The sequence below is a fragment of the Quercus lobata genome, chromosome 11 (assembly GCF_001633185.2).
Source record: "Quercus lobata isolate SW786 chromosome 11, ValleyOak3.0 Primary Assembly, whole genome shotgun sequence".
In the NCBI taxonomy this organism is placed as follows: Eukaryota; Viridiplantae; Streptophyta; class Magnoliopsida; order Fagales; family Fagaceae; genus Quercus; species Quercus lobata.
Window position 1 is genome coordinate 13,004,900 of NC_044914.1, and position 144,179 is coordinate 13,149,078.

The 144,179-nt window shown below is 34.2% G+C and overlaps 3 protein-coding genes and 1 pseudogene across 11 annotated transcripts; 2 read left to right on the plus strand and 2 right to left on the minus strand.

Moving 5' to 3' along the window:
* Positions 1-7,307: 7,307 nt before the first annotated feature.
* On the minus strand, positions 7,308-28,810 carry LOC115966415 (annotated as a pseudogene).
* An 18,290-nt stretch (positions 28,811-47,100) lies between these two features.
* LOC115967982 (splicing factor YJU2-like) lies at positions 47,101-52,576 on the plus strand. 2 transcript variants are annotated; one of them, XM_031087166.1, is made up of 3 exons: positions 47,102-47,710; positions 47,841-47,972; positions 52,274-52,576. In XM_031087166.1, the coding sequence occupies exons 1-3, from the start codon at positions 47,222-47,224 to the stop codon at positions 52,340-52,342; spliced, it is 690 nt and encodes a 229-aa protein (XP_030943026.1). In that variant the 5' UTR covers positions 47,102-47,221; the 3' UTR covers positions 52,343-52,576. The 2 variants fall into 2 exon arrangements, with proteins under 2 accessions (XP_030943027.1, XP_030943026.1); XM_031087167.1 differs by lacking the exon at positions 47,841-47,972 and having other exon boundaries at positions 47,101-47,710.
* Positions 52,577-55,054: 2,478 nt separating this feature from the next.
* Positions 55,055-77,577, plus strand: LOC115967983 (thioredoxin O2, mitochondrial-like). 8 transcript variants are annotated; one of them, XM_031087170.1, is made up of 8 exons: positions 63,522-63,821; positions 64,981-65,037; positions 65,550-65,615; positions 65,762-65,812; positions 65,922-66,001; positions 73,853-73,897; positions 74,628-74,722; positions 77,071-77,549. In XM_031087170.1, the coding sequence occupies exons 1-8, from the start codon at positions 63,575-63,577 to the stop codon at positions 77,078-77,080; spliced, it is 651 nt and encodes a 216-aa protein (XP_030943030.1). In that variant the 5' UTR covers positions 63,522-63,574; the 3' UTR covers positions 77,081-77,549. The 8 variants fall into 8 exon arrangements, with proteins under 8 accessions (XP_030943035.1, XP_030943033.1, XP_030943036.1 ...); XM_031087168.1 differs by having other exon boundaries at positions 77,184-77,535; XM_031087175.1 differs by lacking the exons at positions 63,522-63,821; positions 64,981-65,037 and adding an exon at positions 55,055-55,348 and having other exon boundaries at positions 77,071-77,577.
* Positions 77,578-112,264: 34,687 nt separating this feature from the next.
* Positions 112,265-116,017, minus strand: LOC115969217. Its single transcript, XM_031088818.1, has 4 exons — positions 115,520-116,017; positions 113,668-113,742; positions 113,408-113,548; positions 112,265-112,923 (listed from the first exon to the last, which is right to left on the minus strand). Exons 1-4 carry the CDS (start codon positions 115,763-115,765, stop codon positions 112,588-112,590), a joined length of 798 nt encoding a protein of 265 aa, XP_030944678.1. The 5' UTR covers positions 115,766-116,017; the 3' UTR covers positions 112,265-112,587.
* Between the last annotated feature and the right edge of the window lie 28,162 nt (positions 116,018-144,179).

Below are 144,179 nucleotides of genomic sequence, written 5' to 3' on the forward strand. Positions count from 1 at the left end.
ATTTTCTGTGGGGGCCATTCGATCAATAGGCCCATTAAGGTCAGGATTGTTGGGCCTGAACCCATCCGAAGATGCATATCCGTCCGAGGAGGCCAAGTCAGGTCATAAGGTAATTACTGAAAGGGGGTGGTAGTCAATATCACGAGGGTGAGGTGCTGTATTCGTCCGAGGACGCCAAACTCCTCGGACGCATAGCCGAGGACGAACAGGGCGTGGTCTTGTTGCAGCCGAGCCTCAGAATTATGTCACCAATGCAAATAGGATCACAGACCAAGGATAAAAGGGAAAAGACAAACAAATATCTATAACCACAGCTGCCTCCGCATTAATGACTTCCCAACCAACTCTCTGGCCGCATTAATGTGGAGGTGATACCTGAACAGTAAGGAGGCAGCCTTACAGCTGCCCATAGGAAGTTCAAGGAGGTGCTAGATGGGATAGAAAGAAATCCTCCGAACCCAACCTACACATGTGCGGTGAGAATGGAAGGCAAATGGTGGTATATAAACTGAAAGAAGAACATGCAAAAGGAGGGGGATCGAAAAAAAAAAAAAAAAAAAAAAAAACATAGACAAAGGAAAAGGGCAAAAAGAGAGAAAACAGAACTGTATCGATTACCAAAGAAAAACAATCGTTGTGCCAACTTTAGACGTTGAATATACATGAGAGTGAATCTTTTTATTATACAAAAGTTAACCTAGTTCTTTACACCCACGCTCTACAAATCATATTGTTTTGGTCTTTTTACGTGCGAACCCAACCCCATTACAGGTCGTTACAAATCGCGTCCTTACATTTTCCATACAAAAATTAGTGTTATTGTTGATTTAATTTTAATTATTGAAATAATTTTCTTTATTAAGTAGATTATTTCATATTAAATTGTTGAGAATTTTTTATATACTGTAATATGTTGAATTATTGTATTTATCTCTAAAAAATATATGGTTGTGTTTTTGTATTTTTATTGCGTTATTTATCTCTAAAAAATATACGGTTATTTATTTTTATAAACGTATTATACTCATACTATACACATACCGTTATTTATCTATTCCCATATTTTTTTGCCAAATTTTTGAAACGCACTTTTGGAAGATGCCAAGTTATAACAGCTTGTATATTTATTCTCTTATACACGTACCGTATATTACTAATTATGCTGAAAATTACTACATACTCAAAGACAGACTTTAGTAACATTTAAATTTAGCCAAAATAAAAAAGGAGACAGGAGTGGATTCATATGAGATTAACATAACCCAATCTTCAAAGTAATCGCTATATGCAAGTAAAACACACATGCTCTTACAAAATAGGCCTTTTTGAACCAAATCCTACCATTTTCTAGACCCATTTAACTCAATTAGTGCAAATTTCGGCCAACTCTACCCTTCTTCTCTCTCCCTCAATCCAAACAAGTAACTCGCTTTACAAAGCCCAAAAGATAACAATTCAAGAAGATAAAGTGATAAACTTTAACTGACTAGAAGTTTCTAATGTTAATAAAAAATTGCCAATCTCATGTTGCTAGTTACCTTTCTCCCAATTTAATATATCTTCCTCTTTTATACTCCCTCCCTAAATCTCTCTTTTATTATTTTTTCTCCTTAAACCTTTTTTATCTTCATCAAAATATTATTATGGAATGAATAGTAATTTTTTTAAATAAAAAGTAAAATTAATATATTCAAAATGGGCCTTTTTGAACCAATACTACAATCCTACCATCTTGTAAGCCAATTTATGTTCTACATCCTATTCCAACTTCATCAAGCTATGTATAGTTATATATATATATATATATATATATATATATATACACAAATGAGCCCATTTAATTTTCTTAGACCATTCACATCCTAAAATTCTATCCCCTCTTATTTTACCATCCCAAAAAGTTATTTTATCAATTATATCATACAATTTTACAATACTCTCAGCATCCCAACTTTTATTTTATAATATAACACATTAAAATAATATTTTTACATAATAAAATAATATATCCAAAAACCCAAAACCCGGTGAGAGAGAGAGACAAGAATTGATAAAGTGAATAAAATATTAGTTTTTTTTTTTTTTAATAGAATTGAGCTACAGTGCAATTCTAAAAGTAGAATTGCACTGTAGCACTATTGCAAATTTTTTTCAATAGTTGGTATTTGCAAGTCCTGATGCTGGGCTTATTTGGTGCATTAATGCTAAAATTCTCTTGCATACAGCATTTGCAATACCAAATGTGAATGCTCTTGTAGTAATAACACAAAACTCAAAAACCTCTGAGAGACAGTGAGAGACAAAAAGAAGAGAGACAAAAAAAAAAAAAAAAAAAAAAAGAAATTCAATTCTGAGCAGCCACCGCCAAGTTCTGTGTCAAATCATTGGTTCAAATTCTCGAACCTTCCAAACTCTAACTTCATCTCCTTCACCTCCAATTCCAGCCTCAACTCTCTTCTCTTCGGTTCCTCCTAAACCCTTCCCCTCTGATTCCTCCATTCTCTCCAGTTCCTCACGCGTTCACTTCTCTGACCTTCCTTTCTTCCAATCTCAACCTCTCTCCTCTCCCTCAGGTACCTCTCAATCCTACATTTCCTTTTTCTTTTCCTTTTTAATTTACTATTTTATTAAAAAAATTGATTATCATCAATTATTAATCTTAATTAGTAATTTAATATTTACTTATCAAATTTCGATTATTGTCCCTCAATTTTTAAAATTTGAAATTTGGTCGCTGAAAATTTTAAAAGGTATCAATTTGATGAAAATGACATCTTTTAAAATTTGCGAGGACTAATAAATTGGAAAAAAATAAATAAATTTGATGGAGTAAAATTGAATTTAGGCCAAATTACGAGGAAAAATCGTTAATATTGATAATTTTATAAGACTTCTGTAAGATCAAATGTGTTTTTGTGAGTACTAGATGTTGGATTGCTATTCATAAAATGAGCGCGTAGTTGACCTGAGATGAAAATGTTACGAAGGATGGCTAGAAATACATGGAAAGACAGGGGTGATGCCTGTCGATGAAAAGATGAGGGAAAGTCACGTGAGATGTTTAGAGGAGAGTGGTTGATACACCGGTAAGAAAAAGTAGACAAAAAGGACATGTCAATTAAGGAAGTAACAAAGAGTATGACTTCAGATAAAATAGAATAGCGTGGAAAAGAATGTGTGGCCGACCCTAAATAACATTGAAGATCCATAGACAACTCAAAAATTTATGACTAAGGTTTGGTTATTCTTGCATTAATATTACCTTGTTAATATTAAAATTTGGTTTGGTTTGGTTTGGTTATTAAAAATTTTCTATGGAGAGCAAGCCGTAATGCACTTCCTACCATGTCCAATTTGGTTAACCGATGTGTCATCGATGATCCAACATGTCCCCACTGCACAAACCAACATGAAGATGTGCTGCATGCGCTTTGGTACTGGCCAAGCGTATCTTCAATTCGGGACGAAGATCCTCAACGGAATTTTAGGAGAAATATGAGTTTTTCGGACTTTCCACAGCTGCTATCCGATGTACTGGATTCAGATTGCAGCCCAGAATTTTTTTCAATGCTCACACGGACCATATGGTTTAGGTGCAACAAGGTCAGATTTTCTCCATCAGGTTTTCCTCTTGATCAAGTTTTGCAGCAAGCAATTACTTCTCTCTTGGAGTTTCGGGTAGCACAACCAAAGAGGCAGTCCCCAACAACTAGACCAAGAGCAAGTTGGACAGCACCTCTAGGTGAGATTTATAAAATAAACTTTGATGGGGCAGTGTTAACAGATGAAGATAGAGCCGGGATTGGGGTTATTATTCGAGATAGTCAAGGTATGGTTATGGCCTCCATGTCTCATAATATTACTCTTCCCATATCAGTAGTGGAACTCAAAACATTGGCAGCAGCTAAGGCTCTAGAATTTTCCATAGACCTGGGATTTGTTTCGGCCATTTTCGAGGGAGATTCTAAGATAGTTATGAAAGCTTTGATGGATGATTCACCCTCATTGGCTTCTTTTGGCCTTCTAATCCGGGATGTAAAAACTTACGTAGAACAATATCAATATTAGTTTTTCACATGTTGGTAGTGAGGGTAATTCTATAGTTCACAATCTAGCTAAGCATGCATGACATGTCACTGGATTTTTTGTGCGGATGGAAGATGTTTTATTGCATACCTTTGATGTTTATCAGTCAGATTTACTTTACTTTAATAAGAATTGCAGTCTTTTTTTTCGCAAAGCTGAGTCAAAATCTACTATTGTACTACAAAAATTACAAGTTTAAAAGATGTGCATAGGGGTGATATGGTAAACTTTAGCAATGGCATTAGGTTGTTCATATAATAAATACGGTGGTATCATCTAAGATCCTATACGCCATTCCAAAGGGATTGATTTAGACATATAAACTGGGATGTACTTTTCTTAGGACCTTTGGAAGCAGGTTATCTAATAAGCAAGATAGTCGTAAGTTGGTGCAATGTTAATTACCAAAGTTAGTTATCCATAATTAGTCACCAAATCAAAAGAATTTTTTGGGTTGTCGTTGAACCTTCACAATTCACACAAAGCACCATTCTTTGTGGCATGTGGGATCACAATACTGTCACACAGTTTCCATATAAAGGGTTTTTTTTTTTTTTTTTCCTTAATAAGATATTTATATGGATAAATTACACAAAATTTTATGGGGTTATTAAAATGACACTCCTAGCATTTGTATAAATATCAATTGCCCTTGAGGTTCGTATAAATACAACGGTTAAAATCTATTTCTGTCAAAATGAATTGATGATATCCTCAAAAGTTTATTTTTTGAAAAAAAAAAAAATTATTGCACAAAATATGACGAAATGACACTCCTTCGAGATTTGTGAATAAATAACACTACTTGTATCACAGCAAAAATTTAACTATTTTATTTATACAAATCTCAAAAGGGAGTGTCATTTGATTATTGAAACCTTTTCCCATCAATCAAGCTCAAAAGAAAGAATGAAGAGATGGGAATGGAAGTCCATTCAGCAAGGGAGTGGGCTATCGAGTTAGCCTACTGGAGTACATATTTAAATTGTACCCACTCATTCATCAATACAAAAATATATTTGTGAAACCATTTTAATTTTTTGATTTTTAAACTTGAGATTCTGTGTCTACATTTTTTATTCTTGATTTTAGTGAAATTTATATTATTAGAGTAGGGATTATGTGGGTTACATGGAAGAGAAAAAAAAAACTATTAAAAAAGACAAATCAAATATCCTAAATTCATATTACCAAGTGTTCTCCGCAAACAATGTATTTGATATTACAAATTTACAATCTATGTTGCAACCAATTTTGGATGTGTTTGAAATATTGAAGATTATTTGACATCTCAAATTCCAAAATCAGTCTTTCAGACATAACACCTGAAAGCTCAAAAATGTGTTAAAAACACAAAAACTGTTTAGACCCCCAAATTAAAATTACGGCTCGATAGATTTTACACTAACTTAATTCTAAGTGCGGAATAGTATAAATGCGAGCGGATAAACAAACAAGCTACTCTAACACATATTCATATAATCACAACAGTAAAATTAAATGTAAAAGACTAGGGAAGAAGAATGCAAACACAGATAATACGTAGATGTGTTATTGAAGAGGAAACTGAAGGACTCAGCGAAAAACCTCTCCGCCGCCCTTCAAGCGATAATCGATCCACTTGACAATCAGTTGGGATACATGGGTTAACAAGAGATCCTCCAAGCCTAATCTACCCACTGTACCTAAGCCCTCCAAGCTACTAGTCCAACAAGGCTTCTCGGAATTGTGTCTTGTCTAGCTCTCCGGATCCTGCAACAAGCTCTATGTTGCATCTTCCATCCTTGGCTTCTTCCAATACTTCCCAACAACTCCAAAAACACTCACTGCACTCTGAAAATGTGTGGATTGTGTTTGGGTACAAATCTCCTCTCAAGGTATGATAATAGGAGAGGGAAGGAGAAGAGGCTATAATGAATTCTCACTAAGGATGAGTAGCTCTCTCTCTAAAAGATGGGTGTGTGTGTATTGTAGAAAATCTATCTAGGGTTTTTCTCTCTGAATGAACTCTTATACATTTGTGGGTAATAAATGTATATATAGTATAGGTGAAGGGGTAAGAAAGTCACACTGAAAAATCCTCCAGGCAGAGAGTCTCACGGGTATCTCGCGGGAAGGCCTTACCCGCGAAATACTCGCAAAATTGATAGCCTGGCATGACTCTTCAACTTCCAATCATGTGCTTCTCACATGCCTTTTCGCGGGAACCTTTCTCGCGAACTTCTCGCGAGCTAGTCGCGAAATGCACTGATCTTCAGATAAGCTCGAGTCTTCACCAACTTAATACTAAACCCAATACAATAAAATCCCACAAAATACAAGAAACAAAATTAAAGCAATTATAACACTTTTTGTTATGGAATAAAGCCAACATAAAACATAGTTGTAAATCACAACTTTACAACACCATATTCACATTATTGAAGAGATACCTAACCTTTTTTTCTTTCTTGATTTTTAAATCAACCCACTTTTGTGACTGTAAAATCCCACCAAGTTAAACTAAAAACCATAGTGGCTTCGTGGTTACTACCAAATATGCATTAATTTTCGTGGAAGAAGATAGAAGCACTTAATTTGCATATTTTACCTTATCGAAAGAGGAAAGGACAAAGAAAAAGTTAGTGCCTTTGGATTTGGTCTTGGCTTAGCCAATTAGCAAAAAGTTAATAAGAAACTAATTCTCTATCACGAAAGTTAACAATTATTTCGACCATTATAGCATTTTATGGATCATCCGTACCATTTCGTAACAATCTTTATTGTATAGTTTTATGGGATTATTAACAACCCACGAACATAAAAATGTGAGTGCCAAATACATTACTTAAACAATTCCTATAGCTTTTAATTAATAGCACTTCCCATTCTCTACTGTACTTGAAGATTTCTTCAATTGATTCTGTGTAATGCATGTTAGTCCACATGTGCCACTTTACACAAACCGAATGGCAGAATATGATTTAAATAAAATAATGAAGCATGGGTAAATAGGTTATGATAATCGATCATATATCAATTTTCTTTTCTAGCTAAGTCCAGTTTGCATTTTAAAATTGCATTCTCAATTGTCCATCAAAACACCTCAAAATTTTTTTGGAATGCCTTCTCTGCCTGTAACTCCGTGAGAATTGCATTGGTTAAGTGTTGCCAAAGACTACCTAACCCACTTCTTGCTTACAAGTGGATGAATATATACATGTATCCATATTACGATTTTTCTATATTCTCCGCCTCTGTTGATGCAAGGACTCCGATCTTCGCTTCAGTTGATGTGAGGACTCTGGGGAGGACTCTGAGGAGGACTCTGGCAAGAACGCTGAGGACACTGAGGAAGACTCTGGAGGACACCTTACTCTAATGCTCCTGAGCAGTGCCTTTGGCAAAGGATTTCTCCCACGGAAATCTCTAAATACCTGGATGCAATAACATAAAGTCATTATGAACATCAAATAAGAGTTAAAGCCATTAAGCTAAGCATTTGCATCCCAGTTTTCAAAAAATGTTGCATCTTTCTATCTAAAAAGTTAGATTATCTATTATACTATACCATTTTACAATACACTCAACATCCTGGTACTTATTTTTAGAATTTATTAAAATAATATAAATACTTTCAGCCAAAAAAAACTATTGCCAATCTCCGCCGCAACAACCAAAAAAACCACCGCCATCACCACCATTGCAAACCCAAAAAAATTCAACCCAAAAAAAGCCATAGGAAAGCTACCCATTAATTGCTGATCTCAACACCGACAAACACCATGCACCACTAAAAGAAGTCTGGGTTTAGGCGCCAAAAACCCAAAAAACGTCGCTGTAGACACAAATGGTTGACATCAGCTTTTTTGCGACATTCGAGAATGTCGCAACTGAGCCGTTGCTATACATATTTTGCGACGTTTTTTAAAACGTCGCCATTTATAACTCTACAAATAATCAATCCTATAGCGACGTTTCAAAACGTCGATATAGCATTTGTCCTGCTTTTTAGCATAGTTTCTAAAATGTCGCTATAAGGTTGATTATTTGTGGCGTTTTCATAACCACTGATCTCAGCCATAAAAAAAAAAAATAAATAAATAAAAAGCAGCTGATCTCAACCACCATACCATCGTTCACCAACCATATCCCATACTGTCATTCACCAACCACCGCCAGCAAACTCAAAAACCACCAACATTGAAACTCAATCATCTCCACTTGAAACCATATCAAACCAAATCACAACCCACCGACCCAAAACCCACTGCCACACAAATTACAACCCATCAATCCACAGCCCAACTGCCGATCCATAGTCACGCAAAGCAGATCTATAATCATAACCACCCAAAACTGATCTACAACCATAACCATGGATACCCAAAATTGCAAGAGAGAGAAGATAGAGTCGGAGAGTGAGAGGGGGAAAGCTGAAAGAGGAGAGAGAGGGGCTGAGAGAGGAGAGAGAAAGAATAAAATAAATGATTTTAAGTTTAGAACCAAGCCACAATAATTCCAACAGGTATAAAATTAATTTTTTTAGCAATAGCAACCCAGGTAATGCATGTGTTTGTGGTTTAATGGTATAAAATAGCAAATTGGGGAGTTTTAGAACTACCAATACTAATGCTCTAATTATAATAAAGTCATCCAATGCGTATTCCACTAGGAAGCCAATAAAAGAAGTTATTTTTTTACCTCTTTTGGCGCCTTGCCACCTCCAAGGGCAAGGATGGTGTCTCGGAACTTGGGCCCCATTGCTTTCATAGCCCCTTTCACAATCTCATCCTGTTGTAAGACATAAAAATCACTCCCAATATAAATGAGTAAGACATAAGCAGAATTTTCTAAATGAAAAATCACTTCCAATATAAATGTAGTAAGACATAAGCAGAATTTTCTAAATGTTACAAAGCTCTGACTACTAATTGTTAAAAGAAAACTCATGAAAGACGCACAAAATAACATGCCTTCCAAAAAAAAAAAAATTTAAGGCAGTGTTTAATCTCTAAAATTATGTCACACTACATCACACAAAGACTGAAAAGTGCACATAAACATTTGTATGCAAGGTTAATGACCCTAAAATGACACTTCAATTTGGGATGTTTGTCTCAAGTCCTAAGTGGATGCCCCGAGTGGCACAGACAGACAACCTCCCTATCACCATGGTCTACAATCCATAAATCTTTATTATATTGGAAGGGGACAAAGCTGCAGGTCCAGATGGATTTACTACGACTTTCTATCATCATTGTTGGACAGTAGTGGAGAAAGACATTTTAGCTGTCTTTGAAGAGTTTTTTCAACGTTGCAAGTTTGAAAATCTCTTAATGCTACTTTCATCACCTTAATTCCAAAAAAGAATGACGCCTCTAATAACAGAGATTTCCGGCGTATTAGCTTGGTGGGAAGTGTGTATAAAAGCTTGGCCAAAGTTTTGGCAAATTGCTTGAGAATGGTCTTAGATCAATTGATCTTTGAGTCTCAGAATAGTTTTGTAGGTGGGAGACAGATCCTTAATTCAGTTCATATTGCAAATGAAAGTGCTGATAGTCAAGTGAAGAGTAGGGTTTTAGGGGTTAACTATAAGCTTGATATTGAGAAAGCTTACGATCATGTGAATTGGGAGGCTCTTCTGGATTTGTTGAAGAGAATGGGCTATGGGGAGAAGTGGTGTAAGAGGATTCGCACTTTTATATCCACTGTTTAGTTCTCTATATTGATCAATAGGTTTCTAGCTGATTTTTTTGGTAGTTCAAGGGTATTGAGACAAGAAGACCCACTATTTCCTATGTTGTTTTTTATTATGATGGAAGTTTTCAACAGGATGTTGCAGAGAGTTGAGGGTGCTGGCTTAATCCGTGGTTTTAAAGCTGATGGTAGGAGGGGTGATGGGGAATGTGTTTCACATCTCTTGTTTGCAGAAGATACAATTCTATTTTGTGATGTAGTTGTGGAGCAAATCCTTCATGTTCAATTGTTGTTACTTTGTTTTCAGGCTGTGACAGGCTTGAAGGTCAATGTGCAGAAGAGTGAAATGGTTCCAATAGGGGAAGTAAATGATGTCCATGCCTTGGCTAAGATATTGGGCTGTAGGATTGGAACTTTGCCTCTGTCTTATCTTGGCATGCCGTTGGGGGCCTCTCATAAATCACCTTCAATTTGGAATCCTATTCTAGAAAAAATTGAGCGAAAGTTGGCCAGATGGAAGAAGCTGTATTTGTCTATGGGGGGTAGATTGACACTGCTCAAGAGTACGTTATCTAGTCTTCCTACTTACTTTCTATCACTTTTCACTATTCCTACGTACTCATGTGGCTAACAGAATTGAGAAGTTGCAAAGGGATTTTCTATGGGCTGATAGCAAGACTCATTTGGTAGGATGGTAGGATGGGATAAAGTATGTGCGCCTATGGCCAATGGTTTTGGCAGTTTGGAAATGAGGAGAATCGGATTTGGAGGAGGGTGGTAGCTTCAAAGTTTGAGGAAAAGTAGGGCGATGGACTTCTAAGTTGGGTAGGAGAGTTCATGGGTATGGTTTATGGAAAGGTATCCGTGTGGGTTGGGAAGATTTTAGCAAAAATACTCAATTTGTTGTTGGGATGGGAAATAGAGTGAGATTTTGGCAGGGTGGGTGGTGTGAGGATCAAACTTTTCAACTGGCTTTCCTGAGGCTGTATGGTATTGCCACTGACAAGGAGGTCTCTATAGAATCTTCTTTGACAAGGCTGGGGGCGGGAGAGAGAAGAAGTTGGGATGTTCGTTTCATTTGGGACTTTTATGATTGGGAAATGATTGAAGGGGTGACCTTTCTTCGTATCTTGGGAGCCAATAATCCTTTAATGGATGTTGGAGACCAGATGAGATGGAAGTTGAAGCCTAATGGGGATTTTGACATCCGGACATTTTATAACAATTTGCGAGGTTCTCCCTCTGTTGTCCTTCCTTGGAAGGGTATTTGGAGAGCTAAGGCTCCTCGGCATGTTTCCTTTTTTGTTTGATCTATTGCTTGGAATAGCATCATGGGTGATAATCTGAGACTTAGAGGTTTTGATTTGGTGGCTTGGTGCATTATGTGTCGTAGTTATGGGGAGACAGTGGATCACTTACTACTTCATTGTGAGAAGTCTCATCGGTTGTGGAGTTTTGTTTTTACATCTTTTGTTATTTCGTGGTTCATACCTAAAACGATTCCAGATCTGCTTTTTGGTTGGTGGAATTGGTTAGGGAAGCACTTGTCTAACATCTGGAATTTAGTTCCTTTGTGCTTACTATGGTGTCTTTGGAAGGAGTGGAATCGTTAGACTTTTGAGGACTTGGATAGTTCCGAAGATCAGATGCTTGCTTCTTTTAGTGAAACTCTATTTAATTGGTTTCAGGCTTAGGGGCTCACAACTAGTGATTTTCTCCCTTCTTTTCTTAGTTCTCTTGCTCTTTTGTAATTAGTCTGCTGCTTAGTTTTCTTTTGTTTCTTTTCTCTTTTTTCCTTTTCTTGTAAATGTAGGTTTGGTCAATGTTTTTCATGCATAGAGCAGCCTTTTGTATATTATCATTCTTAAAAAAATAAAATAAAATAAAATTAAAATTAAAAATTAAAAAAAATTAAAAAAAACCTAAAATTGGAGATGATCGGCAGTAGGTAATAAAATTGTGCATCCAAAAATGCAATGCAATGGACACCGTGCTAAATCTTCAACAGGGTGCCCTAATGCATCATCATTTAGATAAGGCACTACAAATAGAATAATCAACCACATGCAATATGGAGATGTGTTCTTGTTTAGAAACTGTATTCTATATGCATAAAATAAACTATAATAGAAAAAAATGAAGGTAAGTGACAAGACTATGAAGACCTATCTTTGCAGGCAGCTCTTTTGGACTTACCTCCTCCTGATTCAGTCCAGCCTCCTCAAAGGCAGAGAATGCATCTGCCGACATCACCTCAGACCACTACCAAATGCAAAAATATGGTTTCATGGTAAATATAAATGGAGGAATAAAAGAAAGGGTATACATACAACAATAGAAAACATGCCCACAATTCATGAAAGAATTACATAGAATGCGAAAAATAATTATGAATACTATAAAAATAAATAAAACCTTGTAACTATAGTATCCAGCTGCATATGAACCTAATAATCACAAAAAGTTTAATATAGGAAACTATCAAAAGGTGGTTAAATAAGTAAAAAGAATAATTAGAAAGTAAATCTGAGAGTGAAAACAAACCTTCAAATATATGAAGGCAACTACAGAGAGACCTATCTCCTGGTAGTAGAGGGACCACGTGTGTTCCTTTAGAAACCCTCCCATAAAAATCAAAGATTGATTCTGACCCACCAGGAACGTAATTTGTATGCAGCTCCAAATCTACAATCGCAAATCTTATCTGCAAAATTATAATGAATGCTAAGAAATTAGTAAGTCAATAGTGCATATGAACATCATAGAAATTTCAATTTATTATTTCCATAATCATGTAACTGAGCAACAGAGGTTTAGAATTGCGACTTCCATGACAAAAATGCTACAGCAAAATCAGGCTAAACAGTAATCTTAGTCTCGTTTATTATTTAGAAAATTTTGGGAAAAAAGAAACATGACAATAATTGAAATAAGGGATTAAACTCAAACTTTAAATTATTCCACTCAAACAAAATATCCACATTAACTAGGAACATCTTTAAAATGACACCTAAAGTACTCACCATACTAAATATGCTTACGCACTTCCTAAATCAAAAGAGTTTTCCATCATGCGAAACATCCCAAATTAATGGTTGAGTACTCAAACCAGCCTTCCCTCACATCTTACAAGCCTTCAAAGTGGGCTGCCAGTTACATTTAACATTAGTATGAGATCAAAGCTTTCGGATACCCATTCCAACGCTACCTTGACATCTGTCCTTTAATTAAATTTGAATGTAAGATTAAGAATATTTGGAGGGGATGAAGGAGGTGATTGCTTAATATGGCACAACCATAGTGTGGTTAAGAAACAAAAAACTTCTTAGGAAACCTAAGGTTTAGTCAAAGTTCAAGAATAAATGTCCTTAGTAGTTAATAAGGTCATTAGTATTTTAGTTTATGTTCATTTTGTAATTGTTGGGTATGGACCATAGTTGTGGGCTTTGAGTTTTTTTTTTTTTTTTGATAAGTAATTGGGTTTCAATTTATTTTTAAGTTTGTCTTACTAGTTTACGAGTGTTTATGTATGAGCTTTGGTTAAATTCAGTTAATGTTTGTTTACTAGTCAAAGTAGGCATGACCAGGTCCTATTAGGAAACATTTAGATGTGGGATCTACATAAGAGCACTTGCACAAGTTATTGCAAAATTGAAAAAGTAGTCAGTTTTATGTATATTTGCTCAAAAACTACCTACATCAGTCCATTTATGACACTGTATATATACATTATTGCTATAGTAAGAGCAATCGCACTAGTTACTGTAAAATATAAAAAGTGGTCAGTTTAACATATTTTTGCTCAAAAACTACCCACATCATTGGGTCTATAACATTGTACATATACAAAATTGCTATAGCATTGTAGCTTTCTATTTGATTATTTAAATCTTTTTTTTCTTTTTCATGTCTCACCCTCGTCAAACTCTCTCTCTTCCTTGACTTTCTCTCTTCCCTTGATTCTCTTCAATCTAGAAAAAAAAATAAAAATCAACCCAAAACAAACCAACTCAAATCCATCTGAAAACTCATCACAAATCCAACTCAAATCAACCCAAAACAAAACTCAACAGAAAACCCATTTGAAAAACCCAAATTAACCCATACCATTAGATGGACTAATATGAATGCTCTAACCATGTAAATATACATTGCTCCTGCACCACCCAACCACCATCACCACAACCCATTACAACATAATCATAATCCAAACACAAAATTGACCCAAAATCAATGGAAATCAAATCAAAATCAACTCAAACCCATCCTAAACCCAACTCAAAATCAACCCAAAACAATATCATCAAAACAAAACTCATTCAGAGTATGTGTTATAATGTGGAAAGGCTGAAATAATAAACATAAATAAATAAATGATTATTTAAGGAAAATAGAGTGTATGATAGATAATCTAATGTGAGTGTTTTTGCAAAATACTTGTGTAAAATAGAAAAAAGTAGATTCTTATACTAAAAAATACGGAAATTTTAGACCGAATGCTCTAAGTGTATCATTGTACTTAATCAAATAGGAGTTGATCATTAAAAATACGAGTTTTTGAGTATTAAAACTAAAACACGATAGCTGACTTTATTGTTCTTTTCTTCTTTTCTCCTTTTCTCATATCTTTTCCTTCTCTTCAATATTTTATCACTATTCACATACTGTTCATATGCAGTATTCACAGTTTGTAGGCATATTTAATTTCTGTTTACGCTAACATTTTGCAAGACTAAATCAATTTTCTCTTCCACACAAAGTCCTGGTCATCTCAAACTCTAACCCTTCTTTCTACAGGTTCTGCCTACCACAAGTACCACATCGACAAATGTTTTAATTTGTCCAACGTCAACTTGGTATTAGAGCCAAAAATCCTACAGCAAGTTCTTTGTTGATATTTTCTTCAATTTCTCAATAAACAATCAGAACAAAATTTTAAAAAAAATAAAATAAAGGATATGACCTAGGAGTCAGCATCTAGGCCTTACTTGAAGTCAGCACCAAGCGGGGAAACCACTAGGAGTCAGCACCGAGTGGACTTGAAGTCAGCACCAGACCAAACGACCATTTTTTTCATTCATCAAAATATCAACTTTCTCCTCAAGGAGTACAATAAGTTGCTTATAAAAGATCGCTAAACCCTAGTTCTAATTGGCTAGGAAACCCTAATTACCTTATTACAAAAAATAACCATGCTTCCAAATTAAAATACTAATAGCCTAATAAACTACTAAGGCCTAAAATGTAAAAATACAATTGACTTACAAACATAAATAATACTAAATAACAATCTTCTTACGTCTCCCGCATCAAGTTCTCATCCAAGATGATGGTGACTAATGTGATATTATATTCATGTTTAAGCCTTTTTCTCAAGACTACAAAGGAATAAAGTAAACTTTTAATCAGTAGAATTAGAAGGTGAATTTGACTCCATCTCATCGGCCATGCTTGAATTTCTAGATTTCATTTCTAAACACAGTCCTATAGATTTACCATTGGAAGGGGTCTTTCACTTGGTCTAATTCTAGAGCAGTGGCTTTGTGGTCTAGGCTTGACAGGTTTCTTCTATCTTCTGATTTGGAAGAGCACTTTCCTAACATTCGTCAAAAAAGATTGCATAGGTTACTCTCTACCCACTTTCCAGTTCTTTTAGAAGGGGGAAATTTTCACAGGAGCAGCCACCCTTTTCACTTTGAGAATATGTGATTGAAGGCTGAGGGTTTTGTGGAGAAAGTGAGAGTCCTATCATTTTCAAGGTTTCCCTAGCTTTCAGTTTGCTAACAAATTGAAAGCTTTGAAGCTAGATTTGAAGAAATGGAATGAGGAAGAATTTGGCAATGTAGAGGATAAGATGCACAAGTTATGGAAGGATCTTGAAGTACTAGATTTGTTGGAAGATAGCTGTCCTCTAACCAATGATGAGAATTTGGAAAAATAACGGCTTCGCATTGAGCTTGAAAAGTTAACTCTTATGGTTGAGATATGTTGGAGACAGAAATCTAGGACCCTTTGGATCCGAAAGGGGGATAGAAATACTAAGTTCTTTCATAGAACAGAAAACTCCCAGAAAAGGTTTAATACCATAAAAATCTTTTGGTGGATGGTGAGTTGATATCGGATCCAAATTCTATATCAGCATGCATCTCTCATTTCTACAAACAGTTTACTCTAAAAATGAGGGTCAAAGACCTATGCTAGATGAAGTGGAATTCTCTACGATTTCTAAGGAGGAGGCTGCTTGGTTAGATAGACCCTTTGAGGAAGAGGAGGTTTATGGTGTCATCCAAGGTTGTAATGGCGAATAAATCTTCAAGACCAAATGGTTTCTCGATGGCTTTTTTTATGTCTTTTTTTTAAGGCTTGTTGGGGCTTTTTAAAACTTGAAATTATGGAGTTTCTTTTAAACTTTCATTCACAAGCTGTCTTTGAGAAAAGTCTTTATGCAACTTTCCTTCCTCTCATTCCAAAGAAAGGAGATGTTGTTAATGTGAGAGACTTTAGACCCATTAGTCTAGTGGGCGGTATTTATAAAGTCATTTCCAAGGTGCTGGCTAACAGGCTAAGAAGGGTGATTACTAGGATTATCTTTGAGTCAAAAATGCCTTTGCTATGGATAGGCAAATCCTAGATTCTATTTTAATTGCTAATGAGTGTTTTGATAGTAGGCTCAAGATAAGGATACCAGGAGTTTATGTAAGTTAGATGTGGAGAAAGCTTTTGATCATGTAAGTTGGGATTTTCTTATGTATATGTTGCACCGCTGTGGATTCTTTGAGAAATGGAGAAAGTGGATTTTGTTTTGTATCTCCATGATGAGATTTTCAATTCTGATAAATGGCACCCCTAAGGATTTCTTTGGGAGCTCTAAGGGGCTATGCAAAGGTGATTCTCTCTCCCCACTCTTATTTGCTATTGTTAAGGAGGCTTTAAGCCGCTGGTTGGATGGTGTGGTTCTGGCTGGACACATCTCAAGTTTCACTGTTTGTACCAGGACTAATACTCCTTTGATGCTGGCCCATCTTCTCTTTGTGGATAACACTTTAATTTTTTGTGATGCTTCTACAAGTCAGATTGATTATTTGCGGGAGATTTTATCCTCTTTTGAAGCATTCTCAAGACTGCAAATAAATCTTGCTATGTCAAAATTAGTTCTAGTTGGAGAGGTGTCTAGACTCTAATATGGGGGAGCTTGTGGCATTGCTGGGTTGTAGACAGTCATCTCTGCTAATGGCTTACTTGGGACTTCCTTTGGGAGATAAATTCAAGGATAGGGTGATTTGGAACTCTATTCTAGAAAAAATGGAGCATAGATTAGCGAGTTGGAAGCGATTATATTTATCAAAAAGAGGTAAGATTACTTTAATTAAAAGCACTCTCTCAAGTTTACCAACTTCTATCACTCATCTCTATTCTAGTGGATATTGCTAATCATATTGAGAGGCTTCAAAGGAATTTTCTATGGAGTGGGATAGATGAGTCCCCTAAATTCTTTCTAGTTAAGTGGGCCCAGGTTTGTACACCCTTGCAGTCCAACAGTTTGGGCATTAGAAATTTGAGAATCTTCAATCAAGCTTTGTTGGGGAAATGGTTGTGGAGATATGGAAGACCTCTAGAGGTGGGTCATTGAGACTAATTAAATATGGGAATGATTGGGGTGGTTAGTGTACAAAAGGAGTCTCTAATCCTTATGGTGTTAGTCTTTGGGGAATCATAAGACAAGGCTGGCCAGCTTTTTCGAAATCCATTAAGTTCGAGGTTGGTATTGGTCATAGAATTAAATTATGGCATCATGTGTGGTGTGGGGGTTGTACTCTCCGAGAGGTATTTCCAGAACTTTATAGCATTAGTTGTAATAAGGGGTCTTCTATTGAGGATGTTGTGCACTTTCCTAACCAGAGGCTTCACTAGGATCTTCAATTTTTACACTTTTCTAGATCTTATCAATTCTATGCCTCTTAATGGTGAAGGACAAGACAAACTATGTTGGAAACCGGTAAGGAATAAGAATTTTGGAGTGAGTACTATCTCTCCCTTTCCTCTACTCTTGACACTTTTTTCCCTTAGAAACCTGTGTGGCGTTCAAAGATCCCTCCTAGGGTTGCTTTCTTCTCTTGGACCGCCGCATTAGGTAAGATTTTGACTCTTGAGAACTTATGGTATAAGGGTGTCGCAATTGTAGATTGGTGCTATATGTGTAAAAAGAGTGGAGAATCGGTGAATCGTTGAATCGTCTTCTTCTTCATTGTCCTATTGCTTATGAATTATGGTCTATGGTGTGGACTCAATTTGGTCTTCTATGGTTTATGCCGCATAGTGTTACTGATTTATTTTCGAGTTGGCAAGGTTCCTTCAATGGACATCAGAGCATTGATTTATGGAGGACTGCACCACATTGTGTCCTACGGCAAGAACGGAACTCAAGATGTTTTGAAGAAAATGAACGGTCTATTTTGGAACTTAAATCTCTCCTTTTTCACACTTTGCTGGAGTGGAGTTCGCCCTTTAATCTTTTTCCTTGTTCTAATTTTTTAGAAATACTTAATCAATTTAAGTGTTTGATGTATTGTTATCCATGTACACCCCCGGTGTACCTGGAGTTTTGTTTAATACAATTTATCTGCTATTTATCCAAAAAAAAAAAGGATAAGAAGGTGAATTCAAATGAAGCAAAGTTCAAAGAATTATCCGCTATGAAAGGAAGTTTAGATAGACTAGCTATCAGTCATTGTTCTAGGTTCATCCCCCATGTTTCTTCAAACTTAATATCTATTTCTTCTTTAAATCCCTATGGATCAAGCACTAGCCAGGTGCCTCCACATTAAGCCTAACCAATATTGGGTTCACACATCATTGTTAGTTTATGAGTCTTTGTGTGTGGGATTTGGTTCAATTCATTGAGGATTTGGTTACTAGTCCAAGCAGAAGTCCTACTTCTATTAGGAAAAGTTGCAGTTTAACGACCTTATAAAGTGCAGTTTTTTATTATTATAGCTCTATGCCTACCAAAAGCACATCCCGATTTGTCCTACGACATTGCTAATGAGTTCTAGCTCAAATCACACTTTTCCTATAAAAATGACATGGAGGGTTAGATCATGGATTCAAACCTCACTAGGTCCATTTATATCCTATTAAAAAAAGGATTATTTGTATCTTCCAGTCAAAGACAAAAAAAGGATATGATCACAGCAGTAGAGCACCTTGAAACACCACCAGACCCATACAAATATATATAACTATCTGGCTTCCCTTGTTTTTCATGATATACGCTAATATGGAATCAATGTTAATATCCTCCCTCCAGGTTCTAGCAATTTTATTGTTAAAGCTTCTAATTCAGGTATTCCCCAATCCATTAAATTAAAAAGATGCATTAATCATAGCAATAAAGGAAAACTTGCTTGCTTTATTGTCAAGCTGATAGACAACATACTTTTTTAATACAAAAGCCAAGCTCACAAATTATGCGGCAGTGCTCTCTATCTCTATTAGAAGTTAGAACATTCTAAAGATTTCTAATGCACTAATTAGCGCCTCTATAAGACCTAAATGCAAATTATAATCAATTAAGACAACACAATCTCCCCCAAGTTACCTAAATTCCAGATAGTTTAGGTATCCAAAATGGGAACTGGAACATCATATGCCACATAACATGGAACATGAGTTGAAATGAAAACCCAATACAGAAAACACACCAAATTACTGAAGGATATATGACTAATAAATGGCAAAAGAAAACAAGGAAAAATAACACCGACCAAATACACTGACCTGATTAAGACGTTCTATGCTTCCCAATAAACCGTTAGTTTCAAGGAAATTGAAACAACTAAATTCATTGAGACTCTTGCCGAGCTCATAGTGCTTTGCAATGCCCATGAAAATATTCCTAAAGAACCCATTAGTAAAAATTAGATGATGAAAAGCTAGTCTGCAACATGATAGCTTAGTTAGGTATCGTATAGGAAAAGCCTTGTCTCAATATGGATCAAAGTTCCTATTATATGCAATGCACAAATGAGAAGTTCATGAAAATTTAATGCCATAAAGCTTTAGTATCTATGAAGACAAAAATTACTTGTGATAACACCATTTTTCCATGAACTGATAAGAAAATTCGGCAGCATCCAACTCTATCCCTTGAATACCAGCAAATAGACTCTCATCTTGCTTGGTTAGCATATGCTGGAGTGAATGACCAAATTCATGGAAGACAGTCACAACCTGCAAAAAAATCATTAATGAATTTGACAACAAGTAATATTTAAAACTTCAAAAAGCAAGTAATTATCTAGCGTTTTCCAATGTTTTTAATCTAGGAACTACATTTTATATACCATAACCTAAAAGCTTATGTAATTGGGTTTACTTACCTCCTTAAATGACAATAAGCTTGGTTTTCTCCCAACTGGTGGTGTTAGATTGTACACTAGGAAGGCAATTGGCTACCTATCACATGACATAACACGATTTCGACCAAAAATCCCAGTCATCCATGTACTTCTCGTTTTCCCATATGGTCGAGCATATGGATCCAAATAGAAGTAAGCAATAGGATTATGTGAAGAATCTTTGACACAATAGAATTTGACATCATCGTGCCAAACCTGAACATAACAATCATATATTAATGGGAAGTGAAAAAAAATATAGCAAAGCACAATGTAGCAACTTTTTTTAAAGTATAAAGTAAGTAATATAAAATACCGAAGCTAAATGATCAACTTGCTCAATATTGATTCCAAATAGTGTCTTCGTAAGGTTGAAAAGGCCATCTAGAACTGTTGGCAAGGATAAATATGGAGCCATCGATTCCTGTAGAATACAAAAGAAGGAAACACTTAGTACCATGTTTGGGAGTTTTTTTTTTTAATAATAGAATGGAATGGAATGAAATTGATAAATAATAAAATGATGAAAAAGAATAGATTGAAAATATGGCGTACTTTCTCTAGTGTGTTTGGAGGTTTATAAAAGAAGGAATGGAAAGGACATATATATTTTACTTTTACAGCCTTCACCCTTTACTCAAAATAGGGACATTCAATATTTTGCCTCCATTTCATTAAATGAATGAATGTTCCTCCAACTTTTGGGAGGAATGCTTAGTAGGGAATTGAATGGTCATTCCCTCTAACCATTTCATTCCTTTTTACTGAACTCCCAAACAAAAGAATGGATGGAATATTCTTATTTCTTTCAATATATTCCATTTCATTCCTATACCCTCTTAAATAGAATGTACATTTCTTTGGGCCAAGTAACAAGAAAGCATGAATCTGACAACATTTAAAGCATCGCACATTCAAGAAAATAATACATACGTTAAACAACCATCCATAACCTTTGGCTTGGAGAATAATAGATGTTGCTCTTCTTGTAGAATACAAAAGTAACAAAACAAAGGCAGGAAACACCCAAATTTCTCCAAGCAAGTAACAAGAAAGAAAGCAAATTTTGGCAACATTAAAATTAATAGTTAATCAATAAAACTTATTAGTTATCAAAAAATTAATACTTAATCAAGTACAATACACACACATATATTAGAATCATATAATCTTTTGTTTATTTCAATTATATAATCTTATAAACTTTAGCTTTTACTGTTCTCTTTTTATTTTTCCTTTTTTAGAATTTTTTTTTATTTTTATAGAAGCTTAATGTAAAACCTATTGTTAGATCAATTAATAGAGCCTAAACAATGCATAGCTTATTTTGAAATTTACTGAAAGAACTAATTTCTTTCATGAAGTAAATGTCTTGCACACTTTATTATAATATTTCATCACATTAGATACATGTGATTTCGGTTTTATATGTATGCTAACTACATTTAGAATTTGGTGCATTGCTTTCAATCAAGCTAGTGCCTTTTTGGACCTTGGAGCCATAAGGTCGCCCTTCAGCTTTAATTACCTCGGTAAATATGCTAGTGCCAAATTAGGTATAATTTATTAGAAATGTCGTGTGAATAAGAAAACCATGACATCCAACTTGAAATTTAAGCCTGTTATACATGATACAGTTATTTAATTGTCTTAAAAGTTTGCAAAGCATTGAGTATAAGGAAACAATGTGATTCAAGAAGGGTTTGTCCCTTAAAAAAAAATGAAATAGAGATACTAAATAGTATAACATTGATATAAAAAAAGAAGAAGCAGAATGTGTAACTTAAACCTCACCTAATATTATGTTTTCGGGTCTTATTTTAGATTTATTTGAATTAAGTTGATCAGTTTGGGTTGGTAATAAAGCCCAAGGAGTCCCAAGTCCAAGTCCTTATTAGGAGTTTTAAATAAAGTCCTATTTCAACAAGGAATAGGTACATGTCTTTTATTTAAAGAGTTGTAATGCCTTCTATTGAGAGGGTTAATAATAATATTTTCAGTTTAGAGCTATGAAGCTTTGTTTACGGTTTGTGTGATGCAAACTACTCCAAGGCGTGATGCCAAGAAACCCTAGGAGTGATTCCTAGATATTTATCTTTTCTTTAACATCACTGTTCACGGTTACTGTCACAGCACTAGTCACAGCAGCCAAAACTTGGTTTTTCCCCTTTGTTTCACCCACCCAAACCCTATTAAGCCTTGTTCCCCCTTGTCCTACGTTAATAATCTAACAAATATCCTAATCTCCCTTCAACTTGAAACAAAGATATAGTTACAAAATTTGAGAAATAGATGTCAAATGTAACTTAGAATTTGACTAATGGAATTTGGGTTATATCTTAATTTTAAACCAACATGAAATTAAAAATGTAAATGTATGTGAGTGCACATGGAAAAAGATCTAACCTCACTGATTGTACACGATACATCACGAACCACATTAATCCAATAAAAGAGGTCCCAAAATTTCAAATCATCAGCTTCTTGTGCATCACATTCCTTACAGAACCTTTTTATATATTCCAATTCTGCAAGGATCAAACACACAGTCTAGTCCTTAGCTATTTCCAGCATAAAAGATATCAGTTGAGAAATAGTCGCATTAAAAAGTATTCTAGTCATTCATTACTCAGTGGTCAAGAAGTTGTAAACTATAGTCCTTAGTCTATATGGGGTTCAGTGGGTTATGCATAAAAAAAAGGTTATATAGAATTAAATGGGGTAGGAGATTCAAATCCTAATTCTCCATATAAAGAAGACCGGACAATGCCACTAATTACATATCCATCCAATAGTTTTGAACCCACAATCTCACTCTCACAAGAAAAGTTAATGCCATTTAAAATAAAATTCATTTGCAATTATTAGAATATAAATACAGTGCACTACCTTGAACTGCAACATTGTAGTAAGCACTGCGAAGTTTTTCCAAAAGCTCTTTTGCTTCTTCAAGAGTAGCCACTTTGGTTAACATGCTTACCTGAAAAATATAATAATTAGCAATTCTTCCAAAATAGTAATATTAAAATAAATAAATAAAACATACCTCAGCATAATTTTTGTAATTAAGAAGCTTAGCCTTTTCCAATCTAAGCTTCAAAATGTCGTCAATTATTTTTGTATTATCCGGAACTCCGGCAGAGGCACAAGTGATATACACACAAAACATTTCTTCACGCAAAGATCGGTTTTCAGCATAATAGCAATCCTCTAATGTTAATATCCAAGGCCCATTTTCAGCATTAGCATTTTCATGACCCTAATGAGATACGTTACATATGCACAAGATAAGATATACTTGGGGAACAAAATAGACTTGGGGATCAAAATAGATATTAAATAACCAAAGGAAATTGATTTCAACAAAGAATACCTTAAACATTGCTCTTTGTGCAAATAATTCAAGAAACGTAGGAGCAAATCCTACAACATGATTCTTATCTATAATTAGTTTTTCATCAAACTTCTTTTTGTCCTCCGTAACATTCTCTACAAATTTTTGTGATAGTCTTGTCAAATCCTGTGAATGAAAACAAGATTAAAAGAAAGGAATGGCTAAGCCAAGTGAAAAATTGAAATGAAATGACAAAATTAATCATCAACACTCTTATTTGATCAAAGTAACTAATTTGACATCTATTGCTTCCAAATTAGAGGGAAGGAAGAAGTGTATATAATTTTATGTTAAATCCATCCCTACCCTCCTTCCCAAATTAAAATAAATAAATAAATAAAAGAGATAGGAAATACTTTTTTGCAGGGTCAAACAAAATATTCCTCTATATACACAACAAATGTCATGGCACATAAGAACATATCATTGTGCCCTGCATGTACTTATTCTAAAAAAAAAAAAAAAAAAACAAAGCCAACTTCCAGGGAAAGCATAAATCAAAGAAATGATAAAAATTGTTAAGTAGGTTTGATCCTTTTCCATTAGATTGGAGACAATAACAACCATACCCTTGTTTTGTGATGAGACATATTGTTAGCTTCATGCACAATTATACAAACATATAACAGATTTGGAATCTAATGTAAAATAAAATAAAACAACCTAGAAGATGAGAGATGAAAGAGCGCCCTTAAAAGCAAACCTGTTCAATTTTGTTCAATAACTCTCTTTTATTATCTTCAAGCTCAACACCATTAAGAATTGCATTTATCATCTGGCCTGCATGCAAACATGTAAAGAACTTACTATCAAAAGTCATACAGCACAAGTCCAGATTCCAATCCCATAAAATTAACATGACAGGATAAAGTTTCAAGTTTCAACAAAGAAAAGATGTGTAAGATCTTATTAAAGCAAACATGGTATAAAATTACGGAAAGATGGATGTTGTTTCACCTATACTAACCCAAACCATTGCAATGAAAGAAAAAAAATTCCTGAAAGTGGTGTTTTTTTTAATGGTCTCTACCAAAAAGTTTGAAACAATATGCATAAGTGCACACAAGAACAAAATGAGGAAAACACAATGCACAAAACATAAAAATTGGAAAAACTTTTGACTAATTATGATGAAAGCTACTTGAGGTACTCACATTCTACAACACGCTTACGAGCATCACTTAGTGTCTCCCAATCATGAGACTTCCAGATAGCTTTAAATGCATTGTAATTTGTTTTACTTTGATTCAACCTCAGCTCAAACTTAACCTCCTCTGGCTGCAAACCACAAGTAAAAGAATACAAATAGAAAGGTAAACAGAAGTCACAAAGCACGAAGATAAAATCAAGTCCAATAACAATTGCTCAAAGAAGAGTGCTAAAGTTTCTAGCCTAAAGGTTCTTTGGCAGAATGTAACTGATGTAGCCATGGAAGATTAATTTGCTACCGCTTTGCAAAAATGTTTATTCAAGAATTATTTTAGTCCAATTAAAGTAAAAGTCATGTGGTTTTAATGGTCTAAGTATGAGTCTTTTAGGTTAAATCAGTTTTTTATTTAGGTTCTTATTTCATTAGTTATGGACAATTTTATATACAATTGCAAATCTCTAATTTCTGCCATTCCTGTGTACTACGGGTATTTTGGTAATTTGGATGAGTCTAAAATCTTTTAGGAGAACTAAGATTTATTTTCTTTGGGTCCAAGTTAGTATTTAATTAGGTTTTAATTTAGTAGTCAAACAAGGAGTCATAATATAAGTAGAAGTCCTAACTCGAAAGAGCCTCCAAACACCCTTAAAAATTTCTATCTAATTCTTCTTCTTTTCTAACTCTAAACCCACCACAACACATTTATGCCTTAGTCAGCTCTGGCTTATAATTGTAAGTTTGAATTTTGTAACCCAAAGTGTGTACGTATAAAATGGCACTACAAGGACATAAGGATACCTGAACTTCTTCAATGGCAGAACTGAGCTCAGGAGAATCCTTGAGCAGTTTGAGCTGGATAACAGTATTCCAGACCAAAGACAAGCGGTTCACTATCTTCTCCAATGGCAAAACGAACTTAGTCCATAATGCCTCCATTGACAACTCCAATGGCTCCACTAAGAACAGCTCCACTGAGAACTCCAATTCGATCAAATCATGCTCCTAGAAAACCCATTAAGCCATTATCAATAACTAACAAAAATTTCCATAAGGAAAAATAAAACAACTAACAAAATTCAAAACCCACAAATTAGAAACTCAGGAACAAAAACACAACAAAATGAGCAACACAACCAAACAAACAGAGCACCAACACCAAAAACAGTTCAACGGGCTCAACCAGCTTGACAAAAAGCTTATTGCTTTTCCTTCTTGCCCTATGTCTTAGCTTTTTTTCCCCTAACTTAACAGAAATTAGGTTTTTTTTTTTTTTTTTTTTTTTTTTTTTTTTTTTAAGATAAACAAACTATAAGCTTTAATCACACGTTCAGCAAATAAGCTACCATAAACTAATATTTTGTCTCATATTTAGCAAGCAAATAGCTTTATAGTTTATGTTAAAAGATATAATTTCATAGTCTATATCAAAACCTTTTGGTAATTTTTACGTTAAATTTGTGACAAAAACTACAAAGTAGCTTTTTAAAATAAAATACACTATTTTTGTTAAATTTTGAAAAAGTTTAGACAAACAGTAAAAGCCATATTGTTGTTGTTGTCAAACACAACAACCAGAAACCAAAACACAAATAGAAGAAACCCACAAGCTTCTTCAAGAGTTCACGGATCCCTGGGCGAATGTGTTTGGGTTGTAGGACATCAAAGGGTGGGAACTCAAAGTCTTGGAGAAGGGGGTTATCATCAATGGATTCTTCGTCAAAGGAAGCTGCAGCCGCCATTGGTGAAGAAGCGATGGAATGAAGAGTAAGAATAAAGATTAAAGAGTGAAAGAAAATATAGTTAATTAGTAGTGGATTTGGGGAAAGTTTGGAGGTAGAAGAAGAAGAAGAAGAGAACAGGGATATGGGAACTTGGAGAGGAAGCTTGCGCTAGGGATGCTACAAATATATACTTATTTGTAATAAATAAAAATTATATAATTTTTTTTTTCACTCACATGTCAATAAAAGAAAATATTTATTTATTTATTATGTTGTCCATGTAATTAAATTAAATTGGGAAATGGGAATTGTTTAGGAAATGAAAGGGCAACAAGTGTGTGATGTGCTTTAGAAAGAGGGTAGATTGCGCGGGAGTGATAGAGTATAGCTATACTGTATTCTACTATATCTAAGTTACGTTTTTGCCCAAAAAAGTGTATGTTTTTGCCGAGAAGAGTTGTGGGACATTTTGGTCTTTTCGAATGATAGCAAAGAGTAAAGAAAGGTGGTGACTGGTGAATCAGTGAATGTGAGGTGAGGGAGAGACAGTGGCCAAAGAATATACATGACAAACGCGGCCAAAATGGCCTATTAGCATTAATTTTTGAAATATTTAGTAACAGAGCACTGTTTCGGAAATAATTAGGGAAATACCACTTTTTCGGGCCCTATAGCGGCGTTTTCCTGCAAAATTTTTTTATAAGTCCCATAACAGGTTCAAGGGGCCCTATAGTGGCGTTTTTAATCCCTATAGTGACGTTTTTGGGCCCTATAGCGGCGTTTTCCTGCAAAAAAAATTTTTAAGTCCCATAACAGGTTCAAGGGGCCCTATAGTGGCGTTTTTAAGCCCTATAGTGGCGTTTTTAAGCCCTATAGTGACGTTTTTGGGCCCTATAGCGGCGTTTTCCTGCAAAATTTTTTTTATAAGTCCCCATAACAGGTTCAAGGGGCCCTATAGTGGCGTTTTTTAAGCCCTATAGTGACGTTTTCGGGCCCTATAGCGGCGTTTTTGGAAAAAGTGGTACTTCTCTAATTATTTCCGAAACAGTGCTCTGTTGCTAAATATTTCAAAAATTAATACTAATGGGCCATTTTGGCCTAACAAACGCATCTAAGAGACTGTTTAGAAATTACTTATTTTGCTAAAATTAAAAATTTATTATTGAAAGTACTGTAGATAAAGGTAAAAGTTAGCTAAAATAGTACAGTGAGACCCATGAATGGTACCGAAAAGTGGAATAGGACCTATAAATAATAGTAAAAATAAGTTAAAGAGTGAAATAATTTTTATTTTTCATTAATATCCAAACGGAGGCTAAGTGTAAAAGTTTACTTCTATTTTACATTAAAAATCTACTTTTTCTATTTTACAAAACGCTCATATCAATCTATCTATTCTACACATTTATTCAATAAAATATTCATTCTTTTACAATTTTTTATTATTTTCTCACTCACTACTCTTCTCTCTCACATTCCTAACACTACCAAAAAAATACTAAAATACTAAATGCACAAGTTACAGTAACCGTGCATATATGCACAAGTTACAGTAACCGTGCATATATGCACAGTTACTATAACACTTGTGCATTTATGCATAATTTTACATTCATTGATATGGGTGTTTTTTTAGTCAAAATGTGTATATCTTAATACTTTTTCTATTTTGCACTACTTTGCACTTACTAATGCAAGTGCTCCATTCCAATTGCTTTCTTCACGTGGGTTTCAATTAACTCAACTGATAAAGTCTCTAATGGTTATATAAGAGATCTAAAGTTCAATCCACACCTACACTAAAAAAACTGATTGGTGTCTTGGTCTAATAATAAAGAGCTATCATTGGGAGTGGATAATTGAAACTCTCTCAAAAAAATTGCTTTCCTCCTCACAAATTCATTTTCTCTCATCGTCATTTTCATCAATGCCCACAAACATAATGTAAAACCATGATCCATTATATTTCTTCCTTCTTTTTTTTTTTTTTTTTTGAATGGATTTGTGTGGTTAAGCTTTGATTTTTCTATTGATAACTTAATTTTACCGTGAATTTATTTTAATAAATGTATAGGTTTCGTTCCAAATTTTCGTTTGTTCTCCCCCTCCATGGCTATGAGAGACATTAATTTCAAATTTCGCTCTTGTTCCCATATTATATATATATATATATATATATATATTTCCCATTATATTTATATATATATATGTATGTATGAACACCTTAGATTCTACCCAAAGTAATTTTTTAATTTGTTCTAATGATTTGTTTTACTCAATTATGAATATCGTTGTTGATTACAAGGTTTGATTTTTCTATCCTTGACTTTGTTAAGGATACAGATATATCCAAATGATGCCAGTGTCCATCTACATATTCCATTGTCTTTCCAAAAATTGATAGTCCATATGAATGCTTGAGCATATAGACATAATAATGGATAATTGATTATTCATCAAAAAATAATAATGGATAATTGATTAAACATTTTTTTGTCATTATTTAATTCCTCATAATAGGGTGTACTCTAGAGAGCTATTGAAGCAGAGGACATAATTTCATATTTTGCTCTTTTTGTTGGCTACCTTCAACTGTTGCATGTATTATCACTTAAAAAAAAAAAAAAAAAAACTATTTTGCTGTATCAATTTAATAAATAGAAAAAATGTCATTTGACTTTGCATTGATGCTACTTGTGAGCAAGACGAAGTTGAAGGTTACCTATGGAGTTGAATCTCTACCTACACCAAAAACCGATCGATATCTTAATTTAATGATAAAGGGTTATTATTAGGAATTGACTCATAGGTTGAAATTCTCTAATATATATATATATATATATATATTTTTTTTTTTTTTTTTGCTGGAGTTGCTATGTGGGATGCCAATTTCTACGTTAAAGTTGATGATGACGTCCATTTAAATATAGGAGAGTTATTCTTTTTTCCTTTACTATGAAAACCCCATAAATATCTGAGTTATTTAATTATTGTCCTTCATATTTGAGAATTACAACTCCATATGACGTTTACAATCATAAATTCAAGCCCCTTATAAATTTGTCATAAAAATTCGGCCTTTGAGGATTGCTCATTTTTATATTGCCAAGTATTTCTGCAGTTTGTTTTTATACATTATGCATTGTTACACTTACATCAATTCTAACTAAATTCGAATTTCTATGGCAACATTTAGAGAAAAACTAGAATAAAATTGCAACGTTTGATTCTGATTCTTTTTCACTCATACTCCAACTCTCCAAGAATACAATAAGGAGGATGAGAGTTAATAATGCTATGTAGTTGAATTTGGTTTGGTCCCGAGTTTGTGTTAAGCTCTATGCTTTATTGGTATCAAAGTACAACAATTTTATATAATCTACAAGCTCAATTAGCTACCTTCTAAACCTATGTGTTTCACTATATTTAATAAAATATACAAAGTTTACACTGTTACCTTTATAGTCGTAGGATGGCATCAAGGATATTAAAATCATTGTTGAGATTTCTTTTGATCAAAAAGTGTCTTATCCCTCTATGAGCATCAAGATTTGAATCCATGGAGAATATCAACATAGGTTCAACATTGTCTATGTTAATGATCCATCGGAACAAGATAAATGAATATGTGATTCAAGTTTAGCACAATGGAAGACTTCTAATTTTGTGAACTATAGTGAAGATACAATTAGGTATATGAAGGAAGACAATCATATACATTTTTAGTACTTTGCGTATCACTTTGTTGTATAATATTGGCAAAATACATATCCCCTGTTTTTTTTTTCTTCTTATTTTGCTGAATAAACATATCCTTTTTTTATTAATCCTCAATGTGCCTAATATTTTTTTTTTTTTTATAGTTCTATTTAGACACTATATTTGCTCATATTTGTGATATAATGTTTTCTAATCCATTTAAAAATATGTTATAATGTTGACTTGTTTGTACCATGTGGTTATAATCCATAAATAGTAAAATTGGCTTCCCATTGATTGATGGTAATTTTTTAGAGGCTTTTTTACTCTAATGATTTAAATCTTTGTTTTGTGTTACAGATAAAATTCATGTTTGACCCAAACTAGTATTTGTCAAGAAACATGTGACTATATAAGCTGGAAATTAGAATGTATATCTATTCTAGATTCTGGTTTCTCTATCGGGTCATTCTATCTATGGTACTCTAGTTTTATTTTGGGGTACCATACCAACTACAATCTCAACCACCCCATATTGTCCTGAGTTTGCCAAGGGCTGGCTGCTTTACCAAAAATCCCAACCACGAGTACTTCCCCAATCTTAAATGGTTCTTGTTCCGGTCTTCAGATACGAGTCCCAAGAAGATATCACCGTGGATGAGATCCTTAGGTACATGGAGGAGGAGGAGGTCAATTTCTACTACAAGTTATATATATTTATCAGAATCTATTCTGTAGTTATGTTTTATGTGCTCATTTAGTTCCAATATATTTGTTTGTTTCTTACATTGGAGAATCTGATTGTGTGAGTCACAAAACTTTTAGCTGCAGTTTTCTCTATAAATAACTTTTTCCTTTTTTCTTCTTTAATAAAGCATATTTATGATTGGACAAAGTTTGCCTACAAATTTACTACAACCAATAATAGGAAGATGGCATGTGTCCTGGTCATGTGCAACACTTACAATGATTGTACACAATCACACAAGTGTGGTTTAGGAAATGAACTCATGTCATCAAGTAAGTTTGTAGCCAAACTTTATCATTTACAATTAATTCAAAGCATGCAGTGGCAATGAGCTCTCTAACAGCCTCTAGTTCTACAATAGCACAAATGCAAACCTCCTCAATGCCCCAGGGATTGGTTTTAAAATTCTTCAATATCTAGCCCAATCAGGCTTTGTACCTAGCCGTCGAGCAACAGATAATTACATTCTTACTCAAGAGCTTCTTCGTTTATTAACCAAAGGAAAGGGAAAACTAATCTCATGGCAACAAAAATCAATCTTGATAAAACCTATGATAAGTTAGATTGGTCGTTCATTAAGTATACCCTGATGTTCTATCATTTTCCCGCAAATATAGTAGATTTGATTAAGTATACCTTTATGATTAATGGTTGTTCATTAACGATATGATAAGTTAGAATAATGAACAACCATAAGTTAAGATGGTTTAAAAACTGGACTTGCCACACCATTCTTACTCAAGAGCTTCTTCGTCTCCTATTTCAATTCTATGGAATGGTGTGGCAAGTCCAATTTTTAAACTATCTAGAGGTATTAGACAAGGTGATCCCTTATCTCCTTATATTTTCGTTCTCTGCCTTAATCGTCTCTCTTTATCTTTAGATCAGGCTCTTCATACCAAACAACTCTCACCTATTCGAGTAGGTAAGCAACCAATTGATTTTAATCATATCCTCTTTGCTTATGATATTTTCCTTTTCTCGCATGCAAATGTACATGACAATACTGTCCTTTTCAATATTTTCTCACTTTTGCAACTTATCGGATCAGATATGCAGTGTTGCCAAATCAAAGATTTTCTTCTCTCGCAACAACCCTCCAGATGTACAGCAAAATATTGCATCCCTGATAGGAATGCCTATATTGTCACCGACCTAGGCAAATTCTTAGGCATGCCGCTCCTCACTAAAAGGAAAACAGCTAGTGTGTTCTAGCCCCTCCTTGACAAAATTCAAAACCGTATTACAGTGTGGCAAACTAAACTTATTTCACAGGCGGGTCGAGTTACTTTGATCAAATCAGTTCTCTCTTCGCTCACCTACTATCAAATGCAAATCACCATACTTCCTAGAGGAATTGCTAGCAGTATTGATAAATCGATTCAAGATTTTTTGTGGGGTGACACACCAACTCAAAAACACATTAATTTGTTGAGTTGGGAGACCGTCCCTAAGCTCAAAATAAATGGGGTTCTAGGAATTAGAGAATCTAAAGGTAGTAATGAGGCTTTTCTAATGAACTAAGCATGGCGGCTATGGACGAACCCGAATACACTTTTAGCCAAGTTCATTTATAAAAAGCACTGTCGTACATCCGACTTCCTTCACATGATTTCTGCCAATGGTTCCCACTCTTAGAAGGCTCTCATTAGGGGGCGAAATTTATTGCAGAAAACTCTTCAATGGTTAATGTGAAATGGACAAAGCATAAATTTCCAGATGGATCATTGGCTGTTTCTAGGCCCTATCCAAAGTCTTATTCAAGGCCCTCTACTCCCTTAGGAATATGATTACAATGTTGCAACTGTGATTGACGCTAATCAGCAGTGGGATTTAACACCACTTAGTATAGTTTTTGTAAGGTTGAATTTATTCAACCATCTTATTGGCTTTATTCCGTGCCAAATTTGCTTGTAATTCAGCATTTAGTAACCCTGTATTTAAGTGGGTTTGATGTAAGGGTAGTGAGTGAGATAGAGTGAAGTTTGCTCAAGAGTGTGCAAGAAAACAGAGTGTCGCGGCTGGGTCTCGCGGGTGACTCGCGGCTTCAAGCCGCCAGAAGCAACCTCACGTGCCAAGCATGCTGGAAGGTGAACAGTCTGCTAGCTGGAGCACTACAGGACAAAACAGGACAACTGGCCATACGGTTATCTCGCGACTGGATCTCGCGACTTAGTCAAGCCGCGAGGTCAAGCCGCGAGCCACCCTGTTTTGTAGAATTCTGACGTTTCACATTCCTCTCCACTCCAGTATAAATACCCCTATTACCCACGATTGAAAGAGAGCTTCCAGAGAGAATTTTGAGAGAGAAACCCTAAAGAAAAACCAGATTGTTTCACCCACAATCTCTACCTTAGAATCTCTTCAAATTCCTCAACTCTCTTCCTCTCCATTGTCAAATCCTTGAGAGGCTTTATACCAAACCAGGTTCTCACCATCATCATCATTGTGAGACTGCTGTTTGGATTTCTGGGAAGCAGTTAGGAAGGAACCAATCTTCATTGGTTGATGCTACGGTCTAGTAGCGGAATCCGGGAAGCTAGAAAAGAAAAAGGTTCGGCGTAACCTCGTTGGAGCAAGAAGCTTGGAGGGCTTAGGTGCACTGGGTAGATTAGGCTTGGAGGGTCTATTGCTGTCCTTGTATCCCAACTATATTTTCTAGTGGATTGATTACCGCTTGGAGGGCGGCGGAGAGGTTTTTCGCCGAGGGCTTCGGTTTCCTCTTCGATAACACATCGCGTGTTGTCTTTGTGTTTGCATCTTCCTTCCTCTCTATCTTTGCCTTTATATATATCTGCTGTGGATATTTATCTGTTATGGCTTAGATAGTATTTAATCAATTTCGTTTGATAGCATATGTTAAGTTTCCGCACACTAGATGTTTGACATATTGCTTGAATTGATTAAGTTGTTATTTGGGGGTCTAAACGTTCAAAGGTGTTTTTGTACACGTTTTTGAACTTTCAGTTTTGCCAACGATGATAACCCAGTTCATCTATGCACACCCTTTACCAGTATCTCTACCACGTACTTCCACTGATACCCTCATTTAGAATCACCACTCTAGTATTTGTTCGGTAAAATCAGCTTATCATTCAATTCTTGAGTGGAATAGTTTAGGGGCATTGAGTAGAACTGAAACCTGGTCATGGGTATGGAAATTAAAACTACCACCTAAGATCAAATTGTTCATTTGGAAATACGCTCATCATAGAATTCCTACCAAATCGATCCTCTTCCCACAATCTAACCATAATACTCAAATCTGTCAATGATGTAATGAAATCGAAACCCCTATTCATGTCCTTCGTGACTGTGCCTTTGCCAGGAATATTTGGGCCTCATTCTCAACTCACCTACTTATACCAGACTTTTTCAACCTCCCTTTCCATCACTGGTGTAAACAAAACATGAAGGTCACCATTCACTCCTCATATATTCCAGGGAACACAATATTTGCATTCACCATCTAGGCTATATGGCTAGGACGCAACTCCCTGGTTTTTAATGGGAAACTTATACCACATCAAACTCTAAAGGATAACTCCCTCTCTCACCTCACAGAATTCATTTTCCTTAGTTCAGTTCCTTCATCATCCTCGCCCACTTACACAAATATTGCGATCAAATGGTGTCCAGCACCCTTCCCTCAAATAACCATTAATACTGACAAAAGTTCGAAAAGGAACCTTGGCCCTTCTAGAGCAGGTGGCTTAGCACGTTCGGATAGGGGTGAATGGTTGTAGGGTTTCTCTTTGAATCTGGACATTGCTAATAATACCATGGTAGAACTTTGAGGCATCATGAAAGCTTTGCTTCAGGCCTGGAATAAGGGTCACCAGCGTGTTCTTCAAACAGACTCACTTCTTGCTGCTAAATGGTTGAATACTAATGTGGAGTATCCTATTGAGTTTTCTAATTTGGTGTTGGACTACAGGTGGCTCCTCAACAAGGAATGGGAGGCTCGTATGGAGGGAGGCCAACAGCTGTGCAGATATACTGGCAAATTAGGGAGTTTCTAAACCTGAGAGAGAGAGAGAGAGAGAGATTTTAAATGACATGCCCCACATTTTGTGGAAATGTCTTTACTGGGATTCTATGGGTTTTATTTCATCCCGTAAACGACGCTGCCAATGATCTTCCTCCAAAACTTTTGTTTTTGTGATGTATCTGTTGTTGGCTCTTATTGGGTGTTTGTATTTATCTTCGCTTGTTGTTGTGTTTGTTTAGCAGGTTGTTATGTTTGTATAAACTTTGTTCTGCAGTTGTGTAGTGTTTGTTAAAATCTATTCCGTTTATCTAATAAAATCCTCTGTTATGCCAAAAAAAAAAAAAAAACAAATTCTTCATTAACTAGATCCTTGTTTTTGATATGTGTGTGCACGAGGGGGAGTTAATAATACAAGTAACTCTGATTTTTCAACTTACCCTCTCTTTGGTTGATATTTCAATTTATGTTTCCTTTTAAGAAGATGAATCGTAAAACTAACCTCAACTAAGCCAACAATAGTACACATAGTTGGTTGGGGCTCTAGTTTCCTCAAGCCCTCAATAGATAATGAAAGAAAATATTTTTAGAATAATAACTTCTCTTTTTATTCCTTTTCTTAGTTGAGTGGGCAATTATGTTGCTGCATGTCTCATCTTAGGTGATTAATTTGCCACTTTTGGTTTTCATTTTTTCAATTTTTATTGTGAAACTTATTCTTCTATTTTGATTTGGTGTCCAATAATGTGGAGTATTCAAGGATTGCATTAAAAGATAAAATTGGCTCCAATTGATTTGCAAAAATAGCCTTACTTGGTACAAGGAGATTCTTGTCACCCAAAAACAAATTCTATTAGGAATACAATGCCAGACCATGATGATTATCTGAAACTTGGGTCCACCATGATGGGTATTGATCTTGGAACAACCTAATAATGTGTGGATGTGTACAAGAATGGACACATAAAGATTATAGCCAATGGTTTAAATTTTTTGAGGGTGAGTGGAAATGGGTTTGTTTTCGTTTGGTTTTGTTGGTAGTTTTGATGATACTGAAGTACAGAGGTTGCCATGGTTATGAGCAAGGATGGGAAGTTGTATATACAGTTGAAGGTGCAAGGTGAGGTAAAGGTGTTTAGACTTGAGGATATACCAGTGATAGGGTATTAGGGAAGACGATGGAGACAGATGAGACATATTTGGGGAAGAAAATCAAAGGTGTAGTCGGCTGTGTTCTAGGTATAGTCTGAATTGTTTCTTAAGAAGTTTGTTTCCAAGTCACTTGTGATTAATAGAAATAGTCCAGTATCAAATTTGCTTAAAGAATGATTTTTTGAGTGTTAATTAACTTATAAATGAGCAAATGATATAGGACTATGTTTTGTACACTATGACTAGTTTAGCAAAACATTACAACATAAGCAATGTGAAGAAGACAGATTGACAGTTGATATTTATTAGTGTTGTGTTTGTTATGTCTTTGTCTATGTTTCATGGCCTAATGGTTTTTTGTTTGTTGCTTCTTGTAGCTTATTTCATGTGTGAAGGTTGTCGAGCTAAATGTGGCTTGGATAATTAACGAGACTACTGGTGCAATTATTACCTATGGCTTGGACAAGAAAGGAGGAGAGAACATTATGGCTTATGATCTTGTTGGTGGTACATTTGATTTTAGCATCTTGACCATTAACAATGGTGTGCTTCAGGTTCTTGCTACTAGTAGAGACACATTTGGGATGAGAGGATTTTAACTAGAATGATGGATACTTTATCAAGTTGATTAAAAAGAAGAACAACAAAGGCTCCATTAGGATAACAAGGCTCTTTGTAGGGAACATGCAAGAGCTAAAAAAGCATTGGTAGCCTGCACGGCATGTCTGAGTTGAGATTGAGTCTCTTTTCAATGTCATTAACTTTTCAGAGCTTTTAACAAGGTCAAGTGCTGTTATTTTGCTACCTTTGGGTAATAAGAGTTCATGTGTAATATAGTAAGAAAGACTTTGAATTGGCAGAAAATGAAAGCTATTTGCAGTCGTGTCGTATGTTTTACCATCCAATACATGCTTACACGTGCAGAAATGATGCCCTTGATGAAGATCAATAAAAAAGAATGAGAAATAAAACATGTGGTTTTGGTTGGGATGGCATTTCTACAAGCTCTCCATAGACATTTTTTTTACCTTATTTTGGACTATAAGGCTCCATATTTTCTTCCAAACTCCTGGACTTATATTAGAGTTTCCCCTAGTAGAATCTTATGCATGTAATTCCTGAGAAAGAAACGATACCCAGACTTGACAGAGTATGCACTGGATGGAGTGGAATGCTTTTGATTAGCTGCACTTATTGTGAAAAGAAGAGTTTGGTTATCAAATCATCATCCCAGCTTTTGGTCTGATAATAAATCAAGGAGTCAACCCAAGCTTCTAAAAGGTCATCCATAACCAGAGACATGATCTTGGGATGGTCTTTCAAAGGCAGCCAAAAATCACCCCAGATACTTATGCATGCACCATTCCCTAATCTCCACCGAGTCCCTTTCTTGAGTACATCCCTACCTTTTAAAATACTCTTCCATGGGTATAACCCTAATAGGGAATTAGAGGACTTTATGATTGAGCAAGTGGGAAAGAATCTTGCCCTAAAAATCCGATAAAATAGATAATTTTGATTGTGAAAGAGTCTCCAAGCTTGCTTTGCTAAGAGAGCATCATTAAATAGAGATAAATCCTTAAACCCTACACCTCCATCAGATTTAGGTTTACACATCTCAGACCATCACACCTAATGAATTTTTCTTCTATCACCTCTCTATCCCCATTAGAATTCTAGGTTAAAATCCATAAAGTCATTGCATAGACCCTTAAAGTCATTGCGTATGAGAAAAAAGTGGTATTTTATTTTTCATTTTAAATTTAGCTAAAATTTTGGAATTTTTAAATTAGCAATTTTACATGTCTAACCCTATTATTAAAATATCTAAATATGTGAATTTAAGAGTGATGGTGATATAAAAAGAAAACTCCTAAACTCGTCCATATGTCTCGTCCTAAGGAAGAGTTGAGTGGCTTAGGGGTGTGTTCGTCCATGTATAAGCTCGTCCGTCTGTACAGTCAGTTGGATGAGCACCTTGTGTCTTGAACATGTTTGTCACCTCTGTTTTCCTGTCAGGCTACAAAACCGTTCCTTCAGTAAACGATTGAGGAAAGTAGAGCCTAAATAATGTAACTTCCATGGCAGTTATGGAAGTTACCTCCGAGTCTTCCGAACTCCACAACGATAGGAGAAATAACTACTTTAGACAAGCACCATATAAGGACTCTTCTTTAGAGGGTAAGGCATTCAGGCATTTTTCCATACAAATTGGAATTTCGAAAATACTAACTTTACCATCGGAGGATTCTTGGCCGGTCTTCCTCGGTCTCCTTTGATTTTGTGTTCATCTTTTCAGGATATTCCAAGTAACACAGATCATCAACACCCGAGACATTCAGCCTTACTGATTTCCTTATATTCATCAGTTGGCACCATCTATGGGAAAGTTTTGTTAGATTTTATCTGAGTTCTACAATTCCTTTCTTTGACAAAAAGGCTATAATGGTTCGGACTAGATCGAGGGCTACCAGCCCAAGCCATCAAGAAAGTAGGGATGCTTCTAGCCATCCCCATTGCAATCGTCAATCTGTGCCTGCCATGCAACCATCCTCTATTTAACATAAGCAATCCATGGCAACCACTATGGCAGAGTTAACTCGCCAGAACCAAGAACTAACAAGAGAAATAAATCTTAGAAGGCAACAACATGAGGCATATGGGGAAGAACAAGACCAGAGCCAAAGAGATGGAAGAAATGTTGTGCCTGAAAGTCAATCAAGGGGCACCACATCAAAAAGGGTGCCACACTTGGAGAGAGAGATCGACTAGATGAGAAAGGTTATGGATGAGATGAGGGAGAACATGAGAAGAACAAATCCTATAGAGGATCTAGTTCACCGCACAGATTCCCCTTTCATGGCTTCCATCAATGGTTACCCCTTGCCTCCAAAATTCAAGATACCTTCCTTGGATTCGTATGATGGAGCGCATGACCCATTTTGTTACATTGCTACTTTTAAGACTACAATGCACCTTTAGGGGGTCCCAAATGAAATTATGTGTAGAGCCTTCCCTACCACCCTCAAAGGTCCGGCATAAGTGTGGTTCAGTAAAATACTCCTGAATTCAGTAAGTTCTTTCGAAGAGTTGAGTAAGTTGTTCGTTAATAACTTCATTGAGGGACAGAAACACAAGCGTTCTTCGTCCAGCCTGTTAACCATAGAACAGGGGGAGAATGAAAGCCTGTAGTCCTTTATCACTCGTTTCAACAGGGAAGCCTTGACAGCGGATAAGGTGGATGATAAGCTACTATTGGCAGCCTTTCACAACAGGGTTAATTCTGATTTATTCATCCACAAGCTTTATAAGGAGCCTCAATCCATGGCTAAACTCATCCATTCAGTTCGGAACTTTATAAATGCAGAAGATGCGATCATAGCCAAGAAGAGGAAGAGAGCTGAAAGAATGGTAGCAAACCCTATGCGCCACTTCGAGCAAGGCCCTCGTCCAAAAAAGGGATAGACGGAAGATAAAAAAGACCGAAATGGTAAAAGGGCTAGTCCTTCAGCACGAAGTCAACAATACACGCCATTGAACATATTACTCGAGTGGTCCTTATGCAAATCAAGGATGATCCTTCCTTGAAATGACTAGAGAAAATGAAGGAAGATCCCAATAAGCGCAATAGAAACAAGTATTGTCACTTCCATAGAGACCATGGGCACGACATGGATGAATGTTATGATCTAAAATAGCAAATTGAAAATCTTATAAGATAAGGAAAGTTGAGAAATTTCCTTGGATGAAAGCATAAGGATGAGAAGTTGAAAGGGAAGGTAGAAGAGTCGTCGCGCCCCTCGCTTGGAGAGATAAGAGTTATTATAGAAGGAAGCTCAGCTGGTCAGTCGTCGAAGTCCAGGAAGACGTATCTGAAAGTAATGTAGAATGCTCAACTCTCTGGATGATCTCCAAGGATGATGACCACGGACGAGTAAGTAATCTCATTCACAAACGCAAACGCTGAAAAAGTTCACCACCCCCATGATAATGCCATTGTTATTATTTTGCTTATTGCCGATTATACAACTAAAAGGGTGTTGGTGGAAAATAGAAGTCCAGCAAATATTTTATATTACCCTACCTTTTAGCAAATGAGGCTCGGACGAGGCCAACTTCATCCAGTAAACTCACCCTTGGTAGGATTCGATGGAATGAAGGTGCAGCTTATAGGCATTGTCACATTACCTGTCGTGGTAGGGGCATACCCATAACAGGTAGCCAGGGATGTGAATTTCTTGATGGTAGATTGTTCTTCCTCTTACAATGCCATAATTGGAAGACCAACTTTAAATAGTTGGAAAGTAGTTACATCTACTTACCACCTGTCAGTTAAATTTCCAATGGAGTATGGGATAGGATAAGTGCAGGGAGATCAGTTGGCAGTAAAAGAATGCTATTTGGCCATGTTGGCCATGGACGAGCAAGTTCAGATGATAAATATTGAAGAAAAGAGAATGGTGGCTGAACCCATTGAGGTGTTGGAATATATTTCTTTAAACGAGAAAAACCCTGAGAGGTGCACCAGGGTTGGAGTAGATTTAGAAGAGAAGATTAAGAAGGACCTCATCCGTTTCCTGAGGAAAAGTATTGATATATTTGCTTGGAGTCATGAGGATATGCCGAGTATAGACCTTAGTGTCATTACCCACCATCTAAATATGTATTCTTCCTCTAAGCCTGTACGACAAAAGAAAAGGGTCCTTGCTCCTAAGAGAGACAATGCTATTAAAGAACAAGTGCATAAGTTAACCATAGCAAAGTTCATTCGAAAAGTTTATTATCCAGACTGGTTGGCCAATGTAGTAATGGTCAAGAAGGCAAACGGTAAGTGGAGAATGTGTGTAGACTTCACCGATCTGAATAGGGCTTGCCCCAAGGATAGCTACCCGTTGCCATGCATTGACCAATTGGTAGATTCCACTGCAGGTCATAAACTGCTTAGTTTTCTGGATGCTTTCTCCGAATACAATCAGATAAGGATGGACGACGCAGATCAAGAAAAGACAACCTTTGTTACAAGTCAAGGCTTGTTCTATTATAAAGTGATGCCTTTCGGTTTGAAGAATGCTGAGGCAACATATCAGAGGTTGGTTAACCACATGTTTCGTCTGTAAATTGGGCGGAATGTAGAAGTCTATGTAGGTGACATGCTGGTGAAAAGTCAGGATGAGGTAAACCACCTGGACGACCTGCAAGAAAAGTTTGACACACTTAGGCAATATAACATGAGATTAACCCCAGCAAGTGTGCTTTCGGAGTGTCATCCGAGAAATTCCTGGGGTTTGTGGTTTCACATAGGGGGATTGAAGCAAATCCAGACAAGATCCAAGCGATACTGAACATGGAACCTCCACAAAATGTCAAAGAAGTCCAGTCTCTTACCAGACAAGTTGCTGCCCTCAACAGATTTGTCTCTAAAGCTACTGATAAATATTTGCCATTTTTTAATGTACTTAAAAAGGCATTTGAATGGACGGACGAGTGTCAAAAAACCTTTCAAGACTTGAAAATCTACCTTACTATGGCTCCTTTGCTAAGTCCATCTGTGTTGGGAGAATTGTATTTGTACTTAGCAGTTACCCCACATGCCGTTATTTCAGCATTGATAAGGAAGGAAGGAAGAGTGCAAAAGCTTGTATACTATACAAGCAAGCACTAACAAAAGCGAAAGGATGATATCCGCTAATAGAAAAGCTAGCTTTTGCATTGATAACGGCTTCCAGGAAGCTAAGGCATTACTTCTAAGCTCATGTCATCAATGTCATGACTGATCATCCACTCAAGAAAGCAATGAACAAGTTAGAAGCTGTAGGATGACTAATCCAATGGGTTGTCGAGTTTAGTGAATTTGACATCAGATATCAACCAAGGCATGCAATAAAAGCTTAAGCCTTGGCAGATTTCATTGCAGAGTTCACTCCAAGTTATGAAGACTTAAGCGAGGTGGAGAATAGAAAGAAACAGATCATCCATGTGGATGGATCTTCTACACAGTATGCAGGAGGAATAGGAGTTGTTTTACTATCCTCGAAGGGAGATAAATTGAAGCACAAGGCTCGTCTGCAATATCAAACAACCAATAATGAAACTGAGTATGAAGCCCTTCTTAAAGGGTTGAAGTTGGCTAAATCTGTAGAAGTAGAATCGACACTTGTCTTAGGAGACTCTCAGCTAGTCATAGGCCAAGTAAATGAGACATGTGAAGCCAAAGAAGAACGAATAAAGAAGTACCTTAATAAGGTAGTACACCTTGTAAAGAAGTTTAAGGAAGCTGATTTCATTCAGATCCGTAGAGAAGAAAATATGGAAGCAGATACTTTAGCAAAAGAAGCCTCAGTGAGCAAAGTAATGGACGAGTTTGATGAAATTCAATACCTGCCCAGCATAGACTTTCCAGAGGTGCAGCAGATAGAGGGTGAAGAAAATTAGATGACTCCAATAGTATCATACTTAAAGGATGAAAAGCTTCTAGAAGGAAAAGACAAGGCCAGGAAGCTCAGAGTCAGATCAGCCAAATATGTCCTCATGAACAAGGTACTATACAAAAGGAGTTTTTCACAACCTTATTTGAGGTGTTTAGCTCCAGACGAGGCCAACTATGTATTGAAGGAGGTTCATGAAGGAGCATGTGGCAACCACTCATGAGCCAGATTAATTGTCCATAAAGTTGTCTGCATAGGCTACTACTGGCCTAATATGCAAGTTGATGCCAAGGCATATGTCAAGATCTGCGATCAATGCCAATGGTTTAGTAACGTCCCTAGACAACCATCATAATATCTCACCTCGATGATGGCCCCATGGCCTTTTGCACATAGGGTTAGACATCTTGGGCCCCTTTCCACTTAGGACGAGGCAGATGAAATTTCTGGTGGCAGGTATTGATTATTTCACTAAATGGGTAGAAGCAGAACCCTTAGCAAGTATCACGCAACAAAATGTCAAGAGTTTCGTCTAGAAGAACATTGTGTGCAGGTTTGGGGTGCCCAAAGTATTAGTGTCTGACAACGGATGACAATTTGACAATGCACTTTTCAAGGACTTCTGTGAACACTTTAGAATTCAAAATCATTTTTCCTCGCCTGCCCATCCCCAAGCAAATGGTCAAGCTGAAGTTACAAATCGATCATTGTTGAAAATCATCAAGACTTGGCTTAAGAGGCCAAAGGGGGTATGGCCAGATGAGTTGCCAGGAGTTCTATGGGCGTATAGGACGACGGTGAGAACCCCTATAGGGGAAACTCCTTTCAAGCTAGCCTTTGGAAGCGAAGTAGTCATACTTGCAGAAGTGCACATGGCCAAGCACAGGGTGACGATGTATCAAGATAAGGATAACGAGGGGCAACTCCGTTTAAACCTCGATCTAATAGATGAGGTAAGGACGGACATAAAACATTAGACAACAAGGTACAAAAACCTAATGGTTAGGCAGTATGATGCAATGGTGAAGCCAAGGCGGTTTAACATAGGAGACCTCGTCCTGAAAAAGGTTTCTTTGGCAACCAAGAACACGACTCATGGAAAACTAGGGCCTAATTGGGAAGGACCCTACAGAGTTATCAACTGTAAAAGGCAAGAATCCTACTACTTTGAGGCCCTGGATGGGAGAAAATTGGAGCATCCTTGGAATGTTAAGCACTTGAAGAGGTACTATCAGTAAAAATGCTAGCTTGGACAAGTGTTACTATGGACGAGCTTGGAGCCTGTTTGTCTACTTATGTTTAATGCTACTTTATTATTTATGTAGTAGTTATGAACAAAGTTATGGATTTTTTTGTACTTATTAAACTCCTTGGAAGGCATTTGTTTCTAAGCATGTGCCTCGTTTGTGAACAATATTTATGACATATACATAATGTTGTGTGAATTCCTAGTTTCCATGCTATTTTCATTCAAATTAGTTCACAAGAAGGCTAAAAGCCCAAGACAAGTAAATTCTCTGGACATGAAGATGTAACATCTGTAAACTCTCCTAAGGATGAAGGCATACTCGTCCAAATCATGAACGAGTACGAGTAGAAGCCTTAAACTTGGGTGAAGTATGAAAATGTACAAATAATGGATGAAGTAAAGCCCATAATACCTTAGTCCAATCCATGGACGAGGAAATACTTGGGCAGATGCTTAACCTATTGATTAAGATGCCTACTAAAACAATCCAATCTATGGACGAGAGAAAAGTTGGGCCTTCATGAAGCATGAAAAATCAGCCAAGTCTAAGGACAAGTAATGCTGATAATTATCATTTCACAAACGAATTACACTCAATGAAATTCAAAATAAAAAAAATAATTATATATATATGAACAATGGATGAGCTGAGCTTGAAATCTATTGTTTATAGAGATAAAGCTTTCGTTCATATCATGATAAAAGAAAATAACATTCATTCAGATTGTTCAAGGGCAAACAACCAACATCCAAACACCCTTACGAAAGTAAAACAAACTGTTGATAGCTTGTCCTAAAACTATGGACGAGCTTAGTGTACTTAAGTTACATTAAAAGGTCCCAAAAACAAGGACCAAACAAAAATCAAAAGAAAAAAGAAAATACAAAGGATAATCAAAAGATTTAAGCAGGAGGGCATTAATGTTGGGGTCGTCCTGGGACAGCTGGGTGGTAGCATCATCCTCCACATTAACATTCTCGGAGCTGACCTGAAGAAGAGAACTAGTAGCAATAGCAAGGTTAAGCTTGATGGAGCTAAAGTCCACTTTAGGGAAGTTTTCCATAGCATCCATTCTGAAATCTTCAAAGCCTGCTGCGTAATGTTCATCCAGACGATTAGTATATTGTTTGGACGCCTTGAAATCAGCAATTGCATCTTCTTTTGCCTAGGAGAGAAGGGTACTTAACTCGTCATTCTTTTTCAGTAACTGATCAAGACGAGTATCTTTCTCCACTATATTGGCTCTTAACTCTCCAATCAAATTTTGCTGCTCCGTTGCTTCCTCCTTAGCTTTGACAGCCACTTCAGCCCATTTCTTACATTCGTCCCTTATCTCTTGAATTCTCGTCTCTAGCAAGATCCTCGTCTTATCCAATTCAGTGGCTTGACTGGACGCTGCAATGAATTTTGACATGCCCTGTAAAAAGATGGATCCAAAAAATGCTAGTTAGATGAAGAAAAAATTATGAGATAATAAGGACGAGACAAAAAGTACAGTTCTGCACCTTAAAAAGATCATGAACACCTGAGTGCTCAAAATCCTTTAGGAACATGTCATAACAAATATTTATGTCCTCGTCCTTCACAGCTTCTACAAAGCATTCTCAAGCCAAGTCCTCATTTTCAATAATGTTTGTGGGAACCCTAGGAGGAGGTCGGGACGAAGCAGGTGCAGTCGTCTTAGGCAGAGAAGTCTTGGATGGGGTAGTCTCAATTGGAGTGGACAAGTCAACATCAACTATGTGGATGGGAGGCTAGGATTGAGGAAGCTTAGGCTTGACTACTTGGGACAACCCACGCTTAACCCTTTTATCTCATCGACTATCTCGTCGACTGGGAAGACTTCCCAAATCAATATTCTTTGATAGGGATTTCCTTTTTTTCCCCAACCAACGGACTAGTCTAGGGTTGGGCCTCAGGACGACCCTCCTCACCCATAATCTCTTTTCCTTTGTTTTCTTTCATTGTTGCCATTCCTAAAATAAATAAATAAACAAATAAATTAGAGCTAAAGTAGAACATAAAACTGTAATATTTATCTAAAGTTTGAAAACTTACTTCTTCGTACTATGATTTCGTGTGCAAGTGCTTTGTCGGATGGATTAGGGCCTAATCTCCACTTGGCAAGTCATCTGAGCGTGACCAAGGAGTGGAAGCTCCTATCCACGTGTATACGAGCCCTATGAACATGGTCTTGATAAAACTTGCTTAAAGACGGTCGTTCAATAGCTGTAAGCAAACAAGTAAGAAAAAATTAGATGTAAATGAAAGAGAACAAAATAGTGCATGGATAAGCTTGTCCGTCCGTACAGTCAGTTTGATGAGCACCTTGCATCCTGAACATGTTTGTCACCTCTGTTTTCCTGTCAGGCTGCAAAACTGTTCCTTCAGTAAATGGCTGAGGAAAATAGAGCCCGAATAATGTAACTTCCATGGCAGTTATGGAAGTTACCTCCAAGTCTTTCGAACTCCACAACGGTAGGAGAAATAACTGCTTCAGACAAGCACTATATAAGGACTCTTCTTCAGAGGGTAAGGCATTCAGACATTTTTTCATACAAATTGGAATTTTGAAAATACTAACTTTACAATCGGAGGATTCTTGGCTGGTCTTCCCCAATCTCCTTTGATTTTGTGTTCATCTTTTCAGGATATTCCATGTAACACAGATCATCAACGCTCGAGACATTCAGCCTTACTGATTTCCTTGTGTTCATCAGAGAGTATTTTGGGCATACAAAAGTAAGAGTCCAAATAGAAGAAGTCTCTTAAGTAGTAGTAGTATAGATATAGATAACACCTCTCTCTCTCTCTCTCACCCACTCTCATTTTTTTTTTTTAAATGTATAAACTCTCTCTCTCATGTTAGACATCTAGGGAAAATTAAACATATAAATAAATAAACATAGTAGATATAGACATAAAGGTTTATCCGTAGTTATCCAAATTTTTATCTAAAAAATAAAAAACAATTATCCAAATTTAAAATTCCACCAAAAACTATTATTAAACACTAAAACAATAATCCAAATTTAAGAAACAAAATGAAATTATTATCGTTCACCCTTGGTGCAATGGTTATTTCATAAATATAAGTACTTGTGGAGTGTGGAGGGTAGGAGCTAGGGTTTAAGTCTTCAGGAAGGAGATTCGCACACATATACACTTAGATTATGCTAGAATTTAAAAAAAAATGGAATTAATTAAATATTACTCAATGTAAATATTGCTAGGTTAAATTTATTTATTTATTTATTTTGATAGGGGTAAATTTACTTCCTAAAAACAATTGATATTTTCCCCCTAAAAAAAAAAAAAAAATTGTTATTTTCTTCCTAAAAGGAAAAAAAAAAAAGTAATAATTAAAGAGCCGCTAAACACACGAACGCGTTTAGTACCGGTATATAACAAATTATATATGTGAGGGAAAAGAAAAGAAGAGATCACAATTCACATTGGCATCAGCCCCTGAAAGAGAAACCGAAACCCTAAACCCCAAACTTTGGCTTGCGCCATATAGAGTGGTGTGAGAATGGGAGAGATATACATCCATCGGAGATTTATACCACCGATTGACGACCCCATATTTTCGACTTCGAGGAGTGCAACACTATTTGGGACGCCTTACAAGAAGTTACCATTCCCGATGCCCATGAAGATCCCCCTCTCGATTTGCTGCGACACCTGCTCCTATTACATCCGCCGCGGCAAAACCATTCTCTCTCGCAAGGAGCAGGTCATCGGCGAGGATTGCAAGGGAAGTCCGATCTACCGCTTCCGCTTCAACTGTACAAAGTGTTCTGCTCCCCTCAGCATCAAGGCAGACCATGTAAATCTTGACCGCGTTGTTGAGTCTGGCGCTACCAGAATGACTGAAGAAGAAGAGCGTCAGGTTGCAGTCAAGAAGAGACGACGGGTTCGGGTTCGGGTTCGGGTTAGGAAAGCTGCTGAAGAAGAAGTAGTGGGGGATGCAATGAAATCTTCAGAGAACAAAAGAGAGATTGCTGCGCTGGATGATGAGGTACAAACAAACATATTGCATCCCGGCTCGAATCGCAGCCAAACTTGTGTGTTTTAGACATTTTGCCTGAGATCATTATCAATGTTCTGTAATAAGTAGTAATTATTATGTATGAAGTTCCTTTTATCAGGAGGTTGCAGTGAAGAAAGGACGGATTGGGGAAGCAGCTGAAGAGGTGGGGCTTGCACTGAATTCTTTAGAGAACAGAACATTTGACTCTAAAAGAGAGATTGCTGCGCTGGATGGGATGAAATCCATGGAGGTATTTGCTTTAGTAGTGTAGAGTTGGCCTAAAATTGGCCCTAAAGTCTCTGTAACTTGTGACTTTTAGACATTTTGCTGGAGATCATTATCTCCGTGCTTGCATCACATTTGAAACTGATGAACTCCGCCCCCTTACCAACCCTGCGGCGCAGCCTGGCGCTGTAAATGTTTTCCGGAAAACGTTTTCAATACTTTCAGTTGTTTGTTTTGCTGTAAAACCTCTCTTTGTCAAACATAAAACCCCATGAACCAGCAACACCTTCCCCTTCCCCCATTGTTGATGCCCAATATTTGTTGTTATTATTATTTTTCTATGTTTGTTTTATTTGGATGTTAGAGCCTTAGAGGTTCTGCAGTGGGTTTTGGTTGGTTGTAGATATACTGAGTTATGTTATATATTATTTTTTTGGTTGGTTGTAAGATTGGACTGGGTTTAGGACCTTTGGTTGTGGATTTGCAAAAGTTTTCCCAATAGTTTTGCTTTCTGATCAGGGTTTTGGTTGCTCCGAGGTTTTTCTCTTTGATAATGCTTGATCCCTGACCAGGACAGGCAGAATCAAAGGTTATGGTCATTTGGGTCTCTTCCATTTCTTTGATTTTGATGCTTTCAGTTAAGGTTTTAAATGTTTGAATTGGTTTTGTATTGTGGGTTTAGTATTTGGAGCTCGGAAGTGGGCTGGAAATTCACTTTTAAGGTTATATAGTATTTTCATCTTTTTAAATATTGCTAAATGATTTTCACTATTGGAACTGCTAGCGAGTTTAGAATTTTTTTTTCTTTTGGAAATATTAGTATCGGATACATTTTGAAAATACATATTGAATGTTTTTTTTGTTTTACCTTTGTTTTTATTTAATGCTAATGTAAATAATTGAAGTGAGGATGAGATGCAATTAGGGATATAATTTGTTTGGTCTGGATTCTAGAGTGGGTATATGGTAACTAGGAAGCATGGACGCATCATTTGTGGTGTTGTACCGATGTTGTACCCGTGTCCTATTGGTGTCTTACCAATTTTTCAGAAATTGCTCGTTTTGTCTTGTTGTACGTGTACCAGTGTCTATGTCCGTGCTTCCTAGATGGTAAATTTGTTCAGTCTTTCTATTCCATAAAGGCTTTAAGTTTAGGAGCTAATAAATTCCCATTATGCAAGAGGTGATAGGGGTGGTTTTAACCTTAGGTACCTTGATACTAGACTTTTTGAGGAACTACTTGTTAACACCTTAATGGGAAAAAGTCTATGAGATAAGTTTGACAATTTCTTGTTCTCCAATCATATTTATCTACTTATTCATACGAGTCCAGTGCTGAAATGGCTATGCTGATTGTTTTTGGTGAAAAACCTGATGCTCACACAGCAGTTCTACATTCTCCATTTGAATTTAGAATGCTGTTATATGTCCAAGTATATGCTTCTATATGGCATTGGTAAATAATGTGCAGAAAAATATGCTTCTATCTAGCATTATATGTCCAAGTTATTGGATTAAGATACACATAAAAAAGAAGAAGAAAAAGTTATAGGATCAAGATACAATAACTTCAGTTTAAGTTCACAGATATGTCTAGTACTCTAGTTTTTCAGTTTGTGCTCTGCTATATCCGGCAGATATTGTTTTTGGTGATACATTGTAATAATTTCCTTATATTTTGGGGAGGAGTTGGGGTTGGTGCTGTTTCTCTTATTCTACACTTATTCGGTAAATTTGAGGTTAAGATTAATGATATGACATAAGGTTGTTTATCTAAATTCCATATGGATTTTGTGATAGAAAATATTTTGTCAGTCTTGGTTTATAGCTGAGGTTCTAACGCAATAATATATATATATATGTGTGTGTGTGTGTGTGTGTGTGTGTATAATTGTATCTTTATAAAGGGTTAGATACGGTTCCTTATGTATTGTTTCTTCGGTCCCCTTTTTAATTTTCAGCCACCTGTCTACTTAAAATACTTCAACAAACGGCGTTAAAAAAGACAAAGCTTTCTGTTTTCTATTCTTATTTTCCCTGGCCCACGATAAAACATCTGCTTCATATCTCTATAACTTTCTCAATCGCTAAAGTCAGAACTCAAAACAACCAATTTAGCTTCTACAAAAGGTAAGAAGGGCCAGATGTTGGAGGGTAAGAAGGAAGTAAGGAATGACAACTGCCTCCATAGAAATCCCCCACCATTGACCTAGTCATCACCAAAACCCACAACCGCCACTTGCTCTTAGCCTCCACTCAAAACCCCACAAGCCAGAAGCTACTAAAACAAAAACAAAAACAAAAAAAGACCAATTTGAACCAAATTCGATCTGAGTAATGTTGTTGCAAACTAGTGCTCAATGGAGTTCTGAGGCTTGATCGGCAGATTTGGATTTTTGGTTTTGGAGATTTGGATTTGCAGAGGAAGCCATGAGAGAGAGAGAGAGTAAAGGAGAGCTTTTTTTTTTCTTTTTTCTTTTTTTTTTTAAAAAAAAATTCGGCTTTTGTTGATGATAATGATATAGATTTACTATATGGTATTGATAAAAATCTGAAATAAAATTTTTTTATGGGAAGATTGGTCCAAACCTCTCAAGTTATTCTCAGCGTAAGGAAAAGTTCCAACCTGAAGTTTGAGATTTGAAGACATATCTGATGTGTTATTGTTGGACAGGGAAGATGAAAAAGAAAAAAGAAAAAGAAAACAGAGGGAGAGTCTTTTACCGCTGTTTGTTGAAGTATTTTAATTGGACAAGTGGCTGAAAATTAAAAGGGGAACTAAGGGACGGGGCCAAAAATTTAAAATTTCTTCCTCAAACTTGTACTAGTCCAACAGATAAAGAATACTTAACCCCTTCAACACTTGTAATCAATCCAATGGTTAAGCCACTCTCTCCAAATAGCATAAATGTCAACCCATTAACCATTTCAAAACAAAACTTTATTTTTTTTCCCCTTCATTTTTATTGTCAAGGATGCCACAAGTACTTTTGCTTGTTTTCCTCTATAGTGCTGCCAATTCGTTGTTTATTTCTTATCAACACATCTCATCTCAAGATTATTCAACATGGTCAAACAAAACCGTCACAGTTTGTATGAGTGTTTAGATTTTTAAGAATGTGCTTTGTTTATTAAGGTTGTGTTCATTTTTTATTCCTATTGCTATGTGATAGCATATTACATCTCTCTTCCAAGTTAGACTTTATCCTCTCTTTTTTTTTTGGGGAATTAGGTGCCAAATAATTCATTAAAAACATTAAAATATAGGAAAATTGTACTTTTTTCTTGCTTTCCTCTATAGTGCTGCCAATTCATTGTTTATTTCTTATCAACACATCTCATCTCAAGATTCTCAACATAGTCTAACAAAATTGTCAGTTTTTGTATGAGTGTTTAGATTTTTAAGGATGTGCTCTGTATGAGTGTTTAGATTTTTAAGAAGAGAAATGATCTACAACATTTTTACAACAAATATTAAGTGGCAGGTTGTTACTGGTTGTTATTGTTGGGGTAAAAAAGTAATCTTAGTGTTAGGTTCAAATTTGAACCAATAACAACTAACTACCTATGATTTGTTGTAAAAATATTGTAAAAATGTTGTGGACATAGCACCTCTATTTTAAGAATATGCTTTGTTTATTAAGGTTGTGTTCATTTTTTATTCCTATTGCTATGTGATAGTATATTACATCTCTCTTCCAAGTTAGATTTTATCCTCTCTTTATTTTGGGAATTAGGTGCCAAATAATCCATTAAAAAAATTAAAATATAGGAAAATTTTAATAATGTGAATGATAATAAGTTGATAGTGCTTAAAATAATAGTCAAAATTTTGTTTCCTTGTGTGTGAATAAAATCCATAAAGTTGAGTAAAAATTGATGAAGTGTATTCTATGAAAGATTATCATATCATCTGAAATAATTTTGATGTGAAATATTTTGTGTGTGGATATTATTATATATGTCTATGGTGAATTAGATAGCTTTTATATATTCATTAATGTTTAAGAACATGACAGTTTATCAAAGTAGATAATTTTGTATTTAATAGATTTATGAATTATGATTACTGTATCAATACTATAACTCAGCCCCCCAAGTGAACATTCTTGGCTACTCCCTTACTTAAGGAATAATACATAAGATACTGTATCTAAGTTTTACTCTTTTAAAAATATATGATGAGAGAAGCTGTTGGGTATTTGGTACAGTCATTTTGGAGATTAATGTTGTCATGAATTTGTGAAAATGTTTATTTCAGGCACATGAGAGTATAGTGGTGGTATTATAATTCTTATACTCCATTATTTTTATTTTGTTATGTAGACTGATAACAAAAAAATCAGAGCAGCTCCCTCTGAAGTTTCATCCGTCCTTGCTGTGGGGTTGCAGTAGCAAAGATGGTTGGAGAACTTTTTCAACAAAGATGGTGGTCACTAGACATTAATGTTTATGTAAATCTTGCACGATGTTAGTGGTGGTATTATGGATATGTATTATGGAACAATGAAGTGTTTTGGATGGTTTTGTATTAAATCTTGGGAGGGGTATAGTATTATGTTAGGTATTATGAATGGTTGTGTATATAAACTATGGTTATGTGTAAGTGTTAAGGATGGTAATGAAATTTCGTCATTTTCATAACAAAAAAAAAAAAATAGAAAAAGAAAAAAGGAGGATGGTTACGTTTTAAGCATGATAATGTGATATGTGGAAATATATTAAAAATTTTCCTCTGTTTGGTTCGTGGAGGAAAAGAGTGAAAGAAGGGGCTTCTTGTATTTATTTCTTTTAGGTTATTATAACCCATCTCATAGTTTCGTTGTGGGCAAAGCAGAAAGTTCAGTATGATTTTTGAAATAATATAGTGTATTTAAAACTCATACAAGCACGCAAAGACTGTGCAAGACTGTGCATGTGCTGCTTGTTAGCAATGGATAAAATCTCATACAAAAGTAACAAAACATAACTAAAATTCAAAACTCATACCCAAGTTTCCGACCACACCAAAACTATGTAGTGCTCTTTAATGGCTGGAAAGAAAAAGGAAAAAAGGTATTGAAAGAAATGAATAAGGAGAGAAAAAAATTATAGTATTAATTAGATAATGAGGGAAAAAGTAATAATATTTAATGATTTTTTTTAACCGTTAAATCTTTTAAAATTTACAATATAAAAAATGTGTAATTATATATATATATATATATATATATATAGGAGCTGCTAAGGTTTGTCAATTGTCATGCACTGATAATTCTTATCTGTATCTCGTTGCCTTTATATACATGTTTCTTCAATACACTCTTACTGGCAAGTCCAACAAAATACAACCCCAAAACATGAATGAGAGGTAGAAGTCCATTTATGGAGAATTGTAGCTGAAGCCTTACCCCTGAGAAGAAGGTTAGGCTAGCTATGGAATAAACCTTGATAATGATTTTTGCGGTCTGGAATGAATTGGGGTCTAAAAAGTGTGAGTCTCCAAGCGGTATCAGCCTCAGGGAAGGAATTAATAAACTAGTTGAGGAATCTCCATAAGAATTATGTAACAAGTTTGTAACCACTAACCACTACTCACCTTATATTATTTGGAAGACAAGAAATGTCATCTTTATGAATAATGAAAAAGTTGTACCTATGGATATCTATTCTAGATGGCTTCTTAAAATGTGCAACGATTGATATATACGTGTGAATAGTTCTCACATTTAATAATAATTAGAAAAGTGAGTGGTTAATATTACATAATTAGTCGTAAACTCATAATCTTAAGCTTTTATGTTAAATGATGTCCTTACATGTTATACTTTCTCTGCAAGACGTTATCTTCACTACGTCAAAAATTACTACATACTCAAAGACAACTTTAGTAACATTTAAATATAGCCCCCAAAAAGGGAGACAAGTGGATTCACATAAGATTAACATAACCCAATCTTCAAAATAATCCTTATATGTAGGCCTGTCCATGGGTTAGGTTTGTGCCAAACTTGGAACCGACCCGGCAACTTCGAGTGGAAGGCAAGTTGACCTACTGCCAACCACTAGAAACGTCAGGTCAAGTTAGTCTTGGTTTAGGTCTACGATGATCGGTTTCAAGCGAAATTGATTGAGTAGAGCATCTGTAGAGATCTAGCCAAATCTCGTCGAGATTTGGCTAGATTTGCGTTTGAGAGAGAGGGGAGGGTCAAAGAATGGCAAGCTTTAGCAGGGAGGGCAATCAGGTCAATTGGAGTCAATTTTCATGTAAAGACTCACTAACTGATTCATTGGTTTCAGTTTTTGGAAATAAAGATCCATCGTCGATCGTCGTTGGGTCGGTCGGGTCAGTTGGTTTGGGTGGGTGGGTGGGTGGGTTCTAGGTCAAGATGGACAACCCTACCTATATGCAAGTAAAACACAATCTTACAAAATGGGCCTTTTTGAACCAAATTCTACCATCTTTTGGGCCCATTTTAACTTAATTAGTGTAATTTTTAGCCAACTCTAGTCCCACTCCCTCCTCCTCAATCCAAACAGGTAACTCGCTTTACAATGCCCAAAAGATATCAATTCAAGAAGATAAAGTAATAAACTTTAACTCACTAGTGGTCTCTACTCCCCTTTCCTTGTGCCTTTTTGAACCAAATTCTACAATTTTTTGGGCCCATTGAACTCAATTAGTGTAATTTTCAGCTAACTCTACACTCCTTCAATTCAAACAAGTAACTAGCTTTACGAAGCCCAAAAGATAACAATTGAAGAAAATAAAGTAATAAACTTTAACTCACTAAAGGTCTCTTGTAATAGTCAAAACCTACCAAACCTTGCTAGTTACCTTTCTCCCAATTTAATATACCTTCCTCTTTTATAATCTCTCCCTAAATCTCTCTTATATTATTATTTTTTCCCCTTAAACCTCTTTTATCTTCATCAAAATATTATTATAGAATGAATAGTAAATTTTTTATAAAAAGTAAAATTAATATATTCAAAATGGGCCTTTTGAACCAATACTACAATCCTACCATCTTGTAAGCCCATTTATGCTCTACATCCTATTCCAACTTCATCAAGCTATGTATAGTTATATATATACACATGAGCCCATTTAATTTTCTTACAATAATAACACAAAACTCAAAAACCTCTCAGAGACAGTGAGAGAGACAAAGAAAAAAATGGCAAGAAATTCAATTCTGAGCAGCCACCGCCAAGTTCTGCGTCAATTCATTGGTTCAAATTCTCGATCCTTCCAAACTCTAACTCCATCTCCTCCAACTCCAATTCCAACCTCATCTCTCTTCTCTCCGGTTCCTCCTAAACCCTTCCCCTCTGGTTCCTCCATTCTCTCCGGTTCCTCACACGTTCACTTCTCCGACCTTCCTTTCTTCCAATCTCGACCTCTCTCCTCTCCCTCAAGTACCTCTCAATCCCACATTTCCTTTTTAATTTACTATTTTATTAACCAAAAAAAAAAAGATTATCATCAATTATTAATATTAACTAGTATATAACCCATGTTACTGCACGGGAATGGATATATTATTAATCATGAGTTTATTTATGTTTAAAAGGCTCAGTTAAGTCTAAATTCATATTATTAACCAGAAAATTTCATTAACAAAACTTCCCAGTATATATATATATATTATTTGTTCTATTTTTGTGGTTTGAAAATGATATTTATGTGTAGATGGAAGTTGTTGATGAGACTGAGTGGTGGGGTAATAGAGCAGATGACAGGAGGAGGGAAAGAGGAGATGATAATTAAGCACAATTTCAGTCGAGCAGGCCAACAAACCTTATATGATTTGGCTTGTACCTTAATTTAATTTTCACATCACATATGTACTTCCATTCTCCAATAGACCATTTGGAGGAACATATGAAATGAGAAACCACCACTTTTATTACTTCCATTGCGTTCAAATGAGTTTGAATGAAGGGAATTCTCTAGAATGCTTCTCTATTTTGCATGCAAAAATGCAATATCTTCAAAGCAATTAAAACTTGACTTACTTTGACATCATAACTTACTTAGAAATAAAAACAAACAAATAATAACAATTTATTACAGTGGAAATCATTTAGAAAATAGTGCAAATATATCCAAATGAGTTGGTATAACATCATTGTCTAAACATTTGGGACTAATCTTCAAAGTCGAGTCTGTACATTGAGGAGGATATTCATCAAGGGTTTGTTGTAAACAATATTATGATGTGACATTTGTTCTTAATCTCTGAGGGCCTATTTCTAATAAGCCACCTGAAAATTAAGTGAATCCAAAATATCACTGTAAAAAATAGTTATAGCACCGAATTTGTCAGGAGTTTGATGAAACCTAACACAAAAAATGAACACAATGATTACATAATGGCAAGATAATAGGTCTGTAATTTAGATAATATATAAACCATCAAGAAAATATATTAAAAGGCAACCTTTATAAAGAATAGTCCCTTTCGACTCATCTCTATTCAGTATTAATAGTATTATTACAAACTCATATAATGTGTCCTCTCCTGTAATTCCAATTCACACGAAAATTGCTCTAGGTATTATAAGTTCTATTGCAATTTTGTTACAAAACCAATTTGAAAGCTGAATTATGATGCCATGCATAACTGGTCGACAAGTCTACATCAATTCACAACAGAAATGTACTTAATGTCTAGTAGTATAGATCGTTGTGAATTAAATTCAATGCATAATTAATCATTATTCCTCACTAAAACAACCACAATAAACAGGACCCAAAAAGATCTAACCTTGGCAACTGAATCCAATACAATTGACACAAAAAAGTGTAGATAACATTATATATCCATGCCCATCATTGTAAATTCAGTTCAATATATAATTAATCAAACACCCATTAGCCATTATTCCTCACATAAACAAACCCAATAAAATTATTATAAAAAAAAAAAAAAAAAACACACACACACACACCCACACACACACACACATTTATAAAATTTATACTTGGACTATGGCTTGCATTGTATACTTTGCAGTGGAGTGCTCTACGGTTTTGGCTTTCAATAGTTTGCCCTTTACTAATCTCACTAACAATTTGCAAAGGTCATTTTATCTTTAAAGCATTTACTAATTTGTTCCAAGCAAGAACCTACAAAAAATGATACAAAGAAACAAACCTAAGTAAAAAAAATTTACAAACCACATAAAAGCTTAAAACACACAAATCTAAAACTTACATGACAATTTCAAACATCATATCTGCTATTCCAAGGAACCACAATGAATCACACCAGACTAAAACTTATATGACAATATTAGTTAGAGCCTTTGAGGTATGTATCATAATTTGTGTGTGGGTATGAAGAAGCATAGAAAAAGTTAAAATAAAAGAAATATCTCTTATTGTTTTTGTAGATTAAACCCAATTTATGACCACTTTGAACCCCATTCCTCCCCTTTTCTCTTTTGGGTACTACAAAAAGTATTGGAAATTTTTAGCTCACAACATTCTCATAAACTAAACATAATTTCACAAATGATGATTTAAAAAATGGAATATTATACAGGAACTCCTTATACTGCCTAATTGTGCTAAGTGCTAATACATCCTGGATTGTATGATAACTTAAAACAATATATTAAAGCAATCAAAATATAATGCACACACAATGAACATGATAAATCAACTCTAACATTTATGAAATCATCCAACAGGAAAATCTCACAGATTTGTGTAAAATCAAGTCTTGATAGTCACAAATTTACAATCAATATTGTGGTATCCAAAACCATTGTCATTGTCTCATATGCTAACACATACAAAACAGTAAGCTTTTGTGTCCACATGGTCTTTTCTACATTAAGTAACATGGTCTTTCATTTTTCATCCTCTCATAACTAACACAATTTAAAATAATGAAAATCTTCTTCAATTTTCGTCCAATTATGACTGCTAAGCCTTAATAAATGATTTTGTAAATTATTCAAAGGATTAATTAACATGCAAATATTTTCAACATTAGATACCATATCCATATGCTTAACTTAAATTTAGAAATACCCTTTCCCTGAGTAGATCTTATTTATACAATTAAAGTATAATTACTTCAAATTCGTTAGACTACAAAGTACAAAGAGGCCAAACACAAATATGAATAAGGATTTCCTAAACTCTACACCACAAAATGCAATACCACTTCCAAAATGACAATAAAATGTGACATGCAGGTTAGGAATTAAAAAAAAAAAAAAAACCATCTTTTAATATGTACATGTGTCAAAATTTTAAGCGTGATTTTCTCCTAACTCGGCAGCACCTCCTCATATTACCTGTGCTATGCATGGGGTATCCTTCTATTCAACGAAACCATCTCTAGATAGATGCTAAGATTTGAAAATATTTGACCCAATACACTAACATATTCCATAAAGTTTCAATACACTAATATCATATTCCATAAGATATTACATAGTGCAAACAATCAAAATCTCCAAAAAAAAAAAAGTTGTTACAGTGAATATTTTCACAATCAATAAGGCTTCTTGTTTTATTCCAGATGACAGTGATAGAGAGAAATGGTGTGGCTATAAAATAATCCCACTAATCAACAGACGACCTCTAAGACATAAGATGTTAATCAAACAAACAAACTTAGAAAAATTTAATGTTCATGACTTTGATTGCGTGGCTATTGAATGCAATAAAAATACTCTACAATAATATATCTTGATTGAAGAACAACTACCTGCAATGAAAAGAAACTGGCCTTGGCAAATTTGGATGGCTAGTTGATCCCCAAAGTACATTCATCTAGAGACCTTTGAGTTTTCCTTCCATAGTGGAGTAAATTTGGGATGAATCTACCACTACCCCTGCTTTGCTTGTTTATAAAAAGTGAAACCAATAATCAATGGGGGCTTTAAAAGGAGTTGAGCAGACAACCAAGTGCGGAGAAGTAGAAGCCTAAACGTCAAGGTTATCAAACTGATGAAAATTGTATTGAGATTGAGAGAGATGAATAAATGTTACCATTCACTATCCTTATCTACTCTTCCAAGATAAATCCAGAAGTGATTATTCATATTGGACAAAAAAAAAAAAAAAGAAAAAAAGAAAAAAAAAGAAATTGGTAGTCCCCATATGAATCTAGACACATGACACAAAATTAGAGTTCTAATTTGGAATTTCAATTTGAGTTTCTCTCTGCTTCATCTATTATTATATATATAGATTAGGAATTTAATATTTGCTTATCAAATTTCAATTATTGTCCCACAATTTTTAAAATTTGTAATTTCGTCACTGAAATTTTTTAGAAGGTATTAATTTGATGAAAATGATATCTTTTAAAATTTTCAAGAACTAATAAATTAAAATTGATGGGGTAAAATTGAATTTAGGCCAAATTACAAGGAAAAAACGTTAAAATTGATAATTTTATATTTCATAAAATGAGCGTAGTTGACTTGAGATGAAAATGTTATGATGGATAACTGGAAATGCATAGAAAGATAGAAGAAGTCTCTTAAGTAGAAGTATAGATATAGATAACAACTTTTTTTTTTCTCTCTCTCACCCACTCTCTTTTTTTTTTTTTTTTTTAATTTATAAACTCTCTCTCTCTCATGTTAGACATCCAGGGAAAATTAAACATATAAATAAATAAACATAGTAGATACAGATGTAAGGACACAATTCTTTGGCGGCCCAATAAGGATGTTGGGCTCGCGCATGAAAGACCCCTCACAATATGATTTGTAGAGAGTGGGCTTAAAAAGTTAGCCGTTGGTCACGGGGCGGTGCCCGGTCCTGGTTTTGGAGGGATTCGTGTGGAAAAAGGATTTGGGCTTGAACATTTAAGCCCTACGACGTCGCATCCCATGGGATGGGTCTCCTCGGACTTGATCCGAGGACCATTAAGGTCTTACCTCGGTTACCCGACGATGGGTTTTTTCTGTGATCTCTGGTGTTGTTGAGGTGTTCTCACCCATGTAGTTTCTCTTTTTTTTGGAGGTGGGATGGAGTCCCCCTAGATTTATTTACTTTCTTCTTTTATACTCGTCTGCGTTAACTGTCTTTCGTCCACGTGTAGGGTCAACCTTTACAAGACTGATATTTGTCCCATCAGTCTAATCCCAGAATTGTTGGGGATGATTGATAAGGCTGAAGAATACGGCTCTGTTAAGTGCAGAGCCTTATCTGGGAAGGGTCATAAGGGTGACTTTCCCAAGATATTTTTGATCTCTTTTCAAGTTTAGTCCAATACCAGTTTTACCCCTTTACTCCGATGGAATTTTGGATCTGCCGAGGACTGAACTGTCCTCGGCTGTATTCCGAAATAGTCTTGTGCTCTATGTTATCGGGCTTGGGCCATAACTCTCCTCGACTTGGGCCTTCGGACTCTTCACGAGCAAATGGGTCTGGCCCATAGATTATTGGGCCCCACAACAGACATAAAGGTTTACTTGTAGTTATCCAAATTTTTATCTAAAAAATAAAAAACAATTATCCAAATTTAAAATTCCACCAAAAACTATTATTAAACACTAAAACAATAATTCAAATTTAAGAAACAAAATGAAATTACTATCGTACACCCTTGGTGCGATGGTTATTCCATAAATATAAGTACTTGTAGAGTGTGAGGGGTAGGAGCCGGGGTTTAAGTTTTCAGGAAGGAGCTTTACATGCATATACACTGAGATTATGCTAGAATTAAAAAAAAAAAAAAGAATTAATTAAATATTACTCAATGTAAATATTGTTAGGTTAAATTTATTTATTTTGATAGGGGTAAATTTACTTCCTAAAAACAATTGATATTTTCCCCCTAAAAAAAAAAAAATTGTTATTTTCTTCCTAAAAGGAAAAAAAAAGTAATAATTAGAGAGCCGCTAAATCTTGCACGATGTTAGTGGTGGTATTATGGATATGTATTATGGAACAATGAAGTGTTTTGGATGGTTTTGTATTAAATCTTGGGAGGGGTATAGTATTGTGTTAGGTATTATGAATGGTTGTGTATATAAACTATGGTTATGTGTAAGTGTTAAGGATGGTAATGAAATTTCGTCATTTTCATAACAAAAAAAAAAAAAAAAATAGAGAAAGAAAAAAGGAGGATGGTTACGTTTTAAGCATGATAATGTGATATGTGGAAATATATTAAAAATTTTCCTCTGTTTGGTTCGTGGAGGAAAAGAGTGAAAGAAGGGGCTTCTTGTATTTATTTCTTTTAGGTTATTATAACCCATCTCATAGTTTCGTTGTGGGCAAAGCAGAAAGTTCAGTATGATTTTTGAAATAATATAGTGTATTTAAAACTCATACAAGCACGCAAAGACTGTGCAAGACTCTGCATGTGCTGCTTGTTAGCAATGGATAAAGTCTCATATAAAAGTAACAAAACATAACTAAAATTCAAAACTCATACCCAAGTTTCTGACCACACCAAAACTATATAGTGCACTTTAATGGCTGGAAAGAAAAAGGGAAAAAGATATTGAAAGAAATGAATAAGGAGAGAAAAAAAATTATAGTATTAATTAGATAATGAGGGAAAAGTAATAACATTTAATAATGTTTTTTTAACCGTTAAATCTTTTAAAATTTACGATATTAAAAATGTGTAATTATATATATATATATATATATATATATATATATATATATATATAGGGCCTGCTAAGGTTTGTCAATTGTCATGCACTGATGGTTCTTATCGGTATCTCGTTGCCTTTATATACATGTTTCTTCAATACACTCTTACTGGCAAGTCCAACAAAATACAACCCCAAAACATGAATGAGAGGTAGAAGTCCATTTATGGAGAATTGTAGCTGAAGCCTTACACTTGAGAAGCAGGTTAGGCTAGCTGTGGAATAAACCTTGATAATGATTTTTGTGGTTTGGAATGAATTGGGGTCTAAAAAGTGTGGGTTTCCAAAGGGTATCAGCCTCAGGGAAGGAATTAATAAACTAGTTGTGGAATCTCCAGAAGAATTATGTAACAGGTTTGTAACCACTAACCACTACTCACCTTATATTATTTGGAAGACAAGAAATGTCATCTTTATGAATAATGAAAAAGTTGTACCTATGGATATCTATTCTAGATGGCTTCTTAAAATGTGCAACGATTGATATATACGTGTGAATAAAGTCTCACATTTAATAATAATTAGAAGAGTGAGTGGTTAATATTACATAATTAGTCGTAAACTCATAATCTTAAGCTTTTGTGTTAAATGATGTCTTTACATGTTATACTTTCTCTGCAAGACGCTATCTTCACTATGTCGAAAATTACTACATACTCAAAGACAACTTTAGTAACATTTAAATATAGCCCCCAAAAAAGGAGACATGAGTGGATTCACATAAGATTAACATAAGCCAATCTTCAAAATAATCCTTATATGTAGGCTTGTCCACGGGTTGGGTTTGTGCCAAACTTGGAACCAACCCGACAACTTCAAGTGGAAGGCAAGTTGACCTGTTGCCAACCACTAGAAACCTCAGGTCGAGTTAGTCTTGGTTCAGGTCTACGGTGGTCGGTTTCGGGCGAAACTGATAGAGTAGAGCATCCGTAGAGATCTAGCCAGATCTCATCAAGATTTGGCTGGATTTGCATTTGAGAGAGAGGGGAGGGTGAAAGAATGGTGAGTGTCAGCAGGGAGGGCAGTCAGGTCAATTGGAGTCAATTTTCATGCAAAGACTCACTAATTGACTCATTGGTTTCAGTTTTTGGAAATAAAGATCCGTCATTGATCGTCGTCGAGTCAGCTGGTTTGGGCGGGTGGGTGGGTGGGTCGGTTGCTGGGTCAAGATGGACAGCCCTACCTATATGCAAGTAAAACACACTCTTACAAAATGGGCCTTTTTGAACCAAATTCTACCATCTTTTGGGCTCATATTAACTCAATTCATGTAATTTTTAGCCAACTCTATTCCCACTCTCTCCTCCTCAATCCAAACAGGTAACTCGCTTTACAATGCCCAAAAGATATCAATTCAAGAAGATAAAGTAATAAACTTTAACTCACTAAAGGTCTCTACTCCCCTTTCCTTGCACCTTTTTGAACCAAATTCTACAATTTTCTAGGCCCATTTAACTTAATTAGTGTAATTTTCAACCAACTCTACTCTCCTTCAATTCAAACAAGTAACTAGCTTTAGGAAGCCCAAAAGATAACAATTCAAGAAAATAAAATAATAAACTTTAACTCACTAAAGGTCTTTAGTAATAGTCAAAACCTGCCAAGCCTTGCGAGAGACCTTTCTCCCAATTTAATATACCTTCCTCTTTTATAATCTCTCCCTAAATCTCTCTTTTATTATTATTTTTTTTCCCCTTAAACCTCTTTTATCTTCATCAAGATATTATTATAGAATGAATAGTAAATTTTTTATAAATAGTAAAATTAATATATTCAAAATGGGCGTTTTGAACCAATACTACAATCCTACCATCTTGTAAGCCCAATTTTTTTTTTTTTGCTAAAATCTTGTAAGCCCATTTATGCTCTACATCCTATTCCAACGTCATCAAGCTATGTATAGTTATATATATATATACACATGAGCCCATTTAATTTTCTTACAATAATAACACAAAACTCAAAAACCTCTCAGAGACAGTGAGAGAGACAAAGAAAAAAATGGCGAGAAATTCAATTCTGAGCAGCCACCGCCAAGTTCTGCGTCAAATCTTTGGTTCAAATTCTCGATCCTTCCAAACTCTAATTCCATCTCCTCCAACTCCAACTCCAACTCCAACCTCATCTCTCTTCTCTCCGGTTCCTCCTAAACCCTTCCCCTCCGGTTCCTCCATCCTCTCCGGTTCCTCACGCGTTCACTTCTCCGACCTTCCTTTCTCCCAATCTCGACCTCTCTCCTCTTCCTCAGGTACCTCTCAATCCCACATTTCCTTTTTAATTTACTATTTTATTAACAAAAAAAAAAAAAGATTATCATCAATTATTAATCTTAATTAGGAATTTAATATTTGCTTATCAAATTTCAATTATTGTCCCACAATTTTTAAAATTTGTAATTTGGTCGCTGAAAATTTTTAAAAGGTATTAATTTGATGAAAATGATATCTTTTAAAATTTTCAAGGACTAATAAATTGGAAAAAAAAAAAAATTAAAGTTGATGGAGTAAAATTGAATTTAGGCCAAATTACAAGGAAAAAACGTTAAAATTGATAATTTTATATTTCATAAAATGAGCGGAGTTGACTTGAGATGAAAATGTTATGATGGATAACTGGAAATGCATAGAAAGATAGGGGTGATGCTGACGCCTGTTGATGAAAAGATGAGGGAGAGTCACGTGAGATGTTTAGAGGAGAGCGGTTGATGCACGCACCGGTAAGAAAGAGTAGACGAAAAGGGTACGTCAATTAAGGAAGTAACAGAGAGTATGATTTCCGATAGAATAGAATGTTGTGGAAAGGAATACGTGTGGCCAACCCTAACTAACATTGAGGATCCATAGACAACTCAAAAATTTATGACTAAGGTTTGGTTATTGTTATTGTTGTTGTTGTTGTTGTTGTTGTGACTTACTACTGCTGACGTCCAATTCAATAAAGTTCTAAAGAAAAACAATTTTTAGATCTGGTAAAGTCATTTCTAAATCCTCAAATTACAAACATCTATCAAATCACTTATGAATTGCTTCATTTTAAATCTGATAAACAAAAATCTAATTTAGTCCAAATTTCAACATTTTAAATTTTCATATGGAAAGAAAATGTAGTGCATGATGCATATACTGCTTATAGGCTGAGCAATATGGACACAGACAAGACACAACACGAGGGTATGACAACAATTTAATTCTTGAAAAATTAGAGCATGACTGGGTGGGAATATGAAAATTAATTACTTAATTAATATATTGTTCTGTATTTTTTATTTATGTTTAGGCATATTCTATGTTTATATTAACTAGGTTCCTTCTAGTGGTTGAAGGCTTGGGATGAGTTGTAGACCCAAACATCTTGGGTTTGATCCTCACTAGGAGTTCTCCTGGATTACCTGATTCATGTTTTGGCAGGTGGGATCGTGTATCCATGGTTTACTCCCCAAGGGTGGGTTCAAAGGGCCTGCCTTGGTGAGGTTTCACAACATCAAAAAAAAAAAGGAAGAAGTTTATTTTAAGTTTTCAATATAAATAAGAACTATCAAAATATTTAGAGAAAGAATTTTATAGAATAAAAGAATTATATATATTTTTCCTCCTATGACATGAAGGATATGTAAGCATGAGTATCTCAGTGTATTTGTGTTTGTCATGGCATGCCAAGGATTTTGGAGTGTTTGTGCTTCTTACATTACAGGCCTAAATAATGTTTTGATGTTGTTGATATCTTTCAATCTTGATTGATTGATATTTCTGTATTTGGTCGATGTTTGGAATCACTGATTCCACTTGCAAATGGTTTCTTCCACATTCCCCTTCTCTGACTCATTTGGGACTCACCATGTGAGAGAAGAGGCTGTGGAAGCAGCAGCTGATATTGTATTCGATCTAATTACCGTTTGTGTTTGTAAAAACTCTTTAACTTGATGAATAATCAAACATTGTGTTTTGTTTTGTATGCTAAGCCCATGATTTAATTTCAGGTCCATCAAACATTGTCCTCGTTAATTCAGAAAATGACTTCAATAGTTCACTTAGCAAAGCTCAAGGTACATATCTATCCCTCTTGTAAAAAAAATTTCTGTAAAAGATATTCATTTGTAGATGTTTTCTTTGTCTGCAAAGTTTCTGTTGTTTACTTTCTAGAGAACTTATCATTGCTATGTTTTTTTTTGCTACAATTTATTGGCGATAGACGACTCAGTGCCAGCAATTTTCTATTTCACTGCAGTTTGGTGTGGGCCTTGTAAGTTCTTAATTATTTAGTTTTTTTAGTGAAGAAATTTAAAACAAACGGTGTTTTATTTTCCTTGAGATTAAATTTCAATTAATTGTTTTATATTCTTATTATGCAGGCAGGTTCATTGGCCCTATCATCGGTGAGCTGAGTGAGAAATATCCTCATGTGACGACTTATAAGATTGACATTGACCAGGTAGGAAGGGCTCATGGTACTGTGATGTAGTTTTTTCAAATATAGATCAAATTTTCTGGAAATCATACCATGCTCATCATACATTTTCATCAAGGCAAAAAATTAAAATTTTTTCAATCTGGGATTTATTTTTTATGGGGAATATGATTTATAAAATGTGATTTCATTTTACTCTTCAACTGATGTTTTGGTAATTTTAGTTTCCAACTTTTGACTTTCAAATATGGTTTAATAGTTTTTTATTATTATTATTATTATTATTATTATTTTTTATGACTAATCTCATTGAAAAAAAATCACAAAAGGGGCTCAGTCTCAACCACATACACGGGATGTATAAAAGAGATACATCAAATACCATCAAGAAAAACTATATATGGTATAATAGTTTAATGGTTTGTAGAGGATTTTTGGATTCTTCTTTCTTTCTTTTCCCCATATTTTGTTTTATTTTATTATCTTTCAAGATAGAAAATCATTTAACCATGTGAGGAATGACTATAGTAAATCAAATTAGAATATGCATCTAGTTGTTCTCATTTAGCTTTCTGTTAGAAGGAACTGGTATCTAAGGAGTAAGGTAGAAAAGGCCAAAATCATAAACTAGTATACCCTTTTTTATTCTTTTTACCTTTTCTTATACTTAACTGGCAGATTGCATACTAGTACACCATTGTTTGTTACCCAAATGATCAACCAATATACGTTGCGTTTTTAAAAAAACTGTTCTGTTTATAATTTAACTGTTACATAGCTATATGTTCAAACCTAGTGGGGTGTCTTCTACATCAAAAAAAAAATATATATATATATATATATATATATTTTGTCCCCCCTGTGCTTTGGGGGTTCCCATTGATGAAAATAGTTGGTAGATTTGCTTGAGGTAGTTTGGTCATGTACAAAGGAGAGAGAGAGAGATCAATACACGAGTGAGAAAGAGTGATTTGATTTAAGTTGAGGGAATGGAACGATGTAGAGAAAGACCTAAAATTACACTAGTAGTAGTGACAAAGAACATGTTAATTAAGGAAGTGTCAAACAGTCAAAGAGCATGTTTTAAAAAGATTAGAACGGTGGGAAAGAATACATGTGAACAACCCTGATTAGTTTATGTGGATCCATAGCCAACCCATAGTTTTGGGATTAATGTTTGTTGTTAGTTTTTTGTTTTTTTTTTTTTTTTTTTTTTTTTTGGGGGTGGGGTGGGGGAGTCTCAATGGATATATCACTAAGGAATAGAAGTATGGCTATGGCCACTATTTATTTTTTTTTTTGGAGATAAAAGATAGGACCTTTATTCTGTAATCATAGAATATTTATTATTATTGGAGATATAATATTTATTATTTTTTTTTGGAGATAAAAGATAGAACCTCTATTGTGTAATCATAGAATATTTATTAAGTTAAAAGGGAAAATTTTGTAAGTCTGCTATAGAACTAGCTATGCTCTATGGTTTCAAATGTTGTGCTGTTAAGAAGTAACATATTCATAAAATGAGTGTTATTAAAAGTAAAATGAGTGTAACTAAAATGAGAACATTAAGATGGATAAATGGAAATACATGAAAAGAAAGGATCCGAATAAAGGAAATCTGCTTAAAGATAGGGTAGCCTCTGTTGATGAAAAGATGAGGGAGAGTCACCTACGATGGTTTGGTCATGTTTAAAAGAGTTATTTATGCACCGGTAAGAAAGAGTGAGTTGATCCAAGTTGAGGGAATGAAAAAAGGTAAAGGAAGATCCATTATAACATTAATAGAAGCAATGAAAAATGAATTGTCAATTAATGAAGTAATGAGCATGACTTAATAGAGGAAAAGAATATATGTGGCTAACCCTAACTAATTTGTTTAGGATCCATAGCCGACTCCAAAATTTTTTGGATTAGGTTATCTACATAAAATAACAAAGAAACATAAAGCAGCATCTCTATGACCAATAGTATGCATCTCAGCCTTAGAGATTCTGGCTCTTGTGTATGACCGTTGTCCAGGGAGCTGCTATTCCGTGAGTGTAGGGCTGCTTGCTTGTGGTCATGTAGCAATGTCTGGACCATATCCAGAATTGTGAAGGATGTAGCTACTTCTCCTCAAAATAAAACATTATTCCTCGCATTCCACAGAGTCCATACCAGCATTGCCCATATTTCCACCTCCTCTTCCCAGCATTCCATGATGACCTGCTGAAATAAGTAGAGGAAATCATCACCCGTATCTGTTGACTATTGAAATTTGCCTCCAACCATGGCCCATACATTTCTATCCGTGGGACTCATCCACATCGCATGCACCACAGTTTCGGTTTCTTGGTTACAAATGTTGCATATCAGGTCCACCTCTATGTGCCGGCTTCGTAGGCTTTTTTGTGTTGGCAGTGAGTTAGTGCATTCTCTCCAGATGCAATGCTTTACCTTAGATGAAACCTGCAGCTTCCATAGCTTTTTCCAAGCTGGATAATCCACCCAAGCCTGAGAACTCTCTCCCTGTGCTGGCTTATTTAATCCAAGTGCAAGGTGATATGCTGCTTTCATCTTGAAGTCTCCCTTAGGAAACCCGACCCACCCCAGACTGTTAGACTCATTACCTGTGCCCCTAGGGACAAGTAAATTCCCTTTTCCTCCTTATGTTGTCCTAGGTCTTGTGTGAGCCACTAACCACCCTAAATCTTAATTTTCTGCCCATCCCCAACACGCCACATAGTCCATTGATATAGCACATGTATACTAACTCCAAACATAGGAAGGATTGTTTCCTAGCTTTGCTTGAAGGAAGGAGTTATTGGGGAAATACCTTACTTTGAACACTAGATAGAATAATGAGTGTGGCTGCTGCATTAACTTCCACCCCTACATAGCATCCATTGCTAAGGTAAATACATGGAGATCTTTGAATCCTAACCCTCCATTTACCTTCAAATCACACTGTTTGATCCAACATTTCCAATGTATTTCCCTTTTTGACCCCTTTGACTCCACCTATATTTGGCAGTCATAGAATTCAGTTCATCAAACTATGTCTTAAGAATTTTGAAGCAAGACATCATTGTATGTGGGTATGGCTTGAACCATGGATTTAATCAATATTTCTCTCCCTGCCCTTGAAAGTGTGTTTTCTTTCCACCCTTGGAGCCTCTTCATCAACCTTTCTTTTATGCTATTAAAAGTGCTTGCCTTGGATCTTCCCAACAACATCAGCAGGCCAATGTATTTATCATGTCTTGTAGTTGCTTGGGTCCCCATTAGATCATGGATTTCCTTCATGGTTGCATCAGAAGTATTTTTGCTAAAGATATTGGTCTTCTCCCAATTTATTTTTTTGCCTTGAAGCCTTATCATAATAGTCTAAAATCTATAATATGTTTCTACATTCCTCAGTTGTAGCATGGCAAAAGAGCCCTATCATTTGCAAACGAAAGGTGGGAGACCTTGGGATCACCCATACAATTGGATATACTGTGAACCTTTCTATCCACATCTGCTTTCCTCAATAAGGCAGAAAGGCCCTCAGCAAAAATCAAGAAAAGGCATGAGGAAATAGGATCACCTTGCCTTGTTATACCTTTGGTTTCCTCATTTACTAGGACCACATATGATGCTGTACATTTGTAATCAAATTACATGATTTGGGACACCCTTCTTGAGTCAACCATTTTCCAAAATCATCCCTTGCAAAAAACTCCATTCTACCTGATCATAAGCTTTGCTCATGTAGAGTCATTTGCCCAAGCTTTCCTTTGTGCCTAGATTGCATGCTATACAAAAATTCATAAGCTATAGCACATTGTTGGTAATAAGACGTCCCAGTATGAAAGCACTTTGGGAATCAGAAATAATATATCAGAGAATAGACTTTAATCAATTAGATAGGATTTTTTGCACTATTTTGTAGAGGACATTACAAAAACTTATTGGCCTATAATCCAGGATTTTCCTATAGTACACTAGAAATGTACTATAGGGGCAAAAAAATCAAGAGAGCCCAAGTTACAATGATCAATTAAAACAGGAAGGGAAAAACAAGAATAGGTTGGCAAAACTAGACTCCATTCAAGGAGAGTAAGAGTATATGCCTGAAATTTAAAATAGATAGGACTGCCTTAGTAATAGATTAACCAATAATAGACCAATATTTATGATAAAAGAAGATAGACATACTTTGCGGATCTGGGGCTTTGAAAGTTGAAACTGTGTATTTGGAAAACAACTTATTGTATTATCTATGGCTGTGAATGGCTGGAGTAGGCTTCTTTTATGATTATCAGTAACCTCTCCGTCTATGGCCTCTGAAAATTCATTCTCAAAGGACAGGGTGGAAGTAGTGAATATTTTAGTAAAGTGTCTCTCTGCCAATACACCAATGTCCTCATCACTAGTACACCATTTCTCCTTCTCCCCCATGAGGCCTAAAATGGTATTTTTGGTCCGTCTCAGTGTTGTTTGTAGATTATAAAATTGTGTTTCTATCTCCTGCTTCTAGCCATGTAGCTTGTGATCTCTATCTCCATTGCAACTTTTCCGTGTGTAGGATCTCATTTATGGTACAACTAATTTATAGACTCTCTGTTGGATCCCATAGCATCATTCTTCATCAACCCTCCAAATCGGCAAGTTTGGTGTCCAATTCCTTATGGTTTCCTTGAAAAGTTCATCTCCCCATTGATCTAATTGGATTCAACATCGTTTAATTGTTTTGTGCACCACATACGTTGGATTGCCTTGGATAACTTCTGATTCCCACACCTCATGGATGGTTTTTTCAATTCTTCTCTCATAGCTCATTTTTCTTCTAGCTTACACTTTTTTTTTTTTGATAAGTAATAAGCTTTATTGATATAAAAATTAAAAAAAAAAAAAAAAAAAAAAAGACACCCTAGTACACAGGGAGTGTGCAGGGGTCAACAATCAAGAATAAAAATTACGAGAATCAAGAAAAACAAAAAGAGAAGAGAATGATTGGTTTCGCAAAACAGACAACCAATCCAATAAAGTTCTAAAGAAAAAAAAGCTTAAGGTCAGGAATGGATCTCTCAATATCTTTAGCTTACACTTTTTTTTTGTGTTTTGGGGTGGGGGGGGGGGGGGGTTGGTGGGCATGGTACATGCTTCACCATGCTTTTAAACTAATCCATCCATGACAATATGGCTATTGTCCTATCAATACTCTCTTGAATATTGACGAACCCCTCTCTATCATTATTCCATGTATACAACATTCCAAATATACTCTAGGTCAATTAATTTGCATTGATCAAGTGCTTCTCTAAAATCCAACATTTTCTGGTTTCTTGTAATTGTCTTGCTCTAGGATCTTGTTAAAGTCTCCAAAGCATAGCGATGACAAAGAATGCATGCTTCCTAGCTTCTTCAACAATGCCCAAGACTCAGATCATTTAGGGAATTTAGAACGTCCATAAAAACCCTTCAATCTCCATCTTCTATTATCCCATCTACCACAAGTGCATCTATATGGTATTGGGAATAATTTTTTTTTTTTTTTTTTTTTTTTCCAATTGGGGCTTCTTCACTTTACATCATTTTCAATACACCGCTTCTACCCAAACTTGGAACAATGAGGGCATTTCTAAAGCCAAACCGACTTTGAATTCATGACATTCTTCCAACATCCAGTTTTGTCTGAATGAGGAACAAAACTGTGGGACCTTGAGGCTTCACTATGTTATGAAGAGATTGAACTGCTTGGGTGTTCCCAAGTCCCCGGCAGTTCCAACTTAATAGCTTCATTGATGTCACTGTACAGCTGCTCACCAGCCTCTGCCTTTGAACTTTCGATATTTTCCACACTGGGCATACCCATCAGTGCTCGCTTTTTCCAAGATAACTTTGTATCTTGGGCTTCCTCATAAAAAATCCCAACTCTCTTTGTCCCTACATGATCGAGCGGCATGAGAACAGCCCCACACTGCATGGCATCAGTCCGCACAACTCTCTTCCACGTGATCTGCCTGAGCCCAATATTCTCTTTTATTTCCTCTACTTTTTCACTGTTGCTTGTTGACACCCTCAAGTTCAAATCACTGTTTCAGTCAAAACAACTCTTTTCCTGCAGCATGTCCCATCAACAGAGGCATTTGAAGACAGTGAGTTAATGGCCTTTGGAATGTACTGGGATTGATCACCCAAGATTGCGGGATTTGTTTCGGAGATTGACCAAGCTGTGCATGATTTTCTCTTCGGCCTGATTTTTGGTCCTTTGCGTTAATGTCCACATGATTCATTAAATCCTGATATATCTCCATTTTTTCCGGAGCTTGAACTCTTCCTTGATTCTGGTCTTCTACCAATTGCACCCTTCGTTGTTGCCCCCTTTTTTCTCTCTCTTGTGAATCTCGGAATTCATTAATGCTAGAATCTGCTGCATTGAACTTTCCATTTCACCCCATCACTGCCCTGCTCCACCACTGTTGCCGCCTCATGAGTGCCAGTGTTGGCCAAATGTTTTGTTTTCTTCAAGTCTGAGCAAGTGCCAACCTGATTCAACTCCGTTTTCTCCCCATCCACGTCTCTGGTCTCCCCCATTCCTTCAGTCCTGCCCCCCAGGCCAGTCTCCATCTCTTAATCCACCTGAAACCCAGATCCATTTCCTATATTGGTTGCCTGGGCTTGTTTCATCAACTCTCTTGTTGCACTGTGTTTTAGCTTCTCTAAATGGCCACACTGATGACAGAACACAGGTAATCTCTCATACTTGTATGGCCACTAATTTTAAAAAGAAAGATTTGTATCCTTTTTAAAGGAACCAAGAAATTGATTTCATGATGGTTGCATCTAGGATTAAATAGTTCTTGTAATCGTGCATGGCCCTACTGGACTTGGAGATCATATAAGTCTGTAATGGTATTGCATTAGGTTGTAAAAGCTGAAGTAACTTTAGATTGAATGAGAAAAATGGACAAGCACAGGTGTATGAGAGAGAGAGATCTGCGTCTTTCTTATGAAAGAAATTCTGTTCAAAGGCAATTACTGAGGCATTTTGTCAAAGGCGATTCTCAATGTGTTTGGTAAATGTTGAATAGAAGGTTGTGGTCATCATCATTGGAAATATGGTAGTTAAAGGCAAGCACCTAGGTGCCACTCAAGTGCCTCTAAGACTCTAAGGTGAGGTGGCTTTAGAGCCTATGTGAGTGCCTCAAACCTTCTCACCATCTCCATGGTGAGAAGGTGCTTTTGCCTCCTCATGCCTTTGGAGATACAAGCCCTTGGCGCTTTAAGGTGGCCTTTTGCCTTTGACTACCTTGATTGGAATCCTGTTTAAACAAGTATTTTACCTTACAAATAATTGGAAGCTGTGGTGGTTTGAGACATTGAGGTGTTAGGATATATAGGCCACTTTAGAAAGAACTGGATTTGAGTCACAAATGGTTATTTAGAATTATAGTGCATAGAGCTTTATGCTTCTTTAACCTCTTCCCCCCCATTCTTCAAACCAAAAAAAGAAAGAAAGAAAGAAACTATTTCAGTTTCTTCTTCATTAAGTTCTTGTGTTTTCAGCACATTTCTATGCAAATCTATGCTCCTTGAAGAAATATTTCCATTTGCTTCATAGAACAATGTTCATTTGCTTTATTGAAAACTTCTCACAGAATTTAATGGGTGTGTTCTCAGCTGTCTCTATGGGAATTTAATTTAAAAATTATCCTCCTCTAGAATTCCTACAAAAGCAATTGCGTTACATTATGCTTTGCTTGATTGTATTGTCTCATTTTTTTTTTTTTTTTCAATCATCATTTGACATGTGGCTTCCTTGACAAGTTAAATTATTCTGGATTTTGGTATCATAACTTATCATGCATCAAAGTTCGCAGGCTAATTAGTTTATTCTATTTACAGGAAGGCCTTCAAAGCATATTAAGCAAGTTAAATATTACCTCCGTGGTAGACAACCTGATCCTTCTTTTCTGTTTTTTATTTCAATTTTTTTTTAATGTTCTTATGTCCATATGTGGCTCCAGAACCTGTGTATATATAATTATCTTTGTTTCCAAAAAATTATTGATTGACGTAGTGTTCAAAATGCTTATAGTTGGCTTCTGTATTTGCATATATTAATATGGGTAAAACTTAAGTATAGTTCTTTATATGCCGTACTAGGTTCCCCAATAAACTATAAACAAATACCTTCATTGAATTTGATTATCATTGGAAAAGATAATGTTATTTTTACTTAATTGCAGAATTTAATCTACAGGCTTGAGGAATTGTACCTAAGTTTTGTCTTATTAATATATAATAGGATCATGATCAAGTTATATTTGGTATAATTTTTTGTCAATGATACATGCATCACTTAATAACTTTTTATTGGATTGTTGGTTTATTTTTATTTATTTTTTGTTCTTAACATATATACCAAATTTCGTGTAAATCAAATCTTTACTATTGAATCCATAAAATTTAAACATTTTATAAATGAGGTAATTATTGAGTTTTAATCATCTCTACATTTTGCAAGCATGGATTGTATAAAGAGACAATATAATCCAATAGTGGATTTGTCAAAAATACATCCATTAAAAAAGTTATTAAGTGGTACAAGTTACATCAAGTAGCTCTTGAACATAACCATATATAATATATTTGTTACTAAGCTGGATTTTTTTTTCAGCCAACACTTCATTTTTATCAAAATGGGAAAAAGGCTGCTGAAGTGATTGGAGCTGATGTTGCTCGCTTGACGAACACCATCGAAAAACTCTACAAGTAATTCTTTCCTGATCTACTTGACATCATCTTTATGCCTTTGAGCATCTGTGAATGTTGTAAGCAAATTTCTGCTCCTTTTGAACCAGGTGTCGCATAGTAGGCATAAAGATTTTAAATGGTCAAAGAAAAAGGTTCTTTTTTAAACGTGATTGATAATATATGTGGCTTCAAATTTGGTTCTGAATCCTAAATTCATTTACAAATCAGATGAATTGGATGTACTGGGGTTTATCATAGAATGTGTTGCAACTAGGGGTGGCAAAGGAAGCCCAAACTCATTTGCCCACCTAAATCCACCAACTTTAATTGGATCCAAGCTCATCCAATTATTAGTTAGGTTAAATAGGCATCAATCCAATTAGACCCAATAATTATTGAGTTTTAACTAAAAACCCATTGAAGCCCATTTAACTTAGCCCTTCCCATAATAATAAAAAATAAAAATAAAAATAAAAATAAAAATAAAAAAGCCCTCAAACGTTTCAGGATTTTCATTTTCCTTCATTTTCTTAGCCTCCAAACACCTCTCTCTCTCTCTCTCTCATGGAATCCATTGGAGTACCCAAAAACAAAGAAAGCAATATATGAACAATCAAAATATAAATTTAGGTTATGTTTAGTAACAATTTTTGTTTTCTATTTTCAAAAACTTATTTTAGGGAATATAAAGAAAAAATAATTTTCTTTTATTTTTGAAATTAAAAACATGTTTGGTTAGTCGAAATAAAAAAAAAAGTTTTAAAAAAATACTAAATATTTTGTTACTAGAATTGAACTTTAATGCCAATTCAGTAAATGAGACATATTTATTAAATTAAATGCGTATTTTCTTTTACTTTTGAAAATTAGAAACTGAAAACAGCATTTTGCATGTTTTTAGTTTCCTTCACAAATTGAGTTTTGAAAACAATTTTTGTTTTTTGTCAATTTTGGGTTGCCTAACAAGTTTTTTAGTTTTAAAAATAGAAAATTATTTTTGAAAATAGAAAATAAGGGGGAAAAACAGTTACCAAATATACCCCTATATTTTTTCTAGGTATTATTTTCTCAGTAAACAATCATAGAAATTTAAAAAGTAGAGTAGAGAATTTTAGAACCTTGAACAGCGCCCATTTACTACCTAGGGATTCTCACCGACGCTCTTCACCTCCGTCGAAACCCCGACTCCCCGCTGGAAATTCACTACAACGCATCCCCTCACTGGCAATGTCATCCTCGCTGCCACCTCAATATCGGAGTACAACCTGGCAATTGTTCCCGCCGTTGAATCCACCATCAATGCCGTCCAGGAAAACGCACTGTTCATAAATGGCCTCTCCACGACCTCAATTTACAAATCGTCCTTCAAAATGGCGGCGACGTTGTTGGTGGCAGATAGTTGCTTTCGAAATTCCAGGAAAGTTTTGAGCTTGAAATGGCATTTCTTTGTATTTGTTGCACTGTTTGGTTGCCAAGAAAGTGAGAGAAAATAGAAAAGAAAAGAAAATATTTTTTTTATTTGGATTTTTAATATAATTGCTAATGTGAATGTGCTTATGTGGAATTTTTTAATCCCAAGAATGGAGACTAAGAGGGTGGAGAAGGAAATTCAAGAAAGTGTTGGGGTCTTCACTTTAATGACATTTTGGTAATTTTGATAATTGGGTAATTGGGTGAGTTAGGTTTACCCATAATAATTGGGTTTGGTTGAATTTGGATTAGAAACAATTAGTTAAATGAGTTTTATATACCCAACTCAATTATGCCCACCTCAAATTCATCCATTTGACACCCCTAGTTGCAACTATCGTTACATTAACAAGGATTTCACAATTGGCGATCATGTTGCATGCTTGAAGGACAACATGAGAAATTTTTACAGTTTATTTCTCTCTACCATCTGTGATGCCTATGCTTTGGTATTATTTGGAGTTTGGTTGGGATTTTGGATCAGTTTGGGATCTGTTTATTTTGCTGAAACTGAAATTTTTTTATTAAAAGTACCGTAGATAAGGGTAAAAGTTAGTTGAAATTGTACAGTGAGATCTATAAATAGTATCAAAAAGTATAATAAAACTCATAAATAATAACAAAAGCAAACTGAATAGTAAAATAAGTTGACAAAATTAATCATGTCAAACGTATACTTCTAGTTCCACTTCACTGATGTGGCACTCATATGAACTTTTTTTTTTTTTTTGAGAAAGCACTCATATGAACTTGAACCGACTAAGATTGCTTTTTTTTTTTGGGAGAAAGGACTAAGATTGCTTTTTTCATATTCAAAGCAAGCATCCATGCCGTCTTAGTTTTAATGTAAAATTTGGATTGCATGATTAATTGTTTGTTCCGCTTTCCCCCGGCAGGACTGATTGAAGATTCCAGTCAGGGATTGATGGCAGATGATTATGTAATTTGACATATTTGTAAGTTTTTAAAGAAAACTTCAGAAATTGATGGAAACCATGTTTCTGGTCAGGTTCAGCCTTTCAAGTACTTCTTAGGCCCACAAGGTTTTTATTTTCATGAAGTAAATACTGTATATGAATTGGATTTGACGAGAGGAAGGACCTACGCAATTGGACTGTGCACAAAGTAGTGGTGTTGTCAATAGCAGTTATTGTTGCATGGCCTAGGCAAAAGGGAGAAAACAATTTTGGGCCGAAGTCCTGGTCCCAAATTAATTAGGATGCCGCTAATCTACTTTATTTTTTATTTCCATTTTGGTGATGACTATTACCAGATTAATATTTAGTTATTAGAAAAAGTTTTTTTAATAACAAATAGATTTAGAGCTATTTTTCTCTAACTCACTATGTAATGATTGAAGAGACAATCTATGTATAGTTTTAGTAATATGACAAACTCTACAGCTTAAACAATTGCACTTTTTTTCCCTTAGACCATAAAGCATTTTGTCCATAAGGAGATGTCAATTAAGCTACAAGGCCTTTGGCATGTAGAGATTATTTGGTTGTATTGATTAATAAAACACAAACAATGTTGTCATTTTTAAGGATGCTAAAATTCAATATAGATGTATTTTTGTTTAAAAAATGTAGATATTTGTTTGAATTTGATTGAGGAACTTGAAACACTACACTTAAGTTATTGTACCTAGATTTAATCCTGATTATTTGTAATTTTGTTAACAAAACATCTAATCGAATGTAGATGTTCTAGTGTTTAAAAAAAAAAATAGCAAATAAACTTTTAGACCAAAGAAGAAACAAAATGGAAAACCAATATCTAATTAATACTTGTGTTTAATACTATAACTCAAGCATTGGGGCCCAACCCAAAAAAAAAAAGAGGAAAACCAATATTTAATTGTGCTTTACTCTATGAATAAGTCTGGTGCCACAACTTGTATCACAACTCACCACATAGACGAGTTGTAGGTGAGTTGTAGCACAAATTGTGGCAACAGAACTACTCTTACTCTATTTGATGGGCTCTTATGCACAAAATAATAATAATAAAGATAAAAGTGACACCCACACCCAACCGAACCTGAACTAATGTGGGTCACGGTGTGTGTGAGGCCCACTTTTATAAAAATACGATACGTAAACTTATTAAACAAAATAATATCAAACAAAATAATAAAATAATAAACAAAATAATAAACGATATCAAACAAAATAATAAACGATATGTAAACTTATTAAATATTTTTTACCCTTCTCATGTGGAATCATGCCTTATCATCACCTTCACTAATGTATAAGTAGACACATTTGAAGTCAATTTCTTATTAACTCGTTAATAATTTTGAACAATTGACTACATGATATTATTCTCCTTATTGAGTATGACATAACCGAACAGAAACCCATCTTAAAATATGTACCTTAAAATATGTACGTGGATCTCACTTTTATTTTGGCTCAATGTTAGCCAAAGATCCATTCTTCCAAGCCCATTTTTTCATAAATTTTAGTGAGTTTATATATATATATATATATATATATCACTTAATTTAAAAGTTCTTTTTTTTTTTTTTGGTAAACACTTAATTTAAAAGTTCATAGTCTACAAATTTGAACTCAATTATATTACATCAAATCCTTACTTCTTCAATTATAGCTGCAATAATGGAAAGAAATGGGGGAAGAAATTGTATTGTGCGATAGTATAAGGGCACCATTGCATATTGACCCCACTATCATTGTTGCTATCATTAATGTTGGTTTTGTTGACAAGATATTCCCCAGCCGGAGGGTGAAAGTTAAAGATGCTAACAGGCCTATAGCCTGCCATAAGTAGCAGAGAGAGCATAGGGTCAAAGGCAGGATAGAAGCAGAGAGAGGCAGAGACCGATGGGTCAAAAGATTGAAACAATGATAGGGTCTGAAACATCTGAAACTGGGTCCATTTCCCACCTTCACTTTCAGCCTGTTTGTAAAAATAAGACAGAGAGTGTGACAAGGGAAGTCCATCTATTCAATTGTTCACACAAGAATAATACATAAAGCTAGAAAAAAAAATAAAAATTTGGTGTGGTCTGGTCTCTTTGTTTTTTTCCCTATCCCTTGAACAATCATTTCCATACTTCTTCTGAAAAATAAAATAAAATAAAATTATGATCATAATGTCCCATTTCTAATATAGTAAATTGTGAATGGTAAAGAAAAAAAATGTTAGATTCTTGGACATTGAAACAACCTAACATTTTATCTAACATTTTATATAAAATAATTGTAAAAAAAAGCGTGCCATTTTTCTTGGCTTTTTAGCTCAGACCAGGAGCAATCATTTCTCTTCCATTTCTTTGTTTCATCCTTTGGCTGAACAATTATTTCCTATCACTACTTGTTTTTGTACTATCATGTCAAATGCTGATGTGGTGGTGAGAGGAGGGGGTTATAGCAGTGTACATTTGTACTATACCCCAAGAAAGTGATATGAAATACTCCCAAGAAATTTATACGAATTTTCCCAATAAAGCAATGAAACTGTACTACCAACGTGCTTAATTTTGGGTCAAATTATAATTTGCTTGCAGTGGTGTTGTTCTGTCACAATTTAATATACAAATTTTGAATAGTTGTATTTGACGTTTGGATTAGAGCAATAGCGTCGGTGGACCTAAAATAGCATAAGAGTCAAGTCTTTCTACGGTACTTGTGTAAAAATACATGAGTACTATTGTTGTGCATTTTAGTTTTTTATTTATTGTATTTCATTGAGGTGAAAGAAAAAAGTGGATGTTGATTGAAGTATGTGAGTAGAGAATTTTTTTTTTCAAAAATTAAGAAAATTTTATATTTTAATAAAATAAAGTTTAGAATAGATAATTTGATGTAAGTTTTTCAAAAAATGGTTAAGTAAAATAGAGAAAAGTAGGTTCTTATATTAAAATAAACAAAAAATTTTGCTCAATGCTCTTAGAATGAATTTTTTAGAGTTTGTTTAAATTAGCAGATTTTACATTTTATGAAAAAAAAATTATCCTAATGTGATTTGACCCATTCAAAATTTAATTAGTCCCCACAAGCTCTTTTGATTGATACATTTTAATCCCCTAAAGTTAAGGTTATAATAAATTTTCTAAAGGTACTTTAAACTAAAATGAAATTAATAGTAATATATAGGATAAATTCAACTAACACCTTGAAGTTTGAGCTAATACTAACTATGTTCAAAACTTTTCAAAATTAACCAATTTAGTCTCTAAAACTAACGTAGTCCCTAAAAACTATTAAGTCAGTTAGTCATTTTTCTCAATTGTTTTAGGGACTAAATTGGCTTTAAAGACTAAATTAGTTAATTTTGAAAATTCTTGAATCTAATTGATATTAGCCAAAACCTCAAGATATATTAATGGAATTTACTCTAATATTTTATATAGAACTCTAACAATGTCATTTTATTCAAAGTATTTGGAAGTTAAGTGTAGTAATTGAACTTTAAGGATTAAATTGTTATATGGCTCTATCACAATGGGGTAAATTGTAATTTTCTCCCCATTGTTTTTTCTTACAACAACTTGGATAGGCGATTTGCACATGCGTTCTTTTTATTTTTACGGGAAGACCTAGACAATATTATTAAGTATAGCTTCATCTTCCTAGTAATTTGACAAGCTTGTTATTGCTCTCTTTTCTATTTTATTTTTAATTTTATAGATACCATCAATTTGAATATATGGAGACTTTTTATGGTAATTATTTTTTATCACCAAGTTAAAATATTTATTAATTTTTGATGAAGATAAAATCTAAACCTAAGTCATTTATTTAACAATAATAGACATCACTCATTGAGCTAATCTATAAAATTAACTATGTTGGAGCTAACTTGACACAACTGTTATTGTTTTTTCGAATTTGTGTCAACTGTGTCTAATTCTACCGATAGAGCCAAGGTTCACATTGCCCTCAAAAAGTTGGACATCAAAAGTGTTCAAGGGTAGTATAATAAAATGAAATTATTTCTTTTTAACTGGTATTGATTACTTCATAGCTCAAATGAAACGAGTTTCATGATTTTTTTTTTGTCTTTTGAGAAACAATCATAAACAAGGGAAGGGAATGAAGTTTTAAATACAGAAGCACACTACGAACATCATCCAAAAGACATGTTAACTTTTAACTTTAAAGAATAATGAGACAAGTTATATTACATATAACACACTCTCATAAGTAAATATATAAGAAAATTACTCAATTTGTTATTCTTTTTTAGAAACAAATCATAGGCATGGTAGAATAAGTTTTTTTTTTTGATATGTGAAGTAATTCACACACCTAAACAGGATTAAACCTGTGACATCAAACTACCATCATGAAAATAATACTAATATAATTTATTTGCTGATGGGATAAGCATTTTTCAAAGCAGGTGGGACAGAATATTAGATGGCCACCCATCTCTTCTTCTGAGAAATTTGTGTTAGAAATAACTAAAACAAACTGTGCCAACGTTCTCATAAGGAAATATATAAGACAATTACCCAACTTGTTATTCTTTTTTAGAAACAAATCGTAGGCATGTTAGAATAAGTTTTTTTATATATGTCAAGTAATTCAAACACCTAAACAGGATTAAACCTGTGACCTCAAACTACCATCATGAAAGTAATATTAATGTAATTTATTTGCTGATGGGGTAAGCATTTTTCAAAGTAGGTGGGACAGAATATTAGATGGCCACCCATCCCTTCTTCTGAGAAATTTGTGTTAGAAATAACTAAAACAAACTGTGCCAACGTTATGGTAACAGTGACTAAACATGAAAAAGAAAAATGATGATGTTGACAAAGAAAAAGATTTTAGATGCCAAAGTCGAGACAGAGGTGACACAATAAGCCGCCAAGAGAGAGAGAGAGTTGTATTCTAGGCTAGGCCAACCCAGCTGCTCCACCACCAGATTGGAAAAGGGTGTCAGGTGTAGATAGATAGATAGATAGATATAATGTCTAATAAGAATATAGTGTTAATAAGGACTCCTTTGCGTCTCTAGTGCATGCATGTCTCCCAAAGTCCCACCCTTAAGACTTCCAGCTAGCTACTAGCCCTACTACTAAGATTCTGCAAAGTGCTAATGGGTCTACATTTTGTTATTGCTTTTACCCACAACATATATCAATCATCAATAAGTTTAAAACCACGCACCGTTAAAGCTAGCATTGGGATTGACTGTAAAAACTTCAATTGGGAATGAGGGGTAAAATCGGTTGATTTCCATCTCCGAATGCTAGTACTCTTACACTCATTTTAATCTAGGTGATCGATTAATTTTTACCAATAACAATAACAATCAAATGTATAAATGATATAATCCAATCACACCTTGATAAATTAAGTAACTAATGTCAAAATGTGTGCAAAAGAGTGTGTCCAAAAAAAAAAAAAAACATCAATCATGAGCAAACTGAATAAAACTTTCTCACTCTCTCGCTCTCAATTTTTTATAATTACACGATAAATCCTAAAAAGATATATTTATTTTAGGTAAATTACAGATCTCTCTTAAAATACAAAATGATACTCTTTTAATTATTTTTCAGAAATGAAACTCAACCCGTAAGGTTTTTAGTTCAGTATGACATTTTTGGCATGATCTTGATATAATAAATTATAATTTATTCCCTAAAATTAAAAGATCTATTGGCATAACATGAATAAAATATTGATTTGCTTAGAATTATATAGAGATGTTATAGTTTTAGTGGGAGTATGGTTGCTGTTGAAAATTTGTTCCCCTTTCTTACAAGATTTATGAGTTAAGTAGATATTGAGAATAAATAACTCAGAATTCATGTAGCCTATGATAACCATATTTGAGACCTTAATTTGGTGTTTGAGGTTACATTGTTGGGTTAAGATAGCTTGACCCGGTTAATTAATTCAATTACCCAAGTTGATTAATTAGGTTATATTGCATGCAAATCGTGAAGGCACCAATAAATCACCAATTAAACTAAATGCAATGGAAATTAAATTAACACGGTAATTTGTTGATAAATGGGGAAAACATTTTGCAAGGTAAAAATCCCACCGGGTGATTTTAAAGTCACTACTCTTAAGAATCTATTAATTAACAATCAAGCAATTACAAGTATAAGGAATCTTACCACTACTCTAGTCTATCTCAAAATACTAACCTACAATTGAACATTTGCTCCAATATCCAATTGGATTTGATCTTGTAGTAGCCTTCTTTCCCTTTATGCACAAATTTCTAATCTATAACTAACCCTTTTATACGGATCCCAGTGTGTGACTAACTCTAGCAACTTGAATTGATATTGTTGACTATAAAGTTCTTCACTTCATCAACAATGAAGATCGGGAAGTACTTGATTACAAAACCCTATAACGTACAAATGTAGTAGCTTCTCACAAAGAAAATAAAGTTCTTGGTCTCTGTTTCTGTGTATGATGACTTTTAAAATAACCCTTCTATATATCTAGGGTTGTGAGAAAAAAAAACCCTAAACAAATACAGCAACATAGGCCGAAATTCAGATCTGGAATTTCTGAATTCATAAAGCTCAATAGATCAAGCTGCTGTCGAGCTTGCCAAATAAATCTCGATAGATGCCATTTGTAGAGTTATTTGTCGAACTTCAGTAAAACAACTTTTCTTCACTTGTTTCTTAGATTAATTTTCATGTCTTTAATACAATCACTTGTTGTGTATCAAACCAAACTTAGATCTATCCAATTTACAAATAAAGTACATTTTGACAAAAGATTAGCCAATTTCATATAAAATATGACCCTAACAGACATAACTAGATGACTTGGGTTGGGTGCTTAGGTAGAGCCTAAACTGAGATTTGTACGATGTTATAGAGAGATTAAACGTGCACTCTTTGAAGAAGAGAACCTCATCGTACCATATAATTCATACTACATATGGTTTTTCAAACATTATATTTATATGAGGTTAGTGAATGGATCTCTCTTTTCTTATTATGTGATTCTCATGGGTCATTAATTAGACGCCAATTATGCTCTAAGCTCTACTGTCTATTGCCATAAATGATGTGATCTAAATAGACATAACTGGGAAGTGATTGAACCATGGTTAAGTAACATGAAGGCAAATGAACACAATGACACATTTATGTTTTGTATTCACAGACATCAGATTGTGATGCTTCGTAGATGTTATATGTGCATTTTTTTTTTTGGATACAAGATAAAATTTTACTTTAGTCTAATCTATGTGTATATACGTGTGAAACTTTCTCCTGAAGTCTTGAACCTCAGCTATTGCTCCTTACACTCCACAAACATTTATACTTATAAGGTAACCATTGTATTAAGGGTACGTGGTATTATATGTGCATTAATAACACGTACGGAATGAAGTTGATTCCAAAAAATATATATATATATATATATTTTGACTATAATTTATAAATACAATTAACCTTTTCACTGCATACATCAATTGTAACATCTATTAACTTTCTCTATTGTGATTTGGGAGGAAAAACCTTTCCTTCTTGTGAATTTTCATGAATTTTTATTTTATATTTATATATTCTCTTAAAAGTAAGATTCTATATATGCACTTAAGTTAATATATTTGAACAAGGAGTTGTTAAATATATGATTTGATGGGTGATTTAGCTTTACATTAGTATTGTATATCAAGAAATATCCTATTAATTTGTTGTAGGTAGGTAACAAATCTCATAAAGTTGATAAGAATTACACATCAATAAATCCTATTTGCTGTGAGACATCTATTACATGCAACACATGTAATAGATATCTCTTTTGTCATATACAATAGATCCAAGAGAGTTCATCAAAAAAACAATAGATCCATGAGATGACCCATCCTGTCCCAATTAAATATTTAATGATAGATAGATGGACTATCCATTATAATTTCTTTTTTTTTATGAATACTATCGCATTAGATTTTATGTGGTAAGAAGCACACAAAAGAATTTTCTTTAAAACCATCTACAAAATCAATTGAAAATTGTGAATTGTAGAAGTGACATTTTTTTCTTTGTTTTATTTTTTGGCTTGAATTATAACACTGAAAAATTATTTGTACTTTGGCATTGCCAATGGAAACCCTACTGACTAATATTGCAGGTCCATAATAAAAAGCCATAATAGGGAGAGATTGGAATCATTTAGGGGCCACCAAGCAATAATTTCTTAGCAATGGTCCTTTTCCGGGGTACAATTATTAGGTCCCATTTTAAGTGTCGATTATAGATCTCTATTTTTGGGTAAGTTTGACCAGAAAAAATACATGCAACCGAAGGATTAACTGCAGAGCACTATCTTTTGGATTTGACATTCTTCTACAGTCACAGAGGGGAAAAGGTGATATAAAAATTTACACGGTCCAATGGTTTGCATTAAATAAATAAAAGAAGAAGAAGAAGAAAGAAGAAGGTAGAATTAGTAGTCATTTGTTAGTAATGATTTGTTGGAAAATGAAATTGTTGTTTATGTTGATTAGAAGAAACTCAGCATCAGCTTCGACTGGTGTTAGAATATCTTTAGACTGATGTGAGGGAGGGCTTGAGATGATCTTCCACACACACACACACACAATATATATATATATATATATAGAGAGAGAGAGAGAGAGAGAGATAGAGATATGACCATCCCTTTATGGAGAAGAATTGAATTGTCACTTTAGAGCAAAATTTATAGATAAAAAATATTGAAAGATTAAGAAGGGAAACAAGAAGAGATGCTTGTCTCATATTTCCTAGGTAGTGAAATGCAAAATTGTTTTTGTCTTTTTATTTGTTTGTATAGCAAGAAGATATCTTCATGGTAACGTCACGTCACGCTGTAGATTAATGAGTCTACTACTTGAATAACCGTAAAGGTTTTAAGAGTATAAGTTAAAAGGATAATACATGTTCAATTATGAGCCGTAATACATATAAATTATTAGTTTGTAAGTTTTGATGTACAAAATTTATTGTGATTGTGTGTTTTTTTAATAATTGTACACAAATTGACTTTATTTATTAAAAATTGTATAAAAATATGATGTAATGAAGTATTAAATTTACTTAATTTGTGTCTTAAGAATACTTACTAACAAAAGCCTTTAGAGAAAAGTTCAGGAAAAAAAAGACTTGGAAAAATTAGGATTCAAGGTTTTTGCTAAGACAAATTTCATAATCACAAATAATTTTGTATTTATTTTTACAACTATTTAACATAGTTAATTGTAAGCCTACCATTGCTCTCTTTTACTAATTGAAAGAGAAGGAATGATCTGTTTTTTTTTTTTTTTTTGGTTCTTCAATTTCTAGGTTGCCTAAAGATTCCATAGCACTTTATAAATTGAGTGTGCAATGTCAAGCTGGAAAGGCAATGAGGGGTCCCTTTGAATGGTTGGGAGCAGTATCTCCAATTGGGGAAATTGACTGTGACCAATTGGAAAAGTTCCTCTTTATTCAATGTGGAACCCTGCCAACTAAACCAATCAATTGTACAGTCTCAAAATTGCAAGGTTTAATTTTCAAGCACTATCATCAAAAGCAAATTAAAGGGGCCCCCTACTTTTGATTGGGTACGGTGAACTGCATCACAACTCACGAGTCTCATTCCTCAATGGTTGTTTTTTTTTTTTTTTTAATTTATTTTTTCAGGTGGATGACAAAATCATTAGGTCATTACCAAACAACTCTCTATATATCAAATCAATCACAGTATTTTGATTTTTTTTTTGACCCTTCTCTTTTTAGATTTCCTCGAACTTATTCCACCTTGAAACTCTAAAACACATTCACCACATCACACACTCTTTCTCTCTCAATAAACTTGATAAGTATGCACTTGTACTTGATTGATTTAATTATTTTATTTGTGGTCTGTCCAAATCTATAATTTCCATACCTTGGGATGCTCATTCAAGTCCACTCATTATATGTTTTTCTGCAAGTGCTGCATGCGAGCCCATGACATAGGCCCATGGGCTATGTTTTCCTTTACTTCTTTGCTGTTTATTAGGTTTATTCCCTCCTCAAATTTTTTTATTTTTAATTTTTTTATGAATTATTCCCTCCTCACTTTGCATGGGAAGCTAAGATCACATCATTTACACAACTTGTTATGACATAGGCCTATAACTAACTATATAAAGCCATCATTTTTCTTCACTATTTACAACTCGTCATATATATGTACCAATGTAAATAACCTCTCTACGATTAGTTATTCAATCATTATGCCCAAGAATTTTCACATGCATTATGAAATTGCATGATGTGAACATTTTGGATTGGAAGTCAAAAAATATTTTGTTTGGATAACTATAATAAAGAATAGAGTTTGGCTCCAAACCAATGTGAAGATAAATTCTTCTAATCCACTACATGGTAACTCAAATGATGATCTATGTTATGTGTGTTTACTTTTAGTCATATGATATATTTAATAAGTCATGCGACATGCTTAAATAATGCAATAACTTATGCGATCTAGCATACGTGGAATGTTTTATTAATTGCTCCATAATAGGTTGAAGGAGTTTAGTCTAAAACTTTATTCATTATTTAACCAATGTTATCGGCAATTATAGTAGGTAATACCTCCCTACCTCAAAAGAGGGAGTTTAGGTGCAATTCATTAGGTTGTTACAATAGGTTTAGTGGTCTAAGTCTTATTGTACAAACTTCAATTCTTTTATAGTAGATCTGTTTTACCTTAAGGATAATTAAGTTAAATCATCCCCAGGTTTTTTACCGGTTTGGTTTTTTTAGGTTATCATATCATTGTGTTCTTTATATTTCTGCATTATTTACATGATATGATTTTATTATGTTGACCTAGATCTGAATAATTTATCTAAGTAATCACTTGGCTAAATAACTAGGTTAAACAACTTGTGTTAAGGGGTCTAAAAACGTACATAAATTGTGGTTCTACAATTTTGGAGGCCTTTTATTTATATAATGGGGACCATAAAAGAAATTGATTTCTAGATTTGATAATGAAGAACAATTATCATAGAATGGATGCCATAGGTTAAGATTCTATCGTGTGTGTGTGTATATATATATATATATTTTTTTTTTTAATAAAAAAATGGTTTATAAACAAATTTTATAGTTGGGAAGTTATGCAAATTATCTTTTAGAGGAAAAAGGGAAAGGGACAAAGCTGATTCACTTTTTTTAATTTAAAGAAATGTTAAATATGTTAAGAATCATGTAACTCAAGTGGTATGGTGTACTCTTCTTTATTAGGAGAAGAAAGGTCAGGATGGAAATGTGGCGAGACATAGTCGAATACCCCATCGTTGCCTTCTTTCTCTTCAAAGTAGGGAATATTCATGCAAGGCAGGTCAGGTTCAGGTCAAGTTTGAGTATTTTGTCATTTATAATGAGGTGGTTTGAACATTAATGAAGTATAGATGAAACAAAAAGGAGAAGGGTAGTTGTGAGAGTAAAACCCGTCGTTCTGTCACCTCTTTAGGATGAGGAAAATCCACGTGGGGCAAAGTGGGGTGGGGAATTTTTTCCATCCCTAGAATCAGGGTTTGAATCTCCCCTTTATCATTTTTATAACTATTGAATTGAAGATAATATGTTAAGTATTTGTCAATGGCAACGTCCTCGGCCAAGGACGTTGCCAAGCATGCCTAGGACGTTGCTAAGCATGCTGAGGACATTGCAAGGCATGCCGAGGTCAGTCAAGGACATTGCAAAGCATGCCTAAGACGTTGCAAGCATGCCTAAACATGCCTTAGGTACCCACACTTATAAAAGTAAAAAATAATTTGAATTTAAATTGCATATTAATCGTTTCAATTCCATGATTATCAATCTTATAATTTTCTTTTAAAATCATTTTTTTGATTTGCTTTCCAACCCTACTTGGACCAAAACTTAATTTAGAATAGAAGAAAAATTTAGGCTCTGTTTGGTATGCAAGTTCAAATACATATTTTTAATTTTTAAACAATATTATACACATTTTTACATACTTTTTTATTCACACATATTTCTAAAAAAATAAAAATTGTTGAGTACCAAACGGCCATGAGAAACTACAACACACACATAGAATACGAAATAGTGAGTAATTAGTAACCAACAGAAGAGGTCAAATCATGACTTCATAAAATCATTCTTTGTTTAATATTTTATTAGAAGATGCTGTGGATTTTTTTTTTTAGGGAAATGTTAATGAGTGTCCTTAGGATACTGGTTAAGAATCCAGTTAAAGAAAGTTTTTATGAGAAAAAAAATTAATGTTTTGACAATTTTTTTTATTTCCCATAAAAGTAATATTAAAATTTTCCTAAAATAAATTCTTAAATAGTGCTATAAGGGTACTCGTTAACGTAACTTTTTTTTAATTATGACATTGTCATTATAGAATGACCAAACTAGGAGGCTGGGGGTGATGAAATCAGAAATCTATTGTCACTCACACAGCCTCAGAAGTTGACACAGAAATGCTCTGCGTGGTTTTTAATTATGACATTGTCATTTGAATGACCAAACCAGAAGGGTTTGGGGTTGATGAAATTGTCTGAGACTCTTGGGGATTCAAAATGTTATGCACGGTGCATTGCCAGGTGTAAGTACCCCAAGCATTCCACTTATGATGCTACTGCCTCTGTCTAGGTTGATAGGGTTCTTATACACATGGGGCTTTGGCAGCAGAATAGAATGTGACATACCACGTGAACTCCCTGACTACAAACACACCTATCTAGTAATTTGGCCCTCATCTCTCCACATGTTCCAACCCATAAACCAGTTACCACCTGGCTTTATGTGGACCATGATCAGGGTTCACTTTTTAACATCTTTTGTCTTTCTTTCTTTCTTTCCCTTGGGGATGAATCACTGCTCATGTGTCAAAATATTAAGGCTTTGTTAATTTAGCCGGCAGAAATAATGATAGAAGCAAAAAAATGAGAGAAACCTAGAGGGAAGTATTTGGCAGAGAAGAAGAAGTCAAAAGATAAGGAAATAAATATTATAAAAATTCTCAATTTATTACAAATTTTATTTATCAAAAACTTATAAATTTTATGTGGTACACTGAATGAGAATTATAGGAGGAATTGTAATTTTTATTACTAAAAATAAAATGTGTTGTAATGTAATAACTAAACCTATTCATTAGTTTGGTTGTGAACTATATAATATTAGAATGAAACTTAACATTTGTTTTTGGAAATTTCTTACTCATACAATTATATTTCCTTAAAAATTTTTATTTTTAAATTTAAGAGAGATATGTGTTATTTTTTTATAATTTTTTATTTTTATAGTTGTTAGATGTATATAAAAAGTTTGTTTACTTTGAAATATATCAAGTTTTGAAATTATTGCATTTATTAATGAATAACTAATACAACCTTTTAAAGATAAATAGTTGTTAGGTTCTAAAGACTTAGGTATTTATGTATTTAGAACTCTAATATGTATTGTTGGCAAACCATGATCAAAACAATGTGCTTCGAAGTGTTTTAGTCTTGCTCAAAGTTGTATATTTTATGTAAAGTTGGAATCGAGCTAATGCAGAAAGTATTATGCATTTCGGCCTGGCTCGATCGATCAAAACTTAGGCTCGATCGATCGAATCTTGGGCAGAATGTTTTTTTCTACAGATTTCCAACTCAGTCCTAATTGTTTAAAACATTTAGGGTTTTCTAATTTGTCCTAAGTATAAAAGGCAAACCCTAACCACGTTTTAGTGTTGCTCATATTACTGTTTGTGTAAATCTCTTGTGAGATCTAAAGGAGTTTTCCTTTATACAAACTTAAGGTTTTCAAGGAGAAGATATTATCTACACCTTGATGATCAACTCAGTTGTTGCCATTGAAATTTAAAGAAAACACAAGCGGGTGTGCTTGTATCTAGTGGTGAATCCAAGAAAGAAGGAGTACGTGGATTCGGAGCTTGCACATGGTCATGTCAGTAAGTTCTACTGGTTTGTAGTAATAAGAAGTCGAGCGTGGGGGCTTGTAAGTCTTATTGTATGAACTTCAATTCTTTCAAAATAGTGGATTCAAGTTTACCTTGAGGATAGTTAGGTCAAATCCTCTCCAGGTTTTTACCGGTTTGATTTCCTGGGTGATCATATCTTGTGTTATTTATCTTTCCGTTACTTTGCATGATATGATCTTTGTAATTGTGATAACCTAGATTTGTTAAATTGGACTAAGTAACAACTTGGCAAATTACCTAGGTTAATTCAATTGTGTTTTAAGGGGTCTAAAAACCATCAAGTGGTATCAAAGTGGGTTGCTCTCTTGTTGTTGAACTTTTGATCACTGAACTGATCCTTGACCCCTGTTGTTATGGATTCTTGGAAATTCTTTTTGCTTATTCATCAACTTGCTTACTTTGTGTATTTGTCACTTGTTAAGTTTGTTAAATCTTTCCTTGGACGTCTTGGTCTTATCGTATGTGATAATAATTATTTGTGTTATACTGCCTTAACCGCCTTAAAGGCACGTGATTCTTGTCTTTGGTATTTGGATAGTGGTTGTTCCAGGCATATGACAGGAAACAAAGGATTATTCAAGACCCTCTTTGAAGGAAAGATTGGGACAATCACTTTTGGAGATGGAAGCAAATCTGTAATCAGATGCATTGGAACTGTGGACATCCCAGGGTTACCGGTCTTTGAAGATGTTTGGTATGTTGATGGACTGAAGGCAAATTTACTCAGCATTAGTCAGATTTGTGACAATGGACTGGATGTTCTCTTCACTAAGTATGAATGTGAGATACTTGATGGAGGAGGTGACTGTATGTGTGTTGGTGTAAGGACAGCGGACAACTGTTATGGATTGACACCAAGCATAAGCAACAAGTGTTTTAGTGCAAAGATTGATCAAGTTGATTTGTGGCATCAATGGTTGGGGCATGCAAGTCATAAGCAGCTAGAAAAGATTTCCAAATGTGATGCTGTTGTTGGTTTTCCTAAGTTTGAGAAGATAGATAAGTGTATATGTGGACTATGTCAGATAGGTAAACAGATAAAATCTAAACATCCGTCTGTAGTTAGTGTTCAAACTTCAAGACCTCTGGAGTTACTGCACATTGATCTTATGGGTCCTACTCTAGTTCAGAGTTTAGGAGGAAAGAAATATATTCTAGTGGTTGTGGATGACTTTACCAGATATACTTGGGCTGTGCTTTTGAAAGATAAAGCTGAGCCTCCTGAGAAGATGATACATCTGTGTAAGAAATTGCAGGTTGAAAAAGATACTGTGATAGCTAGGATCAGAAGTGACCATGGAAGAGAATTTGAGAATACCAAGCTGGCTACCTTCTGCAATGAACAGGCACACATCAAGAGTTCTTTTCACCCAAGACACCACAACAAAATGGAATAGTTGAACAGAAAAATAGGATCGTTCAGGAGATGGCACGTTGATGTACAACACAATTTACTATTTAATTATTGTAATTTATTATTTTTGGTATTTTTATGTAAAAAACGTTATTTTAGGTTTAGGTGATTTATTTCCTTGTTTTTAGGTGCATTTAATGCTTTTTAGGTCAAATTTGATTCCTGATATGGTTAGGTATCAATTAGGAGTTATTTTAGAATATATTTTCTTATTTTGTCAAGTTTTATGGAGCCCTTAAATTGGCCCCTAAGTCTGTAAACGTTTTTGATATATATTATTGAATAAAAATCAGAAAAGGTGAGGCTTTGCTTTTCTTTTGGTTCTTTAAGAACTGTGAACTCATCAGGGATTCTTCCTTGTGGCGTTCAAACTTTATACCTTTGGTTTGTGATTCAATTATAATCATTGGGTCAAGGTGTTACTTATACCTTTGGTTCGCGTTTCACTTATAAATGTTGAGTCAGGGTTTTCTATCAAAATCTGAATTTTAGCTTTCTTGGGCAAGTATTCCAATATTTTTGTTGGGTCTCAAAGTGTGTCTATTGAGGTTCGCATCACACGTGTCATGCTACACAATAAAAAATTGTCAAAATCCTTCTGAAGAGAAGCAGTTAACACTGCTTGTCATACACTCAACCGAGTGTATTTTAGACCTGATTCCAAGAAGACTCCTTATGAACTCTGGAGAGGAAAGAAGCCGGTCGTTAAGTATTTCAGGATATTTGGTAGTGATTGTTACATTCTACGTGATAGAAAGAACCTAGAAAAATTTGATGCAAAGAGTGACAAAGGATATTTTCTAGGGTACTTCTCTACTAGTAAAGCATATAGAGTGTATAATCTGATAACCAAAACTGTCGTGGAATCGTCAAATGTTGTGATCAATGACGAAGTATGTCCAGATTCACATTCAGAAAGTACTACTCCGGTTCAAGATAAGCCTATGGAGGTTAATGACTTACTTCATGTTGATTATATTGGGAAACATAGTAATGAGGAGTTAATGGTGTTGAATGATGCAATTTCTATGCCATCAAGTCCTGAACCATCCACTCTGGTTCATGAGACTCAACAAGCTCAACATGAGTTTAGTCCTTCATCAGAACAGAAAAGTACATCCACATCTCTAGTTAAAGGTCCTTCCTCTAGAGTAAGGCTTAATCATCCATCCTCAAATATATTGGGAAGTCTGAATGATAACATGAGATTAAGGTCAAAAGCCTTAAGTGTAATTACACACTCATGCTATCTGTCCCAATTTGAACCGAAAAAGGTAGATGAGGCACTTCAAGATGCTGATTGGGTAAACTCTATGCATGAAGAACTTCATCAATTTGTTCGGAATGATGTGTGGGAATTAGTTCCTAGACCAAAGGGTGTAAATATAATTGGAATTAAATGGATCTTTAAGAACAAGTCAGATGAATATGACACTGTTATCAGAAATAAATCAAGACTTGTTGCTCAAGGCTACACACAAGTGGAAGGGATTGACTTTGATGAGATCTTTGCACCGGTAGCAAGATTGGAATCCATTAGGATACTGTTGGCTATAGCTAGTCATCTGAACTTCAAGCTATATCAAATGGATGTCAAAAGTGCTTTCTTGAATGAAATGCTGCAAGAAGAAGTATATGTTGAACAACCAAAAAGCTTTGTTGACCCTCACAGACTGGATGATGTGTATAAATTGAAGAGAGCTCTGTATGGTTTGAAACAAGTTCCACGGGTTTGGTATGATAGATTGACTGCATATCTCACTGAGCATGGCTTCAAAAGGGGATTTGCAGACACTACTCTCTTTATAAGAAAGGATAAGAACAGTTTTGTTGTAGCTCAAATTTATGTTGATGATATTGTTTTTGGTGCTACTAATGACTTTCTTGCTCATTCTTTTGCAGATGAAATGAAGGCGATGTTTGAAATGAGTATGGTTGGTGAACTAATTTATTTCTTAGGATTACAGATGAAGCAAACGGATTCAGGGATCTACATCAACCAAGCAAAATATGCAAGGAATCTAGTCAAGAGTTTTGGACTAGACAATGCTGCACATGCCAGAACACCAATAGTCGCCAATGCAAAATTAACAAATGATCTGTCAGGTGAGTCTGTTGATGTTACATTATACAGAAGTATGATTGGATGCCTTTTATATTTGACTGCTAGTCAGCTTGATATTGCTTTTAGTGTTGGTGTTTGTTCTGGATTTCAATCTAATCCTAAAGTTTCACACTTAAATGCTGTCAAAAGAATAATTAAATATGTTGGTGGAACTTGTGATTATGGATTATTTTATAGTAAATAGTCTAATCTGTCTCTTGCTGATTTCTCTGATTCTGATTGGGCTGGTAATGCTGATGATAGAAAAAGTACTACTAGTGGGTGTTTTTATGTTGGAGCTAATCTCGTTACTTGGATGAGTAAAAAGCAAAATTTTGTGTCCTTGTCTACTGTCGAGGCAGAATATATTGCTGCTGGAAGTTGTTACTCACAACTTCTTTGGATGAAAAAGGTTTTAACTGATTATGAGATATTCCAAGATACCATGGTTGTTTACTGTGATAACTCTAGTGTTATTGACATATTTAAGAACCCTGTTCAACATTCTAAGACTAAGCACATAGAGATTAGGTATCACTTCATTAGGGATCTTGTTGAAAGAAAGATTGTATGTCTTGAGTATATTCCTACTGAACGCCAGAATGCCGACATTTTTCACCAAACCTCTTGATAGAAGTAAGTTTGAGATATTTCGTCAAGTAATTAGTGTGATTCTGTGTCCCTGATCTATCTTGACCTTCTTGGTCCTTGTGCTTCATTACTCTACCCTTTGTGACCATTGTTCTTTGGTTTTATTTTTTTTGTTTGTTTTCTAGGATTTGCATTGCATAACATTCATGCATTTCATTCTAGGTGTTTTTTTTTAAAAATAAATTAAAAAAAAAAGGAAGCAAATTGTGTTTTGTACTATTCTTCTTGGTTTTTGAGAACAAGGTTGGTCAATTAACTTTCACATAACATGTCTTTTGTACTTTGTAGTGCATGTTGTGCGGGAAAGATGTTTATGGTTTTTGATTACTCTGTCTTGATCTTGAAGTCACATGTTTTTGACTGTCGGACTTGAACTTTTAGAGAAAGGCATAAATAACCATCTCACCACTGTTCACTAGCCAATCATGAACACTTTAGTGCAAATTATAAGATTTTGTATTCGAGAAAGTGTAGTACATGCACAAAAAGAACATAAGGTGAAGTTTCAGTTTAAATTGCTTAATACTTAAAATTGGTGTGTACTATTAGGCTTGATGCTAAAATCACATGACTTAAAATTGGTGTGTATATTATGAGGTATAAATTCAAGAAACTTACATGATTGCAAGCTTATGATCTAAGAGATATGGGAGTTATATGATGTAACTCTTTAGGTGATAGTCTCTTTTAAATTCTTTGTGATGAATTTTGTAGACTTTGTGATTGATTGTTATTCACATATCACCTCACATGTATCTCAAGCTTTTGCTAGTTGCACACACTACATAAGTTACTCTTTGCTAAACATTGTACATGTTCTTGTGTGTGTTTATGGTCTGACCAACCAAGTTTTGTAAATACCTTGAATTTTGTGCAAAATTAACTTGATATTTGAAAATTTATGGAGAATGCAAGATATTTTAATTTTGGGAATTTTGGGCTTAAATTCTTGTTTTTGAAAATCACATCATCACATACTCATGCATTTTGTTCTTCAATTTCAATGCTTTGAGTTGTTTCTAAATGTTTTTTTCAAAAACTGTGTTTTTCCTCAAATTTATTGAGCCTCTGCCAGTTTCGATTGATCCATTCTATTTTTCGATCAATCGAAATTTTTTAAAAATGTTTTAGTGAGCCTCTGTTTGTTTCGATCGATCGAAACTGATTTTTGATCAATCGAAATTTTTTAAAATTGTTTTTAACGAGTCTCTATCTGTTTCGATCGATCGAAGCTATTTTTCGATCAATCGAAACTCGTGAATCAGGTTTTTTAAAAACTCAGATTTGACTTGTTCAAACTACTTTTTCAAACTTTCCTCTCTCTCTCTCCGACTTGGCAAGGCTCCATTGAGATTTTTTGTCGTTTTCGGCCAATCTTTTTGCAAGGTTTTTCTCTCCCAAGGCCGATAAGACTTTTCTACCCTTCCTTTTGCATTTATTTTCATGTTTTCATGCATAAACTCATGCATTTTTGTGGGATTTTTGGAACTTTTCAAAATTTGGATTTTTGTTGAATCAATCCTCTTTTTCTGAAATTGATCATTGGATTTTGTTCCTATATTGTTATATTCATGATATATGTTGGTTAATTTGATCAATTTGAGGCTTTGTGAAAAATTGAAAATTCTAGGGCTTGTAATTAACTCGAATTGGGGATTTTGTTCAAATTTGGCTAAATTGATGAAATTGGCTTGCTGAATTGATGTAATTGGTTATTATTTTCTGAAATCTATCTTGTATGATGATCAATTAGTCAATATCTTTCAAATTGATCAAGTGGTTTTTCAAAATTTTGGGGTTTTTGTATTAGAAACTCTATGCTCAAGCCAATTTTGTGAATTTGAACTTATTTGAATTTAATTGCATTGCATTAGGATATGCATCATGCCATTTAAACTGTTCATGCATCATATAGTTTTTGTTCTATATTTTTTCTTGTGCTAACTTGCTGTCTGCCCTTGGTTTTTTTTGTTTTGTTCCTTTGCTTTGTGTTTTGGTCCTTATCCTAGCACCATGCCTAGGAAAACTAGAGCCCATAGGATCCCTTCCACTTCCTCTGAGTCTCCCTCTAGGAGTGAGGTGTTTAGGAATGATTAAAGCAGAGAGGCCTTTGTGACTTTGAACTGTAAGCGTAACATTTGGGCTGAGCGTGCTGTGATTTTAGATGAGATTGATCCGGCCATTAGGGCTAACTTTGAGTCTAGAGGTTGGTTGCCTCTCTTAGAGATAGATCATCCACCCCCGACCGTCCTGACTAGAGAGTTCTTTTCGAATCTCTCTTGCCATGTCTATGATTCCAATACCCTTGTTAGGAGTTGGATACGAGGTGTTAAGTTCACCATTACCCCTCGGGTAATGGCTGAGGCTCTTGGGGTTCCGATTGTTCGGGAGCCTGACTATCCCTATGATGAGTCTTCTCCCTTAGATGTTTTCATGTCATACATCACTGGGTCGTCTATCCAGTGAGGTTCTGAACCTCGGATCACGTCCGCTGAGCTTACCGAGACTGCCTATCTTTTCTTTAGGATAGCGTGTCATTTGTTGTGGCCTATTTCTCATCTCCACCCCATCCCTCTAGAGCGATGTGTGTTTTTGTATGTATTCGTTTCTGGTGCGTTTATCAGTTTCCCACATATGTTCCTTCGTTCTTTGAACGAGATTCATAGGAGTTCTACTGTAAGGCATGCGCTTATTCATCCTATCTTCATTCATAGGATTTTGCTGTTTTTGGGTCTAAATGGTTTCTCTTCTGGTGAGCCTATTCATGTTGTTGCTCCCATAGGTGCCACCTTTCTTAGACAGAGGGCTGCTCACTTGAGAGTTGCTCCTTCGTGTCCTAGAGGTGTGTCATCTGGTGCTGTTCCTCCTCCTCCCTCTTCTACAAGTGCTGATGCTGCTGAGACGTTTGGTGCTGCTACTGCTGATACTGATGTTCCTCCACCGACTACTTCGGATGATTTAGACATTCGACGTACGTTGGATCATGTCTTGACCGTTCAGGTGGCTCATTGACAGATTTTGGTGGACGTGCTCGATGAGATCTGTGCCTTACGTGTGGAGTTGGCACAGTTTAGGCTTTCTTCCACACCACCTCCCTTTTGATGATGGATTTTGTTTGCCCTTTGGCATTCCGTCACAAAAAGGGGGAGTACATTGTAGAGTTTTTGTTTTCAGGGGGAGAGTATTTTGTTAGTTGGAGCTTGTGGAGTTTAGATTGTATTTAGGTGCTTCACATTATATTTTATCTTTTTAGCTCTTGCTATGTTTTTGATGGGATATTCATGTTAGGGGGAGTGTTATTTTTTATTACCTTATATGTTTCTTGTTTTCAATTGTTTATTAATTTATATTTATGAGTTTTTTTTATTGATATATGTCTTTATTATATGTTGTTTGAAATTAAGAATTTACTTTATTTACTTGTATTTTTTCCACATATGCGGTTATGCATTTTGTTTAGTGTTTTAGGAAATATACAGGATGATTCAATTGAGCTGCTGTCTACACTTGTAACTGATGGATAGTAGTTAGAATTGAATTTTTTTTATGAGCATTATTTGTGTAAAGGGCTTTTATTTTGTAAACTTTGAGTTTCTAGTTGTGTTTTGTCACGGATTGCCAAATGGGGAGTTTGTTAGGTTCTAAAGACTTAGGTATTTATGTATCTAGAACTCTAACGTGTATTGTTGGCAAATCAAGATCAAAAAAATGTGTTTAGAAGTGTTTTAGTCTTGCTCAAAGTTGTATATTTTATGTAAAGTTGGAATCGAGCTAATGCAGAAAGTATTGTGCATTTCGGCCTGGCTCGATCGATTGAAACTTAGGCTCGATCAATCGAATCTCGGGCAGAATGTTTTTTCCTGCAGATTTCCAACTCAGCCCTAGTTGTTTAAAACGTTTAGGGTTTTCTAATTTGTCCTAAGTATAAAAGGTAAACCCTAGCCACGTTTTAGTGTTGCTCATATTGCTGTTTGTGTAAATCTCTTGTGAGATCTAGAGGAGCTTTCATTTACACAAACTTAGGGTTTTCAAGAAGAAGATATTATCTACACCTTGATGATCAACTCAGTTGCTACCATTGAAATTTAAAGAAAATACAAGCGGGTGTGCTTGTATCTGGTGGTGAATCCAAGAAAGAAGGAGTCCGTGGATTCAGAGCTTGCACGTGGTCGTGTCAGTAAGTTCTACTGGTTGGTAGTAATAAGAAGTCGAGCATGGGGGCTTTTAAGTCTTACTGTATGAACTTCGATTCTTTCAAGATAGTGGATTCAAGTTTACCTTGAGGATAGCTAGGTCAAATCCTCCCCAGGTTTTTACCAGTTTGGTTTTCTGGGTGATCATATCTTGTGTTATTTATCTTTCCGCTGCTTTACATGATATGATCTTTGTAATTGTGATAACCTAGATTTGTTAAATTGGACTAAGTAACAACTTGGCTAATTACCTAGGTTAATTCAATTGTGTTTTAAGGGGTCTAAAAACCATCAATAGTAATTCCTCATTTTGAAGAATAACTATTTATAAGGAATGATTATTCCTTGTAATAAAAATATAACCAAACTAAAGAATAACCAAACTATAGGAATAATTATTACATTACAACATTTATTACAGTCTACCAAATATGCCCGAAAAGTTAATTGATGTGGTAAGAGTACTAATTTAAAAATTATTTTTAGAAAATTTTTATGTGGAAAAAAAGTTATTGATTTGAAAACATTTTATATTTTCCATAAAAGTAAGTCAAACAGTGTTAAGATAATTTATTAACAAATACTTTAAGAACACCCACTGGATCCTAATATGATTGGTGTCAAATACATTTTTGAATTATTTTTCTTTTTTTATAACATGTCAATTTGTAAGACTTATATAATAAAATTTGTAGTATTCTCAATATAAGAAGGGTGAAAGGAAAAGTCATTTAATTATAATTAGTACTATTTTATCTTCATAATAAAAGTGATAAATATATATATATATATATATATTTTTTTTTTGAGAAAAAGTGCCAAAGGGAAATATTATTCAATCAAATATAAATCATTTATTGTAAACAACACACGAGTCCTTTACGATTTTAAATTTTTATATATATAGACACATATTCATATATATTTGGACTAAAGTATTCTTTTGGTCTTTTACATTTCAAAATTTTCATTTTTCATTTCATTTTCATATTGGCCATGTCGTTCTTTTTCGTTATTAATCTAACTATTAAGTGCCCTTTATATTTAAATATTTCTTGAAATATTAGCTCTAAAATGTTTTGGAATGCAAGAATTTTTGTTGTAGGAAAAAAAATATTATGAAAAATCAAATTGCTAACAAAAATGGCCAATAGGGTTCATATGAGAACAAAATCAAAACTTTAACGACCAAAAATGTAGGTTAGTCATTTCTTTATCATTTTATATCATATTCTTTTTTGAAACTCAAAATTGGAATTTTTTGTTGTTGACAGAAAAGCGATAGAATTTCATATGTTGATTAGGTCTAGATTATTTCTAGTATTTTATTTTTTAAATAATCACTTTCCCAATTACTTGCAGATTGTTTCAATTTTTTTTTTTCTTTTGGATTGAGAATCTGGATATTGTTCCAATGTACAAAGACACTTACATTATCCCAATCATATTGGGAGAGTGATTCAAAAACTTTTAGCTGATTCAAAAATTTATCTTACTCTGTGCAAGGATGACTAATGGACCAACTTTTGTAACTACTACTTAATTAAATAAAACATCCTCTCTTTTCACCCAAAAAAAAAAAAAATCTTGTTAAAGGCCAAAGAAACTTTAAGAATCAAGAGAATAAGAGGTTGTTTGGATGTTTTTTTTTTTTATCACTCAATTTCCGTCAATTAATTTCCATCACTCATCACTCATCATTTATCACTCATCACTTAAAATACCATATCCGTTTGGCACCATCACTCAATATTTTTCACACAGTTTGTGGGTCCCATACCTATCACTCGGTGCAGGATTTTTTTTTTAATTTTAATTTTAATTTTTTTTTTCAGTACCCAAACTCACTGAACCCAGTGAAAAGAAAAAAAAAAAAAAAAAACCCAGAAACCCGTGAAAGAAGAAGAAGAAAAAAAAAAAAAAAAACCCAGAAACCCGAACCCAGTGAAAGAAGAAGGGAAAAAAAAAACAAGAACTGAAGACTGAACCCAGTGAAAGAAGAAGAAGAAAAAAAAAAAAAAAAAAAAACCCAGAAACCCGACCCCAGTGAAAGAAGAAGGAAAAAAAAGAAAAGAAAAGGAAGAACTGAAGATCGAACTAGTGAAAGAAGAAGGGAAAAAAAGAAAAAGAAGAAGAAGCAAGAACTGAAGACCGAACCCAGTGAAAGAAGAAGGGGGAAAAAAAAGAAGAAGAAGGAAGAATTGAAGACCGAACCTAGGAGAAGAAAGGGGGGAAAAAAAAGGTCGAAAGGTGCGACTGTGGGTCCCTCCATGTGTGTTTATTTACGGAAATGTCATTGAGTTATGAGTTATGGAAACTGAAAATAGCTAAAATGTATTTTTAGTTTCCATAATTTATAACTCATAACTCAAAAATCAGAGAATTGAGTGATGGAAACAGAGTTATAGAAATAAAGCTATGGTAGTGCCAAACGAACTTCTAGTTATGGGTCCCATTATTTTTGAGTTATGAATTATGAAAACAGATATATGACTTATGGAAATTGATGAACCAAATAGCCCCTAAGGGATACATTTGTATAAGGAAAATCCTTCATAATCTACCTTATTGTTTTCCCCAATTTTAGAGCATTAAAGAACGTGAGTCCAAATGGGAAAATTAATGATCATTATTCTTCTTCCTCTCTCTCTCTCTCTCTCTCTCTCTCTCTCTCTCTCTCTCTCAATTTCTATTTACTTCTATTTGTTGCTCTCCTTTCATTTTCCTTACTATAAATTAATGGAAAAACATAATTAACTCTCAATTTTCTTTCCTTCCTTGTCAGTTCTTCCAGTTTCCTTTTATGCTAACTGGTCCAAACGGACCATAAGTCTTGGCTAATGATGGGCACATTTTTCCAGTTTTAAATTAATCAAGCCACAAAATATGGATGTTTGAGCTCAATTACATGACTATGGGCCTGTGGTCTATATATCCAGAACAATTATTATTATTTTGCTGAATTCTTACTACAATTATTGTTGCTTCTATTTCCATGTTTAATTCTCATAATTTGTTTTTCAAAAAAAAAATTCTCATTATTTCCCTTCGTATAGTCTATGATAACAGCACTTTTTTCAGTATTGCTTTCTTCCAGTTGTCTTGTCTGCAGATATTGAATGAGATGATGCAATGGAGGAGATGCAATGAAATATCGATACCCAATTGATACGGGGTGTTTGGTTTTTGTTTTTAAACAACAATTTTCAATTTTTAAACATATGTACCAAATGGGCATTGTAATCTCATTATCAATTTATTATCGTCATCCTCGCGATACTTCCCACATTTAATAACCCCATCATTAATTTATCTGGTTTTAGCATTTTAGAACGTTTTGAAAAACAAAATTTTTGTTTAGAATTTTTGAAAGTTAAAAGGGTTTTTTAAAATATCAATATTAAATTTTAATGTAAATCTCAATTTGGTTCTTACAAAAGTTACTTTCAACTTTCAAGATGCGGTGAAATGATAAACACATACTCAAAAATCACAATCTCGTAGAAAATAGTGGAGGTATAAATTTGAGAAATTAAGTCATATATACATATATATATATATATTCGTTTTGTAATAAATTAAACAAATTTGTTAATTTTTAGGTAAAGTCTCAAAAAAATTTAATGGAATAAATCTCATGTTATTTGCTAAAATTCTAATGAAATTAATCACATAATTTGCATAGAATTTTATGAAAAATTTCAAAGTTTAAGGCCAGTAATTGTAAAATCACAAAAGTATATGGCACCCATGAAAGGAATGTAAGCTCCGGCAGCAACTGGCAACAGACACCATTGCACACCAAGAAGGTAGAAAGTTATAAAATTTTTTAGTGGTGTATCTGCAAGTTAGGCAAAATTAAAGATAAGAAGTCCATGCTATGATGCCTGTCCTTCCATTTGCAGAAAGCGGACTGGCTAAAAGAGAGGTCAGACATTCATTTTTATTTTTATTTTTATTTTTATTTTCCTCCTCCTCTTGTTGATTGCATTGGGGTTTTAATAATGGAAGCTAACATTGAATTTTTATTTATTTTTTAATTTGTGGCAAATTTTTTGTAAGTTGTAATCCATATCATTGGCTCCTGCTACACCATTATTGTCGGAGAATGCAAATTTCAAGATTGAATATGTATTTCCAACTAATTTATATTATAATAATATATAATATTAGCTTGTAATTTCATACATTTGCATAAATAAATTTAAAGGTAAATATAATTAGGTAAATATTAAAATTTCTACCTAAGTTAATATGTATTGATGGCCATTTTTATATTTTTGTCAACTCTTATAGTATCGCTCTATGATAATTTCTCTCCGCTGGTACTATTTAGTTAAGATACTAATAGCTAAGAGCCTTGTGGCTAAATTGACACTTTTCTATGTATAAAGTGCTAAGAGGTCTAGGGAGTTAGCAACATATGGTAATTATCTCTTAAAAGAAAAGTTAAGATACTAATAATTTTACATGTGTGCTTGTGTTGGTGGTATTTAATATATAAAACGTTTAGTATTTGTTCTATATTTTTTAATGAAAATATGCATTTTTTCATAGAATCTTTATTTCATATGGTAAATAAAAATTTTAAAAATATATATTGTACATATGTACGTATAATTTACAATATAGTACACATATTTTACTTTAAAATTTTATTTTTCATTCAAATTGATTGTAAAACAAGAAAATATTTAACTATTTAAAGCCTAATCTAGTTCTTATTAGACAGGTCAATCTAAACTAAGGCAGTCTTTGTAAAAAGTATAACATAAGCATGTTATTTAACAGGAAAGTAACATGCACCGGTATTTGAAAGAAAAAAAAAAAAAACTGAAAAATAAGTTGTCCTAAGTCACAATACTAATATGTTCTCAATTGCATATTCCAAAAGTGACCTATTATGTTCTTATAACTGGTTATAAACTAACATATTTCACATTAAAAGGTTGCATGAGAGAGAGGTTTCATTTGGTTTAATTAATAAAATCTATTATCATAGTTATTGTGGAATAATTTTTGAAAACTACGAGAAAGAGAAATGTTGGTAAAGTCTCATATTGCGAAATAAAAATTAAGAGATTTGAAGTTTGAACCTTTCCAATACCAAAAGTTGATTAGTGTCTTAACCCAATAATAAAAATTATTATAAAGTCTACGCTATAAACTGAAAATTGATGAGAGAGAGAGAGAGGAACAAATTGTCAAATTGTAGATGCAGTGCTTAAGAATCAAGATATGGGTTATTACTTATGGGTCATGTTAATGAGTGCTTTTAGATATTAGTTAACAATTCACTTTAGGAGAAATTATAAGATCTTCATTGGGGACAAGTGACGTGGTCCATCATTCTACTAAAAGACTTCCAAATATTTGAAATTGCTGAATTAATATATTTTTTAAAATAGAAACTGATTACTGACTCAGTAATTTTAAACAAATGTGAGTTTTTTAGTGGAATGGTGGACAAATAATATGGTTCATCAGAGAACTGTATAATTTCTCTCACTTTAAGAAAGTTTTGATACTACTTTTATGGGAAATAAAAAATTTTCAAAACATTAATTATTATTTTTTCCATAAAAATTTTCATTAAATAGATTATTAACCAATGTCCTAAGAGTATATCCAACAGAAGAGCTAAATACAAAATCCTCTCTATTTTAGAGAGTAAACATACAAAATAGGTTACTATTCATTCTCCAATGGATTCTCTATACTTGAAATTTTTTTTGACTCGTGAATAGTAATTCATCAACTCTGATGGGTTATTGTTCATTCTTCAAATATTTTTTTTTCTATTATAATAATAAGGTATTGAATAAAAAAATATTGAAAGATGTGTAGTTGTTAAAAAAAGAATAAATAATGAATGAAGAAATAATATTTAAATGAGATAGAGAATCTATTGGAAAATGTATTTGAAAAAATGGGTAGTTAAAAGATAAAAATCACTATTTATTCTTTAAATAGTACAAAAATTTACCTAATCTGCTAGAGATGCTCTAATACATTCTTTAGCATTATACATTACGGATTTAGGTCTCCGGCTCCCAATTACTTGGTAAACAAAGAACTCAATGGACCTGCCTTAAAACAAAAAAGAAGAAAAATTAAGAAGCTGAGCAGAAACCGAGAATACAAGTGGGTGACAGAGTTTTTTCGTTAAAAAGATTCCAAAGGCTAAATTGTAGTGCAGCAGGTGGTAGAAAACACCGCAAAGCCTCGGGCTTTTCATTGTCATCTTGTGCAGCCAACCACATCACAGTACACTGTGTAGTTTTGTCAAGAAACAAAGTGTGACACAACGTATATTTATTCTACCCCTTAATTTTCACAATCACTGCTTTTTACAGCAGGTGCTATAATTGAAATCCTTGACTTTAGCAGCAATAAGCACCTTGTTCTTGGTAATGTTAAATATACAACCACTTTTACTCTTACCAAACAATGATAAATACACAACAATTTTTACAATAATGAACTTACTAGATTTAGTTTATCATTTATTATTAATAATCTGTCAACTCAGCACTTTTGAGATACAGTATTTTGTAAAAGTTTTTGTGTTGTAAAGTTTTTGTTGGTAAAGAATATGGTGGATTGAATATGGTGTCTCTACTATAGCCATTATCAAAATGTCGGTTCTATGTATAGGTTATAATTAATAATTATTGTAAATTTAGAAGGAAAAAAAATGTATAATATGAGTAAGGGTTTCAATTTACGAGGTAACCTTTTTAATTCTTCTAAAAAAAAAGATAACCTTTTTAATAAGACAAAAAGAGAAATATCAATTTACATTCATTAAAATTTTCTGAAACTTTGGTTTTGATGTTTCAGTTGGACCCAATTAGGAAGTGTTTAAAAATTTTAATTATTGAAATTATATCATGAGATTACAAGAACCCACATGATAAAAAGAAGGATATGTAATACAAACAAAGTGATGTATATATTGTTTCTAAAAAAATAAAAAGTGATGTATATATCATATCCAATTATACAACAAATATAAAAACCCTAATCTTATTTTAAAAAAAAAAAAAAAAAAAACCCTAATCAGCTAGTGCACCTAGGCTTTTTTTTTTTTTTTTTTTTTTTTTTTTTTTTTTTTTTTTTTTTTTTTTTTTTTTTTTCTTTTGGGTCTGCTGGACATTTTGGTATTTATCGTTTTTGTATTAGAATTTTTATAAATCAGCTAGTGTTATATGCTTGGCCGCCTTACAGGAATCTAGCTTGACCTGCACAGTACAGGCTAGCTATGTTAGCATCTCTCTCTCCCTCTGCCAAAACACATTTATGATACATAGGGCCTGATAGGTGACAAGAAATTGTTGTTATGGTCAAAGCTTTTCCAAAGATGGAAATTAGAAAAAAAATGAAACACTTGCCCAAATAAGGGGTTAAAGGTTTCTCAAAAAAAAAAAAAGGGGTTAAAGCTTTCCCGTGAACCCTCATCCTCTCCCAAGGACTTCAAATCATATATATATATATATATATATATATATATATATATCTTTCATCTTTGTGACAAAATATTTTTTTAGGGTAAAAACATTTCCAAAGATGGTAATTAAAAAAAAGAAAAGAAACACTATTGCCCAAATATATATATATATATATATATATATATATATATAACAAGTCGTTATATATATATATATTTAAATCTTTCCCGTGAATTATCATCCTCCCTAGGTGACTAGGTCCCAAGGACTTCAAGTTATATATATATATATATTGTGTTTTACTAGAAACCTAACCTTTACTTGTTAGTAACATCTTTCACTTCTTAATTAATTGGACTATTGGAGTATATATATAGACATTTCTAAATATGGAAATAATTAAAGATGAAACACTTGCCCATATTGAGTTTAAACTTTCTCGTGAACCCTCATCCTCCCAAGGACTTCAAATTATTCATATTTTTATGTTTTGTTAGTATATTTAGACCCTTGAAAAATATAGTTTGTTTAACCTAATTTAAAATTAAGTTATTACTTAGTTCAATTAAACAGATCTAGATTAAACAAATATCAATCATATCACATAAAAAGAAAAAGTAAAGAACACAAGCAATATGATGACCTAGAAAACCAATAAAACCGTCCAGTTTCAAGATAAAAAATTTGGGGATAATTTAACCTAAACAATCCTCAAGGTAACAAATCCACTATATAGAATGGAAGTTTTATAGTAGATTTCTTCATAAATTTAAAACTACCTCTTGTAGTACTTACTCATATGACTACACGCAATCCGAATCTACAGACTTTTCTATCTGAATTTGTTTTAAACAAATGCTTCAGTTTGTGACTCAGAGAGGTCCACTCAAAGATTTAGATCATCAATACAAACTCTCCAGTTTGTGACTCCAAGACCACCCTTGATGGTTTAAATCTCTAGCACCTTTAATGACTAGTGATGATAGCAATTTCTACAACATTGAATCTTGAGTTTTTTTAAAGAATATTGCTGGTAAAAGATTTTAAAGAGTTTTGGGTACAGAAACCCTAGATCTACAATAGAAGGCACAAGAAACACTCTTCTCTCTCTAAAAACCCCTTTAAAACATGTCTTAGGATTTCTTTTAAATATTAGGAGAATTAAATTTGAAACCCTAATCACTTAATGTGCTTAATGAGCTATTGGGCTAAAATTGTATTATGTAAAAATGCGTCTCAATTGGTCGAACCTGGTATGTTTCGAATTCCTGAACCTGCAACTTCCTTTCTCTTGTATTTTGACTTGCAGTATTTTGAGCATTGTCTAATCATGCCTATAGACTTAGGAATCTATATCTAAACAAATTTGTGTTCACGATTTGCCATTTGTTCTAAACTTTTAGAACCTAACATATTTTACTAGAAACCAAATGTTTACTTGTTACATTTTTCACTTCTTAATTTTGCCCAAATTGGGTTTAAGGTTTCTCGTGAACCCTCATCCTCCCAATGACTTCAAATTTTACATATTTTTATGTTTTAATAGAAGCCAAACGTTTACTTGTTACATTTTTCACTTCTTAATTGGAGTATATATATCTCAAAGATGAAGGGTTGAAAAGGAAACATCGATCTTTCACTTCTTAATTAATAATGTTCAGTTTGTTTTCTGTCTTCGGTTTTAAGGAAAAGTCTTTATTCAGGGAAAAAAAACCTTTGAATGAACTAGGTTGAAGTGTAGGTCAAATAAACATTATATGTTTATGATGCAATTTCATAAAAAAGACCCAAAATTTATATTATATTTCATTTTTGTTTTAAGTTTGAGTTATTTATTTATTTATATTTATAGCTTATAATCCCATATTAACATACATTTTTGCGGGGTTGTTTTCATTTTAGCTATTTATGTTTCAAAATTTTTATTTTGACCTTTTGTGTTTGATTTTGTTTTTATATTAGCCATTTTGTCTATTTCTGTCACTATCTAAATCATTATCTACCTTTAAATGTCATCCATTAAGACAATTCACCCATTTAATTTTATTTCTATTAATAATCGGACCTTTAAGTGCTAAACAAGTGACATTTATTAAAATACGTCATTCATATAATGTCATGTGTTGTCAGATAAGATTTGTGTAACAAGTTTTGTTTGTTTGTTTGTTTGTTTATTTTTTGATAAGAAAACATTGTATAACTTTTTTTTTTTTAAGAGAGAGTTTTAACCTATGGCGTCTGCTTCTGATGATATCTCTTTATCATCAGACCAAGATATCAATAAGTTTTTGGTGTAAGTAGGGATTGAACTCTAAATTTCTTATACAATCATCAGAGATTTTACCAGTTGAGTTAACTGGAATCCACAAAAAATATGGAGTTTACATATATTCATAATTTTACTAATGAAAATGAATGGGCCAAAATAAAAATTTTGAAACATAAATAGCCCAAATGAAAAAAATTCCAAGCTTTAAAGGTCAAAAATATTCTTTAATCAAAATCCCAAATTAATAAAATTGTTTTACTTTTAAACTCATGTCCATCTTCGTTATTTATTTTCGCTATTTTGGATTGTAACAGAGTATAGAAAATCGGAAATCTATTGAATACACACTTTTCTTCTTGTCTTTGTTCATAAATTAAGTTGGTAGCATAATGTCTACTCTGCTATTATTGCATAGCATAATAAAAATGAGATAGACAAATGTTATAAATTAAAACTATTAGTTTTTAGATTCTTGAAAACACAGTTTGTTTAACCTAATTTAATAGCCAAGTTGTACTTAGGTCAATTATGTAGATCTAGGTTAAACATTTATCACATATCATGCACAACGGAAAACTAAATAAGACAAGATATGATAACCCATGAAAACCAATAAAAGAAACCAATTTCAAGGTAAAAACCTAGGAGGAATGATCCCAAAGAACAATCCACTATATCAAATTGAAATTTACAATTAAGAATACCAATTTGTAATAAATTTAATTACAATTACCAATTTGGGCTTTGAACCCCTCAGACTTCTTGATGTGGATTTGCTCCAACATGAACTTCCAGTTCACGTCTTTGATCTTTGGTTTGCTTGATAGCTGAAGCTTGGTTGCAACTTTACTCCATCGATTCTAGCAATATGAGTGTGATCTTTGGTAGGTGCTTGAAAGAGTAAAAGATACAATATCCTCATAGATCTTAAAAGAGTAGCCCTCCAAGACTTGAAAAATGTGCTTTAGGGTTTTTCTTATATACCTAATAGGTTTGGATTGAAACCCTAAACATTTCGTGGGCTATTGGACTAAATTAAAATTTTGCAGATCTGTGTCTCGATTGGTCGAAGCTTTTTCTCGATTGATTGTGCTAGTTAGCTTTTCAATTATTATTTCTACAGTTTGTACGTTCTTGAATTTTGAATTGTAGTACTTTAAGCAATGTAAAAAACACTTCATAGACCTTAAGATCTATTCCTAGATAAGTTTATGTTTTTGGTTTGCCAACACAAAGTATTTAGAACCTAACAAAAACAGTTTCATAAATTTGGGATGTTAGAAAATCAAAATCCTAAAACCTAATTCATAACCCTAAAGCGTTTTCATTTAATATTAAATAAGCCATCTTAATTTAAGATATTATGATCCTAATGTCCCACATGGATCAAGTGTAAATTTAACCATGTATTTATAAGATTTTGAGCACCCTCTCCTTATAAGCGGTTTCAAGGGTGAGTTTTACTCCTGAGTTTGCAATATTTGGTATCAAAGCCAATTACCACGTCAAGTAATTGGATGTAACTTGAAAGTTCAAAAATGTGTATAAACACATTTGAACGTTTAGACCTCCAAATTACAACTAAACCAATTCAAGCAATATGTCAAACAACTAGTGTGCGGAAACTTAACATATGCTATAATATGGAATTGGTAAAAACTATCTAATCCAAAACAAAAATTAATCCACAGCAGATAATAAAAAGGAAAAGATAGAGAGGAAGGAAGATGCAAACACAAAGACAACACGTGATGTGTTATCGAAGAAGAAACCGAAGCCCTCGGCGTAAAACCTCTCCGCCGCTCTCCAAGCGGTAAACAATCTACTAGAAAATATAGTTGTGATACATGGACAGCAATAGACCCTCCAAGCCTAATCTACCCAGTGCACCTAAGCCCTCCAAGTTTCTTGTTCCAACGAGGTTGCGCCGAACCTTTTTCTTTTCTAGCTTCCCGGATTCCGCTACTAGACCGTAGCATCAACCAATGAAGATTGGTTCCTTCCTAACTGCTTCCCAGAAATCCAAACAGCTGTCTCACAGTGATGATGATGGTGAGAATCAGGTTTGGTATAATGCCTCTCAAGGATTTGACAATGGAGAGGAAGAGAGTTGAGGAATTTGAAGAGACTCTAAGGTATAGATTGTGGGTGAATCAATCTTATTTTTCTTTAGGGTTTCTCTCTCAAAATTCTCTTTGGAAGCTCTCTTACAATAGTGGGTAAAAGGGGTATTTATACTGGAGTGGGAGAGGAATGTGAAACGTCAGGTTTTACAAAATAGGGGTGGCTCGTGGCTTGACCTCGCGGCTTGACTAAGTCGCAAGATCCAGTCGCGAGATAACCGTATGGCCAGTTGTCCTGTTTTGTCCTGTAGTGCTCCAGCTTGCATGACTGTTCACATTCCAGTATGCTTGGCACGTGTGCTGTGTCTGGCGGCTTGCAACCGCGAGTCCCAGCCGCGAGTCTCTGTTTTCTTGCACACTCTTGAGCAATCTTCACTCTATCTCACTCACTACCCTTACATCAAACCCACCTAAATACAGGATTACTAAATGCTGAATTACAAGCAAATTTGGCACGGAATAAAGCCAATTAGATGGTTGAATAAATTCAACCTTACATAACTCATTTAGTATAGGATCAAATGAGTTGCAGTTTTATGATTGGATCTTGGAAGGGACAACTTAGAGGCTGGATTAAAATAACTGATAGATAAGTGGAGCTACTAAAAAAGAAAAGGCTACCATCGGATCAGTGTCACTAGAGTGAGTCGTCGTGAATGTCAGCTACAAAGCATGGTGATATGTTATGATCCTAATATCCCACATGAATTAAGAGTAAGTTTAACTATATGTTTATTAGTTTTTGGGCATTCTCTCCTTGCAAGCCGATTTTCAAAGGAGAATTCTATCCATGAGTTTGCAACATAAAATAACCACCCAAATAAGTTCTTTGTTCTTGTATATAATAGATTTGAATTTTTGATTGCCAGCCATATGCTATGTTGCCACTATGATTCAAAAAAAAAAAAAAAAAAAATTGGTAACATCCAAGTTTCAATGTAAGTTAAATAGCATATATACCAGCATGTTCCATTACATTAAAACAAAATTGGTGGTGTGGAGAGCCTGTCCTTGAAATTCAGTCACTCTTTAGCCACCTGAGGTCAGTAACGGAAATGCCCCATGCAGATTCCGATAAGAGAAAGAAAAATCCAAAGCAATACTCAGTACAAACACTTAGCAATTACCATGACATTACATATAGGACAAATATCAACCATGACCAACCTTAGTTAAACCTAATAATATATAATTATATGTAATAATTATTACGAATAATTAAATTCAAATCTCTAATTCTTGAATTTCCATATTCTAAGAAAGAGGAGCCCTCTGAGGAGCTCCCTTTCTCCTGCTACTGAGATTGAGAACAAGCCCGGGGAGGAATCCGCGTCCCTTCTTCTTCTTCTTCACCACCTCAGGTTCACATGAAATTACTGAATTGCTCGTGGCCTCATTGGAGCACGATGAACCTCTATATTGCAATGGCTCCTCTAGGACGATGGAGGTTGTGGTAATTTGGCCATCATCATCAATGATCTCTGAGCCGTCCATTCGTAATCCCTCAAATTGTGAAATTGCAAAGTCGGATTCATCAAATTTGTGTAGAATGCCAGATAAATCGTCACCTTGGTACACCATGTGATCAACCTGCATTTGTTGTATTATCAATTTATGTATTATATATTGATAAATTATTAGTTGTCCCTAAAGTTAAAAACTTAAAAAAAATTATGAATATTTAACCATAATTTTAAACTATTTGATGAAAATTCAAATTACATTTTAATATTTTATGTGCAGTTTCGCCCATGTATGTCAAGAGGTAAAGAATAGAAGCACTTGATATGAGTTTCTTAGGTTCTAAAATTTTATTATTATTATATATACAGCCAATAGCAACATAGGAAAAGGCATAAAAAAAAAGGGCACAATCCATTTGAGATTTTCTCTTGCAAACCCCTAGATGGGATATTTGTTGATTTCGGCACCGAAAAGTTTTTTCCTAGAAGTGAAAACAAACATAACCTACAATGTATCTTTGACTAAGTATTTAGAATGCACTTTGTCAGAATATAAAACGCTTCAAATAAGGTAAACAATTAAGAATGGGGAGGAGGAAACCGAAATGGACCTTGCATGAGAGTGAACAGAAGTGGAATGGCTCTTGGAGAATCCTGTCACAAGTCAAGCATATGTTGGCAGAGCCTTTGCAAGACCTAGACTGTGGCCTCTGATTCAAGAATATCACCTTGGCACTATTTATAGTATAGGGCTGCCAAACAAGGAAGAAATCAACATCATCATGTTATTCTAAAAATAAAATCACATTATTAAAATTTTATTATATTACTGAATTTCTAAAACACACTTGCTCATTCAATTTAGAAAAACCTGAATAAAAGAGCAGTCAATGAGCTTTTCAAGATCTCCCAATCGAACTACATCATGGTAAACATATCGTCTCACCTGTCACATGGAATCATATTTAACAACAATGAGATCATGTTAGAGCTACTAAATTTAGTCACATTGAAGTGCGTGATTGTATTAGAATAATATTAGAAATTTAAATTCATAATTTCTTAACCATTTAAATATTTGGAATAATTGATAATTTATTAATTATAGTGAGTTTGGTTTAGCTTCTAAATTCTATCAAACGCATTAAATTATGTTTTGAAATTGCAAACATAATTTTTTGCCCAAAACATAATAACCAAACGGGTACTAATTAAGTAATTGTAGACAGAGACTATAGTGAGTGACCCAGTCAATAATTATCAAGTGCATAGCAATATATAGCACAGTCCATCTAAATTAAGTTAAAAAAAGAAAAAGAAAAAAGTTTAATTAAAATTATGCTAGAGAATCTAGCTAGCTAGCTAGGGGGATCTGAAATTTTTAGGTGGAAAGGTAGGCAGCCAACCATTCTTAAGGAAAAATGAATGAAGTGAGTACGGTGAATACATTATGGAAGTGGGGTTCTTAAAGAAAATGACAAATAATAAAATGAAATGCGAAAAATGGGGTCAAACTTTCGCTTTCATTGAAAGCAACAGCTGAGGGAACTTTGCAGGAAAAAAAAAAAAGAAATCTTCCATATATAGGAAAGAAACCAAATCCAGAAAGTGGGAATCATGGAAGACATGGTGAACCATTTCTAGAATACTTTCTACATTAGAAAAACACAGTAAATTGAACAGCACAAAATGTATCAGACAATCTTGGATGGATCACAAGAATTAGCAAAAAATACAATTAAAAGAAATATAAACAGTCAAGAATTTTTTTTTTATTAGAGATAAAATATTGAATCTAATTTAGTATATGAACAACGGAGGAACATCTCATCACAGTGTGTATATTTTGATTAAAAAAAAAAAAACAGTAGCAAGGAATTTAAGAGAATCTATCAAGGAATTCTGGAAGAATTGTGGGTTCCTTAAAGAAAGGTTATTGCATGATAGAAATTGAATAAAAAATGGAGAACCTTACAATTTTAAATGCATTAAAATAACAAAAAATCTTCTAAAAAATGTGTGTTTTTATTTTTATTTTTTCCCTTTTCTTTTATTTTCTTTATGAATACCAAATTACCAACTAAAATATAAATTACAACATTTCAGGATAAGGGTAGGCATGAACTGCAAAGACAAAAGGTCAAAGAAGAAGACAACAAAAGTATGAAAAGGAGAAAAACGAGGAAATCTGATTGTACCATCTGAAAATTTAGACAAAAATGAGAAGAATTCATGAGAAATGAAAGGTTCATAAAGAAATTGTGGCAATTCTCTCAGAAATAATTAAGATCACCATATAACTAGATCAAGGTTGAGATTAGAGAGCCACTCAGAACCATGTACAACTGAAAATTAAGCAGCTTTTTTTGTTTCCCTTGGATTAATCAAAATGAATTTACTTACACAGATTCTTTTTTCCTTCCCAAACAATCAAAAAGAATCATAAGAAGTTTTTGTATACTCAGTACATAATTGCACTTGAATTTCATTCCTAAACAATTTAAGAGCAATAGAACTGTTAAAAAAAAGGAAAGAGAAAGACAAGAACTTGTGTAACAAAACACGCTTAAAAACAGCTCAGATACTCAAAGACAAGAACAAAAATGGTTTCAAGAACATGAAATCAGTCACTTTGGGTTGAAATTAAGTAACTTTTATGAAGAATTTGAACATATATTGTAAATTATATACTCAATTGGTTAAAATTAATATAGTAGTAGTACCTGGAGAAGAGGGTGAGAAGCATGAGAAGGTAGGCAGTGAGGGCAAATACTAAGGCAACAGTTCAAGCAAAAAACGTTCTTCTCGTTCTTCCTTCGATTTTCATGGACCCCACAGCCACCAAAGAATGTCTCAGCCATTAGACCTTCTAGCCATGCAGGTTTCATATTCATGTTCATGTTCATGTTGTTCACTCCTACTACTACTTCCATTTCTGAAGAGTATGATTCTCTAACAATATCTCTCATTTTTAATTTCTCTCCAAGAAAATTGTCTAAGAGTACTGTAAATAAAAAGGCCTAAAAGGGTGGTCAGCTATTTTTTTTTTTTTTTTTTTTGGGTTTTGTTTTTGTTTTGGGTTCTCTCAAGTGCTTTTGGAAAAACCTACAATTACAAAAGATTTTTTTTTTCTACTACTACTCTTTTTATAGCTGAGGAGGTTCCAGAATTCTTGTCGTTTCCAGACTTGAAAAGCTACATTTTTTTTAAGGGGAGAGAGAGAGAGAGAGAGAGAGAGAGAGAGAGGATTGGGTGATGAGGTGTAATTGAGAGTGGTCTTAATGGCGGGAATACAGTTGATCCATCTGTACTTTTTTTTTCCTTCTTTCTCCTGCATTTTACCAATTTTCTTTTGCTTCTCAGTAATTTGAGCACCCTCAAATCACTATGTTTCACATTGAGCACCCAACTTATACTCCTTCTCCAATATACCCCTCTTCTATTTCAATTTTGTTTTGTTTTTTGTTTTACTCTCTTTAATCAATAAAAGAAAGAAAAAAAAGATAAAATTAAAGGAGAAGCCATTTCCTAACTTCAAATCATTCAAAACATAATTTTAGAGTATCTCCAGTAAATTCATCAAAATTTTATACTTTTTGGAGAATGAACAGTGATTTTTACTTTTTATTTATCCACATTTTTAAATATACTTTCCAACAGATTCTCTATCTCATTTAAATATTATTTTTTTATTTATTATTTATTATTTTTTTAACAACTACACATCTTCCAACATTTTTTTATTCAACACCTTGATTATTATAATAGAAAAAAAAATTTAAAGAATGAACAGTAGCCCATCAGACTTAATGAGCTACTATTCATGAGCCAAAATTATTTTTGGGTATAGAGAATCCATTGGAGTGGCTTTTTTTGTCTCATTCTCTATTATAGAGAATATTTTGCTTTTGCATAGACCATTGGAGATGCTCTAACTCTTACATATCATCTTAAGCTTTTAATACAATTAGTGATTTATCATAATTATGTTAATCTTGTAACACTAAAATCATTTGGTTTATATGATACTTTCTCGCTCTCCTGAATGGGAAGAATGTGTTTAAACAATCGTAAACCTAGCACCTTGAGATTGAAAAAAAAAAAAAAATTTAAAATTGTGGTTCGAACTAAGAACCTATATATCCCACGCACCAAAACCCTTGCCATTGACCAATTTGTAGTTGTTTCTTCTTTTATTATTTAAACTTAACTGTAATCCATAAAGTATCAAATAAAAAAATTTTCAATTGTAAAAAATATTCATCATTAGATCATCTACACCTGGGTTACCAACTTCCATTTACAGTAAAGAAGAAATTGTGTATAAAAAGGTACTAGTTGATCTATTTTGACTCATTAATTGTAAAATGGGTACATTCACCAATCTACAGTTTTATCATATTAGAAATTGTCACTCATAATTATGACTTTACATTTGTGACAAAAAAAAAAAAAAAATTAGGTCCATGTTTTAGAGATTGAAAGTTTCTAATGCTCCTTTTCCACAGGTATATATATATCAAAAAGGTTTAATCTGTTGCCGAGAATCAAAAACATTAATCTAATGATTCTTGGCTTCCCCTCCTTTATTGTGGTTGAAAAACATTAAATATCTTGTCATATACAACTATTAACCTCCTCAACCAATATAATTAATTAACATATTTTTAAACAATAAATAGAGAATATATGATCAACTTTTTTCAAGGTGTGTGTACATATATATGTCTTGTCAGCTAAATAACACAACTTTGAAATCAAAATGAAAATATTTAAAATTTAAAAAAAAAAATTCATGCTGAAAGCAAATTATCTCGATATCTGCCTTATAACATTGGAGCAATAGATCATTTAAAAATTGCCCATAACATTAGTTCTCCAATTTAATCAACTAAACCTAGGAGTGCCCAAATTATGCACTCTATATTGAGAAGACGTACACTTTTTTGAGTATTTATTCTTAACAAATATTGTTGTAAACTTGGTTGGTTTGTCTGTTTTAGCTATAGGTACAGCAGCACTACCTCGGTTTAGAAAACTTGGCATATGACCCAGAGGTCCTTTACTTGTATGTATGCATACTTGTCTGTCCTCTTCTTTAATATTTTTATTTGAGACCTAAAGATTTATACTTGGTCTGTCTTTAATAGTGTTTTAAATTCATCGAATTACTAAAATAAATATTATGTATGTATTGGATGAATCAAAATACCTAATTGTAGTCATGTTGTCTACTAATTTTGGGAGGTGTGTCCAATTTGGAATTACCAAAATAGTCTTAATCCTGATACATTTACTGATTAAGCTTAGCAGCAGAAATTCGGGTAGAGGATCTAGTTAAAGGAACAACATCCTTTTAATTCATTGAAGGATTAACTTTACAAAATATGTCTTAAGAGCTCAATTGTATGATTACCAATGTTATTTTGTAAATTTAATATGAACATCTTTAAAATTTGTGTGGTGTTATAAATTATATATGGCTCCATATAATTATAAACTCAACGCAATTCTGAAACACAACCCCCTCTCCCCCCATAGAAAAAGAAAAAAAGAAAAAGGAGAAGTGACTACAATTATACATCCCATAACTTTTGCAAAATTCAAGAAAAAAATTTCAAAATTTTGATTGTTTTGATAGGCATGTTGTTTTCAAAAGAATAACAGACACAAAGATTCAAATGATATAAGATCCAAGTTTAAGTCCATTAAAAAAAGAAGAAGACCAGATTAGTAGGCTATTAATTACATGTTTGGAATTTTGATTGTCAATTAAAGATCAAACAAGCAACAAATGGAATGCCTGCAAGTTCACTGACTTTGTAAAAGAATATTTGTGTAAAATTTGAGGGAGTTGCACGTGGAATACATCGTGCAACTAGCTTTCCCAAATATTCTCCAAGGAAAAATTCAAAATAATTTAAAAAATAAGAAAATTCATGTTTATAGAATTGAATTATTTTTTGAATAACATAACTTAAAAATATTATGTTTCTTAGGGCTAGCCTGAAACAATTTGAAGCCTAAGACATTGATTTTAAGTGCGGTTTTTTTTTTTTTAAAATATTTTTTTAGTTAAATTTTATTTTATAATTTCTTTAAATTCATTCTTCTTGTCTTTTGAAATGCCAAATTACTAATTATGTTTTTAAATTTAAGATTCTCTAATGTATACTTTTCAACTGATGATATGACTAATTTACTTAATCTTTTTGCAATATAATAGATTTTTATTAGAATTTTATCAATTTTAGTTTAGAAAAAGTACTTTTTTAAAAAAGCAATTGTAACCACTAACAAGTATTGTCTATAAAATTTATAATACATACATTTGAAAAAGAATTTAGTTATTTTATATTATCAAGAATTGTTATATTACACGATTGAGTATTCTTATCATTATTTTCATTGTTATCTTTTTGTTGCATATTCCATATCTCTCTCTCTCCTAAATTTTTATATTACTAATAACAGTTTTATTAAGAGATTCTAGGTGGGATTCAATTAACCTTTATATTCTTCTCCTTTTTTTTTTCTTAAGTTTTTCATATCTAGATTGATATTTCTAGTATATATTTATTATTAAAATAAATACTATTTACAACAAAAAATTATATAATAACCAAAACAAAATAAATTTAAAGCAAATAATATAATCTAATTCATCAAAGGCACTAACAACATAATCCTCAAACAATCTCAATTTGCCAAATTAAAGACAAATTCAATACATAACTTGATGAATTAACATCAACAACAAATATCATGATTTGGAGTGTGGCCATGTGAGAAAGTAGATGGTTAATATTGACAATATACTATGTAGGAGAGAGGTTTATAAAAAATTAAAAATTTTCAAATGGTTATTGAAAATTGATCAACAATGACAATTCGGTACATTCACATAATTTTATTTTTGTTAAACAATTTAGAATTTCAACTAAGTTGAATTTTTATTATTGAAATTTTTTTGAGGTCTTGTTGAAGTGAAATGGTTCACCATGTTTTCTTGTTCTAAAAAAATACCAGTAATTAATTAAAAAAAATTGGGGCCTATTTCTTATTGGGGCCTTTTGCAATGGCCTAAGTGGCCTTGCCCAACCATAAAATATCAAGACACAACTAAATCTGTTTCTTCTTATATTAATCTTGAGAAGAACACTTTTCTAGAGCTTTGGTTTATTTACTAATGAAATATTCATTCTTGTGAAATGATCATTGATCCTCTAATTGGTACTCTATTGTTGTGAAATGATCATTTTAGCGGATTAGATCCATTAATGTTGTGGGGGTTCGAGGACCGAGGAGGATCAGACCGAGGAATAACTTGCATAGCCCAGGCTCGAAGGGATAAGTAGCTCCAAGGATTTCGCCCACCCGAGGATGGAAATAGAATTAGGACAATTAGTATCTTATGAAGTTCGAGGGAGAGGAGAAAGGACAATAATGGGAATAAAGATGGAGGGAGGAAGTTTCTTGAAGGATATACCTCTCACATCCATATTCAATGACCTACACTAACTTTATCAGCTGTATTAATGTGGAAATGACCCCTGAACAGTAACTCCATAGCTAGCTACCCTTTCTACCACCTTCAGCAGAGTCTTGATGGGACAAATATCCTGAGAAATGCCACTTGACGTACAAGTGGAGGGTTGAGATGCCTTGAAAGGGGATATAAAAGGAAGGGAACCCCCCAGAAGATAGGGGGATGATGAATCTTGAAAAAGCCCTTAGAGCATAAAAAAGAATTATGAGTATTTTGATGTAAACCTGAACTATATTTAATACAAATAATTGACCCTCAGACTTGCTCAAGGTAGACTTTATTCCCAATTGTTGTTTCATTCATAACAATCTGTTACTTAGGCTCCACGACCTTAAGCTTGGACTTCGTTTAGAATTGCACCTAGACTTGATTTTTCCTCTCTCTACAAATTCTATTGTTTGGGCTTGATCAGGATGACAAGGTACCATTGATCTAAGTGAGCTTGGACCTTTATTTTTTGAGTCCTTACAAATGTATTTATAATCAATGTTATAAATATCATTCCAACAACCATGTTTAATTGATCAAAAGAAACAACATATTTTGAAATTGGTGTGTTGCCAATCCATATTATCATCATAAAAAGAAATATATTTTATATAATTTTAATGCATAATAAATAAATTAAATTATTAAAAGTTCTTAATATCGACATTAATAAGAAAAAACTCACCAACATAAAGTGTCATTTATTCATTACTTACCAACCCAAGCTCCAACCTTAAGGTTTAGCTTTGACAGGTGTCTCATTCTCAACCTCGGCCCTAAGGACAAGAGTTGAATTAGGTACGCATTGGAGTGGGTTCTAGAAGGTTCAAGAGTTTGAGTATGTGTAAGGTTCTTTAGGGTTTGAGTAGTGTTAGGATTACATGGGACTTTGAGGTGAAAAAGGTTAAGTTTGACTACTTCAAGAGAGTTACTACCTTCATAAGAGAGAGAGAGAGAGTGATTTGCTCTTGATAATTGTTTTTTTTATCATCAGACCAAAATACCAATTGGTTTTTGGTATAGTTGGAGATCAAGTCCTAGATCTCTTATTCGATAACAAAACATTTTACTAATAAAACTAACTTGAACCCATAGACAAATGGGAGTTAGTAGGACTTGTTTGTGGTCTATGGAATAATAATGAAAAAAATGAGTAATTAATATAATATAGTTAAATCCAAACTCATAAACTTATATTTTTGGTTTAAATGGTTTTCTTATATTTTATATCAACTATTCAATTGAAGTCTACTTGAAGTATTATTTGCCTAACATGCATCTATATCCTTATGAGTAAATATTTGTTACAATTTTGCCCTCTTTAAATACTTGTACATGATATGCTTGAATGAATTTGGGTAAGTCACAGACAAATTTACCAATTTGACCGTTCAGACGTCCGATTGGGTTAAACATTTTTTTTTTCCGATTAGAAGTTTGAATGGTCTTGGCTGTTTTTTGGTTTTTGTTTTTGTTTTTGTTTTTTGTTTTTTTTTTTTTTTTTTTAAATTAATTTTTATTTGGGTTGTTCCCTTCTGATTGAACTTTGGGCTTTGTTTGGACTGCTAACATCTAAAGTAGTACAAGGGTCGGCCGATGGTCTAAGAAGCATTGGGGAGACAAGAACGTATTTAACCACAGGTATGACGACATGTTCCATGAAAGTGACTACACATTGCTTTCGAATCCTTGAAAGGTTTTTTTGTTACTAATTGCATTGAATGCAATCAAAATCATAGCTCTTCCTTTTCTCAAAAAGGAGGAAGTTCGGATCAATCTCAAATTGTGAGAAAGTGACTACACATGCATTCAGTTTACCACAAAATAAATTTACTGTTTTCCTTTTGTGTAATTCACTGTTTAGCCCAAATAGTCTACGATCTAGGCTTGGGCCAGATCAAAGCACACTTGAAACTTGAAATATCGTGGGATCATTCAGCCTTAAGCTGAGCCCAGTCGGATACTTGCAGAGCTCTCTCTCTCTCTCTCTCTGTTCAATTTGTTAACCTCTTTGTTTTGTAAACATTGTGCTTCTAGTTTAGTAGGTGATTGAAAATTACTTATTTTCGATAGTTTATTTACATAATGCGAGATAAAAAGTTAAAAGTTAGTTTATTTGAAAAAAAAAAAAACTTAGACAGAAAGTAGTGTGGGATTTAGCCTAACAAAGCTTGGAAGCCATATGATGAATAAAAACTACTGTGTATTTTTCTCAAGGAAAAAAAAAAAAAAAAAAACTGCGCCTATCATGTGTGCAAATTTTGTACATAAAAACATGTGGTAGCAATTGATCTCTCTCCATGCAAAATACTTTGACAATTACATAGAGGAGACAAGCATGCTCACAGAATCACCAATGCATATACGAATTTTCTAAAAGAGAAAAGAAAAAGAAACAAACAACAACTAGGAGGAATTATTTTAGAGAAAAGTTAGTTCAATTGGTAACATTTCTTGTTTTTGAATAAGAGATGTAGGATTCAAATCCAGTTTATACAAAAAATCAATTAATATTTGGGTCTAATAATAAAGAGAATATATATATTTTTTTGGTTATAAATTAAAAAAAAATATATATATATATATATATATATATAAAACCGAAACTTTTGAAGTTCCCACAATTTTCCACGTCAGCACAATATTTAAAAAATATTTTTTCCATGTCAGCACAATATTTAAAAAATAATTTTTTTTGATAAATTTTAAAAATAAAATAAAAAACTCTAGGGTTGAAAACAAGATTGGAGTTCTATTTTGCTATATTGGAATATTAATAGCAAAAAAAAAAAAAAAAAAAAAAAAAGGCGTTAGACACAATTACAAACTCAGCTGGAATACGAAACCCCAAAACTGAAAACCCTAGACCCAAATCCTTCTTCTTTGTCTCCACTCCCATCTGACCGGATGCTTATCTTTTTTTTTTTTAAAAAAAAAGAGTTTGACACAAACTCAGCTTGGAAACACGATTGAAGTGTGCAAGAGAATACACAGGAAACCCAAAATTGAAAACCCTAGACTCAAATCCTTCTCCTTGGTCGCCACTCCCATCTGAGAAAATCTTTTCCCGGCAACGGTAAGCGATCAAAACCCTGCTCCATAAAAAAAAAAAAAAAAAAAAAATTCTGATTTTATATACAAAAATTTTGATTTTCTATTTTCTGATTTGTTAGATATAGCAGTTTTTGTGTGTTTTTGTTGTTGGAATTCTGGATTTTAAGTTTCAGTCATGGAATTCAATCTCAAAGTAAGCAAAAATAGAAATACATGTTTGATTTGGTTCTCTCTCTTATATACCTATCCCTGTTTTTGTTGTCTCTTTGGGTATGTGTAATAATATACATACATATAAGTTTAGATCTTTCAATTGATTTTTTGTTTGTTAAATGGATCCTCTATGTTTGTATTTAAACAATACGATTTTAATAATTCAAACACTAACTCAAGCTAATTCTTGCATTGTTACAGCAGAGACTAGCTTCTGAACTGCTAAACGTTCAATTGGAATTTATAAACATGGAGGTATGTTAAATTTATTTTTTTCCCCTCTTTTAACAATTAAACTTATGGCACTTTGAAATTTTAGGTCAGATAGTTTGTATTTTATATGAATTATGTGAACACTTTATGCTTGGGTAGGGGAAGCTATCATGTTTGTAATAATAAACTTTGTAATTTGTTTAAATTATTGGCTTGGCTATCAGCTGTGATTTGATGATTGCAGGTTATCAGTAAATGTGCACATCATGACCACTTCATTAGAGGAGGAGGAGCAGCAATAATTGTGCAAAACAGAGAGGAAAAAGGTTTAGATATTTACTCCTTCTAGATACAACATTATTTGGTTTCATAGTATTGTTCGTTACATATTTATATGTCCAAAGCTAAATACAAAAAATTCCTATGAGTTTGTTCATTACATATTCCAGCACTAATTCTTGCATTGTTGCAATAGAGACTAGCTTTGGAACTGATAAACCTTCTATTGGAATTTCAAAAAGTGGAGGTATGTTAAATTTTGATTCCCATATGATGTTAAATTGTTTTTTTTACCTCATAATATCTCTTATAGTTAGTAATTTATTTGAATTATCGAACCTTGTATGCTTAGGCACGCATCTATATGACAAAATGCCTAAAAGAGGTATTGTATCATGTTTGAAATTTCACCTCAGTATTAGAGGATGTAGCTAACCGGTGCCTATAATTTCTCTTTGATTTGTTTCATTTGTTTCTCTTTTATTTTCTCAAGGCTCAAAACTCAGACCCTATCCTCTCTCTTTAATCTCAGCCAAATCCATCACCACTCTCAATTTGCTTTTGTCGCTAATGTTGCACAAGGTAATGTTTTGTATTCAATTCTTTATTATATAATATTTTCTCAAATTTAGTTAGTGTTTTGAGACTTAGAGCAATTCTTTTCTTAGTGCTATTTGATTACAATTTAGATGTCATGGAGTCAAACTTAATTTGTGTTGATAAAATCGTTGATCGATCGATTACAATTATGCTTGATGCTCTATTCATTCTCTAACATGACAAAAGCTGTAAACTATACTTATCAAAGTTGCGTCACAATTCTATTTTTCTTTTTTTGAGAAAGAAGCTACATAATATTATTAAAAAAGATCAATTAAATCAGTCTGAAATACAGAAAAAAGTTGTGGTGGAACGTCCTCCATCCACACTAAAAAGTTTGGAATATTAATAGCCTGTCTAGCCAAATTATGAGCAATAGAGTTCTATTTTCTATATTGGTAGTTCTATCAATAATAAGTTGTGCAATGTGATATTGGCATCACTATTTTTTACTTTTTTTGGGTACCCTTGCAACTTCTTGAAAAATACAAATATATATGCATTATTTAATCACACATCCCTACATTGTGCAATGCTTGAACTAATTTTTTAGAAGTTTTTTACTTTTATTTGTTATTGGCTAGAATTTGTGACTTTTTAAAAATAAATGGCAAATATAGTAGGCACCCCCAAGGTTTTTTCCCTTTTAACTCACACCCTTTTAATTTTCATTATTAAATACCCATCTTTTTACATATTATCTGCATCCTTATTTATTTAGGGTTGTTTTTTAGTTTGGAAGACCACACAAATTTTGACTTTTTTTTTTTTTTTTTTTTTTGGGATTGTTTTTTTGTTTGGAAGACTGCACAAATTTTGACAACACTGCCAAGCCACAAAGCCTTTGTGAACTACACTCAGGCATGCCTTTAGTTTTGGTTTGGCATAAACTTTTGAAACAAATGCCATAAATATCTAGATTTGTGGCATTTGTATTCGTAATGTTTGAATAAAACCATATAGTACAATTTAAACATGTTTCACATAAGCTTTTGAGGTCTCAGGTCATGTTGTATTTATATATGGCAAAAAATGATACCATTTTTCACCTTAGGACAATTTGTACTGGTATTTTATTTATAACTTGGATATATTGAAGTTCTTTTGTATGTGAATAATCTATTTTGTTATTTATTTCTGAATTTCATGATGAAAGCCAATGGAATACTTATTTTCATGAAGATTATAGACATATTGAACTTTTTTAATAATTCAATAGTTGGGGTGGGGTTATTATGAAATTTATTGACATTAAGAGTGTTTGGTGTTACATTGTAAATCTTTGATGAATTGGTATAATTTGGTATTATACTTGATACTAATTTGGCGAAAAATTAAGTCGCTTAAAGAAGTTGAGAAAAGAGAAGAGCCTAAGAAAGGGAGGAAATAGATTCTTGAAAATTATTGTATAAAGCTTGAAGATGTAAGCACAATTGTATATTTATTCTATTTACTGGTTCTTTTGTAATACTTATTAAACCAAATGTAATAGCACATTATGATTATTGTAATATATTACTTCATAATATTTGTATTTATCTCATTTTTAATGATTTTATGTGTAATATTTTGATAGTTTCATCATAATTACATGTTTCATTTTATATTAGAGTCAATATAGCTTTCAATAATTGAAATTAGAGAAATGTTTAAATCAAAACATATTAATATTTGATTTAAAACAATCCCGTGCATCGCACGGGTTAGTGACTAGTTATATATAAAGCCAAGTTAAATATCATGGTCTCATAGTTTTTGTGCGTATACTTGTTAATTTATTTTATTTTTACTATTACTGGTTTAAATCATGGGGTTGATTTTGCACAATACCCTTTTTCTTACCTAAACACATATGAAGTTTACATTATTTCATGGTAAATTATAAAGGAAAAAAAATTTGTCAATTTATTTCAAAATACATGTATGAATATTTTTTAAATACCTACTTTGCTTTTCTCCTACTCTCTTTACTCCACATTTTTCCTCCTACTATAAAAAGATTTCAATTATGAATTCTTTTGTTGCACACCGTAGATACCACATTTTGAACATTTATTTAACCTAATTTCATGAGCAAAATCATCATTTTACAACATAAGGGAAAATCATAATTTTCAATGTTCAATCTTCCAATACTTCTGTAAGGTTGAATTTATTCAATTATGTGTTGGCTTTATTTTGTGTCAAATTTGCTTGTAATTTAGCAATTAAATACCCTGTATTTAGGTGGGAAATATGTAAGGGTAGTGTGTGAGAGAGTGTGAAAAAAACCCAAGTTGTGTGCAATTCAAAGGAGTATCGTGACTGGATCTCGCGACTGGCTAGTTGCCAGAATGGCACACGTGTGAAGCATGCAGGGAGAACTGAAGGGTCACGACAATTGAAGCACTATAGGACAAAACTTCTAGTCTGGTCAGGTAGTTAGCTCGCGACTCAAACTTGCGACTCGTTCCAGTCACGAGCTCGAGTTGCTAGAATGCCCAGTTTGGTTGAAACTGACTTTTTGCATTCCTCATACACACTACTATAAATAACCTTATACATACGAAACATAGAGAGCTTCCAGAGAGAATTTTGAGAGAGAAAACCTAGAAAAAAACAAGATTGACTCATCCATAATCTTCATCTTTTGATTCTCCAAATTCCTTTACTCTCACCCTCTCTATTGACATATCCTTGAGAGGTATATTTAGCCAAATCCTTATCTTATCATACCCATATTAGTGAGAAGGTATTTTGGTGCTTGAGAAGCAGTTTAGAAGGGACCAATTCATGTTGGTTGATGCAATGGGCGATTGCGAGATCCGGTAAACTAGAGAAGACAAGGTTCAACGTAACCCTATTGGAGCAAAAAGCTTGGAAGGCTTAGGTGCACGGGGTAGATTAGGTTTGGAGAGTCTTCTGCTATTCATGTATCCCAACTTCATTCTCTAGTGGATTATTAATCGTTTGGAGGGTAGCGGAGAGGTTTTTCGCCAAGTACTTCGATTTCCTCTTCAATAACACATCGCCGTGTTATCTTTGTATTTGCATCTTTCTTCCCTTTCTCTTTACCTTTTAATTACTATTGTGATTATGATTAATTATGGTTTAGAGTGTGTTACCAATTATAGCTTATATTTCATTTTCCACACATATTTTGTTTGATTATAAGTTTGTGTTAGTAAGTGTTAGGACATATGTGATTCACTTGTTAGGAACATATGTCATTATTTTATGTAATTGGCTTATCCTTTGACAAAACCCACTTTACTTGTATTTGGGTAGATCTAGGATGTGTTTAATACTTCAAGAAACTATGTTTCAAGATTAAGTGTTAAAGACATGCAAGTCTGTCCAAGATTCAAGTTGAAGAAATACCGTTCATTAAAACTTGACAGCTACCTCGACAGTTAGCTATCCATCGAGCTTAAGAAGCTGTTCCAGCCCCGAGGCTCGACAGCACTGCAACAGACAGCTATCTATCGAGTTTTATGAAAAACAAAATTCCAGTTCTATTTTGACTATAATCCGTGATTATGTGTTTGGGCCATCTTTTCTTTTAACCTTAGACATATAAAAGGATTATTTTAAGGGCCGTCAAAGTGTACACAAGTTGCATAAGTGTTGAGCAAAGTTTATTCAAGCAATTTGTAACTGGAGACAAAGTTTTGCCCTAGTTCATCATTCTTGTGAAGAAGTTGCTGTGTATGTACATCGTAGGGTTTTATAACCAAGCATTTTCTTGATCTTCATTGTTGGGATGAACTAAAGAACTTTGCAGCCAACAACTTTCTTTAGTTGGTGATTGAAGTCACGTACTGGGATCTGCGCATTGGTTAGTCACGTACTTGGGAGCCATGCATCAAAAGGGAAATTGTCACTATAAAATAAGTCCAATTGGGTATTGGGGTAAAGGTTCAACTGTAAGTTGGTATAAAGTACTGGATTCCTTTACTTGTAACCGCTTGTTTTGATAATAGTGGAATTTCGGAAGTGGTGACCTGAAAATCACCTGGTGGGGTTTTTGCTGTTAGGTTTTCCCCATTTGTAAACAAATCATTGTGTTATTTATTTTCCACTGTATAATTAGTTTATTAGTGATTTTTTTGTGCTACCACGCGCTTTGTATGTTAATTTGATTAATTAATAAATTTGGCTAATTAATTAATTAATTTATCACAAGGGGTCAATTTGTTTTTGGCCTATCAAGTGGTATCAGAGCGGGCACACTCTGATTAGGGTTTAATCTTTGCTGTGTTGATCCATTGACCCCTGTTTGTCATGGATAGAGGACAGTCGTTAATCATACCTCTTTTATTTGATTGCACTAAGTATGCATACTGGAAAGTACACATGAAAGCTTTCTTACAGTCTTTAGATGAGAAAGTGTGGCAAGCTGTTGAGATAGGCTGGACCAAGCCGAAGGAAGCGCCGGTCGATTGGGATGATGACAAGATCAAGGCGGCAAACTTCAATAGCAGAGCGTTGAATGCCTTATTCAGTGCGGTCACCAATGAGGAGTTCAAGAAGATATCCTCCACTGAAACTGCTAAGGAAGCATGGACCATCCTCCAGACAACCTATGAGGGAACAAAGGCTGTTAAGGATTCAAAACTTCAGAGGCTCACTACAAACTTTGAAGAGATTAAGATGGAGGAGGATGAGTCGTTTAATGAGTTCTATGCCAAGCTCAAGGACATAATGAACTCAGCTTACAATCTTGGGGAAACCATTCCTGAACCTAAGATTGTGAGAAAGGTGCTCAGATCTTTACTTGAGAGATTCCATGCTAAGATTACAGCAATCGAGGAATCAAAGGACATTGACAAGATTCCTTTGACAGAGTTGGTTGGAAATCTACAGACCTACGAGCTAAAGTTGACTAGGATTGGCAAGATGGGTAAAGGCAAGAGTATGGCACTGAAGGCCAAGAGCAGTGAAACAGATGAGTCTTTAGATAATGAAGATTCTAAGATGAAGTCCTACATCACTAGGCAGTTCAAGAAGTTTATGAAGAATGCCAATGGAAAGGGCTTCGACAAGGACTGTAGGCAATCCAGTTCTTCTCAGTTCAAGATCTAAGACAAAGGGAAGAACGATGCAAGGGATGGCGGTCAGTACACTGTTCCCGCAGGACCTAAGTGCTTTGAGTGTCAAAACTTCAGTCACATGAAACAAGAGTGTCCTACATATCTCAAGAGCATTGGAAAGAGCAAGGCACTTGCTGCTACCTTAAGCGACACCGAGCCTGAGGATGATTCCGACAATGAGGATGACAGAATCTTGAATGCCTTCACTACCACTATTGATCCTACTGATGGGATTGTTGAAGATGTGGTTGAAGAAGAGGAATTGGTGGAATCCAAGTTTGAGAAGATGGATGATCAAGATGATATCCATACAGCCTATGAGAAATTATACAAGCTTTCTGAGAAACATGAGAAACTTTACAGGCTGACCACCAAGAAGCTCAGTGATGTGGAACTTGATCGTGAAGAGCTGTCCACAAAGTTTGATAAGGCTACTCAGACTATTAGAGCACTGAGGTACAAGAACAATTTCTTGGCTGAGAAGACCAAGAAGCTTGAAGCGGAGCTGTTTCAAGTCAGAGCTCATTTGGAGAGGACTTTAAGTGCAAAGCTTGATGAGATGCTCAGTCTTCAGAAATCTATGTCTGATTGAACAAGTTTAGGGTATGGTTTCTCTTCCTCTAATACTGCTTCTACTAGTACTACTGTTTTTGTTCCTCCTAGTAATAATGTTGAAATTGAGAACAATAATGTTAAAACTGTTTTAGCTAGTGAGAACTTAGACAAGAGAAAATCTATCTTAGGAGCACCCCCTAAGCAAGATAAGAAGGAAGTTAATAACCCTAGGGCTAAGAAGGCTAACTCTCAAAAGCTTAAACAAAAGAAGCAGCATCTTTGTCATCATTGTGGAGTTGCCGGTCATACTTGACCAAATTGCTATAAGTGGCTTGCCACTCAACAGAGCAACGACATGATAGCATCTGGAAGCTAGAATCAGCTTTTTATCCTCTTTTGCTCTCTTGGAGATCTTCTCAAAACTCTTATGTTCCTTTCGAACTTGAACGGTTTTAATTCTTCCCCCTCACCACTGGTTCAAGAGTTTAATCAAAGGAAAGTGTTAAGTTCTAAAGTCTTAGGATTTTATGTATTTAGAACTCTAATTTGTATTATTGACAAACCATGATCAAAACAATGTATTTAGAAGTGTTTTAGTCTAGCTCAAAGTTGTGCATTTATGTAAAGTTGGAATCGAGTTAAAGCAGGAAAGCATTGTGCCTTTTGGCTTGGCTCGATCGATCGAAAGACAAGCTCGATCGATCGAAGTTCGGGCAGAATGATTTTCTGCAGATTTGTCCAACTCAGCCCTAAGTGTTTTAAAACGTTTTTAGGGTTTCTTATTTGTCCTAAGTATAAAAGGAAAACCCTAGCCACGTTTTAGTGTTGCTCATAATTGCTGTTTGTGTAAATCTCTTGTGAGATCTAGAAGAGTTTTCCTTTACACAAACTTAGGGTTTTCAAGGAGAAGATTTATCTACGCCTTGATGATCAATTCAGTTACTGCAATTGAAGCTTAAAGAAAACACAAGCGGGTGTGCTTGTATCTGGTGGTGAATCCAAGAAAGAAGGAGTCCGTGAATTCGGAGTTTGCACGTGGTCGTGTCAGTAAGTTCTACTGGTTGGTAGCAATAAGAAGTCGAGCGTAGGGGCTTCTAAGTCTTATTGTATGAACTTCGATTCTTTCAAGATAGTGGATTCAAGTTTACCTTGAGGATAGCTAGGTCAAATTCTCCCCAGGTTTTTACCAGTTTGGTTTCCTGGGTAATCATATCTTGTGTTATTTATTTTTCGCTGCTTTGCATGATTTGATCTTTATTATTGTGATAACCTAGACTTGTTTAATTGGACTAAGTAACAATTTGACTAATTACCTAAGTTAAATAAATTGTTTAAGGGGTCTAAAAACTATTAGAAAGGTTCTTCTAGGGTGTGGAAGGAAAATGGCTCCAAGTGATTCTATCACTTTTCTCTCTCTCTTTTCTTGTTTTTGTGAGTGCATTACTTGTGTGTTTTGCTTTCAATTTTTGAGTCAGTCTAGTTTTTATGCTTTGCATTGATTAACTTGTTTTTGTTTGTTTTTAGTTTTGATTATTTTGTTTTTAATATAAAAAAATTGGAAAAAAAAAAATAGTGTGTGTTATGTGTACATTGGTACTTGTGTGCCTTGGATGGCCATTGAAACAAAGTTTTCTAAACTTTGTATCTCTTGTAGCTTAGATGAGCATCTCTATGCACAACTAAACAAGTGAGCTTTGTGACTCTTGTTTGTGATGAGTAAGATTAAGTTATCTCTTGCACTTAACACTCGTATCACTCTTTTTGATGGGAAGGACTAGAAAATCCTAAGAGAAAGACATAAATAACCATCTCACTACCGTTACCCACCAATTATAATATGACACCTGTATTCTTCGGCATAGCAAAAGTGCAGTGTCAATGACATTTGTGTGCTTCGGCATAGCAAAATTGGAATGTCAAATGCTTACCATCATTGGGTATTTCTTTTCTCTCTCTTATATGCCCATGTATGATTTGCTTAAATAAAATATGCAAATAAAATGAAATGCAAAAAGATCAAAATGTTTTAAATATGGTTGCAAGCGTGTATTATAGGAGATGTGGGAGTTATAGGATATACCTCAAAGGTGATAGTCCCCATCAAACAGTTATGATTGTGTGTGAGTTAAAGTGATTTTCTCATATCTCAAATCGTTATAACATGTATACACTTATACAATCTTGCGATATTTTTCACACACAACACACAACATTCTTTGCTACTTTTGATACATGTGTAGGTACAATGTGATTTGGCCATCACAAGGTTTTACATGTGTTAATGTATGCTCACTAAACTGTCTTAACTTGTTTTTGAAATATAAAATTGGTTAAACTTGTTTAGTGTGTGTGTGTGTGTGTTTTTTTGGGATCATTGTGCTTAAAATTTTTGTTGAGAGATGATTTTGAGAGCTTAAAATGTTGCTTGGATCCTTGGTTGAGTTGCATGCTTGATTGCATTCATATCTGTATTTTTCCCTTCTTGAAAAACGATTTTTAAGCAATCTCGACATCTCCTTGATACCTCCTTGATACTTGGCTATCTGTCGAGCTCTTAAGGTCTTTTCTTATTGCAATCTCGATAGATCCTCAACAGCTGGTGGATCGAACGAGAAAGTTCCTGAATCCTCGATAGCTTCTTGATACCTGGTGGATCGATCGAGCCTCATCTCCTGTGTCTAATGATTTTGTACCTCGACACTTGTATCTGTCGACGGCGAAATTCTCAGCACCTGGCTTGACACCTTTCTCAACACCTCTATCTGTTGAGAATTACTGAAGCGCTATATACTGGGTTGTCGTGATCTGGTTCTCATTTTCTCAATCTCTCTCGATCTATCCGCTTCTATTCTCCTCCCAAACACTTTCTTCTCCTTCTAAACCTTCAGCCCACGTGATTTTCGGCCTTTCCTTGCTTCAAATCACTTGGTATGTGTTCTTTTTTCTCTCATTCTTCATGCATTTCATGCATTTAGACCTAGGTTTTGGGGTTTTTGAATTTTTTTGGTGTTTTTTAAAACTGATGAGTTATTGTTAAGATTTTGGGATGGGCTTATGATTAAATGAGTTAAAATCTCTTGCATTGCATCACATTAGCATAATAACAGTATTATCATGCATTTTAGATGTGTGCAATTGATTGTGTGCTGATAGGATTGGATTGGGTTGAGCTCATGATGCAATTTCTTTTGCATATCACATGTTCACGCATTCCCCATGCATACGTACTCTCTTTTCAATATACTTGTTATATTTGAATTGCTTTGGGACTTTTCTGATTGTCTCTCTTTCTCTCCCTCTCTTTTTGTTTACGTTAGTCGTGTCTATGGCACCTAAGCATAAGTCAGCTTCGTCCCAGAACCCTTTGCATTCTAGGGTGTCGTCTTCTTCTGATCCTACTCCTTCTCATATTCGGTTCCGTGATGAGGATGCTCGAAAGGACTTCTCGGAGAACTTTTCTCAACGAGGTGTTCATTCGGAAAGCCGAGTCATTTTGGCAGACTTTGCCGACACTAACCTTCCCACTGTCATTCACAGTCGGGGATAGGAGTCATTGTGTGATGTCCTGGTCACTTGTCCGACCATACTGATCCGTAGCTTGTTGCGGATGTGCTTCATGTTCCGAGGGTAGAGCATCCTGACTACCCCGGTTGTGAGCGTCGGCGAACTATGTCCAAAGATGAGATGTATCGCAGATTGGGGTGATCGTCAGTTCACACCATGTTGGCCTTTTGCTAAAGGTCCTAGATTCATGAACATAGTGATGACTTTTGTTTTGCATCCACTATCTCACTATAACTCTATCACAGAGTCTCATGCTCGATTTTTGCTGTCTTTATTAGAGCAACTCACTATAAATTTTCCTTCACATTTCATTCTTTCTATCTTAGATGTGTATAGGGATACGACTATCCATGATAAGCTCATTTTCTCTTCGGTTATCACGTGGATTCTATTGCATTTTTATATTCCTTTTCCCTCTTCCGACCATTTTCTTGTCATGTGTGCCATAGACTATGCTATCATTAAATGTAGCGAGGCGTAGTTTCGGTCTCGGTAGTCGGATTCAGCAGCTCCTCCCTTCTATTCTACTCCGTCTCGTTCTGCTCCATCCATATCCGGTCCTTCTTCTTCTTTGGGTGATGTGACTCTAGGAGATATTATGGCACAGCTGCAGCGCATGGATGCTTGCCTTGATACACTTTCTATGGAGTTGTATCAGGTGAACATTCGTGTCAGTCGTATTGCATGGCAACGGCGACCATGGGTGGTTTTGCTCATGAGGCTTCTCCTCCACCACCTTCTTTAGTGGATTCTGAGTCTGAGGATGATGATGATGATAATGGAGATGCTAGCTGTATCGATGAGATGTCTACTTGACAGTCTTACCTTTTGTCACTCGTGACAAAAATAGGGAGTAGTTTTAGATATGAGAGTAGTCATTCTTAGGGGGAGAGTTAGTATAGGACATTTTGTTAGAGGAAGTGTTGATATTTGAGGGATGTAGTGAGGATTACATATATCTTTTTTTATTTTTTTTATTGTAGATAAATTTATTCTTGTACATGGGTCTTCTGACCATATTGACATATGTAAGGTTGAATTTTATCAACCATCTTGTTTGCTTAATTCAATGCCAAATTTGTTTGTATTTTAGCAATTAGTAACCCTGTATTTAGGTGGGAATCATGTAAGGGTAGTGTGTGAGAGAGTGAAGAAATGCTCAAGATTGTGCAAAGAAGCAGGGACTCGAAACTGGATCTCGCGGGTAGCTCGCGGCTTGCAAGTTGCCAGAAGTTACACACGTGCTAAGCATGCAGAGAAGCTGAACCGTCGTGCCAGCTGTAGCATTATAGGACAAAAAGTCTAGTCTAGCCATTCAGTTACCTCGCGGTTGGAACTCACGGCTCAGTCAAGTCACGAGGCCAAATCGCCAGCCAGCTCTGTTTTGAAAAACTGACTCTTTGCATTCCACTCTCACCCTAGTATATATACCCCTTATACCAATGAAATGTAGAGAGTTTCCAGAGAGAATTTAGAGAGAGAACCCCTAGAGAAAAACAAGATTGACTCATCCTCAATCTTCACATAGAAACTCTTCAAATTTCTCTACTCTTACCCTCTCCATTGTTACATCCTCGAGAGGTACATTACCAAAACCTTTTCTCACTATACCCACATATGTGAGAAGGCCATTTGGTGTTTGGGAAGCAGTTAGGAATGGACCAATTTCATATTGGTTGATACTATGGTCAGTAGCGGAATTCGATAAGCTAAAGAAGAAATAGGTTAGGCGCAACCTCGTTGGAGTAGGAGTTTGGAGGGCTTAGGTACACTGAGTAGATTAGGCTTGGAGGGTCTTCTGCTATTCATGTATCCCAGCTACATTCTTTAGTAGATTATTTACCGCTTGGAGGGCGGCGGAGAGGTTTTACTTCGAGGGCCGGTTTCCTCTTTTATAACACATCGTTGTGTTGTCCTTGTGTTTGCATCTCTCTTCCCTTAATCTTTGCCATTTAATTTCTGTTGTGGATGTGATTTTATTTGGTTTAGATTGTTTATCAATTTTGTATTAAGCTTATGTTCATATTCCGCACATTAATTGTTTAATATTAAGCTTGAATTGGTAATTTGTTAATTGAGGGTCTAAATGTTCATAGTGTTTTACACGCTATTTGAACATTCAACATATATTGTACTTATCTTCTTTTTATATATTGATGTATGTTTCTTTCACCTACCCTTACATGTGTTGTTTCTTTTCTCTCTTTATGGACATGCTTCTTATTACATGTATGCAATCTATTATTTTTGTTTTACATAAAGATGCCTTGATGAGTTTTGTTTAAAAGTGTTTCAGAAATACATATTGTCAAAGTTTACTTGTCATAAACTCTCTTCTTGCAAATTTTTTCAAGAGTTTGTGTTAGGATAGATTTTTATTGTATTTAACAAGTGAATATGAGTTGAGTGATTTATGACTTCTCTTATATATTCATTTGTTTGTTGTGGTTTTGTCATGAATTTCCAAAGGAGGAGATTGTTATGACATATGTGATTCACTTGTTAGAACATATGTCACTATTTTATATAATTGGTTTATCCTTTGACAAAACACACTTTACTTGTATTTAGGTAGATCTAGGATGTGTTTAATATTTCAAGAAACTGTGTTTAAAGATCAAGTATTGAAGACATGCAAGTCTGTCCAAGATTCAAGTTGAAGAAGTGCTGTTCATTAAAGTTCGACAGCTACCTCGACAGTTAGCTATCCATCGAGCTTAAGAAGTTGTTCCAGCCTCGAGGCTCGACAGTTCGGTTGAGCTTTATGAAAAACAGAATTCCAGTTCTATTTTGACTCTAATCTGTGATTATGTGTTTGGGCCTTCTTTTCTTCTAACCTTAGACATATAAAAGAATTATTTTAAGGGCCATCAAAGTATACATAAGTTGCACAAGTGTTGAGAAAAGTTTGTTCAAGCAATTTGTAACCGGAGACAAAGTTTTGCCTTAGTTTATCATTCTTGTGAAGAAGTTGCTGTGTATGTGCACTATAGGATTTTGTGACCAGGCATTTTCTTAATCTTCATTGTTGGGATGAACTGAAGAACTTTGTAGCTAACAACCTTCTTTAGTTGGTGGTTGAAGTCGCGTACTGGGATCCGCGCATTGGTTAGTCATGTACTTGGGAGCCGTGCATCAAAAGGGAAATTGTCACTACAGAACAAGTCCAATTGGGTATTGGGATAAGGGTTCAACTGTAGGTTGGTATAAGGTACTGAAATTCCTTTACTTGTAATCGCTTGTTGTGATAATAGTGGAATTTTGGGAGTGGTGACTTGAAAATCATCTAGTGGGGTTTTTGCCGTTAGGTTTTCCCCTTTCGTAAACAAATCACCGTGTTACTTATTTTCCGTTGCATAATTAGTTTATTGGTGATTTGTTTGTGCTACCACGTGCTTTGCATGTTAATTTGATTAATTAATAAACTTGGCTAATTAATCAATTAATTTATCACAAGGGGTCAATTCGTTTTTGGCCTATCAGTAAGTTTAGAGTTGGGGGTCTAAACGTTCATTGGTGTTTTATACACTAATTGAACTTTCAATTGGTATTAGAGTAGGTGCACTTGCTATGGTTTAATTACCTAAGTGCGATCCTAAACCCCTTTTGAGATAGATTGATCTCAATCTCTTAATGCTCCTTCATACTTTGATGGAAGCAACTATGCATTTTGGAAAGTCCGTATGAGGGCATTCCTATGTTCCATTGATGAGAGTGTTTGGGATGCTGTAGATATAGGTTGGACTAGGTCGGAGGCCGCCAAATTCAAATGGGATAAGGCAGCCCTCGCAGCAGCTAACGTTAATAGCAAGACTTTAAATGCTATTTTCTGTGGTGTTTCTCCTGATGAGTTTCACAGGGTTTCTCATGTTACAATTGCCAAGGAGGCATGGAAAATTTTGGAAAAAACTTATGAGGGAACCAAAAAGGTAAAGGACACCAAGCTGCAAATGCTTACCACATGCTTCTAAGAGCTGAAGATGAGTCAAGACGAGTCATTCGACTCATTTTACAGGAAGCTAAATGAGGTGGTAATTGGGAAGTTTAACTTGGGAGGAAAGACGTAGGACTCCAAGATTGTGAGAAAAATTCTATGATCATTATCGAAGAGCTTTTGTGCAAAAGTTACTGCCATTGAAGAGAGCAAGGACCTTGATGAGATCAAAGTTCAAGAACTTGTTGGCTTACTTCAAACCTATGAGCTATCTCTACTATCACAAAGGAAGAGGAAATCTCTTACTCTAAAGACAATCAATAAGAGAGTGGAAGCTCAAGACTCATTGGATGAGGATAAGGTCGAAAAGGATATGGTGTATCTTGTTAAGAACTTTCGAAAGTTCTTGAAGTTCAAAAAGAATGGGAAGTTTGCTAAGAAGGGAAAATTTCCAAATTCCTGGAAGGAGAAAAAGGGTTTCAAGAAGAAAGATGGGAAGGAGTCTCAATCCTCTCAAGGAATCACGTGCTATGAATGCAATGGTCATGAACATCTCAAGAAGGAGTGTTCGAGCTATTTGAGAGGGAAAGGTAAAGTGTATGCCATTACTCTTAGTGACTCAGAGTCCTCTAATTCAGACTTGGAAGAAAGCTATGACAGAAAAGGAAACTACTCTACATTTATGACCATTGCTCTCGTATAATCTTCGGATGATTTGAGTGTGCTAGTGGAAGAGCTTGGTGAGCACATTGACGTGGAGTCGATGGGGATAGTCGAGGAATCTGATGATGAGGAAGATGAAAGAATAGTGGGACTGCAAGAAACCTACAATTCCCTCCTTGAGAAGACAAGTGAATATACAAAAGTGGCCAAAGTAGCCATTAAGAAATTGAAGAGAGTAGAGCAAGACTACAAAAGTCTTCTAGTGCGGTACAAGGAGACTAAGTGTGAAGTTGAGACGCTGAATGGAGAGCTAACCGAAGCATATTCAAAGAAAAAATTTCTTAAGCTTGAGGTGATTCAAGCTAATGCTAAAGTAGAGTAGGTTTCCTCCAAGAAGCTTGATAAAATGCTTACTCATAAAAAACCCTTCTCCGACAAAAGCGGATTGGGTTACATTGGAGAGATCAGTTCGAGTACTAATATATCCAAGGATATGAAATTTGTGAAAGCTAAGGAACCAATGGTAGCAATCACTACTGTTGAGAAAGTAAATGTGGAAAAGAAGAGGAATGTGACTGACCAATAGGTTTTGATAAAGCCTCCTAACCAATCAGTGGTCAAACCTAAAGCTAAAGGGAAATCACTTCCAAAATCATAAAGAGATCCGAGAACAAAACATTTCTGCCATCATTGTGGAATTTAAGGACACACTAGACCTAATTGTCATAAGCTTAAAGCATTAAAGAATGCAAGTGCTCAAAAGTTAAGAGGACCAAGAAATGATAAAGGAAATTGGATTGCTGAGCAATCAAAAAGTCAAGAAGGTGATCCTGGATTGAGGAATGTGATGAAGATGATTGATGCCTTCACTACCTGTTTGGCAAGCTTCACCAGAAGGGTTGAAAGTCACAACAATAGTATCCAATCCTTTAGGGATATCACCCCAAATGCACGTTGACTGTGGGTGAAGAAGAGTACACATGTATAAGCATTATAATATGTCCATGCATTAATACTTCCTATGTAATGTGACATTGATTGTTTGTGCGCTCTTTGTTATCATTCTAGCCTGGTTTGAAAATTTTTGTTTGTTTGTTATTTGCTTTGATTGTTTTTACATTTCTTATCAATTTTTACTTGTTTTTGTGTCAAAAATCCAAAAACACATAAAAATTAGAAAATCCAAAAAGTTTGATCAGCATTATTGTGTTTTGTCATATACATGTTTTGCCTTGTACCTTTGTAAAAATGGCTTTGTGCATTTACAAGCGTAGCTTGTTCTTTATACACTCATATCATTGTGGGAAAAATCTTGACATCTATGTGATTGTTGTAAATAGATTTTCAAACTTGTCATGAATAATCAGTTAATGGTTTTGTTGATCTTAAGACTTGCATAGACTTGTGCCTATATATCTTCCTACTCTTTTATTTTTTTTGCTTAAAAAGCTCAACCAATGTAAATCTCAAAATGAAAAGAGATAATGAGTTGCAAAAGCTGTCATACATACTAATATTTGACTAGGAAAAAGGGAAAATGACTTATATGAAAATGTATGATGCCCAAAAAGCCAATGACATGTTCATCAAATTGAAATATAAAAAATTTCATGCCTCAATCTCAAAATGAGATGTATTGATTCAAAATGATCAAATGTTATGATGTGTATGAAGCCAAATGAAAAGCTTCAAAATTATGTTATCAAGTTTTGTGGGATGTCATATATGCATACTTCTATAATTGAGATTGGTCACTTTTCCTTGTGCTAATTGTGTATGTCTTAGTTGAATTGATCATTGAAGCTTCACAATAGACTAAGGACTATCTCATCTTTGGTACCCACACATATCTCACATGTCTATGTTCAATGAATGCCTTATTCATTTGTGTGATTATACTTGATTAAATGTGTTGCATATGCTCAATTATATGTTGATCAAACACAAAACGATTTTTGATTGTTTTAATTGTTTTTGGAAAGTGTTTTTGTTTTGAAAATTTTTAGAAATTTCAAAAAATTGTGCAACCCTGTTTTGGCGACTTTGCCTCACGGGTCTAGTAGGTTGCGAGCCCTCACAGAAGCTTTTGGTGACTCTCTGGTGAGTCAAGGCCTCAGTCGCGAAAAAGACTTAGAAAAATTTCAAAAATATGGGTTTTTAGAATTTTTGTGACTTAGTTTGGAGACTGGTTCGCAAATGAAACCTCTAGTCGTGAGGTTTACTCAGAATGATTCGCGACTCCTTTCGCGACTTTTTCACGGGTGGACCTTCCAATCGCGAAAAACACTTAGACTAATTTTTCAAAATTCGTCACCTGGGTTTTTCGTGGCTTGACTTGGCGACTTGTTCGTGACTCATTTTGGTCGCGAAAAACACGTGTTTTGCGCTTTGAGGGTTATTTTCAGGATAGTTTTAAAAAACTTTTCATTTTTCCCTCGCTCATTGTGACTATTCATTGTCTTGTTCGTTCCTCTCCCTCCCAAACTCATTGTGTTCTCTCAAAAATCCTCCATTTTCTTCATCATCTCTTCACCAATCTTCAAGAAAAGATATGGGTTTTTTCATTTTCTCTATGTATTTTCTGTTTCTAGCCCTTGATTTTCTTGGATTTTGTGGTTTTTTTTTTTTTATTTTATTTTTTTTTTTTCAAAAATATGATGTTGGATATGGTTTGTGGATATTTTGTTGAGTTTGTTGAATGGATTTTGTTGGTTTTGGGTGTATATTGCCTACAATACATGTTTTCATGTTTGCCTCTCATTTTTTAGTATTATACTTTGTTTGTGTTGTGTTGTGCATATCATACCCATGGTAAAATATCTCATAGAAACCCTTTTGTGTTTTTGAGGATTTCATGAAATACAGTGATTGTAGGGAGTTCATGGAATACATTGATTGTAAAATACATCTCTGGTTATGTGTTTTGCAATATGCCTTAGGTTGTTATATGCACACACACACAGTCTTTGATATGTTTGAGGAAATAATGCAAACAATCTGCTGTGTTTTGATGCTATGTGTCCTCTCATGTCAAGTTGCTTTTGAACTATGCTCTAGTTTAAATCTTTGGCCTAATTCTAAGTCCATTCTATTGCTACTAACTTGTTACTAATGTTTGGTGTTACCATATGCTGTACTCTGTGTTGTGGTCTTTGCTGCTATGTTTTTGTAGATGACCCCAAAGAAGACTACTGCACATTGTGCTGACAAAAGGAAGAAAATGGACAATACTTGGTTCCGCTCTACTGAACACTTTGAGAGATACAATCAATTCTATGAGAAGGCTTCAATCATCCAAGAGAGATTTGTGGACTTGGCTAATTTGAAGGACTATTTTATCCCAGGCTATTTTCAAGACAGAGGTTGGGACAAGCTCCTTGGTGATCTCCCCGGGTATGTGAACCTTTGATCCGTGAATTCTATGCCAATGCCATTTTAAGAGAGGATGAAATCAATTGTTGGATTAGAGGTCATGAGTTCAACATAGATTTGGAGGATATTGATGATGTTCTTGGCTTTGAGAATCTTGAGCATGATTTCACTCACTACATGGACAGAATGCTCTCTATAGAGACGATTCAATCTCATATTGGTGGTGTTAGAGAGGGAAGATGCCTTAACACAACTGCTTTTCCACCGGATTTGAGATGCCTTACCTTAATTATGATGTTCTCCCTAGTCTACTCATAAGGCTCTTTCGAGCAAAAGGTGTGGAAATTCCCTAAGACATCAGTCTTATGCCTATTCCTCCAGCTATCAATGCTTTAATGATTGCACGGATCAAAGTCCATCTTCCAGGTGATGAAGAGGAGGGTGATCAAGCACAAGGAGAACCTATGGACACTGAGACAGAAGCAGAAGGACAACCTTTAAGCTCACGAAGTCGTGATAAAAGGAACCGAGCTTCATCATCTTCTGCAGTACCTCCAGATGTATTTTAGATCATTCTTAAGAGGATTGACAATTGCGAGACGTCCAAAATGAGCAATCTGACAGGCTGACTGCTTTCTAAGAACAGATTAATTTGCTTTCAGCTAAGTTTGATAGCCTCACTACACAGCCCTAGCCCTTTGGCCATTCCGGTCAAAAAGATGGAGTAGAAGTAGCTCTTGAGGGGAAGCATTATTTTGGGGGGAGAAACTTTAAGCATTTCTTTGTTTAGTTTATGTTGATTATGGCTTTTGTTATTTATGTTTGGATCTCGTTTTATTTATGGGTTTTCATAGTATTTTGTTAAGTACATTGGTGTATATCTTTCAGTTCATACTCAGTGCTTTATTTTGTACCCATGCTTTGTAGCTTAGTACTTTTAGTAAATGTTATATATTTTCTTTAGTACATTACTCTTGTGCCCTTGTTGGATTTTTTTATCCTTGATGCAACTACTTTAGGTTCTTGTATCGGTTGAGTGTTGGACATGCAAATGATACTTTGCATTGAGCCTATTAGCTTGCATGTCCGGATGTTCATTCCCTATGTGAATGTTCATTGTGATCACTATTTATAGTGATTGTTCTTGTTTGGTCAAGTCATGCTTTATTGCTTTAATTTTAACTACTTGATCGCATTGTGCTTGCTCCATATGCATTTTAAGATTTCTACTTACAATGATCATCTTTTGTTATTGTTTTTAGGAAAAAACTTGTTCGTATGGTTCAAGAGCTTCACAATTTCTAGAGTTAGGTGTGAGTGAGTTTTGAAACCTATTCCCAACTCACATGTTAAGTCTCGAGTCTGTTTTAGGGTTTTGTCATGGAATAGCCAAAGGGGGCGATTGTAAGGTTGAATTTATTCTGTGTCAATTTTGCTTGTACTTTAGCAATTAGATACCCTGTATTTAGGTGGGAAATATGTAAGGGTAGTGTGTGAGAGAGTATAAAGAAAACTCAAGTTGTGTGCAATTCAAAGGAGTCTTGCGACTGGCAAGTTGCCAAAATGGCACACGTATGAAGCATGCAAGGGGAGCTGAAGGATCACGATAGTTGGAGCACTACAGGAAAAAACTTCTAGTCTGGCCAGGCAGTTAGCTCGAGACTCAAACTCGCAACTCGTTCCAGTCGCAAGCTCGAGTCGCTAGAATGCCTTGTTTGGTTGAAACTGACTTTTCGCATTCCTCTTACACATTACTATAAATACCCTTATATGCACGAAATGTAGAGTGCTTCCAGAGAGAATTTTAAGAGAGAAACCCTAGAGAAAAACAAGATTGACTCATCCATAATCTTCATCTTTTGATTCTCCAAATTTTTCTACTCTCATCCTCTCCATTGACATATCCTTGAGAGGTATATTTAGCCAAATCCTTATCTCACCATACCCATATTAGTGAGAAGGTATTTTGGTGCTTGGAAAGCAGTTCAGAAGGGACCAATTCATTTTGGTTGATGCAATGGGCAATTGCAGAATCTAGTACGCTAGAGAAGACAAGGTTCAACGTAACCCTGTTGGACCAAGAAGCTTGAAGGGCTTAGGTGCACTAGGTAGAATAGGCTTGGAGGGTCTTCTGCTATTCATTTATCCCAACTTTATTCTCTAGTGGATTATTGACCGCTTGGAGGGCGGCGGTGAGGTTTTTCGCCGAATACTTCGGTTTCCTCTTTGATAACACATCGCCGTGTTATCTTTGTGTTTGCATATTTCTTCTCTTTCTCTTTACCTTTTAATTACTGCTGTGATTGTGATTAATTATGGTTTAGAGT

Excerpts from the sequence above, each read along its gene's own strand:
- LOC115967982 (XM_031087166.1), top strand. The coding sequence starts at position 47,222 with ATGGGAGAGATATACATCCATCGGAGATTTATACCACCGATTGACGAC. Across the intron at positions 47,711-47,840 it reads TTGCTGCGCTGGATGATGAG|GAGGTTGCAGTGAAGAAAGG; the intron begins GTACAAACAAAC and ends TCCTTTTATCAG. Across the intron at positions 47,973-52,273 it reads ATGGGATGAAATCCATGGAG|ACTGATAACAAAAAAATCAG; the intron begins GTATTTGCTTTA and ends TTTGTTATGTAG.
- LOC115969217 (XM_031088818.1), bottom strand. The coding sequence starts at position 115,765 with ATGAGAGATATTGTTAGAGAATCATACTCTTCAGAAATGGAAGTAGTA. Across the intron at positions 113,743-115,519 it reads CTTCTCACCCTCTTCTCCAG|GTGAGACGATATGTTTACCA; the intron begins GTACTACTACTA and ends TCCATGTGACAG. Across the intron at positions 112,924-113,407 it reads TCTGTTCACTCTCATGCAAG|GTTGATCACATGGTGTACCA; the intron begins GTCCATTTCGGT and ends CAACAAATGCAG.
- LOC115967983 (XM_031087168.1), top strand. The coding sequence starts at position 63,575 with ATGGCGAGAAATTCAATTCTGAGCAGCCACCGCCAAGTTCTGCGTCAA. Across the intron at positions 65,616-65,761 it reads TTCACTTAGCAAAGCTCAAG|ACGACTCAGTGCCAGCAATT; the intron begins GTACATATCTAT and ends TATTGGCGATAG. Across the intron at positions 66,002-73,852 it reads ATAAGATTGACATTGACCAG|GAAGGCCTTCAAAGCATATT; the intron begins GTAGGAAGGGCT and ends TTCTATTTACAG.